Raw genomic sequence first — 144,179 nt, forward strand, 5'->3', positions numbered from 1 at the left:
TGTTGGCGATGGACATTGCCTGCCAAATATGGATATTATCTGAGTCCTGCTTTTGGAAGCTTTATTGTAGCCGATTGGCATTTAACAAGATCTTAATCAAAACGCTACCATACCAATATCCATGAACATATTTTAAGGCTGGTGCAATACTTGATAGTAGTTAAAACAGATACCAAACCCATTATTGCTTTCTAATCTTGGCTTGCTTATTACCTTGCACCAGTTTCAGTTTCAAAATTAATGCATAGTGAAAAATAAATTTGCATATACCTTTTAAAAAAAATGAGCTGTAACTTGAGATTAAATGACTAAGGTCAACAGTTACTACCTCCACCCCACCATCCCCCACCCCCCCCCACCCACTCCTCTACCCTGCATGCCTCTCATTTTAAAATCCTTATCCTCTATTACCCACCCAAATACCTCACTGTGATATCTTCATTGCATTATTCCCTCAGCCTCCACATCCTCGGCAATCACAGCCTGCATTTCAATTTGTCATGCTTTCACTTCTGGGATCACTGCCCTCCTATTCTCCCTTAATCTCTCCCTCTATCTGAGCTCCCCTACTATTATTTGCCACCTCTGTGACCTTGACATCTAATGTGGCCTCTACCCAGATTGCGTCAGTCATAGTCTCTGATTATTTCCTTTTATCACTTTACACCCATATCTCCTTTCTGCCTCTTCAACTCACTTCCTTCCACTCTCTGGGGGGAGAAAACTCTCTCCCTATTTACTTAGAATCCTACTTTCAAAATCCAAACTGTTGAGTCTTTGGCCCTTTATTCACCATGAGATTTCTGCAGCTGCCGGTCTGCTTAATAACATCCTTACCGCCATCATTAAAGTTATTATTCTTTCTCATCCCTGGCTGCTCCACTTCATCGTCCCAGGGATGCAAACTTGAATGTTTATGGCAGACAACTGGTTTGGCTATTCATCACAGGTCTGGCTGAACCCTGTATAACACTATCTACATTGCCAAAATTGTTCACTATTCTGGGATCATCTTGGAATGCAAAGATATTTCCCAGCTTCTCTTCTGCACTGCAGTCCATATTCTGAAACCCCTCCATATCCACCCTCATCTCCAAAAACAAATGCACAAGTTCGTGAATGATTTTGTCACAATGATTGAGACCATCCTTTCTGCTAGTTCTGCCACATTCCTCCCTCCTTCAAACCCACGGGGTCAAACTTCCCCAAAAGTTCCCCTCACATCTTTTCCTCTCCTATGTCCGGTCATGCCTTCTTTGAGCTTCCCTTGTCCAGGAGACCCACCTCCTTCTTAGTTGACCCCATCTCACCAAACTGCTAGTCAAGCAACCTCCCTTTCTGCTCTCTACTCCCCATCACCACCACCACCAACCCCCACCAACTCCTGCCACCTCTTGTTAGCTGATATTAATAACAATTACCTCACCTCTCGTACTGCTCCTCTCCTGATCAAATCTGCCGTTGTCACCACTCTCTTCAAAATTTCCACCCTTGACCTCTTTGTCCTTGCAAACTGCTGCCACAACTCCAAGCTCCCCTTTCTCTCTGAATCTATTGAGCCCATTGTTACCTCTCAAACCTGTGCCCAATTTTCCCTGCAATTCATGTTTGAATACCTTCAATTAGGTTTCCACTCCGGCTACTTTACAGAACTAGCCCTTATCAAAGGCATGAATGATATCTTATGTGACTGTGACCATGGTAAGTAAGCATGTTTCATCCTGTCTGCAAGCTTTGACATGGTTGTCCACACCATTCTCATCCAAGGGGCCTCCTCCATTGTCCAACCGAGAGGAAATGCATTTGCCTGGCCCCATTCCTACCTATCTAGTTTTAAGTGGAGAATTTGCCAGCATTGGCTTTTCTTCCCACTTTCACATAATTGCCTTTGGAATTCTTTCAAGAATCCATCCTTGGCCCCTTCAGATTTACATGTAAGTGATGAGACAGAAAAAGAGGGTGGACCATGTGGATGGATGTGGATGTAAATTCTTTAAGCAAAAACGAGGCTGAATGATATAAGTTGAGATAGGAAATGACAAGGAATTTAAGACTCTCAGAGAAAACATCAGAACAGAATGGCAGATAACATAGAAGGGAACCCAAAAATCTTCTACCGGCAGATAAATGGTAAGTGGGCAGCAAGAGGCAGGGTGGGGCCTTTTAGGGAAAAAGAGGGTGATACAGGTACAGTGTCTCAGAACTGGAGTTGTCCGAAAACTGGGCACCTTTAAAATGCTCAATACATCAATTTTAATAGAGTAAAATTTAAAAAAAACAAAAACAGAAAAAGCTGGAAAAACTCAGCAGGTCTAGTAGCATCTCTGGAGAGAGAAACCGAGTTAACGTTTCAAGTCTATATGACCCTTCTTCAGAGCTTAAGAGACGTAGAAATGTGATTAAATTCATACTGTTTAACGGGGGTGGGGCAGGTGGAACTGGATAGGAGGTCCATGATAGGTAGGGGCTAAGGAGAGATTGACAAATATGTCATGAACACAAGACAAAGGAAGTGTTAATGGTAGTGGTTAGTGCTAAAAAAAAGTTGCTGATAGTAGCATAAATGTAAGAAAGCAGAATGTGATAATAACAGAACAAGGGTAGCATTGTGTGAAAGAACAACATGGATCAAGTAACAGATGGCACTGTAGGTGGGGAAAAGGGCGGTGGTGGAAAAAAAATAGAAAATGGGATAAAAAAGGGGATAAAACCACAGATAAATGAATAAAAATAAGTGGATAAAACATTAAAAATTAATATAGTAAAAGGGGGATTAGCAAAAGGGGGTAAGGTTGGAGGACCGAGTTCATGGTCTGAAGTTATTGAACTCGTTAAGTCTGGAAGGCTGTAAAGTGCCTAATTGGACGATGAGGTGCTGTTCCTCCAGTTTGTGTTGGGCTTCACTGAGCATTGCAGCAGGCCAAGGACGGACATGTGGACATGAGAGCAGGATGGTGTTGAAATGGCAAGCGACAGGAATGTCTGGGTCATGCTTGCGGACAGACTGAAGGTGTTCCGCAAAGTGGTCACCCAGTCTGCATTTGGTCTCCCTGATGTAGAGATGACCATATTGGGAGCAGTGGTTGCAGTGGACCAAATTGAAGGAGGTGCAAGTGAAGCGCTGCTTCACCTGAAAGGAGTGTTTGGGCCATTGGACGGTGAGGATGAAGGAAGTAAAGGGGCAGGTGTAGCAACTTCTGCACTTGCATGAGAAGGTGCTGTGGAAAGGGGATGAGGTGTTGGGGGTGATGGAGGAGTGGATCAGAGTGTCCTGGAGGGAACAGTTCCTACAGAACGCTGACATGGGGTGAGGGAAGATATGTTTGATGGTGGCATGATGCTGGAGTAGATGGAAATGATGAAGGACAATCCTTTTGAATGCAGAGGCTGGTGGGGTGAAAAGTTTGGACAAGGGGGACCCTATCATGGTTCTGGGAGGGTGGGGGATGATGTGAGGGCAGAGGCATGGGAGATGGGTTGGATATGGCTGAGGGCCCTGTCAACCACAGTGGGTGGGAAACCTCGGTGAATGAAAATGTGTCAGAAGGGCCGTTTTGGAAAGTGGCATCATCGGAACAGATGTGGCCGAGGTGAAGGAACTGAGAGAATTCAATGGAGTCCTTACAGGAAGCAGGGTGTAAAGAGCTGTAGTTGAGGTAGCTGTGGGAGCTGGTGGGTTTGTAATGAATATTGGTGGTCAGCCTATCATCAGAAATGGAGACAAAAAGATCAAGAAAGAGAAGGGAAGTGTTGGAGATTATTCCCTCTTCTATCCCATGTCCTAACCTTTTTTCCCCATCACTGCCCCCTCCCCCCACCCAATCCCCTACAAGGCCATCTGTCACTTGTTCCATGTGGTTCTTTCACACAGTTCTATCCTTGTTCTGCTATTATGATAACCTGCTTTCTTACCTCTATGCCACCATCAGCACTTTTTTTTAGAACTAACTACTACCATTAACACTCCCTTTGTCCTTTAGTTCATAACATCTTTGTCAAATCCTCCTTTGTCCCCACCTATCACTGGCCTTCTATTCAGCTCCACCTGCCCCACTCCCCCTTAAACAGTATAAATTTCATCACCTTTCTACTTCTCTTAAGCTCTGAAGAAGGGTCAAGACGGATTTGAAATGTTAACTCTATTTCTCTTTCCACAGATGCTGCTAAACCTGCTGAGCTTTTCCAGCATTTCCTGTTTTTGTTTCAGATTTCCAGCATCCACAGTATTTTGCTTTTAAAATTAAAGAAAAAACCTAGCTGGACAATTTGGCTAGGTGCTGCACTGGTGTGATGTGGCTCCAGACCGCGTGGCCCCCAGCTATGCCTGTCTCTTTATGGGGTATGTGGAACATTCCTTGTTCCAGTCCTACTCTGGCCCCCTCCCACAACTCTTTCTCCGGTACGTCAATGATTACTTCAGTGCTGCTTCATGCTCTCATCGGGACTTGGAAAAATTTATTAATTTTGCTTGCAATCTCCACCCCTCCTCATTTTCATGTGATCCATCTCTGACACTTCCCTTCCCTTCCTTGACCTCTCTGTCTCAATCTCTGGTGATAGGCTGTCCACCAATATCCATTACAAGCCTACCGACTCCCACAGCTACCTCGACTACAGCTCCTCACACCCCGCTTCCTGTAAGGACTCCATCCCATTCTCTCAGTTCCTTTGCCTCCGTCGCATCTGTTCTGATGATGCTACCTTCAAAAACAGTTTCTCTGACATGTCCTCCTTCTTCCTTAACCGAGGTTTTCCACCCACGGTCGTTGACAGGGTCCTCAACCGTTTCTGGCCCATCTCCTGCGCATCCGCCCTCACGCCTTCTCCTCCCTCCCAGAAACATGATAGGGTCCCCCCTTGTCCTCACTTATCACCCCACCAACCTCCGCATTCAAAGGATCATCCTCCGCCATTTCCGCCAACTCCAGCATGATGCCACCACCAAACACATCTTCCCTTCACCCCCCTATCGGCATTCCGTAGGGATCGCTCCCTCCGGGACACCCTGGTCCACTCCTCCATCACCCCCTACTCCTCAACCCCCACCTATGGCACCTCCCCATGCCCACACAAAAGATGCAACACCTGCCCCTTCACTTCCTCTCTCCTCACCGTCCAAGGGCCCAAACACTCCTTTCAAGTGAAGCAGCATTTCGCTTGCATTTCCCCCAACTTAGTCTGCTGTATTCGTTGCTCCCAATGCGGTCTCCTCTACATTGAAGAGACCAAATGTAAACTGGGCGATCGCTTTGCAGAACACCTGCGGTCTGTCCGCAAGAATGACCCAAACCTCCCTGTCGCTTGCCATTTTAACACTCCACCCTGCTCTCTTGCCCACATGTCTGTCCTTGGCTTACTGCATTGTTCCAGTGAAGCCCAATGCAAACTGGAGGAACAACACCTCATCTTCCGACTCGGCACTTTACAGCCTTCCAGACTGAATATTGAATTTAACAACTTTAGATCTTGAGCTCCATCCTCCATCACCACTCCCTTTCTGTTTCTTCCCCATTCCTTTTGTTTTTTCCAATAATTTATATAGATTTTTCTTTTCCCACCTATTTCCATTATTTTTAAATCTTTTATGCCCCCCCACCCCCAATAGAGCTGTACCTTGAGTGCCCTACCATCCATTCTTAATTAGTGCATTTGTTTCGATAATATCACCAACTTCAACACCTCTGTGTTCTTTTGTCTGTGACATATTTTGATTATCTGCTCCAATCACTGCTTGCTTGTCCCTACAACCACACCACCCCCCTCCACTTCTCTCGCCCCACACAACCGCCACCTCTACCCCCCCCCCACCCAAAACCTTAAACCAGCTTGTATTTCACCCCTCTCCTTGGATTCACCCAGTTCTGTTGAACGGTCATGAGGACTCGAAACATCAACTCTTTTCCTCTCCGCCGATGCTGCCAGACCTGCTGAGTTTTTCCAGGTAATTCTGTTTTTGTTTTAGTTATCAGCTCGACTCTGTCCCATGCTCCAAGGGACTCTTGACACCGCCCAACCTGGCTTGATCCAAACTGCGCACGGCCTGACCCACCGGACCCGAAATCCAGCATGGCCTCTGTCCAGAGGCTGCATTTGAGGCACTGTACCAGTTTATGCTTAGGGATGCAGGGCAGAAAAAATCGTGAGGCACTTGGATAGGTTAGAGCTAATTAAGGAGAGCCAGCATGAATTTGGAAAAAGCAGATCATGTTTGATTAATTGAATTTTTACTGAAGCATTGAAGAAGGTTAATGAGAGGAATGCAGTGGATGTTGTCTATATGGATTTTAAGAGAATATTTGACAAATTGCCACACAAAAGGCTGGTTAACAAAATTAATGCTGATGGGATAGGAGGGTCAGTGTCACTTAGATAAATAATTGGCTTAAGGACAGGAAACAGGCCCACAATTTGACTCTGTCAGCCTCTTTTGCCGATTTCACCATCATGATTTTGACCACAAGCCATTTTGATTGAGAGCAGTTTGGAGTCAGATTGGCCACCCACTGGGAAGCAGTGGGTAGCCAATTGAGGCCAATTAAATTTAGATACAGAATATTGGAATGCAGGGGCATGTAAGGAAGAAGTTTTTTATGCAACAAGTGGTAATGGCCTGGAACTCTATGCTTATGATGGTGGTGGAAGCTGAGACGACAAATATTTTCATGAGGAATTTGAGTAGTTACCTGAGGGAAATAAACTTGCAGGCCTATGGAGGTGGTGGAGGGTCGGGGGGGTGTGGTGGTGGGTAATAAGGTTTTACGGGGAAATGGGACTAACTGGGTTGCTCTACAGGGAACTGGTATGGAATCGATAGGCTCAATTTCTCTATGATACTTAGTGTTTTATACCTTAACTGTCCAATGCTGTATTAATTGAAGCAAAGTACTGTGGATGCTGGAAATTTGAAGTAGAGGCAGAAAATGCTGGAAAATCACAGTAGGTCAGGCAGCATCTCTCCACAGCACCTGCTTGACCTCCTGAGTATTTCTGTTTTTAGAAATAATCGACTGCTCCCATTATCACTTCTCTACTGTTCTTGTAATTTCCTTGCGAATCTGCTGTATCCCCTTCCCATTATTTAGTGACATATAATAGCATTATAGCTCCTCTATCTTGTTTAAACCTAACCAAATAGATTCTGTCTTTGACCCTCAGCTACACCATTTTTCTTTTCTTGATCAATGCTGCAACCCACACTGCCTTTTTACTTCCCTATCTTTCCTGATTAGCTAGGCATATTATGTTCCCCATCCTCCCCTTCTTTAGCCAAGTGTCTGTCATTGCTACTGCACAGTAGTCTCATGTGCCAAATTGTGCCTGCAGCTCATCAACATTATTTACCACATTACATGCATTTACATACTTGCAAACTCATTTTAAACAGCCTTGCAATTGCTCCATGTCTGATCTCTCCTATTTCTGAACTGTTCCTAACGTTAGTATTATTTGTCACCACTCGTCCTCTGTACATCTTGTTTCTCCTCTCGAATGTTTCATCCTGATGTCCATCCCCTTGCCAATTAGTTTAAACCTAATTGCAAGGTTTATAAATCTATAATAGCATGGAATATCAAAAATAAGATAATTGCATAATTGTATATTTTTATTGAAGCGTTAATGTATCTGAAACCCTTCCCTGTGGAGAACTCAATTTTCTTGGAATGGTGAAACTTATGTTGAAATGCATAATGCTTATTGTCCCCTATTGCTATCATCACTGTTTTGGCCAGCAGATTGAAAATGACAGCAATAGCAATCCACAATATTGAATAAATAGGCATTTTGTCCTGTTAATGTATTTGCATGGTGATGGTTTCTTATTTCCTATTAAGAGACTGTAGAGGAATATTTATGAAGAGTATTGCTGTAAAACTGCTTATATCAATGATTTAACCACGCAGAAGACAATTTTCGACTAGATAGGTTGGGTAGCAGAATACATTTGAGTAACTCAAATGACTATTAGGATGCTAAGTGTGGAGAATAGAAATTTAATTTTCAGAAATAGATAGTTGATGTTCCTCTTTATTACACCTGCTTTAGTCTGCTGTATCCGAATTTGATTTGAACTACAAGCAAATTAACTGTTCTATTTTCAGCCTGAATCCATTGTTATTTATAACTCCGGGATCTAAGGAAGTAAATTTTTCATTATTCATAATTCTCTTGGCATTTGTATTCATGCCAAGTTCTCTTTGACTAATAGGAAGGCACTTTTCTTCATATTCATGCTATCACTCTTCCTGTGCATTACAGTCAGATGCTCCTTAGGGTTTAGTACTGCTTGGTATTCTGTCGCAGTGCACTTCTCCATATTAAATTAATATAGAAGTGGAAGTGTTCAGTAATGCAGTGAACGACTTTATTATTTTTGAATGGCAACTCGCTAAAAAACCTTCAAATAAATGCTGACTCTTGATTTACTACGCATGCTGAAAACTATTTTTTTACCTATTTTTAAAAAATGAACAATAAATAGTAAATGGTCCTTTGGTATGCTTATGCATTATTAATGTAAATTTGTTATTTCTCATGTGAATGCCAGTATGAGAGTTGGGATGTTGAACGAGGATTTCTGGCACATCATTCCTCTAACAATGAGTAACATTTTAGAGTTGATTTCTTTTGACTTTTGCTGCTGACATGGTTATTGTGAGGTTGTTACATCATGGTGTTTAAAATAGGGGAAAATAGAAAGAGATGGAAATGATATACTATAGTACAAATTGCATTTAAACAAGAAGTGATAAAATGACAAATTATGTTTTTTATTATGTCTTTTGTGAAGTCAGCTGCTTTGGACATTCAGTCTAGTTTATTCTAGTAAAACATTTCTCAAGTGTTTGAGACCCATCCTCTCTGAATCCAATTATTCAGGATGTAGTCCTCAAAAAAAAAATAGTTGCTTGGTATTGAACTTGAGTATTGCTGAAAAAAGAGACACTGACAGATTGTGTCCTGATGAGTGCAAGATGAAAAGCTTTGATAGAATATCTCTTCCCCAAAAAAAATCAGAACCTTTCACAATGCTTTTTTTAGTATTTGCCTTCATCCTTATTGCTCGTTATTAACTTCAGAAGCCATGCTCGTTTATTAATTCAATATTTTTTTCTTAATTTATCTTGTTTCACCATTTTTGTGCAGTTTTACTTGGTTTTCTTGAATGTTTCTCCATGTTTCTTTCAATTCTTTTCCTTATTTCTCAGTATCGTTCACTGTTCCAGTGGTGATTTAATGCGCCTGTTGGCAACTCTTCAGCTGAAGACATCTGTATCATGAGGCCTTTCTCCTTAGCAGCAGCATTTTCTTTTCTCTTAGTATGAATTAGAGAATTCCAATGTTTTATGCTTGTGGTATGCAGGAAAAATCCCTTCAAGTAAATCACTAGGTCTGGATTTTTTCTCATGCAAGATAGGCAGGTAGAGAGGATTTATCCATTTTAGAGTTTGAATGAGTTTACACTATAGCCAAGGAACAATGCACACCATTAGAAATTTTGTTCCACTTCTAGACCACCATGCATAACTTTGCAATGATAGCCAATATATGCACAACAGATCCAAAAAACAGACATTAATAACCGGATTTTTTTTTTAGTAGTGTTGATTGCTGGAAGAACATAGGCCAGGACATGTTTGGAGCTCATTATTTTTTTGAAAACTCTATTTACCATCTCATTCAAAAGGCAGCACCTTTTAACAATGCAGCACTCACTCAATATTGAGAGTATCATTCAAGTAAAACTGTATAGCAATAGACATGTCTTGAGGGGGAAAAGAAACAGTTCAGAACATAACAGAATCTGGTCTTTAGAAAAGCAACATTTACTCATGCAAATGATGTGCATCCTATACTGTTGGAGTGCTTAGGGGATGGGGTGTTATATCTTTTGAGTCTGTACAAAACTGAGTAAAAATAATTAACTTAATTGCAACATGGTCAACATAAGGTTTTGAGTTTGATATAGACAGCTGTTGACAAAGTCCAGTTGCAAGCAGGTTTGCAATACAAGGTAAATATTTTGTCAAGACTGCTGTTTCAAGGGTGGATACATTTAACCCGCAGGAAACATAGACACCTGAAGACCTGCAAAATTACATTGATGTAGTGTACTACCTTTTTCTAACATTGGAGGGAGTATTGCTATTTAATTCAATAAAGTTCTTCAGTGATTTAAACTTGATTCTGTACTCAAATTTTACAAGGCTACTTCTGAGTACTTTTTATAGAATTTGAATGAACATAGAACAGTGGCAAGACTTTCTCGTTTTGCTTTTAATTAAAGCAATGCTGTGCATGGTGTATTAGAGCATAAGTCATTCAAAAAAATCAAAAGTATGTTATTAATATTGTTTCAATAATAGCAAAATGTCAACCAGCATGATCTTTTTATGGGGGAATAAACATTCTTCCAATTTAAATCTGCCCACTTTATGTACAAAGTACGTGTAGTTTTTCTTTTTTCTAAAGTTGACAATTTGGCCCAGATTTTTGCCACAACGGAGTGGCAGTTCCATTTTCGTGGGGGCAAGGGTGGAGTCAGGCAACTGTTTGTGCATGCAGGGTTTATGGAGGTAGTTGGCCAGTTAAATCACAAGCTGCCTCTGCTGAAGTGGGATTCGGGTAGGCCAGGAATGCGAAACCTGGAGTTTGCAGATTAGACCAGTTAAGAGCTCCTCTGAACTTGATGGATTCGTTTGGGTAGCCAGGGTACCCCTTTGGAGAGATAAGAAACCCCTTTGGATATGGTCCTGGGACACATTTGGGATATATCAGGCACCCTTTGGGAGAGGTACAGCATACTTTGGGATTGTTAGAAGTAGCATGATTGTGTGTAAGAAGTGCATAAACTCATTGGAACTGTCAAAGGATACTGGGTAAGTTGGCATGGAGCGGGTAAGGTCAGAGGGTGGTGATTAGGGGAGCTAGGTTAGTATGAGTTGGCACTGAGCTAGCATGGGGCTATGAAGGTTTATGTGGATGTGGGGGGCATTCGGTGTATAAGGGGCATAGATGGTGGGTAGAGGGGCATGACATGGCATAGGTTGGCATGGATGGGCTGAGGCAATGTGTCAGTGGCTGAGGGATTGAGAGCTTTTGTTTCAATTCTTTTTTTTTTCAATTCAATTTAACACAGTGCCAGAGCGCAGGGACAGGCCTTCTGCCCAGCCTGCCACACTCGTTCTGGGAGTGGTGGACTCAACATCTAATCCAGTCTGTCTCTGGAATGAAAATCAAAATGACAGGTGGCCATTTTCCCAGGTTGGCTTCGCAGAGCCGGGAATTCCCCTGTCTCCCCACACCCGACCCGGGAGCGAACATCTGGGCCTTTATTTGTTTATGTGTATCTAAACAATAACAACTTGTATTTACATAGTACCTTTACCACTGGGGGAAAACATCCCAAGGCTCTGCACAAGAGCAGCATTAAACAAAGTTTGATACCCAGCCACAGAAGGAAATATGAGGACAGGTAACCAAAAGTATGGTCAAAGATGTAGGTTTTAAGGGCCACCTTTGAGGAGGAGATATTAGGCAGGGCATTCCAGATTTTTGGGGCTAGGCAGCTAAAGGCATAGCTGCCAATGCTGGAATGATGAAAACCTGGGATTCTCAAGAGGCCAGAATTGGAAGAGATCAGAGATCTTGGAAAGTAGGCCGGCTGATGGAGGTGATGGAGACAAGGAGGGGAGAGACCACGGAGGCCTGGAAAACAAGCATGAGAATATTAAAATAACACGTTACCATACTGGGAGCTAATGCAGCACAGGAGTAATGGATGGAATTGTTGTAAGTTAGGATATGAGCAGCAGGGTTTTGAATAAGAAGTCTTTTCTGTAGTATATTGCACACCAAATGTGTAAGGTGGCACATTAGAGCTGTCCATAGAAGGGAAAAGAAACAGCTGTCACCAATTTGCCAATTGGCTGAAATTGGGTAACTGGACTACGCAGTTGAACTAAGTTTCAGCATTTTGTACAATTCATGTTGTCACATTTAAAGTTCAGTGTTATAACTGGTTTTTGGATGCTTATTCTGTACTGCTAAAGGCAAATGTTGTTTGCATCGATGTCAGAGGGCGATGGTTTCTGAGGAGCTTTAATGTCACTGAGGTTGAAGTTGCTAGGCATGTCGAAACAATGGATGAATGACTGCTTATTCAATCTTCTGATCACTGAAAACGTGACAGGGAAAAAGACACCTGCGTATCACTCCAAAGATTGTTTATACATTTTAATTCAAAGTCACTCAATTAAAATTGTTAATATGAATTAAAATTATGCAAAATGCTAGTCAATTCAATTTTTTGAGCAAGAGATTACTTATAATTAACAGAAGTAGATGGTATAGTAACCATTGTTGGAGGTGGGCCAAAAAATGCAGTGTAAATTACTGAAAAATGAATGAATAATGAATCAAGGAAACATACTTGGAAATGGTTTTTACCACCAATTTCAAAAGTGCCAACTCATGTTAGGCAATGGATCCATGTCTGCAAGCCTCGTTCCTCTCAAATAGTCATTCTTCACAGGTCAAGGCGATAAGTATTAGGCATCTATTTGACATCACAGTTGAACTCAACATTAATTAATTTGGTTTATTTTCCAGCGGGGTGGGGGGGGGGGGGGGGGGGGGGGGGGGGTGGGGTGGGATGTAGAATTGACTTGGTCATCTCTTTAGAGCCCAGGGATACTAAGACCCATTGTAATGGCCTACTGCCATCCTAACCGCAATCAGCTATCTTAGCTGAGACCCTGCAGTATTTAAGGCTGGAGTTTCTTGGTGTAGCCCTTCCAAAGCTTTCTAAAGAGTAGTTTCATGCTAGCTTCAACGCATTGACATTTAAAGGTAATTGCTTATCTTCTTGTGACTTTTTTTTTACTAAATTTCATTTTGACCTCTTTTAAAGCGAGCCTATCTTTGGGATTCCTATCTGTCAGAATTGATTTGCTTCAAGCAACAGCCAACTTAGGCTGGATCTGCTCTGCCGAAGTGACAGAATGAACCCAAATTATTTATTGCAATAATTGAATCAAATAATCTATCAGATGTTTGATGCACCATCTGACATCCTATAAATTCCATGGTGTATTTTAATAAAATAGATTATAATCTAGCTCTTAGTAAATTAGAGTCATGGGTGACTGTAATTTCATGATTTTGGTATCTTGACAGAAATTCAAACATGTGTAAATATGTAATTAAAGTATCTTGGGATACTTTAACTAGGCTAAAGGCAAATTATTATTATCCAGCAGAAACCTTGCACAATGTGATTTATTCATGAAATGTGCAATGTATATGCATATAATTGCAACAACTTATAATAATAGTTAAGCCTTTGTGATTGTGAACAGTGTTCTGCATGTCTGTGAAGATGGTAAGTGGAAAATTAACACCCTAAAGGAACCACTCTTCCTCCCATACCCATCTACCTATTCATTGTTTTAACCGAAATGTGGAAGTTTACTGTGATTATGCAATGCATTTTGCTCGCTAGAAGTGTTAAAGTGTGCCTAACTGTCAGGTAAAATTTTTGATTGCTTATAAATGGTACCTCTCGTTTATTGCAAGTTTGGGGACTCCAAGCTTGGTGTGCGCAATACATTTGTGCACGTGTAAAAATGCACTAAAGAGTTGTAATTCTTAGATTATCTTTACATGCCTTTTAATGGGGACACATTCATCTAGCTTTACATTTGTGCATACTTCCTTTATGTTACGTTTGATGTCAGGCATACTTCAGGAGTGCACATGTTACATATTGCACTTTTCCTAATGAAGTGTTCCAAGATATTATTGCTCCTATAGAAATAATTTTGCATATTGAAATTATTTATTTTTCTACTGAAGCAACTATTATGCCTAGAAATTTTGAGGACTTTATTATGCAATGCAATATAAAATAAAATACAGGTAGAAAAGACAGAAGAATTTACTTAAAAATAATATTGATTTAAACTTTGGTATCATGTTTAACAAATAAAAGTGATTGAAATCTAAAGGCAGGAGAATATAGGTTGACAATTAATTATAATTTTAGGGTGAAGTGAAAACAGAAAACCCTGGAAATACTTAGGTCGGGAAGCATCTGTTGAGAGAGAAATAGTGTTAATGGTCCTGATTTTTCCTGACTCAGCAGACCTGTCTTGGTAGAAGGTGCCCCATTAGACCCAATTTTCACTCCGAGGGTGTGGGATAGAGTAAGGCCCGCTCTGCACAGAAGCAGATTGGAGGCGGCTACATGAGGGCTGAGCACCAAGGCAGGCTGGTTAAAAGGCCCAACTAGTTCTCTAGGACTTTGTCCCAGTTGTTTCACTAAATTTAAGTCCTCTGGTTCTTACACCGCACATGCAATCACACCCCACCCCACCCCTTGGAGTCCCCATGCCAACTCATGACCTTCCCAACCCATGGCCTCTTATAACCCTCATGCCAACCTACCCACCACCTTTGACCCTTGTACCTTCCATGCCAACTCACCCAGTATCCAGTATGGGGCAGACCTCAGGAACAATATTAAGATTAAATAACAAAGTTCTAATAATGTAATTTGGCCTTCACTATAATAAAAAAAAAATTACACTCATTCATGAAAGCCCATTCAGTCCTTTTACATCGCCTCAAGTGATTAATAAAAAATAACATTCTATTCATAACCTCACATCAAAGACAACTAATGCTTTAATAGCCTCTTTGAACTGTCGAACCAATTGAACTTAAAATCGACCTGTGGAGATAGTTATAGCTTTTGGAAATCAGCCAAACATTCACAAAGAGGCCTTAGGGAGATGCAAACAAATAGCCAATTTTACTGTTAGACCAAGGTTAGTTTTTACCTCTATGACCCTGGCTGCTTGTTTCTTTCTCAAGACCTTGGCATTTAAAAAAAAACTATACATCATGACAGTTATACAGACCTTATTCCCCACCTTAAGAGCCTTTATATTGACTCCATCAATTTGTGACCCCCACGTTATGGATTAAGGCCATTGCAATAGCCAGAATGGGGTCTGTTTGAATTCAGCACTGAGTTCAAATGACCCTGCTGAGTTCTGATTTCCCTTATGTGTGGCTCATGCCCCATCCGCTTCTCCCTACCAGTGAAAATGGGATCTGTCAGAAATGGGGGTTGGACTTCTGCATCCTGGTTGCGCTCACTATTTTGGAAGATCTGTAGAGTTTCCATGACTCTGAAAATCCATCCCAATATTTCAAGTCTGGGACCTTACCTCAGAAAGGGTGCTTCAATTATCCAGTATTAGTTACTGGTAGAAATTATTTTCACATTTGTACAAACCAAAATAGCTATGCAATCCCCAGAAGATGCGCAGGAGATTCATCTGTAGTCAGTATTTAATATCTAAAGAATATCTATTATCTGAGATGCAGGCTAACAGCTTTATTTGCTTATGAAATGCTTGTTAACTTGAAATAGAATTGTTTGTTTTAACCCTGGTTAAAATATGTGTTTCGACAAGGGATTGGGCAATGGCAACAACATATTGATTGATAATTTGTTGAAGTTTTTCTGCAGCCTAATGAATTCAAATTTTTTGTTTTCAAATATATCTCGAGTGAACGATTTCTTCAAAACAAGACAAGGGAAGCTCCAATACCTTTGCTAATTCAGAAACCAAAAGTAGGAAGAAATGAACTTGTTGAATCCAGAACAGACAGTTGAGGACAGTTCTCCTAAATACTGTTGTAATGAATGATTGTTTACTTGTCACAAGGGTATCAGCTATGTAGTACCTTGAAAAAGTCAGATTCACAGTTGTATATTTTTATGATTAGGAGCGTGGATGTGTGATATATTGTCTATTTTGAAGTATGCTACAACTTCTGTACTTTGAGATTATTTGCAAACTTGCTGGTTCAGTTTTACAGCTGTTTTCTTACAGCAGCTCAGATTACTGAATGTGAAAACATGCTTTAAGAACTTGCCTTACCTGAAGGGTTCAAGCTAATGCTTATGAGGAATTTCTTGTGACCACAAACTCGGGTGAGGATATCCGAAGACGTATGATTTTTTTGCAATGACTACATTGTGCTTTGTAACTCACCACAGCATTTTTAGCCTCTGTATCTGTTATAACAACAACTTACATTTATTTAGCACCTTTAACATAGTAAAACATCCCAAGAAGTTTAGGATGAATATTGTGCTCTACATTCACAAAGTCAGACTGATATTTTGAAAAGTTAATTGAAAGTTGCAATTCATTCAAAGAGGGGTTAAAAAGAACATTACTAGAAATGCTTTTTGGACTTTTGGTCCCTGTGTATATCTGTTTGAAACTCAAAGAATCACAGCATTGTTAGAGCACAGAAGTTTGTTGTGTCTGTGCCAGTTGTCCAAATGAGCAATATATTCAGTGCCATTCCCTTGCCTCATCCCTGTAACCCTGCACATTCTTCCTTTTTGGGTAATAATCCAATTCCCTCTTGAATGCACTGTTTGAAGCTGCCTCCACATTACATCAGGCAGCGTATTCTAGACCTTAACCACTCACTGCTTGAAAAGGTTTTTCCTCAGGTCTCCATTACCTCTTTTGCCAATAGCCTTAAACTTGTACCCTCTCTTTCTCAATCCTTCCACCAGTGGGAACTTTTTATCTATCTACTCTGCTAAACCCCTCATGAAGTAGGAAGGCAATGGGGACTTCTTTTGAAGTTGTATGAAGTTGAAAATAGGGGATTAATTTAGAAAACACTGTGAAGTTGGGACCCTAATTCTCTTTTGTGAGATCAAAAGAGACAAAACTAGCAAAACCTACGGTCAAATAAAGTGGAGAGACAGAGAGAGGGAGCCAACGGAAAATGAAGGGAATCTCAGAATCTCACAGTGCAGAAGAGGCCCTTCGGCCCATCAAGTCTGCGCCGACACGTGAGAAACACCTGACCTACCTACCTAATCCCATTTAACAGCACTTGGCCCATAGCCTTGTATGTTATGATGTGCTAGTGCTCAGCCAGGTACTTTTTAAAGGATGTGAGGCAAACCGCTTCCACCACCCTCCCAGGCAGTGCATTCCAGACTGTCACCACCCTCTGGGTAAAAAGAAGTTCTTCCTCAAATTCCCCCCCCCCCCCGTCCCTCACCTTGAATGTGTGTCCCCTCGTGACTGACCCTTCAACTAAGGGGAACAGCTGCTCCCTATCCGCCCTGTCCATGCCCCTCATAATCTTGTATACCTCGATCAGGTCGCCCCTCAGTCTTCTCTGCTCCAACAAAAACAACCCAAGTCTATCCAACCTCTCTTCATAACTTAAACGTTTCATCTCAGGCAACATCCTGGTGAATCTCCTCTGCACCCTCTCCAGTGCAATCACATCCTTCCTATGATGTGGTGACCAGAACTGCGTAAGTACTTCAGCTGTGGCCTCACCAAGGTTCTATACAACTCCAACATGGCCTCCCTACTTTTGTAATCTATGCCGCGATTGATAAAGGCAAGTGTCCCATATGCCTTTTTCACCACCCCACTAACATACCCCTCTGCCTTCAGAGATCTATGCACACACACTAAAGTCCTTTTGTTCCTCAAAACTTCCTAGCGTCATGCTGTTAATTGAATACTTCCTTGTCAAATTACTCCTTCCAAAGTGTATCACCTCTCACTGTTCAGGGTTAAATTCTATCTGCCCATTTGACCATCCCATCTATATCATCCTGTAGCCCAAGACACTCAACCTCACAGTTAACCTTCCAGCCAATCTTTGTGTCATCCACAAACTCAATAATCCTACACCCCACATGGTCATCTATGTCATTTATAAGGGAGGAAAAGGGAGGAAAAAAATGAATGGAATACCAGATGAGCTCAAGCTAATGCTCATAAGGAATTTCTCATGATCCAGAACCATGTTTGAAAAGTAAAAGAACTTGGTCCTCCTTGCTACCTCTGGGCAAAGTTACCATACTGCTTCCAAGCATAATTTAAATATAACCAGTCAGCAATGTCACAGATATGTGTGACTCTGTGGTTAGTTGCACTCTTGCCATTTCATAATGAGGCATCATCGATGGGACATTTCTCAAATCTTGAGGAATGCCTGAAGCTCATGCTTCTGGTACAACTTTGTTGAAAGGTTGTGGCAGCTTTGGTTCATGTCCTCTTTATATTTGTGCATATTTGCACAATCATTACCACTGTGGATAGCTGCAGAGATTTTACACAGCTACTGGATTCAACCCCCTATTCTAGCCAACACTGGGCAGAGTCGAAAAATTCTGTGACAAGTATGTAAGCTGTTTTCATCCAGTTGCAGAAACTTCCATTTTGCCTTAGAAGTAAAATTCCTTTTTATGTCTGAAATGGAATTAATCCTGCTTTCTAATGTACTATAAATTCTGGCTGCAAAACTGTAAGAATGGCAAGCTTTGCAACAATTTTTTTTGAGAACAGATTACTACATTAAATAGCCTGAAATAGATACTGCTCTCTTTTAAACTATAAACTTTACTGGGCTTTGAAAGGCTTTAATGTCCTGTCTAATTTACAGTTCGATGCTGTATCGGCAAATAAATGTGTTAGCTAATAGCCTTATTAAACATTTAGTTGTATTTTTTTAAGGTTCACGTTTCAAAGAAATTTAATGGCATACTGGTCAGTGGTTGAGGTAGCATATTGCAACATTTTATGGTTTATAATCTTAAGATCAAGTAAAAGATATTAAAATGATATTGAAGGACAGTGGAATAGCACCTTAATGTAACAGAGTACTGAACCTATAGTATTTATATTCTGGATGAGTAAACAATTATTAACAATAAGGTAATGTCAGTGAGAATTTGTACACAATTCAATGTCTAAAGACATTCTTTTGAGACATTACACCTTGAGATCAAGTTGCTCAGGGTCAATTTTAACCCTGCCCATTTCGTGGAAACTGGGTGAGTGAACAGTTGAAACTGAGCAGTTTAGTTTCCGCTAACAGGTGGGAAATTAACATGTCACCAACAGTTTTCTGTTAGAAACACGTTCTGATTTAAAGTATGATAGAATCTGTTAATAAGTGATTGATGTGCCGATCCTATGACATCAGCACAACTATTTTTGTTCCTATTTCTTTACTTTTACTGTTGCATTTCTTTTTACTGTTGATACTAATGGTAAACATCATTTTGATAATTTAGCACTGAAGGTGCCTTCAATATGGATAAGCAGCATTTAAGCAGATTACTGGCAAATACAATTGCTAGTTCCTCTATTTTCTTCAGGAACTGAGATGTGAGGGAAATGATGCTACAGGAGATTTTCTGATTATTATTCTGGCAAATTTCCATCCCCTCTTTTTCTTTCCCATTTGAGTTCAGTTGCATTTTTGTTTGATAGGATTCTGCAGGTGGCAGCCATCAGCTAAATGTTTCACTAATCACAGGTAAGCCTGTAACTCTTTCGAGTACAAACACGTTTTCATCTGTTCCTATTCAGATGAAATTACATTGTTTCATAATTTGTCATGGTGAGATTTGAACTCTTGATGGAATATGTTTCATTCCCCAATACCAGTTTTATCATCAAGATGAAACATCTGATGAGCGTAATACTCTCTGATGTTAGGGACAATGTTTCATAGTTTGCCATTGTGAAATTTGAACTCTTGATCTTGGGGTTACAAGCCCAGTACCATAACCACTTGGCTATCATACCAGAACTCAAGTAAGCCTGTACTGTGAGGCTATTAGACTGCTGTACAATAAGGCCTAACAAACCTGTTGACCAGACGTGCATCTCTAACAGTCATCATTGCTAAATTTTTCATTACCCTGGAAGTGCTGAAGCCAATTTTATCATCTATATCTGCCATCCTAGCAGTGTTGTACTAACTCAGCATAGATCAGGAAGTGAACCTGAGAGACTCCTGATGTGTCAGCTTCAACTTCTTACTGGATAAATTGAATTAAACCTTTGGAGGAGTTAGAAATCATCTTTTTATAAAGTTTCTGCCCTAGAATGGGATTCATTAAAAATGATTGGAATTTTATCTTTCTTGGCAGTTCATGTCTGGAATAAGCTTACACCAAGCTCAAATAGAGTTACAGGAGAGAACAAGCCAATACTTTTAATCAAAGGAATCCAAGGCTGTGGCATGTTTTACTGGAGTGGTTGAAGGAGACATCAGACTAACATCCTTCTGAAAGTGTCGTACCTAGAATTGAACACAATACTCCATCCAAGTCCTAACCAATGTTTTGTAAAGATAAAAGCAAAATACTGTGGATGCTGGAAATCTGAAACAAAAACAAAAATTGCTGGAAAAACTCAGCAGGTCTGACAGCATCTGTGGGGAGAAAGAGTTAATGTTTTGAGTCCAGATGACTCTTCAGAACTAAAGAGAAGTAGAAATGTGGTGAAATATATACTGTATAAGGTGGGTGGGACAGATGAAGCTGAATAAAAGGCCAGCGATAGATGGAGGCAAAGGAGAGCTTGCAAAAGATGTTATAAACAGAAGGTCAAAGTGGCGTTGACCGACTAAAGGAGGAGCTAATGGTGACATTAAGAGTAGAAAGCAGAATAAGCCAGTAACAGCTGAAGTGGGGGTGTGGTGGGGGAAGGGGAGGTGTGGGAGCAAGAATCAAAATAGGCTAAAAGGTGGGGATAAAACAATGGGATAAATTTTAAACTAATAATGATAAAAATAGGTGGGGAAAAATATAACTATAAAAATTTAAAAATAAGTATTTGAAAAAAGAAGTGAGGTTGGAGGAGTGAGTTCATGATCTGAAGTTGTTGAACTCAATGTTAAGTACTGAAGGCTGTAAAGTGCCTAATCAGAAGATGAGGTGCTGTTCCTCCAGTTTGCGTTGAGCTTCACTGGAACATTGCAGCAGGCCAAGGACGGACATTTGGGCATGAGAGCAGGGTGGTGTGTTGAAATGGCAAGCGACAGGGAGGCCTGGGTCATGCTTGCAGACAAACTGAAGGTGTTCCGCAAAGCGGTCACCCAGTTTGCATTTGGTCTTTCCAATGTAGAGGAGACCGCATTGGGAGCAGCGAATGCAATAGACCAAATTGAGTGAAGTGCAAGTTGAAGCGCTACATATTTATTTTTTAATTTTTATATGTACACGCCCCCCGCTATTTCTATTATTATTTTAAAAATGTATTTCCATTTATTGTTTTATCCCCACCTTTTAGCCTATTCTGATCCTTGCTCCCACACCATCCCCTCCCCCCAATACACCCCCAGTAGGGCCATCTGTCACTGGCTCATTCTGCTTTCTACTCTTAATGTCACCATTAGCACCTCTTTTAGTCAGTATCAGCACCATCACTACTCCTTTGACCTTTTGTTTATGACATCTTTTGCAATCTCTCCTTTGCCTCCACCTATCACTGGCCTTCTATCCAGCTTCATCTGTCCCACCCAATTTATAGAGTGTTTATTTCACCACATTTCTACTTCGCTTTAGTTCTGAAGAAGAGTCATCTGGACTCAAAACATTAACTCTTTCTCTCCACAGATGCTGTCAGAACTGCTGAATGCTTTGTAAAGGTTCAGAGTAGTTTCCTTGTTGTTCAGCTTTCTTAACAGACTTCTCAAATTGTGCCATTTTATTTATCTATGTACACCCCAGGTGTATCTGCTCCTGCATCACTGTTAAAATTGTACCTTTTAATTCATATTACGAACATACAAACAAGGAGCAGACGTAGGCCATTTGGCCTCTTGAGCCTGCTCTGCATTCAATAAGATCATGGCTGATTTGATAGTAACCTCAAATCTGCATTCCACCTACGCCTGATTAACCTATCAACCCCATGCTTACCAAGAATCTATTCACCTTTGCCTTAAAGGTATTCAAAGACACACCTTTCTGTTGAAAAATAAGGAATCACTTCACACTCCAGTGTTAAATTTCATCTGCCATATGCCTGCCCAATTTATCAATCTGTCTATGTCCTCCTGATGTCTGATACTATCCTCCTTACTGACATTTCTTGTTATCTGCAAACTTTGAAATTATGCCTTGTACACTAATATGTATTGAAAGGAGCAGTAGTCCAGTACCAACCCCTAGGAACACCATGACGCTTCCCTCGAGTATGCAAAACAGCCATTTATCCCTCCTCTCTGGTTTCTGCTCCTTATTCATAACCATGCTGCCATTGTCCATTTAATCCTATACATTTTGATTTTGCGAACAACTGTCATGAGACTCTGCTCCTTTATCTTTGAAAATATTATTTTTCAACTTGCGACTGACTGGAAATTTTGCAATCACCCTCGGGAATGTGGAGAGAGACAACTCCTATAACCGAGGTACCCGTTGAAACTCATAACTGTCTAAGCAAGAGACACTAAGAATGCCAAGTACTGGATATTGAAACAATGGCTGCCACAGACAGACACATCCAAAACCTCTTGGAAATACACAAGGGGCAAAATGTTTTGAGGCAAGACTGCCTAGCCACGTGAGAGAGATCGCAAGTGACACAGGTGGTGGCAGGAAAGTTTTCAATAGAGAAAACAGGCTGAAGTCTGCGCCATCTCCCTCCCCCTCTCTTTTGGAATAAGTGTGTTTCCCAGTTCGAGAAGCCAACTTTACCAGATACTTACCAGCGGACCGAGATCTCATAATTGTAACACAATTTACACCTGACTACATCCTTAAGCTAGCTAAGTCAAATCGACCGCAGCATTTAAAATCTATGCCCCAAGGACAATCAAGGCACTTATTTTTTCCCTTTTTTTTAATTGGACTCTGACTCCCCATATTTCTGATACCTCTGTGTCTGTGAGAGTGGGCCCAAATGACTGCATGAAACTGAATGCTTGATGTTGCATTTTTATTATCTTTCTTGAGTTCAGTGGTTAATAAATTTGCTCTTTCTTGGTTGATTGGTTCCTTATTGCTCACAGCTTAAAAAGTTAAATACACTCTGATTTGGAAAAGACATATACTTGTGAAAAAGAAACCTAAACCTTTGTTTTGACCAACTGAGGAGATTGAATAGAGAGGAGCCAGTTCACCCCTTCTCAACTGGTCATAATGCAAATCTATTAGATGGTAGTTTATCAAACAACTTCTGAAAAGTCCATATAAACAGCATGTTAGGAAATAGAGATATTTCAAGTAAGTTATATTGGTATTTGTGGGTTTGTGGAATGAATTTTAGCTTCAATGTCTAAGTTTGATTTGTATCTCTGTATCTATGTGTTAAGAAATGGTCAAATTGAGTTTTAGTTTCAATTTAAAAGGTGCCTGCATTTCTAATTAGAATTTTACTACTGTTGTAACTAAGTTAAACACATGAGTGGAGAAACTGGGCTGTTGCTTTGCAACAGGGGTTCAGAGAGGCAGGTTTCTCCCACAGAGAGAGAGAGAGACACAACTGGAAAAAAACAGTTTTGAGTTCATTTTATGAAGATAGCTGTCAGGCAGAAGCAGCCTAAAATGCTCAGATAGCCAGTTTGAAGCTAAAGTTGGTAGAAAGTAGCTGCCAGGAGATATTGGAGCAAAGGGGACAGATAGCAAGTCCCAAGCTAAAGAAAAGACCCCAAACAGTGGAACAGGACAAAGTTCTAAGCCAAAGGAAGGCTAAGGATCCTGGACAAGGCCCTGTTATTGAAGAGTGAGGAACAGAGGCTCCAAGCTTCAGATTTAAAGAGGCAAAAGCTGCAGAAAGCAGATTTAAAGTGAGAACAGCTTATAAGAGGCAAGAAGTCCAAAGAGACCGCTGAAGGCCTGTAACTCTTTGTTATGGGCATGTGAAGCAGTGCCACTGTTGACAGCTGAGTCAGTGAGAGAGTGTGCATGGAAGACAGTTTTAATACATGTAGTGACCCAGGGAAGAGGAACATCAGAAGGAGAGCTTGAAACCCTGGAGGTAAAACCTTGTGGAAGGCATCTGAGAGAAAGTGTCAGTTTGGTAGAAGAATCCAAGGGGTGTTCTTGAAAAGTGGACATTGGAAACCCTCGTGAAAGGCGGAGTTCAGTGAGACTGGTTGGCTCATGGTGAGACAACCATCTGGGGGGAGTTGAAGAGAGTTCCATAGCATCTGTCTGGGTGGCATCTGTCACTTGGTTTCAGAGTGTGGTGTGTCTGACCACAAGGCACCTATTGGGTTACGTGGACTGTGTACTTACTGTGAACATTAGAGTATAAGATAGCTTTTGTAACTAGTGTTATCCTTACAAATCTGTGAAGGTATAGTTTTGGGTGAAATAGTATTGTAATATTGTTCATCTTTTCTTGTTTAATACATGTTTCATTCTTTTGTTAAAATTTCATCTGCTGACTCTGTTCAGTGACCATTCTCCATGTCTCTAAACAAACAAATAAAAGTTAGGATCTATCAAGCTGGTTTCCACCCTGGGATCACAACACAGCATCATCTGCAGTGCCTTCATTGACACCCTCTATTATCACATCAAGGAATTTGGCCATGTTAGTCAAACATGGTTTACATTTTAACAAATCAGTGCTATGATTTTAGCCCATATTTTTCCAAATGCAAATTAATGTTGTCCTGGATTATTGCCTGTGAACTTTCCATGTGACCCATGTTAGGCTGACTTGCCTGGAGTTGCTGGGTTTATCTCTCCCTGTTTTCTTTTTTTTTTTGAACAGTGGTGGAATGTTTGCAATCTTTCAGTCCTCTGGCCCCATCCTCATATCCAAAGAAAATTAGAAGATTGTGGCCAAATCCTCTGCAATTTGCACCTTTACTTTCCTCAATAAACTTAAATGTATCTGATCCAGACTGGGTGACTTGTCTACTTTGGGGACTGTTAGCATTTTAAGTACATTCTCTTTGTCTATCTTTATTCTATTCAATATCACTACTGCCTCCTCCTTTACTGCTACATTGGCAGCATCTTATGTAGTGAAGGTAAATGCAAAGTACTCATTTAGTATCTCAACAATGCCCTCTATCCATACCGAAGTTCTTTTTGATCCTGAATCTGTCACACCCTTCCTTTCACTGCTTATGTATCTTACAGTGGCATGGAAGAAATGTTAATGAAGTTTGAGGATAATAGGTTATACACTATTCTGAATCAAATTGTAGGAACCACTTTTTCCTTTTCTCCCATATGATAACAAAAACCTCAGAATGAATAAGTGTTTTCACAGTAATTAGTCTTACGCTATCATCCTGATTATTTGGTTCCTATTGTGTCTTCCTTACTTGGCTCTAAATGCTTAGCAACCATCAGCATTCAAATTGGGCAGTCAACGTTCAATCTATTTATTGGTTAAGCAATAATTCAAAAGGAAAATCACCTTGTTTCATAGGGATTGAAGGTCGGTTGAATTTTTGCGTTAACTGTACTCTTTAACCTTGATCTGTTTTCTTATTATGTAACAACAAATAATATTACACCGTGTTTTACATAATGTGCCGTTGTGCTTTAATATTGCAGCTCATAGACTGCTGTTTCTTAATGTTTCCAGCATGCTTCTAATTGAGAAGATATTGGAAATAGATGTGAATGCTTTCTTAAAATTTTTCAGAGGATATACTGATTGTTGAACAAGACATTTTCAAGTTGAAAGGCTGGAATCTATCTTACTGACTGATGTGAAGAGACCAAAAGTGATGTATCTATGCCTGCAGCTACAAATTTAAGTGGGAATGCAAAGAAACGGGAGTTGCAAAGAGACAGGTTAAGTGAGTGGGCAACAAGGTGGAAGATGGATAAGAATGTGAAAAGTACAAGGTTATTCGCTTTGGTAGTTGGAATAGAAAAGCAGGATGTGTTTAAAGGCATGAAAATATTAAATGTTGATTATCAGAGGGACTTGGGTGTACTTGTACAAGGAACACAAAGCTAGCATGAAGGTAAAACAGGCAATTAAGAGGATAAATTGTTTGTTCGTCTTCATTGCAAAGGCATTGGGGTACAAGAATAAAATAAGTCTTGGTTGTACAAGGCTTTGGTGAGACCAAACCTGGAGTGATGTGTGCAGTTTTTGTCTCCAAATCTAAGGAAAGATGTACTTGCATTGAAGGCAGTACAGTGAAGGTTCACTAGATTTGTCCCTGTGATGAGAAGGTTGACATGAGAGACTGAGTAAATTAGGCCTGTATTCTCTGAAGTTCAGAAGAAAGAGAGGTTATCTCATTGAAACTTTCAAGATTCTGAAGGAGCTTGACAGGGTAGAGCCTGAAAGGTTGTTTCCCTTAATTGCAGAATCCAGAACAGAGAGGCATAACTTCAGGCTAAGGGACTGATCGTTTAGGACTGAAGTGAGGAGAAATTTCTTCACTTAGAGTTGTGAACCTTTGAAATTATCTACCCCAAAGGGTTCTGTCTGCTTCTATGTTGAGTATATTTAAGACTAAGATTGATGGATCTTTGATCTCTCTGAGAATCAAGGAATACGGGGAACAGGCATGAAAGTGGAGTTGAGGCAGAAGATCAGCCATTATCATATTGAATGGTGTGGCTGGCTCGAGGGGTGAGTTGGTCTACTCATGCTCCTATTTGTTACGTTCCTTTCTTAAGTTGAGTGCTACATGCCCAGAAGGTCCTATTTGTGTGCCAGTAATGAACTGTGGTGTTTCTAATTGTATTTTCTGGAGCTGCTTCTGCCACTTGACCAAATGCTAGTGGTACATCCAAGTGATTTGCTTGTTGTCACGAAACTATAATATTTTTCATAATATTATTGTGGTTTATTGTAAAGTAGGTTTATGTTTATGAGTGTGTATATGTGATATTATGGAATTGGAGTCAGATAGACTGCAAGCTTGCAATTATCAAATAAAAGTTTAGGGGTACAAGGCATTTGAAATACTAATGAGTAAACATGGCTGTGAAGGAAATATGCATTTTTAGATAAGTGAAAGGATTGTTTAGGTTTCAAAGGGATGATAGGATGTTTACAACTAACAAGATAAGCAAGGCCAAGCAGCATGTTTATTTTTCCCCAAAGGTATTGACCATATTGGCAACATGAAAGATTTCTATATTATGGGAAACGTACATTTCCAAAGAGACAAAGAATAACATAAGTTACAGATTAAAGAGACAGAAACATATATAAAGAAGGAAAATAGGTGATGCTGGGGGGAGGGGGGGCATGTAAGTCCTAAAAGGACATGTAAAACAGCCTTGGGGAAGCCTCCAGCCACCTTTTGAAGATGTCAGATGTGCCCAGTAGCCAAAGACAGAGGAAAGCTTTTGTAATTCCACTGTCGAGTGGGTGCTGTGGTAAACCTGTTGGCTTGCTTTTAAATTTGAAATCTGATTTGGGCTGTTGCCTTAAAGGGGACGTGTAATTAGGAGGCAGGTTAATTATGGCTTTTAGGATTTGTTATAGAATTAAGTAACTGTAATTTTATGTACTTGAAATATTTTCTTTTGTTAATGTTTTTAATTTAGTTTTTAAAATCTCTAAAGGTGTAGTGGATTCATTACTTCTGAATTCAGTGTATAAATCTTCTCATAATAAACACAAATTGCAAAACTGTTGTGATAGTGTGGCCAAGTTTCCCTTGTGGATTTGGTCTGCCTGGCACACATTACCCGCCATGCCATAACATTATATGTGAGCTACTGCAAACAGCTAAGTGTTGGAGTCCAGCTCCTCTCTTGGGCCACTCATATGTGGGAGCTTAAAGAAGTTGTACAGGTCTCTTAAGCTCTTCCTATTACTTAACACAAGTTTGCCACCAAACATGTTGAAGCTGGCCATGGAGCTGAGATGACTGACCTCCAACAATCACAACCATCTTCCTTTTTGCTAGGTATGACTCCAACCAGCTGAGAGTTTACCCCCACTTCCCATTGCCTCCAGTTTTGCTAGGGCCCCTTGATGCCACACTTGGTCAGATACAGCCTTGATGTCAAGGGCAGTCACTCTCACCTCACCTCTGGAGTTCAGTTCTTTTGTCCATGTTTGAACTAAGGCTGTAACGAGGTCAGGAGCTGATTCACCCTGACCGAACCCAAACTGGGCGTCATTGGTTGTGGAATCGCTTAGCTCCGTTTATCGCTTGCGGCTCATGTTGTTTGGCACATAAGTAGTCCAAGTTGTACCTTCACCAGGTTGACACCTCATTTTCAGATATACCTGGTGCTGCTCATGGTTTGCTGTCCTGCACTCTTCAATGAACCTGTTGAACCCCCGTCTTGGTAGTAATGGTGGAGTGGGAGATATGTCGGGCCATGAAATTACAGGTTGCGGTTGAGCACCATTCTTCTACTGCTGATGGCCCACAGCACCTCATGGTTGCCCAGTCTTGCGTTGCTAGATCTGTTTGAAATCTATCCCATTTAGCATGGTGGTAGTGCCACTCAACACGATGGAGGATATCCTCAATGTGAAGGCGGAACATTGCCTCCACAATGACAATATCAGTCGGAGGGACCACCACACAGTCATGGACAAATGGATCTGCTATAGGCAGGTTACTGAGGATTGGGTTAAGTATATTTTCCCCCCTTCTTGGTTCCCTTACCACCTGCTATAGACCACAATTATGTCCTTTAGGACTCAGCCAACTCGGTCTGTGGTGGTGTTACCGACCCACTCTTGGTGATGGATGTTGCAGTCCCCCACCCAGAGTACATTCTGCACCCTTGCTGCCCTCAGTGCTTTCTCCAGGTGGTGGTCAACATGAAGGAGCACTGATCTGCTGAAGAGGGTGGTAGGTGGTAATCAACAGAAGGTTTCCTAACTCATGTTTGACCTGATACCATCATGGGGGCTAGAGTCAATGTTGAGAACTCCCAGGGCAACACCCTCATGACTGTATACCATTGTGCTGCCACCTCTGCTGGGTTTTTATTGCCAATTGGACAGGACATACCCATGGATAGTGATGGTGGTGTCTGGGACATTATCTGTAAGGCATGATCCATGAGTATTACTATGTCAAGCTGTTGCTTGACTAGTCTGTGAGACAGCTCTCCCAATTTTGGCACTAGCCCCCAGATATTGGTAAGGAGGACTTTGCAGGGTCGATAGGGCTGAGATTGCCATTGTCGTTTCCGGTGCCTAGGTCAATGCTGGGTGGCCAGTCCGGTTTCATTTCTTTTAGATTTTTTAGCGAGTTGATACAACAGAGTGGCTTGGCGTGGAGTCACAGGTAGGCCAGACCAGGTAAGGATTTCCTTCTTTGGTGAACCAGATGGGTTTTTGCGACACTTGAAAACGGTTTCATGGTCATCAAAGTCAAATTTTTATTGAATTCAAATTCCACCATCTACTGTGAAACTAGGTCCCCAGAGTATTACCCTGGGCCTCTGGATTATTAGTCCAGTGACAATACCACTATGCCAACCCTATGGTGTTCTTGAGAGTTACTGATACAGAAGTTGCAATCTTTATGTTTGGAATCTCATCTACGAATGTGGCTATTGGTGCACAGTTCTCAACCGCAGTCTCCAGAGCATATAGCTGTTGGCTTCTGGCAGTGCATAACTTCATGGTTCCTCAGCAAAAGTATCCAAAACTGTTTCCACCTTGCTTCACAAGATGACAGATGCTGAACTACGTTAACAATTGGAAAGTGTCTTTTATTTCATGGATGGATTTATAAAGTTTCATAAAGTCAGCAAAGTCTGACTTTACATCTCTGCCCAGCACCTTTCAACTCTGTCTCTTTCAAATGTATGATTAATGACTGTATTCTCTCCTTTCAATTCACGAAAACCATCTGAAGTATGGATTGAACCTTCAAGTTGCACTGTTGGTAGTGTACTATGAGGATTCTTATTATCGGTCAGTACCAGCTTGGTCCTCCTGTGGAATAATAAAAATGGCATCTGAGAAGTGCATGTGCATAATTGGACATGTTGCTGTAAACAGTAGAACACAATTACTGCCTTACACTTTGCACAATCCATCAATTCCCAATTACATTATGAATCTTGAATCGAACAAACTAAGATCATGGTTATCTTCTAGGGCATATGCGCCATCCAGACCGTCTGATTTCCATAATGACTTCTTCAGAGTGGCTAAGAATTTTTTTCCTGCTATACATCCCACCTGTCCTGTTACAGGATGGCACATTCTTCTTTAAGGAGAAACAATGTTTATTAAATGAGTAGACCATATTTTGTGACTAGTTAAGGCAGTGGCATATTGTTTATGGTCTCAGGCAAAATACAGTAGAATTTTGAAGTAACTTGGCACCAGAAATTAAAATTTTGACTATATTTGAACTATCAATTGTCTTTGTGCAGTGTGATGGTCAGTAATCAATGTTTGCCAACCTATGCTTCTTAGTTTTCCCTTTATTTGGCCTTTTGGACTAGCCGAACAATCTTCATTATTTTCTTATGTTGCAATAATGGTGGGTTTTCAGGTAAAATGAAGTTGGCTGTATCATTTGCAAAGGTACTGAAGTACACTCTGATGCATGCAAATTAATTTGACACCTGCATATAGCAGGCTCACCTTCTGATTCCAATGTTTTCATGTTGGAAACATTCTTGTCTCAATCTATGCATGTGCACTGGATCATTTCTCCCAGGTCTGATGCGTCCTCTCCATATTAGCTAATTGGCCTTCTGTCTTGAAGAGAATATTTTGTCAGGCCCTTGCACCCTTTAAAGTGATTCACTGGGCATGTGTGTTTGGGCTTTTCTCATTCTGCATTCTCATTTTATTATTGCTTAAGTTGCCTTTTCTACTGAAGCTAGTAACTGTTCTTTCATGGAAACCACGCTTCATAATAATATAAAAGCTATTGCAGCCTGAAATGACATCTTCAACAAGTGTCACAAGGACAATAGGAGAACTTTGACACATGGACAAACACGTGAGTGAGGTAGGGGGTATTAAATCTGGAAAAATTCTGAGCACATCCAAAATCCAGCTCTGACCCATCAACCTCTGGGTTTTGCAAAGTTGTGAGCATGGGGTGGGCAGCCAAGCAGCTACTAAGAGGTGGGTTGATATTTTAAAATGGTTAGAAGCTGTCTGATTTAACCTGCATGTTTTACTTTGACAGCTGGGTTTTCCAGGCCTCTGGAAATCTGGCAGCTGAAGGAAGGCGATGCAGCTTTGGGGAGAAGGTATTTTTTTTTAGTGCTGCTTGTAGAAGATCAAACATGCTTCTCCACCGCACCTCCCCCCTTCCCCACCACCCTGTCCTCTAAACCTCCCCCACCCCCTATCAAATGGTCCCCAGGGTCTTGGATCTGACCTCCCTACTCCTGCAACATGCCCTTGAGTGCTTGTTGCCTGACTGGAAATCAAACTTGTCAATTAAGTGGACTTTCAGGCCAGGAACCTGCAAACCCATTTTAATGTGTCTGAAACACCTCTCTCCCCTCCTCCCACGCTCGCCAGCCTGTCCCTGTTATCCAGGCTGTGTCCTTCGTCGTTCACCTGTATAACCTTATTGCATCCTCTGAACTCACTATCAACTGAAATGTTTAACTCCTGAAACTTTGTGCTTTCTTCACTTAGGCACTGAACTTGACCAACCAACCACCTGAAAACCTCAAGTTTATAAACTTGAAATACTCAGATTGCTAAATGAGCCACTTATCTTTATTCTCATCAGTTCCCAGTTTTTTCCATTAAGTTGCAGAATATTGTACTCCTATTTGGGCTCTTCTCAACACAGTAGTCTGGGAGATTCTCAGCTGCTAATATTCACCTTGTGTCAGGCACGTTGGTAACCAGAGGAGTGGCATATAGTTTACTGTAACATATCTCCTCCATATCTTCCTCATACAATAGCAATACTGGTGAACAGACACTCTGACAAAATTATGTCGTCAACCCAATCTAATATGTTCTCGCCATCAATACACTGAGACACAGTTATGTTGCTACGTAACATTCCTGCGAAGTGCCTTGGGAGTTTCATTACATTAACGGTGCTGAATAAACAGAAGTTGTCATCGTGTTGCTGAATGAGTAGCCCAGAATTCATGAGTTCAAAGGCCATCCTATCAGGACAGTATTGGAAACTGAATTCAATGCATTGGCATTTTCAGATACATTCCTGATTCCAGATAAATGACTATGAAAACAATTAGATTGTCAATAAAATGTCAACCAAATGCACAAGTATGCCTCGGGAAACAGTGCCGGCTATCCCTATCAGCCTTTCCTGCATGTGATTTCAGTCCTATGATATGTGGTTGACTCTTAAAGTCATCCTGGCAGGTATGGGTGTGCAATCAATGAAGACAGCCAAGATCACACTTAAAAATGACATCATTTAATTAGGTCAAGTGCATGAGTAACTTCTTTCCAGAACACTCTTATGCCAAAGTCAGATGAGATCTTTTGATTTGGAATCAGCTGAATGTTCTGTATCGAGTACACTTTTAAAATTTAACAATTACATTATTGTTACCATCATGGCTAATGGACAAACTCTTCCCTTGTTCTGAAAGGAATTGTTATACAGTTTATCTTGTATTGTTTACAATATACTCTATTGTATTATACTGTATGGTTTTCCAAGCAACTAACCAGCAGCACAACTAGGTCAGAAGATTACACTCTAACCTTGCTTGCTGCTCTTGTCCATGTTCTATTTTCCAATTACTGCTCTATCACCCTTCCTTTCAGATGTGACTATGGTACTGACGTTTCACACCAGATCTTGTTTTCACTTTTGAATGAGGCCACATCTTTAGTGAGCTGTTAATGCATATATAGTTAGCTCATTTCCTTGAAAATGTTTTTATCTTGCTTTAAAGTACTCATAAAATTGACTTTCTACCATTTATAGCAATTTCAGGGAGATTTTTATAGCTGACCATGTTTGGCATGTACTCAATTTCCAGTAATGTCATCAGTTTCCACATGGAAATTTGGTAAATTACAGAACCTGTACTGAGAGACAGGATATCCTCATCATTAATGGAACCCACGTAGCAACCAGAGCCCCACTTCAGCACTGCAGCATTGTCATGACTAGACAAGAGTTGTACCCTATTTGCAAATGAATCATGATCACCAGAATTGAATCCTGCCTGTTTTCTGGGAAGCAGCAAAAGCACTTGCATTCTGCACCAGTCAACCAGGTTACAACAATTTCAGGGGCCCCAAAGTGTAATTGGTTGGCTTTGGAAGGTCATAGATACCCCTAGCAGCTGTGGCTCTTAATTTTGTACGCAGAAGCGGAGGAGTGATGTACTAAGAGTCAAAGCACCATCAGAGTTCCTGGGGAGCATGTCAAAGACATGCTGAAGCAAGGCTTCCAATGTTTGAACTGGTCAAGAAAGATGTTGTACAGTTCAGCAAGATCATCATTGAATGCAGGATGCTTTACAATTTTGTACGCAGGGAGGTGTTAGTATGTATGTGGCAGAGAAGGACTAGCAACCTTCAACATCCCAGGAACAGCAAGAGACCACTGCCTTTCAGAGAGCTGATAAATGAAATTTCATCCCCCAAAAATTGGAAAAAAATAAACACTTGGTAACTCCTCATACATCCTGATGTGTACCAAATCTGATGAGCTGGCTTCCCCTTGGTAACTCCAGAAGGTGGGCTTATTTAAGTTCTTAGCTAATGGCCTGAATGCAATACACTAGTATCGTAGGAGGCTGATATGTGGAGCTGTAATTCTGTGATGCTGAATTGAATCCTCTGGCTGCAGGTTCATGGAATACCTCTTAACAATTGTAGTCACAGGCATATATGCTATGGACAGCAATGTCTGCCCACCTTCACCACTCTAATCTTTCAAGAGAGATGTGCCTTTCTGTTTAAACTCTCTTTACTTTTCAGGGTATTCAGAGCTAAGAATCAACCAAGATTTAAAACTAAACTAAAAATTGATTTTATTAAGATTAAAACAAAGGAAGCTTACAGTTAGTGATGCCTACAATCTCAAGTCAATGCCCAAATTCTTCCAACTTGGGAGACTGAAGGTTTCATTCTCCTCCATTGAAACAATCCTTGGTGTTCTTCTGCTCTGTATCATTGAACTTAAAATGTTTGATCTTTTGAGCAGTCAAGAGTTTCTATCTCAACCTTTTAGTTGTCTTTACAAGTCCAAACTCCTTCAGAGCTGACTGGAGGGAGAACTTGTGCAATCTCCTGGATTGGAACCCACCTTGTGAGCCCTTCACCTGCCACTCCCTCGCACCTGGATCTTCCAGTTGGATGTACTGACAATCCAAATGATCCTCATTGGCGAAACCCACTGTCATGTTATTTCAAAATGATTGCACAGTCTGTCACATCCAACGGTGACAAACTCCTGTAACTAGTCTCAATGGTGCTAGTTAGTGTTTCTGAGAGAATTGTGTGCAACACTTGTTCACTGCTTCAGATATATTCGGAAAGTCTTAAGCTGCATCAATTCCCTTCTGAATGTAGATCTGGAAGGGTACTCTAATCCCTTGCCACGACTGCTGGATAAATATATTATCATGCAGCCTGGCTTGCTATTTCCTGTTCTTCTCTTGTCACTTCCATATGCTATTTGCAGTAATTATGGTTTTGTTAAGTGTTGGACTGTATAATTTAACAATAGTCCTGTGATGTAAGATCACATGATCTGTGCAAACCAATGTGTTAGTACCTCCACAGTCATTGTGGAGATGGAGTTGAAAGTACACGTTTAGTTGGTGCTGGCTGCATTGTAAATAAACCTAGTGTTTTCACTTAGAAAGTTGTCTGCAGATCAACTCTCTTACAAATAGGCGACAAGGCCACGCTGCAGCAAAGTGGAGATGTGGATAAATCAGAATCGGTACTGTATCTCGCCCGGCAATTGTGAGGATCAATTGTCCGTTTAAAATAACAGAAGACATACTCACCCAAAATGCCACAATTTGGTAGAATTAATCCCTTTGAGCCAGCCACAGACGATTGGTCTCAGTATATAGAAACCTCATTTTCTTCTTACAAGCAAACAAAATCACGGGGGAAGAGAAGAGACAGGCAATCCTCTTGAGTACTTGTGGGATCAAAACCGACAGTTTGATTTGAAGTTTGATAGCGCCCAGTGCCCCAGTTTTAAAGAATTTCAGAGAATTGGTGGACCTTGTGAAGGGATGTTTTCAACCCAAGCCCTCGGTCACGATGCAGAGGTTCCATTTCAATTCGTGAAATAGAGCCCCGCGTGAGACAATTGTTAACTAATGTGGCGAATTTGAATGGAACATTGAGTTCGGTGAGACTCTGAATGACATGCTCAGAGATTTGTTTAGTGTGTGGTGTGAAAGAAGACATTATTCAGAGAAGAATGCTGGCTGAAGTGAGTCTGGATTATAAGAAGGCATCAGAAATAGCGCTGGCCATGGAAAGTGCTGTAAGAGATTCACCAGTAATACAAGAGGCACAATATGGCACCATACTCCAAATTGGACAGGAATAGTCAGCCGATAATGGTGCGAAAAAGTGAGACTTGGTCGTGAAGCGGGGAAAACTGAAGAATAACAAGAAATAGTTTAGCAGCTAAATCAAAGAACAACTTTAATCGATGTGAAAATAATCAGTCTTTTTTAGCGATCGACAGTTTTAAAAAGTAGAATGGTTGCTTATGTCACAGAAGTGGGCATAAAATGAGACGGTACAAAGAGATTTAAACAGGCTTGCAAACAACAGAAGAAGCCCAGTGAAATCTACAGCGTAGAAGAGCCTGACTCAACAAATTCTGACATCCATTCATTGTTTAACATGAAAGTTGGGAAGAAAGAGCTAATAGTTGTTACAGCACAAGTGAATGGTAAACCAGTAAAAATGGAAGTAGACACATGAGCTTCCACTAATGTAATTGGAGAACACACTTTTTCAGATATTTAAATAATGGTGAACATCAATTAACTTTGGAACAAATATCTGCAAAGCTGAAAATGTACACAGGCGAAGAAATCCAAGTTAAAGGTTTCAGCAGAGTAACTGTCCATTATAGAAACCAGTTGGCATAGCTATCCATGGTGTTGGTAGTAGATGAAGGGCTAAGCCTTCTTGGGCAAGATGAGTGAAAGGAAATTAAATTAAACTGGTCCAAAATCTTCTAGATGGGAGCAAGTGGGCTAGCAGAGCTGCTTAAAAAGTATGCCATGTCTTAAAGGACAAACTGGAAAAAAATCCAAGGCCTGCAGGCCAAGATTTCTTTGGATCCAGAAGCAACCTCTTGCTTCACAAAAGCAAGACCGGTGCATTACATCCTGAAAGAGAAGTTTGACGCTGAGTTGAACCGGCTAGAGAGTTTGGGTGTTATAAAAGCAGTTCAGTTCTCAGAATGGGCAGCACCCATGGTCCCTATCCTTACACCAAACCAAAGCTCTGAATACGTAGGGATTTTAAACTGTCAACAGAGTAACCAAACTGGATATGTACCCCATTACAGAAATCGAAGACCTGTATGCCAAGCTAGCAGGAGGGACAACGTATCCAAAGCTTGACATGAGTTATACACAACAGCAATTAGAGTTGGATGATGCCTCCCGGGAATTCATTACAATTAATATCCACAAAGAGTTGTACCATTTGCCTTTCGGTGTTTCCTCAGCCTGTGCCATCTTTCAGAGAACAATGGAGAGCTTACTGCAGGGACTACCCCAAGTTGTAGTCTATTGAGATGATGTACTGATAACCAGATTCACTGAAAAGGAACATTTGGCTAACCTAGAGGAAGTCTTGAAATGTTTTTTACAAGCAGGAGTGCGACTGAAAAAGGATTTATTATGGGCAATTTTCACCTAATTTATCTACAGTTCTGGACCCTCTGCATTCACTGCTAAGAAAGAACCAACGTTGGTTTTGGGAGGCACCCCAAAAAGAAGCTTTCATGAAAGTGAAACAGCTGTTACACTCATCCAATCTGTTAGTGCATCATGACCAGACAAAAGACTTGGTGCTCACATGTGATGCGTCTCCCTATGGAGTGGGAACAGTACTATCTCATAGAATGGACGATGGCACAGAGTGTCCAATAGGCTATGTATCCAGGATGCTTACCATAGCTGAATAAGGATATTCTCATATCGAAAATGAAGATCAGTTTATCATTTTTGGTATATAAAAAAAAATTTGCCAATACATGAATGGCCGGCATTTCATGATTTTATCAGACCACCAACCACTATGGGGTTTGTTTAGTGAGGAAAAGGCTATACCACCCATAGCATCAGCAAGAATACAATGATGGGCCCTAACTTTGGCAAATGCCAATGCCCTGAGTCGCCTGCTACAAGAGAATAATGAACATGCCCCATTTTCACTGGAACTTGTTTTACTGTTAAATTTCCTAGATTCCTTGCCAGCATTTGCCAGACGAATCCGACATTGGATGAGTCGGGACTCAGTCCTATCTCGAGTGCAAGATTAAATGTTACGTTAATTGCCCCAGGAGCCAGATGAAATGAAAACGTTCTTCAACCGAAGACTGAGATGAGCAGTCAAGGTGGCTTTCTATTGTGGGGTGCACGGCTAATAGTTCCTCCAAAGGGAAGGGAGCCACTTTTAGTTGAACTACACAATGTCCATCCAGGGATATCCCAAATGAAGCCCATAGCACACAGCTACCTATGGTGACCGGGGATGGATGGTGATTTTGAAAGTGTGGTAAAGCGCTGTGTGCAGTGTCAAGCAGCTGTAAAAGTTGCCGGTGGCAGCTCCATTGCACCCTTGGGAATGGCCTGGCAGACCCTGGGTGCAGTTACATCATAGACTACGTCGGACCCTTACTTAGAACCATGTTTCCACTGATTATAGATGCCCATTCCAAGTGGTTAGATTTTTGAGGTGAAGTCACCAACGTCAGGCGCTACTATAGAAAAACTACACCAGAGTTTCGCCATCCACCGACTACCAAAAGTAGTCGTATCTGATATCAGCACTGCATTCGCGAGTGCTGAGTTCCAATGATTTATCAGCCTCAATGGTATCATCCATGTGAAGACTGCACCGTACCATCCGTCATCAAACGGACTGGTAGAAAGGGCAGTTCAAACTTTTAAGACGGGCATGAAGAAGTTAACAGATGATTCATTGGAGACCAAGCTTACACACTTTCTTTTTCACTACAGAACAGTCCCCCACACGATGACAAGAGCAACGCCTGCAGAACTGTTGATGAGGCGCCGTCTTAGGACAAGACTGAGCCTAATATTTCCAAATTTGAAGGGGAAGACGGAGAAGAGTTAAGGAAAACAAAAAGCTGTGCAAGACTTCCATAGTCGTGGGGGACAATTTACTGTTGAAGCAATATGTGTGAAGAATTTCGATGGCGGACAGATGTGGTTACCGGGCAAAGTAAGTTCAGTGACTGGACCATTATCATAGCACGTGAAAGTGGAAGGCCAGATAAGCCGTAAGCATGTGGACCATTTTAAGAAAAAGAGAGATACCACAACAAGATATAGTTCCACTGAATCAGTGTTTCCTGTTGTTGCTCAACCAAGGACTGTCATGTCTGATGTCTCGATCAGAGCGGAAGACACTGTGCCCGCCAAGGTACCTGATGCTCCTGCAGTTCCAGAGAATGCTGTTCCTGAAAAAGATTCTGAAGCCATGGAGCTGTGACGTTCCACACAAATCGGGAAACCACCTGAAAAACTGAATTTGTAAGCTTCATGACCTGTGTAAATATTATAGTGCCATGAGATAAATATACTTGTAAATACAATATGTACAGCAAGGTTAAAGGGGGAGGAATGTCATATTTATGGTTTTGTTAAATATTGGGCTGTACCTTTAAGAATAATCCTGTGATGTAAGATTACATGATCTGTGTAGACCAATGCGTTAACAGTACAGGCTACCTCTAGTCAGTGTAGAGGTAGAAATGGTGTTGAAAGCACATGTGTAGTTGCTGCTGGCTGTATTATAAATAAACCTAATGTTTCCACTTAGAAAGTTGTCTGCAGACAACTTTCTATTACAAATAGGTGACAAAGCCACACTACAATACTACATCATGCTTCACCCAGTGCCCCTTCCTTCACTAACTGTGTTATCTGGGTTGATGCAATATGTTCTGGGGCAGAGTGCGCATTTTACCACGTTGTTTGCAGGGCTTGGATTGGTGGTTTCACTCATTCTGACCTCATAAAAACAATGTACAGCAAAAGAAAAAGTTACATTCACGACATGTATTCTGGACATAGACATCCAAGACAGCTGACAAAGACATTGAAGTGACAGCTTGAATGCTTTTTGCAAATCAACAAGAAATATGACTCTCTTTGTAAAGAATAGGCAAGACAGTGGCAACATGAGGAACAATAAACTGGTGGGTGCTTGTTGCGTGGTACCACATTGACTTCATACATTTGCAGCTCAAATCCCTTAACAGTTTTCTTTCCACAGAGTATGTATGAGGAAATAACACAATCATAGATAATACAGTGCAGAAAGAAGGCATTCGGCCCATCAGGCCTGTGTGGAAGAGCTCACCAATTAGACCCATTCCATTGCACTTTCTCCATAGCCCTAAAATTATTTTCCCCTCCAAATATCCAATTTCCTTGTAAAATTCACTATTGAATCTGCTTCCATCACCCTTTCAGGCAGTGTATTTTAGGTCACAACTCTTTTTTGAAGAAAAGCTTCTCCGCATCTCGTCCCTAGTTTTTTTAACCAATCGCCTTAGATTCGCTAATCACCTTGGTTGACTGGCTTAAAGGCCAGAACTTTTTACTAACCAGGCGGGCATGTGCCCAATCTGAACCAGTGTAAAATGACCTGTGGTGACGTCGGGTAAGCGTCACAACGTCATCGTGCACTCGCATGATATCTTGGACGGGCGGGCGTGGGAGTCGGCAGCATGTCTGCTGACAATTGATGGGCCTCTTAGGCCATTAATTGAATTAAATTTTTCGCTGCCCATCCAACCTTACAGTTGGCATGCAGGCAAAAAGGCCAAGAGTCTTTGGATTTTTTGCGAACCCTCACCCACGGGCGGGATGAGGTTTTGATCTGTGATATAAAAAAAAATTCACACTAATTTCTAACATGTCCCTGCTCATGTGACGATTCACATGAGGGGACATGTTAACATTTTTAAATACTTTGTTTTTGATTTTCCAAAATCTTCAGCTTCCTGAGGCAGCTATGAGCCTCAGGGAGCTTTTCTTGAGCACGCGCATGCGTGAGCTTCCGCTCTTGCCCTGCCGCCCCCCCCCCCCCACCTCCAAACAGGCAGCACTGAGTGCTGCTGTGCATGTTTTATGCTGGGCGGGCCTTAATTGGCCAGCGTGAAATCGGGGTTGATCCCCTATCGTGAACGGCGGTCGGCTTTCCGACCACTTCTACTCGCCCCCACCGAGCCTGCCCAATGAGGGCAAAATCCTGGCCAAAGTGTTTCGTCTTATTTACTCTAACAAAACTGTTCATGATTTTGAACACCTCTATCTCCTTATAGCCTTCTTTACTGTAAGGAGAGTAACAATAGCTTCTCCAGTCTCTCCACACAATTGAAGTCCTCCATACCTAGCACCAAACTAATAAATCTCTTTTGCACTCAATCCAAGGCCTTGGAATTCATCCTACAGTGTCATGCCCAGAATAAACAGTACTCCAGGTGAGGCTTAAACAGTCTTTTTTATAAAAGTTTAGCATAATTTCCTTGTAATTTAACTCTATACTTCTGTTAATAAAGTCAAGGATCCCAAACAGTCCTCTCATGGTTCTGCCCTTACAAATTCATACATATACTGGTCACTTTACAAGTCTTTTAAAATTGCACCATTTGGCTTATATTGCCTCTCCTCTTTCTTCATACTAAAATACATTACGTTCCCCTTGTATAAATTTCATCTGGCATGAGGCTGCTGATTTCACCAGTCTGCCTGTGTCCTTCTGATGTCAGTTACTATCTGCATTACTACTTAGTACATTTCCGAATTTCATGTCATCTGCAAACTTTGGCATTATGTTCAATCAACCTGTGGACATCTCTGGCTAATAACATTGCTTTCCCTTGGTCAAACTCCTGGAATGTGTACTGGAATGGTTAGAATTGATGTCCTCCCAAGTTACTAGTTTTCCCTTCATTTTCTTTTTCTGTCTTTAGTTCTTTCACTCTCCAAACTGTCATGCTATATATTTTATCTCTCCTTGCAGTTTTCACTTTTGCCCTGTTCCATTCTTTCTTCATCAAAAGATCAAATATATATTGTGAGGTGTCAGATGCTCCAGCATGAGCTGTTGTTGAGACCTAAACTTGAATTTCCTAGCTGATAGTCTGCACTGTTATTTTGTGTTTAGATTTGCTGGAAATGTCTATTATTGTACTAATTAATTTCATACATTTAAGGGATATTTTGAGTGTGGGTTTTCTTAATGCTTCATTAATTGTGAATTGCAGTCATGTTATTCGTGTTGTCATAGTTTATCATGTCGTATTCCTTTAATTGAATGAATTTCCCTTATTTAAGGTGTCCTTTAAGATTAAGCTGTAATGTTTATAGAAAAAAGCAAAATAATCCATAAACCAAAAATCTGCACCAAATAAATCTCCTTGCTTTTCAGTCTACATCTGTTTGAATGTTGCTCCTCTCAGCGTGAATACCATTTAGTCCTATTGCACTCCCAGCTGGAACATCGCATAAGAAGCACCTTTTCTTTAATCCTTCAGCAGCTGAACAATTCATTACAAACAGATGTCTGGGCAGTGATCACCAGGAGGGAGAAAAATATTGATACGTTTAAGACAAAAAGGCATTTATGAATTTATTCATGTTATCATTGTTCATTGCTGCAGTATAAGTTACTCAGGAAACAAATAGGCAGGCTGTGTAGGAGTCTGGAAGCAGGCGAACAACCTGGCAAAGCCAGAGACTTCGAGGTCCTGCCAATTTTAATGGCTCTCGTAGTTGTCACTGCTTCATGCATATCCGGAGTGCTTCCTAGCCCATCTGCCTCTTACTTCCAGCCTGAATACTCCTTGGCCCTTCTGTTTGCATGTATAAATGATAGAGTCTCTTTTGAAAGATTTTGTTCTCACTCCTGCCTGACAGCTGGCTAGATTGACTGTCTGGCTGACAGGCTGTTGTTGTCGTAAGCAGTGGCAGAGGCCACAGCCTTGGTCTGAGGGGATAATGTCTGACAGTTAGTGGGTTGAAAATCCGAGCTGGGTGGATAGGGTGAGGCTCTAAGCAGAAGATTGGGCTTGTAACTGGGGCTGTGGGAGGGGAGCGGTCAATGGCGTCATTGTAATATCTTTGGGAGTTGCTGGGGGATGGAGGGTGTTTGTACTTCTGGCTCACAAGGAGTGCTGAAAGGAGCTGATCTTCAGCAATCAGCAACTCCCACTTTGGATCCATTACCAGACAGTGACAGCATGGGCTTCTTCCTGACTCACTGTTAAGATTAAGTTGCAACAATTAGGCCTGCCTTTTGTGGGATCTTTGGCGATGGCCTAAAGTAGGTTTGTAAAAATTTGCACAGGGGAATTTGGGCCAGATTACTTGATTCTAATGCTTTAACCACACCTCCAGCACGCCACCCCCCTCTCCCCCACCACCACACCACCAAATTTTAGGGCTACTCTTGGGTGAGGGCATTAAATTCAAATTATATTATGCAATTGATAATTTTTTTTTTTGTTCGCCATTTGGATTCAGAAATGGTCACTTTTTGAAATTCTATACTTGTCATGCACCATAATAGCACAAAGTATTCCAGACTGATCTGTGAAAATTTACTGCTTTGAACTATTTCTAAAATGAACCTTGCAAGCTACAAGGTACTTAAAACATAAATGATTAGAAATTGCAGTAACTATTAGCTTTTAAAAGGGAGAAACTTAACTCCCATAAAACCATGTGTTTTGTACCACATTTTGCTATGTTTGTAATGCTGCAGGTTTCAGCTCACAAGCGATGACTTGCCTCTACTTTTCTTGTGCCTTCTATTCAGTAGCCCAAGTCTGAATCCACATTACAGGAGCTAAATTTGCCAACAAGGATTTGTGAAAGTACAGATTGTTCAGAGAGCTTGACTGGAAAATGATCTTTATATATACTCAACCAATTATAGTTTAACAGTTCAGTAATCGATGTTCCTAGTAAATTTAGCCATTATGATTCAATGGCACAGTATGAAGGAAGAGGAATATCATGGAAATAAAATGTAATGTTTCAAATAACATTTAACCATTGCATAATCCTCTGTGTTGCTTATTTTTCACTGCCTTCAGTCTGTTAAAATTATTTTAAATCAATTACAAAACCTTGTTGATCTGTGAAGTAGCAGCAATATCTTGTTTATAGTACCAATACAGTCAGTGAATACACATTTTTATCATGACAAGCTACAGAAGTATGAAAGTGGCACAGTAATACTGATATTTATGTATCTAACATTTGTATGCCATATTAAGGAACAGGAACTATTTGGAGAATTAAACTTTTGTCCTAATGAAGTAAACATAAAAAGAATTACATGTTCACAGTTTAAATAGACTGAGTTCCATTGTAGTGTGAAGGTCATTGATGCTGATCTATGAACTAACTGCACAGAGCACTGATTTTTGTGTTTGTGTGAATTTATTTATGTTCTGTAAATACCAATATTCAATAATGAAAGCTTTTTTTTGTCCTCTTGAACTATGGATTCATGAAACATTCTTCATCTAAAAATGCTGTTGCTGTTGTACAGTGTTCTCCATTTCCCACTCCAACATCATAATTACCAGTCTGAGTGAGATATGTGATTTTGTGATAAATTAGGGGAAGATGTATTCTTGCTCAAGTGATTCTTGATCCTCCTGGTTGCCCCTCCACCCAACTCAAATAGTTCTTAAAGCTTCTTGGAACCCTCAGTGCTTACCACACCACTTGTCTCTCACTCTTCCATCTTGAATACTCCCTAATCCTTTTGCTTTTGTATGTAGCCCAAGGGTGAGGAGTGTTAATGTCTTATTAATTACGTTGTTAAGGTTAAAAGAAATAGATAATGGGTATTAATTGTCTTTGAGCACATATAAATAGGGAATAGCTGGGACACTGGGGAAATGGGAAGACAACTGTGAGACTGAGCAAGTCAATAAAAACTCTTGATAATAAAAAGCTCTTTGTCTTGGTTTCAGCTTCAGTTTGGACCCCACTAACGAGAAGATTGATAAATAGGAGCTAAAGGACAAATGTGAAGTGAAGGGGAACCAAAACATTGGGTGGGGTTTGTTTTTTTGCTGGGGGGAGGGAGAGAGAGAGAGACATGAAAGGGAAAATGAAGAAAATACCTTCATGTGAAGGAATTGAAGACTTTTTTTTGCAAAATGGTCTGCACCAGGCTCCTTAGTTAGAGACTGAATGGCTGAAAATTTTGTGGAGCTTGTTCCCAAATCAAAGTTAAGAGTGACTGAATGTAGATACTTCTGTCTAATAATTGTTGTCAAGGATGGATGTGTTTGAGAGAGCTTTGAACAAAGGTAACCGTTTTTAAAAAAAAAGTTTGCTCCTGTTTGACTTTTCCCAAAAGATGAGGTAGCTGCATGCCAGTTGTGATCTGTCTGGCACCACTAACATGGTGCCCATCTAAAAACATGTCCTCAGCCTGGCAGCTTTGCATTTCTAAATAATGAAGAGATGAGCAACATTAGCATGGACAGTAGGTTCAAAGCATATAAAATTCCTTATGGTTGACAGACTGCACGCATGCCGTAGTCCAAATCCCATGTTCCCTTCCTCCTTCCATTTTTTTTAAACCTTTTGTTCACCCTATTTCTTTATCCTCCATTCTTTCAAACATACGTTTAACCTACAGTATTCTTAAAAGTTGACATGCTGTCCACTTTCAATCACTGATGTTGGTTAGTGCATTCTGCAGTTGCACAATCCACCGTATACAAATCTTTTCTGCTCTTTCCCCGATATCTATCTGTGCCCAATCAATCACTTGAAGCATCTGTTTTTATCTGTTTTGATTGTCCTTCATGGTTTTAAGCACCTCCTGAGATCACTCACTGATTTTCTCTATTCAAACAAAAAGCATGCTACTGACGGCATTAACAGAATAATTTTTTTTAACAGCAGTGGAAGTAACCAGAACTAATTTATTTTCATGCAAAACATAAAAGTAAGGTCAAGTACAAATACTTTTGCTGAAAGAGCAACCTATATTATTTGTTCAAGGTGGTTCATTTAGAAAATATAGCATGTTCCAGCTGTAAGAAATGAGACTTCACTTTGAATGTTGTTCTTGTTTACTGTACACTTTGCAGCGTATTCCAAATTGTTATAACAATTTTCATTAATCCAAGGCCTGGGCTAATGATCTAGAGACAAGTTCAAATTCCATCATGACAGCTCAGAATGTAAATTCAATTAATTAAATAGATTATTATGAAACCAAACTTAGCTTACTGTTGAGCACAGAGGTTCGGGAATTCCAGGCCCCGACAAACATTGGAGTTCTATTCGGCAGATCTGCACATTTAAGCTCTTCGGGCCCAGGACAGGCCCAGTGCACCTGCGCTAAAGAGAAAAGTAGAAGAAAATGGTGCAAAAATCCAGGTCAAATGACCAGGAGTGGAGTGCCACAAAAGACTACTGACCTGGACAGGAGACAGTGAGATTCCAAAAAAGGAACTTCCAGGTTGGGGACAGAGATGGAACAGAATCGGGTCCCAGTTAAGTTAAAGAAAGAGAGGAGCAGAGAAACAGGCTCCAAACAGGAAAAGGCCCACAGGGTACAGACTTTAGTTGAAGAAGACAGCTGAAGGTTGGTGACTTTGTTGCAGGCCATTGAAGTAAAGGTACCCCTTTGGAGCAGTAGCGTTCTGCTTGGGGCGGCTGAAGATTTGAAGTTGTCTGTAATTTGGTATTTGAGTGTATAGTCAGGACTCCAGGGGAATCGAATCTCAGAAGACAAGACTGAAACCCTGTGAGGTGAGCCAGTGCTGATGCCATCAGAGTCCAGTATTTGACAAGGGCTCAAGAGAAGCATTGAAGATCCAAGAAGGGAACCGAAGTTTGGTGACTCTGTGCTGAGAGTGACTGGGGCAAAGGGGCACAGCCAAAGAGCTGAAATTGTGCTTGTGATTTGGTGCTTGGGTGCATACTCAGGAATCCAGGGGATAGAATGTTGAAAGACAAGATTGAAACCCTGTGAGATGGGCTGTTGTTGAAGCCGTTTGATTTGGAAACAACTTTTAGAGAGAAGTCGAAGGTGAAAATTGGAATCTCTTATGAGAGAGACAGAGTTTCAGTGAGATTGGTTGACTCAATGTTACTGACATCTGGGTGGGTTGTTGAGAAATCTGTGGAATCTGTTTTGGTCACATATATCATTTATTGCGCAGAGTAGTGTGTTCGACCACAATTGGCCTGGTGATTCATATGTACCTCATATTAACCCTGAATGCAAGAGTATAAGGAAGGCATTGTAAATTGTTTTATCGTTCTGACCTTGTTCAGTAACATTTTTGTTTATTCAAAACCTGTGAAATCTTTGCTGAGCAAGTGTCTTGAATCGCAAACTTTGCAGACTTAAAACAAAACATTATTGGCCCCTAGCTGAATCTTAACAAAGGTTTGGGGTCTAGTCAAGGATCATAACAAGATCTAGAATAGAATGTGCAACAAAAAGCTAATACCAGCAATGGTGACCATGAAACTAAACATCCATCACATTCATTAATGCCTTTTCAGTAATGAAATCTACTCTCCTTATCTGGTCTGGCTGACATGAAGTTGACTTCCAATTGCTCTCTGAAATGGCCCAGCAAGCAACTCAATTGCATTAAATTGTCATTACAATATTTAGCAAGGACAAAAGAGGACAGACCACTTGGTATTGACCTAGACACCACACCCAATCGGCCCTGCAAAATCTTCCTCACTAATATGTGGGGTTAACTACCAAAATTTGGAGAGCTGTCTTTAATGGAACAGCCCGACATATATTTGTACTCTCTCAATCATATCTTTCAGCCAGTCCTTCTCCATCATCATTCCTGGGTCGAAACACAAAGGGATCAACCATGATGTTATTGAATGGTGAAACAGGCTCCAATGGGCTGAATGGCTTGCTTCGATCCTATTTCATATGTTTGTATGTGCTGTCCCACCAATAGGACAGACCCATCAGAGGTGGCAGCACAGTGGTATACAGTCGGGGATGTGGGTCTCTGGTGGTGGGGAGCATCCCTTGGAGTCCTCAATCTTGATTCTAGACTCCATGAAGTCTTGTGGCATCACGTCAAATGTGGCCAAGGAAACCACCTGCTAATTGCCACCTCTCTCTCTCCCTCATCTGAGGGATCAATAGTCGTTCTTGTAAAACATCACCTCACGAAACACTGAGGGCAGCAAGGACTGTCGACCACCAAGCATGGCTTGGTAACACCACTTTTGACCGAACTAGCTGTGTCCTGAATGAAATATCTGTTGGACTGATCCTGTGACAAGTGATGTGAGAACCAAAATGAGGGGAAAAAGAACCCAGCTGACTTAGTCCACATCAATCTACCTGTCATAAATGTATCTATTCATAAAAGCATGTTGCTTTTCTTATTTCCTACCAATGTAGGTGATCTCACAGCCACTGGTTCAAATCAAATCTGATGTCCTGCCATCATGAATATTTGTGGTTAATTAAACAACTAATGGGAGGGGTTGTTTCCACATACAGCCCCATCTGCAATCATGGTGGAGTCCAGCATGAGTGCAAAAGATGAGGCTGAAGTATTTCCAAACACCTGGAGCCAGAAGGGCCAAGTGGATGGACCTATCTGTGCTTGCTCCTAAGGTCTCCACCACCATGGCTGCTAACCTTCAGCCAGCTTGATTCATTCCAAGTGATATCAAGAAATGGCTGAATGTACTGGATACAGCAAAGGCTATTAGCCCCAGCAATGACCTGGTTTTAATGCTGAATGTTAATAGGAGATTAATTGGGTGTTTAATTGCATTCAGGTGCTGGACATTAACTGGGGATTTGTTTGTGGTCCTATGGATATGTGTGAGCTTGGCCTAAATAGCCAAGTGGTTATGGTACTGGGCATGTAACCCCAAGATCAAGAGTTCAAATCTCACAATGGCAAACTATGAAACAATCTAACTTCATCTGAAACAGATGGAAATGTGTTTACTCAAAAGAGTTACTTCTTTCCCTTGTCCGTGGCTACGTTCGCTGCCAGATGTCCCTGGAGAAGGAGCACGCGATGTCTGCTGGCACTCTCGAGGCCTTCCATGCTCGGTGGGCACCACAGGGACTGGGGTGTTTTGTTGACCCCTTTAATCACATTTTGATTTAAAGTTTGTAATTTTCCTTTAAACTTTGTTCTTGGTTTTACAGCTGACCTGAATTAGGGGCTGTGCCTGATTTATCCCAATTTTGTTGATTTGGTTTTCATTTAAAAGATTATCAAGAGTTCAAATCTCACAATGGCAAACTATGAAACAATGTAACTTCATCTGAAACAGATGGAAACAGGTTTGTACTCAAAAGAGTTGCTCACCTGTTCTAATATCTCCTTATAGTCCCTCTTCCGTGGCTACGTTCGCTGCCGGATGTCCCTGGAGAGGGAGCACGCGGTGTCTGCTGACACTCTCGAGGCCTTCCGTGCTCGGTGGGCACCGCGGGGACTGGGGTGTTTTGTTGACCCCTTTAATCACATTTTGATTTAAAGTTTGTAAGGTTCCTTTAAATTTTTGTCCTTGGTTTTACAGCTGACCTGAATTAGGGGCTGTGCCTGATTTATCCCAATTTTGTTGATTTGGTTTTCATTTAAAAGATTATCAAGAGTTCAAATCTCACGATGGCAAACTATGAAACAATGTAACTTTATCTGAAACAGATGGAAACGGGTTTGTACTCGAAAGAGTTACTGACCAGTTTATATTACAGCTGACCTGAATTAGGGGCTGTGCCTGATTTATCCCAATTTTGTTGATTTGGTTTAATTGTTTTCATTTAAAAGATTATCAAGAGTTCATCTTCTTAATGATCTCGTGGAGGCAATTGTGGATTCAGTTTGTTTCCTGATACTGAGGAGAGAAGGTTGTGGTGTTGGTGTTACTGCTCCTCAGTGTTTCAACTGTTTCTGCTGCTGCTTTTGGGGTTGCTTCTGCTGTGTGCTGCTGCTGGACCTGCACTTGAGGGTGTTTGCTGCTGCTGCTGGACCTGCACTCGAGGGTGTTTGCTGCTGCTGCTGGACCTGCACTCGAGGGTGTTTGCTGCTGCTGCTGGACCTGCACTTGAGGGTGTTTGCTGCTGCTGCTGGACCTGCACTTGAGGGTGTTTGCTGCTGCTGCTGGACCTGCACTTGAGGGTGTTTGCTGCTGCTGCTGGACCTGCACTTGAGGGTGTTTGCCGCTGCTGCTGGACCTGCACTTGAGGGTGTTTGCTGCTGCTGCTGGACCTGCACTTGAGGGTGTTTGCTGCTGCTGCTGGACCTGCACTTGAGGGTGTTTGCTGCTGCTGCTGGACCTGCACTTGAGGGTGTTTGCTGCTGCTGCTGGACCTGCACTTGAAGGTGTTTGCTGCTGCTGCTGCTGGACCTGCACTTGAAGGTGTTTGCTGCTGCTGCTGCTGGACCTGCACTCAAGGGTGTTTGCTGCTGCTGCTGCTGGACCTGCACTCAAGGGTGTTTGCTGCTGCTGCTGCTGGACCTGCACTCAAGGGTGTTTGCTGCTGCTGCTGCTCCTGCACTTGAGGGTGTTTGCTGCTGCTGCTCCTGCACTTGAGGGTGTTTGCTGCTGCTGCTGCTGCTGGACCTGCCCGTGTGGAGCAAAAGGAGAGAGAGGGAGAGAAGAAGAACAGCTTCTGTTGCTACAGGACAGGAAGGCCAGGAGGCCAGGACTGTGTCTAAAAACAACATCCTAGGTGGGTGTCCAACATTATTGTTTGTGTAAGGTGGGGGCAATAATTGTTTGTGTTTTGTAGGGGGAGGAAAGAAGACTGCAGGAAGGTTTGGGGAAGGAAGAGAGGGGGGTGTGTGGTTAAAACCACCATTCTGCTACCCCCCCCTGCCCCACCCAGCCCTTTCCCAGTAAGGCCAGCGGTGGCTGGTGAAGACATTGCCTCCCCCTGCAAGAAGATCATCACACCCCACCCAACATCCACCTTTCACTGGAGACACCCACCTGGACTATTCCCTTTTCCCTCCTGTGCCTCCCTGTCCTTCACTCCTCTCCCTCCTCTCCTCTCCTGTACAAAAGGGGGAGGTTATTACTACCTCCCTCCCTAGGGAGGAACTTTGTATATTAAAAAAAAAATATATATATTAAAAAATATATATAATTTTAAAAAAAAAATGGCCAATCCTTCCCAGGGTGGGCGTGGCTCTGGCCTTAAAGCCAGTTCAACATCTCCTGTGGCCGGGCCCTCGAGGGCTAATGTGGAGGCAGCTTTGTCACCGGTGGCAGGGCCTACAAAAAAGACTTATGCGGGGGTGGTTGCTTCTGCAGCTCCTGCTGCTCCCGCTGCCCTGTCACCATTCCGTCTCCTCACCAGGGCCCTCGGGGTAAAATGCTACGCTCACCCTGAGATGACTATTGAGGCCTGCGTTAAGGCTATGGCTGGGGTCGTCGGCCCCTCAGCCATTGTCGCGGCCTTAAAGATGTATGGGAGGGCCATCTTTTTCTTGCGGTCCGAGCGGGCGGTGCAACTCGCCCTGCAGAAGGGGCTCACTGTGGGCGGGACTTTTCTGGCAGTGGACCCCCTTGAGGCTACCGCCCAGAAGATTGTTATTTCAAATGTCCCGCCCTTCATACCATGTGAGCTCTTCCTCCCCCACCTTAATAAGCTGGGGGAGGTCAGGTCAGGGGTTGCGCCAGTCCCGCTCGGCATCAAAGACTCGGCCCTCCACCACGTGTACTCCTTCCGGCGCCAGGTTTTCGTCCGCTTGGCCCGGGAGGAGTGCCTGGAGGGGGTCTTCTCGGTTAATTTTGAGGGGACCGCCTATCGGGTCTTCTGGACTGCGGAGGGCGTGCGGTGCCATGCCTGTAAGTAGGTGGGGCACATAAGAAAGAACTGCCCCGCCTCCAAGGCCACGAGCCCCACCCAAGCGGCCGCGGCTGGCACCGCCCCTCCTCCCCCCGCCACCACTCCATCTCCCTCCCCGCAAGGAGAAGCGACCCCGGCAGCAGCTGCCATCTCGGCTGCCAGTGAGGCGGGGGGAGAGCCCCCGTGCCGTAAGAAGGCGCGGAGGAAGCCCCGAAATTTGGAGGCGGCCCCTGAAACGCCCCAAACCCCTGGAAAAACCGGCTCGGGGGAAAAATCATCATCCGGCCCCAGCGTCGTGTCCGCGTGTGCTCCTGGGTCCGTGGGCACTAAGGCGCCAAGTGCTGGGCCCGGCGTCGTCCCTGCGCGTGCTCCCGGGGCCGGCGGGGAAAAGACGCGGGACCTCGAGCCGGGGAATCAAACATCGAAAACCCAGAGGGTGGAATGTCCGGGAGGGCTGGACAAGGAGGAGGGGGCCTCGGAAATGGAGGTCCCCCTTGCCCCCAGCCTGACCCGGAAGAGACGTCACGCTTCGGAGGAGGAAGTGGGCGACGCCCAAACTGAAGAAGTTGGGCGTGTCCCTTCCCCTGATGAAGAGGTGGGGGCGTCTCCACCCAGTAAAACCTCGCCCTGCCCTCTGGGGGAACCCGAAACCCCTACCCCTACCACTGTTCCCCCTACTAGTCTGCTGCAGTCCCCTGAACAGGGCCCCTTGGGGGTCACTGAGGGCACCTCCCTTGAGGTGGTGTCCGACTCCAGGGCACTTAATACCCCTGAGGTACCTTCTGGCTCATCGGGGGACTGCAGATTTGAAATTTTTAAAAATGTCAACGGGTCATTGGGTGGCGGCGAAAAGGAAGGCCTTCCCGCTCCCTCCCAAACCTTGACACCGGGCGTCCTATGTTTAGGTCAGGAGCTTGTCCTGAGCTCCCCGGACGACCCGGTGCCGGGAGGAGAGCGGGCATCAGAACTGCCGCTGCCCTCTGGCCCAAAAAGTTTAGAGGAGACCAGAGAGGACTCCTCTGGCCTTGATCCTGGGGGTGGGATCGAGGTACAGGTGGGGCCAGCTGGCAGCTCCGAATCAGCCCCCGAACTCAATGCGGGGGAGGGGTCGGAAGCTGGAGGCGACGACCTGGAGGAGGACGGGGTGTCGGTGGTGAGCGTTGGGGATTACGCTCAAGCGAGGCGGTGGATCCCCTGGTGCCCTCCACTGACTTCCCCCCTCATCCCCCCAAGGGAACTCCGGGACTTTTTGTCGGGGCACCACGGTCGCCGGGACAGGGTTCAGTTGGCCTTGGACCGGTGGCATTCGTTTCCGCTGGTGTTCTGGTCCACTCGCGAGGCTCTCAAGTCTCCCGAGTTGGATAGGGACGCGCGGCGGAGGGTCCAAACGTTTCTCGCTGGTCTCCTGAAGGAGAGGAAGGACTAAAAAGTCCTCTTCTTCTTTTTAATGACTTAAGGTGAAGGTTTGATGTACCTTTGACAATGAAGACGACTATAGCCAGCCTCAACATCCGCGGCAGCAGGGGCACACAGCGCAGGTTCCAGAACTTCTCGGTCCTCAGGGACGGGAAGTATGCGTTGTGCTTCCTGCAAGAAACCCATACCGTTCCGGGAGACGAAGCCACGTGGCTCCTGGAGTGGCGAGGGGGGGTCTACATGAGTCACCTAGCCTCCAATTCTGGCGGGGTGGCTATCTTGTTGGCCCTGCATTTTCAGCTGGAGATCTTGGGGGTCAAGGAGCCGGTGCCAGGCCGGTTGCTGCACCTGACTGTGCGTCTGAGGGGGGCAGTGCTTCATTTGTGAATGTGTACGCTCCCCTGGGCACGCAGCAGCAAGCGAGCTTCTTTGAAGAAGTGTCCACTCATCTCGGCTCTCGGCTCCATCGACGCTGGCGAGTGCATCGTCCTCGGGGGGGATTTCAATTGCACCCTCGGGGTCCGGGACCGTCACGGTACCCCGCACTGCACGCGAGGTATGAGTAAGTTGCGGGACCTGGTCAGGTCCTTCGACTTAGTGGACGTCTGGCGAAATCTCCATCCTGACTCCAGCGTGTTCACCTTTGTGTCACCTGGAGTTGGAGCGTCCAGACTCGACCGCCTTTACGTTTCAGAGGCATACGTGTCCTGCATTCCGGCTGCTTCTATACAGCACGGACCACCGTCTGGTGTGGGCGGAGCTCACTTCGTTCTGCGCTCGGGCGGGGTCCGCGTACTGGCATTTTAATAACCTGTTGTTGGAAGACCAGCGGTTCCTGGACTCGTTCCGTCGCTTCTGGGCCTGCTGGAGAAGGAAGCGGGGAGGCTTCCCCTCTTTGAGGCTATGGTGGGACGTGGGCAAGATTCACGTCCGAGTTTTCTGTCAAGAGTACGCGAAGAGGTCGACAAAGAGATGCAAATCCAGGGTCAAGGAGTTGGAGAAGGAGGTGCTCGACCTGGAGGCACATCTCCGTCAGCCCGACGCGGACCCGGCCCTGCGGTCGGTGTACGATGAGAAGAAGGGCGCGCTGCGGGACCTGCAACTGGTCGGGTCTCGGGGCGCGTTCGTGAGGTCGCGGATCCGGTTCTTCAAGGAGATGGACCGCGGCTCCCCCTTCTTCTACTCACTGGAAAAAAGGCACGGGGTCCGTAAGCAGCTCTTTACGCTGCTGGCCGACGACGGATCCCTTGTCTCGGATCCGAAGGGCATCAGGGCCATCGCCCGAGATTACTACACTGCCCTGTTCTCTCCGGATCCGTCCAGCGAGGACGCTTGCAGAGTTTTGTGGGAGGACCTGCCGCAGGTTGGCCCGGAGTGCGCCGGAAAGCTTGACTCCCCTATAAGTCTGGGGGAGCTGACCGGCGCACTCGACGGTCTTTCTAGGGGCAAATCCCCAGGACTAGACGGGCTGACCGTGGAGTTCTTCAGGGTGTTCTGGGACGTCTTGGTGAGCGACTTCGCGGGGGTCCTGGGGGAGAGCATTGCTACCGGGGAGATGCCCCTTTCGTGGCGCAGGACCATGATTGCCCTGCTGCCGAAGAAGGGGGATCTCCGCCTTCTTAAAAACTGGCGCCCGGTCTCCCTCCTCAGCACGGACTACAAAATCTTCGCCCGAGCCATGTCTTCTCAGCTCGGCACCATGCTGGACCACATGATCCACCCTGACCAGTCCTACACCGTCCTGGACCGAACCACTTATGATAACATCCATCTGGTCCGGGACATCATCCACCATTCCCAGAGGGCTGGTCTGTCGAGCGCCTTCCTGTCTCTCGATCAGGAGAAGGCGTTCGACAGGGTGGATCACGAATACTTGCTCGGAACTCTGCGAGCTTTCGGGTTCGGGACGCATTTTGTCGCCCGGATCCGACTTCTGTACACCGCCGCGGAGTGTCTAGTGAAGGTTAACGGGTCCCTGACGGCGCCCCTTCGCTTTGGGAGAGGGGTACGTCAGGGCTGCCCCCTGCCTGGCCAGTTGTATTCTATTTGCGTGGAGCCTTTCCTGCGCCTCTTGCGGAGGAGGTTGTCGGGATTGGTTCTGCGCGGGCCGGGCATCGGGGTGGTCCTTTCGGCTTACGCCGATGACGTGCTCCTTATGTTTAGTGACCCGGCTGACCTGCGGAGGATGCGCGAGTGCCAGGAGGTCTACTCTGCTGCTTCTTCTGCCAGGATCAACTGGGGTAAATGTTCTGGACTCCTGGTCAGTCAGTGGCAGATGGATCCCCTACCTGAGGAGCTCAGGCCTTTCACCTGGAGCAGGACCAGCCTCCTCTACCTGGGAGTCCATCTCTGCCCCGCTGAGGAATCCTGGCCGGCAAACTGGCAGGAACTGGAGACGAAAGTCACTGCTCGCCTGCGGCGCTGGACAGGACTGCTCCGAGTGCTATCTTACCGAGGTCGAGTTCTGGTCATAAACCAGCTGATCGCCGCCATGTTGTGGTATCGGCTGGTCACTTTGACCCCTCCCCCGGACTTTGTCACAAGAATCCAGAGATTGTTAGTCGACTTCTTCTGGGACAAAAGATTGCACTGGGTCACTGCCGAGGTTCTGAGTCTCCCGCTTAGGGAGGGTGGTCAGGCGCTATTGTGCCTACGCACACAGGTGGCGACTTTCCACCTTCAGACCCTGCAGCGATATCTCTACGTCGAGCCTCCTCCTAGATGGTGTGCCCTGACGACGTATTTCTTCCGTCAGGTGCACGGCCTGAATTATGACGTGCAGCTCCTGTTTATAGAACAGATGGGCCTCGGTGGCTCCTTGCAGGCGTTGCCCGTCTTTTACCAGGACCTGATCAAAGTCTGGAAAGTGGTCGCCTCGCGACGCAGCTCTCCCCCGTCAGGAGTAACGGCTATCGTCAGAGAGCCGCTGCTCAGGAATCCGCCCCTCCATCCTTTTCAGTGGTTGGCGGAGAGGAGGGCTGTGGCCGCAGGGGTGACCAGGATCGGGGACGTGCTGGGTGGCGGAGGACTGGGCTGGATGCTCCCGCAGGAGTTGGCGCGACGCGCATCTGTGAGTGTCCAGGTCGCAGCTGATGCCATCCAAGACCTGAGAACGGTTGTGCTCGGACCCGATGTTATTTTGTGTCTTGAGGTGGCCCAGGTGCGCGGTGGTCTTCCGTCTGAATGTTCCCCTGTTCGGACAGAATTCCACATTGGCCCCAAGCCCCGAACCCTCCCTCGGGTGCTGGTGCCCCGCAATATGAGCCGCCTCGGGGACATGCCCTCCGTGCCTTTTGGCATGGCAAAGAAGGGCTTTTTGTATGGACTGCTGCTGCACACCTTCCATTTTCTCGCCCTTGTCCGTCGACCGGACACACCCTGGTGTGCCTTGTTGCCGTCTGGCGGAGGAGGCCCCCGATGGGAGGCCCTCCACGGAGGTGTCCTCCCCCTTTCTATCGGGGACCCGGGTTGGAGGGTGTTGCATGCAGCAGTCCCCTATAATAAGAAGATGCATAGGTTCACGGACTCTCAGGACACGTTCCCTTTTTGCGGTCTTGTGGAGTCCGTGGACCATGTATACATAGGGTGTTGTAGGCTGCACTCCCTTTTTAGTTATTTGAGAAACCTTTTATTGATGTTTTGTTTGCACTTCAGCCCCACGCTCCTGATCTATGGGCACCCGGTGCGGAAGGGGGTCGGGAAGGAGGAGGACCTCCTCGTGAACCTGCTCCTGGGCCTGGCCAAGTTGGCCATTAACAGGTCCAGGCAGCGGGCAATCGACGGGGGAGTCCCGCCTGATTGTTTGTCCCTCTTCTGCGGCTACGTTCGCTGCCGGATGTCCCTGGAGAGGGAGCACGCGGTGTCTGCTGGCACTCTCGAGGCCTTCCGTGCTCGGTGGGCACCGCGGGGACTGGGGTGTTTTGTTGACCCCTTTAATCACATTTTGATTTAAAGTTTGTAAGGTTCCTTTAGATTTTTTTCCTTGGTTTTTCCAGCTGACCTGAATTAGGGGCTGTGCCTGATTTATCCCAATTTTGTTGATTTGGTTTTCATTTAAAAGATTATCAAGAGTTCAAATCTCATAATGGCAAACTATGAAACAATGTAACTCTTTGGTTCCTTTAAATTTTTGTCCTTGGTTGTACGGCTGACCTGAATTAGGGGCTGTGCTGATTTATCCCAATTTTGTTGATTTGGTTTTCATTTAAAAGATTATCAAGCGTTCAAATCTCACAATGACAAACTATGAAACAATGTAACTTCATCTGAATAGAAACAGATGGAAATGTGTTTGTACTCAAAAGAGTTATAGATATGTGTGCATAGAAGTAGCCTGAAAATCTGTTTGGGTTTGGAGGTGCATGTTTGTAGTGTGTCTCTCTCTAAATAAGAGCTTAAAAGTGTAAAGACTAGGTTCCAGTTCTATCCTTCACTGTCTGACTTTCTAAAATATAACTAAAGAGACTTATGCTCTCGAACTAGCCACGCTCCTAGTCAAGTTGTTCTAGTCCAGGGACAATGTTGGCATCTATCTGATGCGGTGAGAAATTAGCCAGATATATTCCTAGAAAGCAAGGCAAATACTGTCTCATCAGTTGACTGTCAGTCAGTATCAAAGTGGTGGAAGGTGTTGTCAACATTACTATCAAGTAACACGTACTCACTGATGCTCAGTTTTGATTCCGCCAAGACCGCTCCAATACAGATGTTATTACAGCCTTGGTCTAAGCATGGACAATTGAGCTGAATTCCAGAGGTGAATTGAAAATGACTGCCCTTGACACCAAGGCAACATTTGACTAAGTCTGGCGTAGGAGCCCTAGTAAAATTGAAGTCAAAGGAGTTGGTGGGAGAAGACTCTTCACTGGCTGGATGGCTACCAGCTCCAACACTCGGGAAGCTCAGTACCATCCAAGACATTTTAGCACACTTGATTGGCATCCCACCCACCACGTTAAGCATTCACTCTTGCAACCATCAATGCACGGTGCCAGCGGTGTGTATCATTTACAAAATGCACTGCAGCAACTTACAAGACTCCTTTGACAGCACTTTCCAAACCTGTGACCATTACCACCTAGAAGAAAAATAAAAGCAGGAAATACCTCCAGCTGAAAGTTCCCCTTGTAACAGGAAGTAGTAATAGGACTAGAAAGCAGGAGAAGCAAAGCAGAGCATTGAGTATGCTTCAAAAGCAGAATGATTTCAGAAAGACAAAGTTAAGGGCACTCCACCTGAATGCGCACAGCATTTGCAATAAGGTAGATGATCTGAAGGCACAAATAGAGGTAAATGGTTATGATATAATTGCCATTACGGAAACATGGCCAAGACTGGGAACCGAATATTCAAGGATGTTCGATGTTTAGGAAGGACAGAAAAGAAGGGAAAGGAGGTGGAGTTGCACTGGTAATAAGGGATGGGGTCAGTGCATTAGCAAGGGAGGATCTCAGATTGTTCGTCCAATGTGTGGAATCTGTTTGGGTGGAGCTAAGAAACAAAAGGGCAGCAAATATTGGTTGGAGTTGTTTATAGGCCACCAAAAGGTATTGGTAATGTGGGCATGGTATTAATCAGGAGATGAGAGAAGCATGTAGCATGGGAATATAATTCTATAGTATATAGTATAATTCTATACTAATTCTATATGAATACTAATGGGAATATACTATGTGCAGATTGAAGTGACTTCAATCTGCACATAGACTGGGTACACCAACTGAGCACTAATACTGTGGAATATGAGTTTCTGGAGTATGTTAGGGATGGTGTTCTAGAACAGTAGGATGAGGAGCTGACTAGTGGGACAGGCTATTTTAGATCTAGTAGTATGTGATGAAAAAGGGCTAATTGATCTTGTAAAAGAACCATTAGGGATGGGTGACCACAATATGATGGAATTTTACTTTTGTTTGAAAGTGAGGTGGTTCCCTCTGAAGCAAGGGTGTTAAAGTTCAATAAAGGAAATTATGAAGGCAGGAGGGACAAATTGGCTGAGGTGGATTGGGAAAAAACGTTAAAAGGTATGACTGTACATAGGCAATGGATAGCCTTCTAAGAACTATTACATAGCTTACAGCATCTATACATTCCTTCAAGTTGCCAAAACCCCCAAAAAGTCAGTCAACCGTGGTTGATAAAGGAAGTTAAGGATTGTATAAGATTAAAAGAAAAGGCTTATAAAGTTGCCAGAAGTTATAGTAAGCCTGAGGATTGGGAGGCTTTTAGAATAGAGCAAAGGAGGACCAAGAAGCTGGTAAAGGAAGGGAAAATGAATGCAATCTAGCAAAAAACATAAAAATGGACCTTCTATAGTTATGTAAAAAGGAAATGTTTGGCTAGGACAAATGTGGGTCCATTACAGGCAGTGTCAGGAGAATTCATAATGGGGAATAGAGAAATGGCAGAGAAGCTAAATGATTACTTTGTGTCTGTTTTCACTGAGGAAGATACAGGAAATCTCCCAGATTTAGAGATTCAAAGGACTAGGGAGAATGAGGAGTTGAAGGAAATTAGTATAAGTAAGAAGGCTGTATTTGGAGAAATTAATGGGATTGGAAGTTGAAAAGTCTATGGGATCTGATACTCTGCATCCCAGAGTTTTGAAAGAGGCTGATATAGAGATAGCGGGTGCATTGGTGATTGTTTTCCAAGATTTATATAGATTCTGGAATGGCTCCTGAAGATTGGAAGGTAGCAAATGTCACTCTACTATTTAAGAAGGGAGAGAGAAAACAGGCCAGAAATACAAGACCTGTTTTCCTTACATCAGTAGTAGGGAAAATGCTAGAATCTATTATTAAGGATGTGGTAAATGGATACTTGGATAATCATGATCTGATTGGGCATAGTCAGCATGGATTTGCAAATGGGAAATTATGTTTGATGAACTTGTTGGAGTTTTTTGAGGGTGTTACTAACAAAATTGATAAGGATGTGGTATACTTGAATTTTCAGAAGGCTTTTGATAAAGTCCCCTGCAGGAGGTGGATTAGCAAAATAAAAGCTCATGGGATAGGAGGCAATATATTGGCATGGATTAAGGATTGGCTAATGGGCAGAAAACAGTAGGACTAAATGGGTCATTATTGCATTGTCACGTTGTGACTAGTAGGGTACCGCAAGGATCAGTATTTGGCCCCAGCTGTTCACAATATAAATCAATAGTTTGGATGTGGGGACCAAATGTCATATTTCCAAGTTCGTGGATGGTACAAAACTAGGCAGGAATGTGTATTGTGAGGAAGATGTAAAGTGGCTACAGGTGGATTTGGACAGACTTGGTGAGTGGGCTAGAACATGGCAGATGGAATGTAATGTGGAAAAATGTGAGGTTATCCACTTTGGTAGGAGGAACAGATACACAGAGTGTATCTTAAATGGTAAGAGATTAGGAAGTGTAGGTGTCCTTGTCCATAAGTCACTGAAAGCTAACATGCAGGTGCAACAGGCAATTAGGAAGCTAATGGAACGTTAGCCTTTATTGCAAAAGGATTTGAGTTCAGCAGTAGTGAAGTCTTGCTTCAACTGTGGAGGAGCTTGGTTAGACAGCACCTGAAGTAGGGTGTGCAGTTTTAGCTCAAAAATGATATTATTGCCTTAGACGGAGTGCATTGAAGGTTCACCAGACTTGTTCTGGGGATGGCGGGACTGTCTTATAAAGAGAGATTGGGGAAAATGGGCCTGTATTCTCTAGCATTTCGAAGAATGAGAGGCGATCTCATCGACACCTACAAAATACTTAAAGGGATAGACAGGGTAGATGCAGGTTAGATCTTTCCCTTGGTTGGAGAGTCTAGAACCGCAGACACAATTTCAAAATAAGGGGGAAGCCACTTACGAACAAGGTGAGGATAAATTTCTTCACTCAGAGGGTTGTGAATCTTTGGAATTCTTTACCACAGAGGTAGTGGAAACTCAGTCATTGAGTATGTTTAAGGTAGAGGTTGATAGATTTCTGAATAACAATAACGTAAAGGGTCATGGGGATAGCGTGGGTGAAAGGCATTGAAGTGTTGGATCAACCATGATCATATTGAATGGCGGAGCAGGCTCAACGGGCTTAATGACCTTCTCCTGTTCCTATGTTCCCCTCCAAGGCACATAGATGTAATACAGAAAGAAAAGAAGTTGCATTTAAATTGCACCTTTCACAACCACTGTGAGGCATTTTACAACCAATGTAGTATTTTTGAAATATAGTCAATGTAATGTAAGTAAATTGTGCACAGTAAGCTCCCACAGCTATATGTTCATGACCAGATAATCTGACTAATAAGTTCTCGTGACTTATGTTGGAGATAAGTGTTGGCTAAGACATAGAGAATAACTGCCTTGTGCTTCTTTGAAATAGTTCACCCGAGAAGGCAGATGGGGCTTCAGTTTGTTGTCTTATGTGAAAGATTACATCAGTACTACACTAGAGTGCCGGCTTTGATTTTTATAGACAAGTTCAAGAGTAGGACTTGAATCTGGAACCATCTGGCTCAGGGAATTTGCTACCAACTGAACCACCGTTGGAGGCTAAGGTCATTCCTTCATTGTCACTGGATCAATTTCCTGGAACTTGCTACCAACAGTAATGTCAGTGTATCTCCTGCAACATTCGAAAAACTGGCTCACCATTACCTCAAGGGCAATTAGGGTGGACATTAAATGGTGACCTTGTCAGTGTCACCCATATTCCCTAAAAATAGTAACAATTATATAAAATATCTAGTTCCTTGTTCATGTTAATATTTCAGAGGTAATGGTTAGTTCTTGGTAGATCAAAGTTTAACTGTAGAAACTGAGATAAATGTAACAAAAGCAGCTTTGGAATCCATTATACTTAAAAGGTTGGGACCATGTTGACCTAAGTGTTTAATAGCTAGGAAGGAAAGAGTCATGAAACAGCAGATGGGCCTATTTAGCTGGAGACACTGCTTGCAAAGATGTGCAGTCCAGAGATGTTTTGTTTTGGGGGTTGGAGCTAAATTAGTTGAAAAATATTCAGCGAACTCTCAAAAGCTACGTCATCATGGCAATAGGTAGAGCTTAAGGCAGTTCTCTGGTTTCAAGCTATTTGAGTGTTCGGCACAGGGTAAGGAGGCTATAGTGAAATGGTGTTGTTAGGAAGTGCCAGACAGTTGCAGCTTGAAGTCCTGGGGTAATTTGGTGCAACTATTGGTTGCAGTTTGCACCTCATGTAGTTTGCAGTGAACAGAGAAGCCCTAGGAACTGTTATCAGGCTCCTGGCAGTTGGGGCTCAGTGAAGTGCTGGGGAGCTTAGAAGGTGGTGGGAGGTAACTAGTTCTGTGCGAGATAGTTAGGGCTCAGAGAAGCTCTGGAAGTCATTTATAGCTTGATGCAGCCAAGAAACTGGATTCAGAGCAACTTGGGCATTGCCAGCTTAGTGAAGCTAGCAGTCTATGGAAAAAGTTGGAATTGTGCTGCTGATTAGAGGTGTGAGTGCTGCATTGTGAAGATACTGATCCATCGGGGGTTGAGTAGTTGTGGATACAGCTTAAGTCTCAGTGGCTCTTGAGGCCAGGTCTTCAAAAGATAAGAGTTGAAATCCCTCCTGAGGGAGACGGAGTTTTATCAAGATTTTGTTACTCTGTTGTCACTGACATCTGGGTGAGTTGATGAGAAATCCACGGGGCATACCTTCGACACGTGCCATTTCATGTGCAGTGTGTTGTGTTTGATCACAGTTTTAAAATTCATTTACGGGATGTGGGTGTCACTGGCTGGATCAGCATTTATTATCCATCCCTTTTTGCCCTGAGAAGGTGGTTGTGAGCTGCATCCTTGAACCACTGCAGTCCCTGTGGTGCAGGTACACCCACAGTGCTGTTAGGGAGTGAGTTCCAGGATTTTGACCCAGCGACAGTGAAGGAACGGCAATATATTTCCAAGTCAGGATCGTGAGTGGCTTGGAGGGGAACTTCCAGGTGGTAGTGATCCCATGTCTCTGCTGCCCTTGTCCTTTTAAATGGTAATAGTCATGGGTTTGGAAGCTGTCTAAGGAGCCTTAGTGAGTTTCTGCAGTGCATCTTTTAGATGATATACACTGCTGCCACTGTTCGTTGGTGGTGGAGGGAGTGAATCTTTGTGGAAGGGGGGCCAATCAAGCAGGCTGCTTTGTCCTGGATGGTGTCAAGCTTCTTGAGTGTTATTGGAGTTGCACTCATTCAGGCAAGTGGAAAGTATTCCATCACACTCCTGACTTGTGCTTTGTAGATGGTGGACAGACTTTGGAGAGTCAGGAGGTGAGTTATGCGCTACAGGATTCCTAGCCTCTGAGCTGCTCTCTCAACCACAGTGTTTATATGGCTGGCCCAGTCAGTTTCTGGTCAATGGTGACCCCCAGGATGTTGATAGTGGGGATTCAGCGATGGTAATGCCATTGAATGTCAAGGGGCAATGGTTAGATTCTGTCTCTTGTTGGAGATGGTTATTGCATGACACTTGTTGCTTATGCTGTTTGGCATGCAAGTAATTCTGTATTGTAGCTTCACTAGGTTAACACCTCCATTTTTAGATATGCTTGGTGCTGCTCTTGGCATGCCCTCCTACACTCTTAATTGAATCAGGTTTGATCTCCTGGCTTGATAGAAATGGTAGAGTAGGGTATATGCCAGGCCATAACATTACAGATTGTGGTTGAGTTCAAGTCTGCTGCTGCTGATGGCCCACAGTGTATCATGGTTGCCCAGTCTTGGTTGCTAGATCTGTTCGAAACCTATCCCATTTAGTAGTGCCACGCAATACGATGAAAGGTATCCTCAATCTGAAGATGGGATTTGGTCTCCACAAGGACAGTACAGTAGGTGGGAATGAAGTCTAGTATGTTTTTCCCTCTTGTTTATTCCCTCACCACAACCTGCAGACCCAGCCTAGTAGCTGTGTCATTTTGGACAAATACAGAATTACCTGGAAAAACTCAGCAGGTCTGGCAGCATCGGCGGAGAAGAAAAGAGTTGACGTTTCGAGTCCTCATGACCCTTCAACAGACCTGCTGAGTTTTTCCAGGTAATTCTATTTTTGTTTTGGATTTCCAGCATCCGCAGTTTTTTTGTTTTTATGTCATTTTGGACTTGGCCAACTTGGTCTGTGGTGGTGCTACCAAGCCACTCTTGGTGATGAATGTTGAAGTCCCCCACCCAGAGTACATTCTCTGCCCTTGGCATCCGCAGTGTTTCCTCCAGGTGATATTCAACACGGAGGAGTACTGATTCATCAGCTGAGGGAGGGCGGTATGTGGTAATCACGGGATGTTGGTGGTGGTGTCTGGGACATGATCTCTAAGGTATGATTCTGTGAGTATGACTACTTCAGGCTGTTGCTTGACTAGTCTGTGAGACAGCTCTCCCAATTCGGGGCACAAGCCCCCGAATGTTAGTAAGGAGCATTTTGCAGGGTTGACTGGGCAGGGTTTGTGTTGTCATTTCCAGTGCCCAGGTTGATGTCTGTGGTCTGTCCACTTTAGTTCTTTCTAATAGACTTTTTTTTAGTGATTTGATTCACCTGGGTGGCTTGTTAGGTCATTTCAGAGGTCAGTTAAGAATCAACCACATTACTGCGGATCTAGGGCCACATGTAGGCCAGACTAGGTGAGGATGGCAGATTTCCTTCCCTAAAGGACATTTGCGAAGCGGGTGAGTTTTTAACGACAATCAACAATGGTTTCATGGTCATCATTTGACTTCTAATTCCAGATTTTTATTGACTTCGAATTCCGCCGCCTGCCATAGTGAGATTTGAACCTATATCACCAGAGCATTGCCCTGGGCCTCTTGATTATTGGTTTGCCTGTTAATTTGTGATGACCTCATGTTAATTCTGAATATTAGAGTATCAAATACATCTTGATATATGCAAAAAAAAACACACACACACACCCCCCCACCCCCCGCCCCACCACCATTAGCAACTGAGATGGAATGTTCCGGTTTAATAAAGAATTGCTTTCCTAGCTTCCTCCTGTACAGATTGTGAGGGAAGCACATTTATTCATCAACTGCAGTGGATAAGGAAAACTCTACTCTTCTCCAAGAACCAATCAGAAAACACAGCATCTCCTTCACTGCCTCAAATTAGCTGTGATACAACCTCCTGATCCCCAGTATCAGCTACGATTCACAATGTCACAGGCAATGTTCTAGCACTTAAAAATATTTTTTGTTAGCATGAGAAACCTCAAAGATGTTCATTGTTCATATGCAGTCAAAAACAAGCATCTATAAGTGGAGTTAAATTTGATTTAAATCGTAGACCAGATTTTTTTTGGCAACAATGCTTATATCAGTTAACACCATTATAACCTGGCCCTGAGAGTGGAAAGCAAATCACCACTGATTAAAACTGGGAAGAGAAACGGCTCAGGCTGACGCATCAGCAGACAATTTACTGAGGACCTGCCTTCAGCAGAGCACACGTGGAATGGAGCCCAAGATATTATGCTTAATTGAATAGTTGGTCTATGTTTGTACAGACACTAAATTCATATAAGCCACACCCAAAATCTCTATAAATCCAAAAATGTTTAATAATTGCTAAATATGAGACTTAGAACAGTAAAGGTAGAAACACTACCATAGGTCTTTTCTGGTTGGTAACCGTTTTGTATCTGGTCTTTATGTGCCAAGTTATGGCTAAAATTAGTGTCACCATTAAGACAAGGGATTCACACCACCTATACACAGTATTGAACAGAATCAAATGACTGGCATAAACAATATTGGTATACAATTTTTTTTTTGGTGGCTTAGTTTAGGCAGTGCTACAAAAGGATAGATTGGTGATATTAACCACTTTACAGTAACCCCAGAGATCTGATGGGCTTTATCCTAAGCAGACACATCATATGACTACATATGAGTCTATCTCTACATCAGTGCATGCACATTATAAGTTACAATGTTGAACATCGGTATACCTGTCAAATCACTGGGCCTCACACATTTGTTATTATTATGCCACAATCTGTGGAACAAGGAACCCGTCTAAATAAGGCCCTGCTGTGTTTCAGATACCATAAAAGATAACTCTCTCATTTGTTCTAGGCCCAACGGAGCATTCCTAAATAGTCGCTACTTTAGACCAGTACAAAAGTGAAGTATGACTTTGGAGTCAGATCGACGGTGCATTTTTTTTTTGAGGATTAAAAGTCTGAGGAGTTAATTCCTGGATACACTGGTGACAATGTAACACATTTTCTATTTCAGCTGTTCAGACTGTAAATAAATGCTCAACAATGCAGCTCAGCAGCAAAGAATATTGAGATGTGTTTATAGCATTTGTAAACACTACGTTTCACATCACATGAATGCGTCATCATGCTAATGTCTAAGTATTCTAAGGCTGAGAAATGGCTGAAGAATTCAAGAAATAATGTCCATGTAATGTCCTATGCAAATATTTTGATTGAATCGATCAAAATTCAATATATTTGTAGCTTTAATCTAGTGCATGCTGAAGCATGCTGTTACATTAATAGCTTTGGATTACTCTATGCTCATATAAAATGGAGCTCGAGTTTTGCTTACTTGCATCTGGTTAACAATCTGTTTTTCTGTTTAATGCTCATATTCCTTTGAAAAGACCAGTCTAGTGCAGTCATCAGAATAGTGATTTTGATTCACTCTTTTAAACTTGCAAACAATGAAACAATCAGCTCTTTGCTAAATGAAAACATTTCAACTGAAGTTTCAAACATTCACCAGGAAATGTCCTCCAGTTCACATTTCAGTGGATGCCGATATATTGCTGCCAGTGTACTGTCAAACCTGTGCAAGACTACCTGTTCAGCTGTTTTCTGGAATTCATTGCATTGTCGATCTATCGGATTTTCATCCTAGCAACACTGCAATTTTAATTGAAACAAGGCACAAACTTTTTTTATCTGCTTATGAGGATAAACTGGTATCATCAACAAGAACTGAAAGGAATTTGAAAGACATTGATCAAAATCAACCTAACGAATCCTGTACTGTGGAATTGGTGCTATTGAACTGTTTTATCTCACCCTTAAAATCCATGTTTTTATGTGTCTTGTATGTGTGTTTATAGGGATTTAAGAAGGGGGTAGAGTTTAAGTTATAGAGTTAGAAATTAGCAGTTCATATTGATTGGAGCTAAATTCAGACTTTCAATAACTAAGTAATCCTGCTGCAATAAAATGCAATAAATGAAAAAAAGTGTTATGATGGTGTTATCTATCTGCCAGAGGTAAGAGAAAGGTGATTACACCAAGATTGTGAGAAATAGAATGAACAAGGAACAATACCTCTGAATTCTGTGGTATAGGGTTTCCTTTACTGCTGAAGATTACTCATTGGTTTCAATGTAAAGTACAACAGTAAATCTGAATTGAATGGTGTGGACATTGAGTTAAAATTTGAAGAAGGGATCAATGAAACATTCCTGCAATGAGTAATAAACATTTTTGTGAGCCTGTTTATGAAAAAAAAACTTTCACAATGTTTATCTTCCAAATATACAGCTGAGGGTGATACCGTTTTAATATTGCTGCTACTTTTGCGATGAAAGTGTAAAGAACATCTTTTTTGTTGGACTTCTGTAAAGAACATACCCTTTTATTTTTCTCTATTTCTGTTGGACTGTGGATTACAACTACAATGGCTGCAGTTTGAAGGACATGTTCATTGGAACAGTGTGAGGAATATATACAATGTTGCAGTCCTGGAACAGAGCTTGCTATGAAAGACAGAATGCTACAGGAAAGGAGTCCTGGATTAAGGGAGCTGCCAAAAGTATTTTAATTGACTCTTGACCAGGTGACCAGTGTTTTGTGTGAGAGCAGCGTGTAGGGTAGCTCATAGCCTGAAAGGAACAAGACCTAAAACCTCTTTCTCCTGTGTGCGGAAGATTCCAGCAATTGCACAATAGCTAGCTGGCTTTTTCTTCTCATACCTTTTATAACCTGCACTCGCTCTCTCTGAAAACCCGTCAAGAGAAAAAGGGGAAAATCACTGTTAGAGAATTTGAAAGGCAAGTGCTCATCCAGTGAACGAAATATTGAAAGTACTACAAGACCATCTGGTATCATCAACAAGAACTGAAAGGAATTTGAAAGACATTGATCAAAATCAACCTATCGAATCCTGTACTGTGGAATTGGTGCTATTGAACTGTTTTATCTCACCCTTAAAATCCAAGTTTTTATGTGTCTTGTATGTGTGTTTATAGGGATTTAAGAAGGGGGTAGAGTTATAGAGTTATAGAGTTAGAAATTAGCAGTTCATATTTTTTTGCCACTAGTTAATGTCACTTTGTTATTTACTTATTAAGTGTATAATCTTGGTGCTTGTATTCTGTTAACCTAAATTAGGTTAACAGTTAGGTAGAATTGGGGCAATCTGGTGGTTTGGTAAAACTTTTCACATTTGTCATGGCTCGGGGAACAGTGGGGCTTGATATTACAGTGCACTATCCCCAGTGAGCCATAACAAAAGCTTTTGAACAAGCTAAATGTCTATGCCCTTTACCAGAATCTGTATGCAGTCTATACTTAGAGGAATTGAAATTAACAAATCCTTAACTAGTCACACTTTTATCCTTGCAGAATTACTTCTATAAACAAATAACTGACAAATGCTTAAAATGAATACAAATTATGTAAATTTTTTAAAAAAGCATAATGGTGCTTACCAGTTCTGGTATAAGGTAAAGGATGACATTGACTGGTTGCTATAATTGATATGCTTTCAGATATTTGGAGCAATTCATGTCATTCATGCCCTGATTTTGGGAAGCATTGAGATGGTAGAAATATGATGGAAATGGGTTTCACTCAAAGGTCTCACTTACAAGGGTATGGGCAATTTAAATGCTTGGCTACCGAAACATTTACCTTGCCCCTTGCCAAGTTTCATAAGCATTCTCGAGACTCCCAAGTGGAACTGAGACCTCAATGTCCTCCACTGCATAAGTTCACAAAGTTTCCATCACCCGCTTTGTGTTCAGCGGTATGCCTAGAAACTGGAATTGTGACAAAAGACTGAAGGAAAATAGATGAAATGCATTGAGTAGATACATTGGATAAGCATGTTCAGTACAGAAAAATGTGAGGTACATTCTTTAAAAACACTGTAAAAGGAAGCATATCTTAAATGATACTGATCTTCACACAGGATAACCAAAAAATATCAAAAAGTCCAGATACATCAATATTCAAGTGCAGGTAGAAAAGGCAAAAATTGTAAAATAGAATTCAGGATTTCATATATAGTGGCATTGAATATGACATATGGGAAGTATACAACAAAGATTTTGTTAGATTAATACACGGGTTTAAGCTAGTAAGAAAAAATGAAAATTGGATTTTTTTCTCACAGGAACAACAAAGAATAAAGGGGTGGAATTTACTAAAGATCATCAAGATTAGGAAAGACTTTGAGAGGATAAATACTGAAACATTGGGCTGGATTTTCACCCTCGAGGCACGTAGTGAGATTTGGGAGAATTCCTGGCTCAGCCTGCTGGCCTCAGGAGAAAGTGCCTGCAAGGACAGGGTTTTATTTGTGGAGCCATCAGGTGCAGGAAGCGGGTGTGGGCTGCAGTCGGGCCAGCTAACCCGGGGCTAAGTTTAGTGGCAGCTGCATGGGCTGCTGGTTGTGGAGGCCGGTTGCTTAAAAGGCCCACCTTGGTGCTGTGGGACTTATCCCAGATATAGTAAAAATAGGCCCTCCACACGCTTTCCATTCCCTCGATCCATCCTGTTTGGCCCCTCATGCCCCATAGCAAGGAATGACCCTTATGCAAACCCTATGGCTCCACATTTCCCCATGCCCATCTATGGCACTTCAATGCCCATTCACCCACTATACACTTTATAGAACCAATGAACCCTATGGTAATATCTATTTAAAAAAAGCTTTTTTATAAAAGCCATTTATTGATAACTTTCTGCCTTTTTACTAGAGGCCAATAAAAGTGTCAATCATCCAGACCCTTTAACACACCAATAGCTGAAATTGCAAGCACTTGAAACCGCTACCTTCTGTTAATAACCTTTGTGAAATTGACAGCATAGGTCAGAGGTACAGAGCTGGAAATCAAGCAATGTTTCCCCTGGAGCTCAGGTGTTTCAACATGCTAATGGATTCTGGGATCTCAGCTAAGCCTCATTATATATGCTTGGGTGAGAGCCCAGAAATCCATTAGAGTGCTAAAATAACTGAGCCATAGGGGGCTAGTGGGGGCATACCTTGGCCTGGAGGCTAGGAGGGGCCATAGGAGTTTAGGGGCACTCTTGGGTTTGGGGGGGGGGGGTGCATTACAGGCCATAGGTGTTGTTTGCAGGGATGTAACTTGGCATGGGGGCACAAAGAGGATCTTTTGAACTTAAGTTTCAAAATTTCCCTCATGCGGACTATGATTCATGACCTCTCTGAGGTACCGTGAGCCACGATTCCATGAAAATTGTGGAGGACTAGGACATGCCTATCCAAAACCAGCCCACACCCTTAAAAAGCCCTGTTTAAAAAATCATAAATCCTGGGAATCGGGACCTGCATGCCATTTTTAAATGTCTCCCAGGTTCATCTGACTCGGCAAAAATCCAGCCCATTTTCTTCCAACTTGGTAATTGGGACATAGACTGAATTCTCACAAGAAAAATGAATGAAACTTCAGATGAATGTCTTTTCACATAGTGCTGTGGATGAGTTTGTGGTATAGTATTTTACTGAGCTGGTCTCTCTGTTCTCTCAGCAGACTTTGTATCCTCTGATATGCAGAAGTTGCAGCCTCTGATTTCTGCTCCTGAAGACCATTATACCATTGAGACTCAAATAGACCCTTGTTCATTGGTGTAAGCGACACTCTAGCTGCACTCCTAGATATTCTGGTGGATAAGGATACCAAGGCAGCACACTATAATTAATTTCAGCATCCAGTTTGAATTTTTGAGTCCATTTGTAGCAAACTTAACAAGTTATCTGCTCATACCATATATATATCTACACCAAGTGCAGTACCATCTCCCAGACCTTGGTGATAAACTTAGTAAATGATGTATAGTCATTCATTTCACTTGATTCTCTCATTTTAGTTGCTGACATTGTCATAGCTCCAAGAGAATTTGTTGCCATGTTGCTCTTGCTTTTTTCTTTCCCAACTCTCTTCAGCAGCCCTAAAACTGAAGTTTATAGATCCTGTTTCTCTTTGATTTGCGCAGAGCTCTGCAAATTCAAGACAGACATAAAGGTGTATTTCTGACCATATCGGTTACAATATGAATCCATGTTGAATCCATCTGGGCAGAATAGCTGGTGGGCAAACTTCGCAAAGCTATCCAGCTGAATTAACATATCAAACCAATTTAGGAATAACAAACGAAGAACACTTAGAGCAGCCCAAATGGGCTTCATGCTTCAAATAAAGTTTCCAAACCCTGTTGTATCTTTTATTTTCACCATGGAAAACAAGATCTACATACAATCCTAGTTTAACTCCTTGTTTATATTGCTATGCATTTTCTACCTGTTCTTGCATATTTATGTATCTGAACTTCTTTATAGTATGGTGAGGTGAGTGTCATTGCTTTTGACATAAATGCAGCCAATCACTGTCACCTCAAGGACCCCTGGAGCAAATGAAGCCAATGGGAATTAGGGTGAAAACTCTCTTCTGGTTGGAGTCATAGCTAACACAAATGAATATGGTTGTGGTTGTTGGAAGACAATATTTTCAGCCCCAGGGCATCACTTCAGTTTCAGTCCTAGGTCTAACATTTAATAGCTTCAGCAAGACATTTCCTCAGATGCAGAGCTGTTCATTAACAGTTGCACAGTCTTCGATACCATTTGCAGCTCCTCAGATGCTGAAGTAGTCTCTGCGCACATGCACCAAGACCTGGACAACATTCAGGCGTGGGCAGATAATTGACAAGTAACATCCGTGTTATGCAATTGCCATCTCCAACAAGAGAGAATCTAACCATCTCCCCTTGACTTTTAGCAGCATTATCTTCACTGAATTTCCCAGCCTCATCATCACTGAATTTCCCAGCCTCAGGATTTTGGGGGTTACCATTGACCAGAAACTGAACTGAATGAGCTATATAAATATTGTGGCTACAAGAGCAGGTCAGAGGCTGGAGTTCTGCAGCGAGAAACTCACCTCCTGACTCCCCAAAGCCTGTCCACCATCTACAAGACACAATTCAGAAATGCAGTGGATTTGCCTGGATGAGTGTAGATCCAACAGCCTTCAAGCTCAACACCGTCCAGGACAAAGTAGTCTGCTTGATTGTCACTCTCTCTGCCAACCTAATTATTCACCTACTCCATTACCAATGCACAGTGGCAGTGTGCCCACCATCTTCAAGATACACTGCAGCAACTTGCAAGACACATTTGACAGCACCTTCCAAACCCATGACTTCTACTTCTGAGAAGGACAAGGGCAGCAGAAGCATGGGAACATCACCACCTGCAATTTCCCCTCCAAGTCATACTCCATCCTGACTTGGAAAAAATATTGCCATTTTTTCACTCTTGCTGGGTTAAAATCCTGAAACTCCCTCACCTCATGGACTTAGCTGTGCAAGGTGGCTCACCATTACCTACTCAAGGACAATGAGAAATGGAATTAAATACTGACCTTGCCAGCGACACTCACAAAAATAATCTAAATTTATATGCAGTGACAGGAGCATGAAACCTGGTATGGAAGATTATTACAACACATAGTACTCTAGCACAAGTGACTATTGAGGGACTTGAATTAGTACTTGATAAGGGAGCATGCATAAGGCCACAGAAAAAAGTTATGTAAATAGAATTCATGTAGATGGACTCATTTGAAGAATTAACATAGGTTCAGTGGCTGAATATCTTTTTCCTGCATCATAATTTCTATGAATCTCACACCTGGAATCAAGGGAACTATTGTTCTGTCAATTATCCCTTTCTGTGTACTCTCAGAACTGTTTCCAATGTAGACCTGATGTGATTATTTAAAAGTATGATGTTGACAGGAATCCCAGATTCCACATTATTAAAAAAACAGTGCAGTGAAGATGCAAGTAGCAAGTTACATTCCTGCCAGGCAATGACCATCTCCAACGTGAGAGGATCCAACTATTGCCCTGTGACACTCAATTACATTGCCATTGCTGAATTCCTCACTATCAACATCCTGGGGGTACCTTTGACCAGACTGGACTAGCCATATACTATGGTTACAAGCACCATCTCCCAGACCTTTGGTGACATACTTTGCTAGGCGGTAAATTATGTATTTTGAAGATCTGGAGATTGAACTAGACTAGCCATATAAATATTGTGGCTTCAAGAGCAAGTCAAAGCTAGAAATCCTGTGGCAAGTAACTCGCCTCCTGACTTCCCAAAGCCTGCCCACCATTTACAAAGCACAAGTCAGGAGTGTGGTGGAATACTCTCCACTTGCCTGAATGAGTGCAGCTCCAACAACAGAAGAAGCTTGAGGCCATCCAGGACAAAGCCTATTTGACTGGCACCCATTGACAAACATTCACTTTCTCCACCATGGATGCACAGTGGCAGCAGTGTGTACCAACTACAAGATGTACGACAGGAACTCACCAAATTTCCTTAGATAGCACCTAACAAAACTACGACCACTACCATCTAGAAGGACAAGGAACACCACCACCTGGAAGTTCTCCTCCAAGTCACTCACCATCCTGACTTGGAAATATGTTGCCATTCCTTTACTGTCATTGGGTCAAAATCCTGGAACTTCCTTCCCAACCCTACAGGGATTGCAACGGTTCAAGAAGGCAGCTCACCACCACCTTCTCGAGGGCAATTAGGGATGAGCAATAAATGCTGGCCCTATCCAGTGATGTCCACATCCCATGAATGAATAATGAAAAAATGCTGTCCTAATTAGTCTATTCCATTTTTACTTGTGTAATTCCCAAAACACCAAGTAGTATGAAGATGTCAAGAAGTAGTATTCACTGGTATTGTGATGAAGATGTCCCAGATCTTAGGGTTAAAATGTGTTAGAACTCCTTTACCTACATTATTCCGTTTTTCAGAATAATTTGATATTTTTCGAGCAAAAGTTCTTCTCCACCCAGTGTTTTTGTTGCTTTTTTTGCGGGGGTTGCATTTGGCTTGTAAGTTCTCTGCTGCAGAGAACAAATTGGTCCTTTAGGGATGCCAAAGGACACAGTCAAAATAAGCTGTAGATAATTTATTTTTGTACCATGGCTGCTCATGAAGACATAGAAAGCCATTTTAATCTTCTGCTGGCTGCAATGTGGATTATTTCCAAGCCATTGCAGGTGTTTTGATCATTTCTTCAGACCTCAACGACTGTTGTTGATTAAGTTTATGTGACATAAAATAAGACGTGAGATATTAGCTCAAAATAAAGCATTGCTAATCATTGCACTATGCCCTCTATGCAGCCTTTCAGAAGTTTAGTTGCATTTGCCATAATTAATTCAAAATATTAGATAAATGTATTTCAAGAAAAGAGACTAGAAGTTAAAATGATAGTAAAACTTTCATACAATTATGAACCATGCAGCAGTTATGCAGCTTTATACACCGAAGATGCTAAAGCCCTAAGGTATATGAATTACACCTGAATTTCATTACTGGTGCTAAAACTGAGTTGCTGTAAGCAGATTCCTCTATTGAGAACTATATAATCAGCAATTTTTATCCTTGAAGTTCATTTTAGGAAATTGTTTTTCTTTCAGTTATTATACTGAAGAACAAAATGGCTTCTCAAGCTTTTTTATAAAATGTTGTGCTGCTTGGCTGATATTTAAGAAAAGCACGCAGAGTAGACTATTGCTTGGAAATGACAATATTCAATGTTAGTGTATAATACTGGAGAGATGAACCTGTTTAAGTGAGTCAGTGTATCTTTTACATTTAAATGTAGAATTTACAGCTTAGAACCAGGCCATTTGCTCTAAGTCAGCCTTTGTGCTTCGCACAAGCCACATTCCACCTAATTTTATATACATCCATCAACCCTTCTCCACTCATTCTTCTCCATTCATCAGCACATCCACTCTCTCTCTCATGTTTATCCATCTTCCCTTTAAGAGCCCAATTACTCCATGTGGTCACAAGTTCCATATAGTCACCGCTTTCTAGGTAAAGGAGTTACTTCTGAGTTCCTTATTGGATTTATTAGTAACCACCTATTTATTAGTTTTGATCCACTGTCCCCCTAATAATTGGAAACATTCTCCCTGCATCTAATCCATTCAAACCCTTTCATAACTCCAAATAGTGAAGAAGCTTGTTCAAACTTGCCTGATAATAATGACAGACCTGAAAGGTCAACTCTTAAATGACTTCAGTGCCTTTTCCAGTGCCTCTGCTTTTTTTTTTCAATATGGCGACCAAAGGTTTACAGAGTGTTATGTGAGGTTTCACTAAGATTCTACAAAAGTTTAAGGTAGTTTTATCTGATTTTTAATTATATTCCTCCAGGTTTTTGTTTGCATTTTTACAGTCTTGTCAACCTCCAATGTTAAATTTAATGATTTGTGAGTCTGTACTCCCAGATTTGATCATTCCTTTATCCCATTTAGACACATTTGTTTTGTCTGGTATTTCAAGGTAGTGGGTGTCATTTATAAGTGGGTTGATTGTGTGCAAAACAAAAACAGAATTACCTGGAAAAACTCAGCAGGTCTGGCAGCATCGGCGGAGAAGAAAAGAGTTGACGTTTCGAGTCCTCATGACCCTTCGACAGAACTTGAGTTCGAGTCCAGGAAAGAGCTGAAATATAAGCTGGTTTAAGGTGTGTGTGTGGGGGGCGGAGAGATAGAGAGACAGAGAGGTGGAGGGGGTTGGTGTGGTTGTAGCGACAAACAAGCAGTGATAGAAGCAGATCATCAAAAGATGTCAACAACAATAGTACAATAGAACACATAGGTGTTAAAGTTAAAGTTGGTGATATTATCTAAACGAATGTGCTAATTAAGAATGGATGGTAGGGCACTCAAGGTATAGCTCTAGTGGGTTTTTTTTTATATTTTTTTTTATATAATGGAAATAGGTGGGAAAAGGAAAATCTTTATAATTTATTGGGAAAAAAAAAAGAAGGGGGAAACAGAAAGGGGGTGGGGATGGGGGAGGGGACTCACGACCTAAAGTTGTTGAATTCAATATTCAGTCCGGAAGGCTGTAAAGTCCCTAGTCGGAAGATGAGGTGTTGTTCCTCCAGTTTGCGTTGGGCTTCACTGGAACAATGCAGCAAGCCAAGGACAGACATGTGGGCAAGAGAGCAGGGTGGAGTGTTAAAATGGCAAGCGACAGGGAGGTTTGGGTCATTCTTGCGGACAGACCGCAGGTGTTCTGCAAAGCGGTCGCCCAGTTTACGTTTGGTCTCTCCAATGTAGAGGAGACCACATTGGGAGCAACGAATGCAGTAGACTAAGTTGGGGGAAATGCAAGTGAAATGCTGCTTCACTTGAAAGGAGTGTTTGGGTCCTTGGACGGTGAGGAGAGAGGAAGTGAAGGGGCAGGTGTTGCATCTTTTGCGTGGGCAAGGGGTTGTGCCATAGGAGGGGGTTGAGGAGTAGGGGGTGATGGAGGAGTGGACCAGGGTGTCCCGGAGGGAGCGATCCCTACGGAATGCCGATAAGGGGGGTGAAGGGAAGATGTGTTTGGTAGTGGCATCATGCTGGAGTTGGCGGAAATGGCGGAGGATGATCCTTTGAATGCGGAGGCTGGTGGGGTGATAAGTGAGGACAAGGGGGACCCTATCATGTTTCTGGGAGGGAGGAGAAGGAGTGAGGGCGGATGCGCGGGAGATGGGCCGGACACGGTTGAGGGCCCTGTCAACGACCGTGGGTGGAAAACCTCGGTTAAGGAAGAAGGAGGACATGTCAGAGGAACTGTTTTTGAATGTAGCATCATCGGAACAGATGCGACGGAGGCGAAGGAACTGAGAGAATGGGATGGAGTCCTTACAGGAAGTGGGGTGTGAGGAGCTGTAGTCGAGATAGCTGTGGGTGTCGGTGGGTTTGTAATGGATATTGGTGGACAGTCTATCACCAGAGATTGAGACAGAGAGGTCAAGGAAGGGAAGGGAAGTGTCAGAGATGGACCACGTGAAAATGATGGAGGGGTGGAGATTGGAAGCAAAATTAATAAATTTTTCCAAGTCCTGACGAGAGCATGAAGCAGCACCGAAATAATCATCGATGTACCGGAGAAAGAGTTGTGGAAGGGGGCCGGAGTAGGACTGCAACAAGGAATGTTCCACATACCCCATAAAGAGACAGGCATAGCTGGGGCCCATGCGGGTACCCATAGCCACACCTTTTATTTGGAGGAAGTGAGAGGAGTTGAAGGAGAAATTGTTCAGCGTGAGAACAAGTTCAGCCAGACGGAGGAGAGTAGTGGTGGATGGGGATTGTTCGGGCCTCTGTTCGAGGAAGAAGCTAAGGGCCCTCAGACCATCCTGGTGGGGGATGGAGGTGTAGAGGGATTGGACGTCCATGGTGAAGAGGAAGCGGTAGGGGCCAGGGAACTGGAAATTGTTGATGTGACGTAAGGTGTCAGAGGAATCACGGATGTAGGTGGGAAGGGACTGGACAAGGGGAGAGAGAAGGGAGTCAAGATAACGAGAAATGAGTTCTGTGGGGCAGGAGCAAGCTGAGACAATCGGTCTACCGGGGCAGTTCTGTTTGTGGATTTTGGGTAGGAGATAGAAGCGGGCCGTCCGAGGTTGGGCAACTATCAGGTTGGAAGCTGTGGGAGGGAGATCCCCAGAGGAGATGAGGTCAGTGACAGTCCTGGAAACAATGGCTTGATGTTCAGTGGTGGGGTCATGGTCCAGGGAGAGGTAGGAGGAAGTGTCTGCGAGTTGACGCTCAGCCTCCGCGTGGTAGAGGTCAGTGCGCCAGACAACAACAGCACCACCCTTGTCAGCGGGTTTGATGACAATGTCAGGGTTGGACCTGAGAGAATGGAGTGCAGTAAGTTCAGAGAGAGACAGGTTAGAATGGGTGAGAGGAGCAGAGAAATTGAGACGACTAATGTCGCGCCGACAGTTCTCAATGAAAAGATCGAGAGAAGGTAAGAATCCAGAGGGAGGGGTCCAGGTGGAGGGAGAATATTGAAGATGGGTAAAAGGATCCGTTGAACTGGGAGAGGACTCCTGCCCAAAGAAGTGAGCCCGGAGACGAAGACGGCGGAAGAAGAGTTCAGTATCATGCCGAGCCCGAAATTCATTGAGGTGAGGGCGTAAGGGTATGAAACTAAGTCCTTTGCTGAGCACTGAACGTTCAGCATCGGAGAGGGGAAGGTCAGGGGGTATAGTGAATACACGGCTGGGGTTGGGATTGGAAGATGGGGTGGGGATGGAGGGACAGGCAGGGGTGGAGGGTCCTAGATGGGTGTTGGTGTCGATGAGTTGTTGGAGCTTGCGTTCCTTAGCACTTGAGAGAAAGAGAAAAAGTTTCTTGTTGAGGCGTCGGATGAGCCGAAGGATAAAATGAAACTGGGGGCACGCGCAGCTTTGAAAAAGGGTACGGCGGTGCTGCTGGAGGGAGAGGTCGAGTGTGTTCATATGGCGGCGCATGGCACTGAGAGTGGATTTCAGAATGTGACGGGAACAGCAGTCCGAGAAACGTTTTATGTCCCGGAGATACCTGTAATCCTGGGTGGGTTCGAAACATGAGGGGTGGAATTTCAGTTGAAATCCATGTGGGGTAAGTCGGAGACGGAGACAGTCACTGAGAAAGGAGATATGGCTGTGAAAGCGGGTTTTAGTAAACACCTTGTCAAACACTAGGAGAGAAATGGAAAGCAATGAAGGTGAACAAGGCAACAGAGAAATCCGGAAATCTTGTCGCAGAGAGGAACAGAACTTCTTCAAGGAGGTAGGCATTTCTTGAAGAGCAGTGGCAGTCAATTAAACACAGAGATAAAAACAAAAAAACTGCGGATGCTGGAAATCCAAAACAAAAACAGAATTACCTGGAAAAACTCAGCAGGTCTGGCAGCATCGGCGGAGAAGAAAAGAGTTGACGTTTCGAGTCCTCATGACCCTTCGACAGAACTTGAGTTCGAGTCCAGGAAAGAGCTGAAATATAAGCTGGTTTAAGGTGTGTGTGTGGGGGGCGGAGAGATAGAGAGACAGAGAGGTGGAGGGGGTTGGTGTGGTTGTAGCGACAAACAAGCAGTGATAGAAGCAGATCATCAAAAGATGTCAACAACAATAGTACAATAGAACACATAGGTGTTAAAGTTAAAGTTGGTGATATTATCTAAACGAATGTGCTAATTAAGAATGGATGGTAGGGCACTCAAGGTATAGCTCTAGTGGGTTTTTTTTTATATTTTTTTTTTATTTTTTTTTATATATAATGGAAATAGGTGGGAAAAGGAAAATCTTTATAATTTATTGGGAAAAAAAAAGAAGGGGGAAACAGAAAGGGGGTGGGGATGGGGGAGGGGACTCACGACCTAAAGTTGTTGAATTCAATATTCAGTCCGGAAGGCTGTAAAGTCCCTAGTCGGAAGATGAGGTGTTGTTCCTCCAGTTTGCGTTGGGCTTCACTGGAACAATGCAGCAAGCCAAGGACAGACATGTGGGCAAGAGAGCAGGGTGGAGTGTTAAAATGGCAAGCGACAGGGAGGTTTGGGTCATTCTTGCGGACAGACCGCAGGTGTTCTGCAAAGCGGTCGCCCAGTTTACGTTTGGTCTCTCCAATGTAGAGGAGACCACATTGGGAGCAACGAATGCAGTAGACTAAGTTGGGGGAAATGCAAGTGAAATGCTGCTTCACTTGAAAGGAGTGTTTGGGTCCTTGGACGGTGAGGAGAGAGGAAGTGAAGGGGCAGGTGTTGCATCTTTTGCGTGGGCAAGGGGTTGTGCCATAGGAGGGTGTTGAGGAGTAGGGGGTGATGGAGGAGTGGACCAGGGTGTCCCGGAGGGAGCGATCCCTACGGAATGCCGATAAGGGGGGTGAAGGGAAGATGTGTTTGGTAGTGGCATCATGCTGGAGTTGGCGGAAATGGCGGAGGATGATCCTTTGAATGCGGAGGCTGGTGGGGTGATAAGTGAGGACAAGGGGGACCCTATCATGTTTCTGGGAGGGAGGAGAAGGAGTGAGGGCGGATGCGCGGGAGATGGGCCGGACACGGTTGAGGGCCCTGTCAACGACCGTGGGTGGAAAACCTCGGTTAAGGAAGAAGGAGGACATGTCAGAGGAACTGTTTTTGAATGTAGCATCATCGGAACAGATGCGACGGAGGCGAAGGAACTGAGAGAATGGGATGGAGTCCTTACAGGAAGTGGGGTGTGAGGAGCTGTAGTCGAGATAGCTGTGGGTGTCGGTGGGTTTGTAATGGATATTGGTGGACAGTCTATCACCAGAGATTGAGACAGAGAGGTCAAGGAAGGGAAGGGAAGTGTCAGAGATGGACCACGTGAAAATGATGGAGGGGTGGAGATTGGAAGCAAAATTAATAAATTTTTCCAAGTCCTGACGAGAGCATGAAGCAGCACCGAAATAATCATCGATGTACCGGAGAAAGAGTTGTGGAAGGGGGCCGGAGTAGGACTGCAACAAGGAATGTTCCACATACCCCATAAAGAGACAGGCATAGCTGGGGCCCATGCGGGTACCCATAGCCACACCTTTTATTTGGAGGAAGTGAGAGGAGTTGAAGGAGAAATTGTTCAGCGTGAGAACAAGTTCAGCCAGACGGAGGAGAGTAGTGGTGGATGGGGATTGTTCGGGCCTCTGTTCGAGGAAGAAGCTAAGGGCCCTCAGACCATCCTGGTGGGGGATGGAGGTGTAGAGGGATTGGACGTCCATGGTGAAGAGGAAGCGGTAGGGGCCAGGGAACTGGAAATTGTTGATGTGACGTAAGGTGTCAGAGGAATCACGGATGTAGGTGGGAAGGGACTGGATTGTGTGCACCCCGCTCAACCCCACAGTGATCTTTGAAATATGTGTGATGAATAAAGGTGGAAATCACTCTCCATTCTATAACAGGGGTATTGAAGGCTACTGTAGATTAAGATTAGCCAACCAAGCACAAACACGCAAATAGAGTTAAGGATTATTATGACATTCTTACTGCTGGGAGTGTCTCTTCTGTTTTTCCCCTCCTGATCTCTTAGACTAAAAGGTCTTTTGCCTGAACGCTGTGCCCACCCAGAGCTGTGTAATCTTCAGGGAGAGGCAAAATACCAGATTTAAAACCAAGTCAATTAGGGTAAAAAAACCAAGTGTGGGAAGTTCCTTGCTTTAAGCCAATTCCTGATGGGGAACAGTACCTCCGAGTATTGCTCTGCCCCATCCTGCTTACACGTCTCTGAGGTTGGTGTTGCCTTGCTCTTCTGAAGCCATTGATAGCACCAAAATAATTCTTGCCAGATTTGTTAAGGTCAGGGGTACCTAAGAGCATAAAGAATTAACGGGCGGGAAAAGACCAGCTACTCCAGTGAGCTTGCCCATAACCACAAAGCCTAAGCATCATGACTAAATAATTCTCACCCCTTCCCTGAAGCATGCAACCCCCTGAGAGAGACAAAAACCCAGGGTTAATAAGGAAAGGAGGGAAAGGTAAATTCCTCTTGACCCACCCTCAGGCAGTCAAAACTGTCCAAGAGATCACATGGACCAAGTGTTGCCAATAAAGACACTTACCTACCAAAATCATTGTGTAATTTCAGCTAATCTACTTGTTGGTATATGGAAGTGGATTTGAGGATGAACACTAACCAGTAGATAAATGAAAGCAATGGCAAATGCCCTGCTTCAACCTCCCTCCATTGACATAATTCTGCTTATTGTTGTGATGCATTGAGTATCCACATTGAGTTAAGTTAAACAAAGTGCTGATCAACTGCAGGGCTGCAGTTACACAAAGCCTGCCAGTGCCTTCATATTGCTGAGCCCAGACAATGAATAGAAGCAGCATATGCTGCCAAACAATTGTGGAGGTCCATCACAGTTAAGACTTATCTACGTTCGCTGCCACCTGTACTTGGGGATTTTATATTAGGGATCATTGCATGAAAGGAAGAAAGAATTCATGTGCATTATGTAGAACCCCTTATGATGCCTGGACAATTCAAAGCACTCCGCAGCTGACCAGCTATCTTCAAAGTGCAGTAATTATCCCATGTTGTAGGAAACATGACGGACCATTAGTGCATGTCAAGAACCCACAACCAGCGTCATGGCAATGACCAGCCTGCCTCTAGTGACACTGTGCAAGAGACAAACTGGGGATAACACTTGACGATGACACGAAATAGCATCAAGGGATCATCTATGTCCATCCAAGAAGGCAGATGAGGCTGCAGTCCAATGCGTTGTCCAATATAAAGACCTTCCCCAATTGCACACTGGGAGTGTCAGCTCAGACCATGTGGCTGAGTTTTGAACCCTTAACTCACTGTTGCAGAGAGGACAGTGCCCACCCAGCAAGCTTTAGGTGGCACCTTATTCAGGTCTCTGATTTTGAGCATAATTATAGGATAATTAACAACACCCCAACCAGGTTCAGTAAACTCAGCATAGTTGTTTTGAATTGGGATCAGCTCTGACTCCAATAGTCAAATAATGTGCTGGCCTTTTGGTAAGATCTGAAGTATGATATATAAGCAAGGTATTAGTGCTGGAGCGACTCTTGAAGTCATACCTCAGTTACAGTGCCTACCTTAAGGGAAAGACAAATGGGGAAAACAAATTACAAATCTCTATTGAAAGACATCTATAGGAACCTCCTGTGGATGTTTATATCATATTTCATATAATTATCTCATGAGCAAATTACCTTTTCATCGATGAATATCAGCTTGTTATAGTAAGCCATAATGAAAGCAAATTAAATGCTGAAAATCGGTTTGTCCATTACAATATGCAAACTATTTTCAACAAATTTTTCATTTGTGATATTGCTTATCAATTATTTGCTTAAAAACTGACCATTTTTGGAAAAAAAAGCAAGTTAAATAGCAAATCTATACTCTGCCATATATCCAAGTTTGCTACTGATACTAAATTTGGCATCACAATCTATAGTCTAGATGGGAGCAGAAAGTTGCAAAGGAATATTGATAGATTCAGTGATTGGGCAAAACTGGAGTTTGTTGTGGGAAAGTGTGAAGTCACCCACTTTGAAAACCTAATTGATTTGAGTTATTTCTAAATGGTGAGAAGCTTGGAACTGGGGAGGAGCAGAGATATTTAGGGGTCTATGTTTAGAAATTGCTGAACAACATTGGACCGGTACAAAAATAATTAAAAAGGCAAATGGAATGCTGCCCTTCATTTCAAGCGGCCTGAATTACAACAGTTAGAAATTCTGTTACAGTAATATGAAACTCTGGTTAGACCTTAGACCTTATCTGGAATATTGTGTTCACTTCTAGATACTATACCTTAGGTAGGATATATAGGCTTTTGAGGAGTTGTAATGCAGATTTCACCAGAAATATACTGTGTTAAGGATGATAAACTTTGAGGACAAATTGCTGTATCCCCTTGAGAGTAGAAGATTAAAGGGTAATTGAATTGAAGTATTTAAGATGTTGAAAGTATTTGATAGGTTGGGCGGAGAAACACGCTTTCTTCTGGAGGCAATATCCAGACAAGGGGGTTTAAATTAGAGATAGGCCATTGAAAAGTGACATCGTGAAGCTTATCTTCACACAAATGGTGGTGGAAATCTGGACACAGTATCCCAAAACACTTGGTCTGGTTAAGTCAATTGAAAGTTTCAAGACTGAGATTGATAGATGTTTATTGGACAAGATTATTAGGATTATGCTTCTGAAGTGGCTGGTTGGAGTTAAGATACAGGTCAACCAAGATGTAATCAAATGGCAGAACTTGGAAACTTTATCTACCTCTCCAAGTCGGCCAGGTTGCACATTGGTTTAGGTATAGAAAGATTTTGTTGCTGATAATTTTTCAACTTGCACAGAACCTTCTGGTAACTATTGTAAGGCTTGTGTTTTGACAACAGTTAAGGAAAATGCTTTCCATTCTACCATCAGTATGCGACATGGATATTCGAATATTGTAGTAAAATTAATAATATCAATATTGGGAATTGTTGCAACTGCACATTGGTTTGGTTAGTAGTTCAAAGATGAGGTAGGTTGATAATGGGGTGCTGCAACCCTTTCTCATTGTTTCCAGATGGAGTATCACCTTTCTGGGAGTGGGACTAATTGGAAGTATCACCCTTTTGTAAAATTGGAGCATTGAATGTTTTTTTTTACCATATTTGAATTCTTGAGGCATTGCTTGAAGGTAGTAAGGGGTCTGGGGGCACAGTTGCGAGGGTTAGTTACTCAAATATCACCTGTGTTAAACCAAGCGTTTCCCTTTTAAGACCAGTGCTCAGGTGCTCCCTGTGAGGATGTGGACTAACCAAACAAATTCTTAGGTCAATTGCAGAAAGTGTCTAGAGATTAGCAATTGTTGTAATTGTCTAGCTTTTTGGCAGATCGCCTAGATAAGAAAGAAAAAAGGGAATAATTGCTTTTTGCTTACCACACATTTTTAACAGAATTATACATCACGAGAGGAGGTCATTTGGCCCATCACGGTGCCGGCCCTTTGAAAATGCTATCCAATTAGTCCCACTCCCTGAAAGGGCAATGAAAGCAGATTCAATGGTAACATTCAACATAGAATTTGAAGGGAAAAGATTTACAGCTTTTAAGACTAGTGGAATAACATTTTTTTTAAATCACTACTCTATCTTCACTGTTTTCCCCTCCAACCTCTGCACTGAGTGACTTCTCATCCTTGGCTATTTTGATCTCTATCTCAAGTCATCATGAATTAACTGTCTTCCTGTTCTCCCTCAATGCCTCCCTCCATGTAAATTTCCAATCCATATCCATGGCCAACTCTTGTAGCCTCAGTATTCCCATCAGGTTCATCATAAGTAAGGCTATCCCTGATCACTTACTTGTATCGCTCTGTACCCGCAACTTCGTTTTCCCAACCTCACTTCTGTCTATGCTCCACTGGAAAAGCAAAGCTCTCCCAGTTCACTTAAAACTTACAACTGTTTAACCTTTGGCTCTCCATGCACCATGACATACTTGTAGCTGGCATTCTGCTCAACCACACCCTCACCTTTGACCATGTTAAAACCATTCCCCCCTCTCACCCTGGCTGTCCCCTGGAACAGCCCTTATTTCTGCTCCTTTAAGTCTAAGGAAAACAGGCTTGAATGGATATGTCAGACAGCTGGTTTATTCATTCACCACCAACTCTCACTGGACCAAAGCTCCTGTTCTCATCGGCTAAAACTACTCATTATTCCAGCATTGTTCTGGATTGCAGAGATCAGCCCTGGCCTCTCTTCTTTATTGCAAAGCATCATTTTAAAACCTAATGTGCAAGCAAAATACTGCAGATGCTGGAAATCTGCAATAAGAACAAAAACTGCTAGAAAATCTCAGGTCAGGCAACATCTGTGGAGAGAAAGAGAGTTAATGTTTCAGGTTTATGACCTTTCATCCAAACCCCTCCACCCTCATCTCCAACAACTCATGCGAGGAACTCGTAGCTTTCTCCGAATGGTTTCAATCTCAGTGATGATCAGACAACACTACCACTTCCCACATCTTTAGGGAATCTGTATACCCAGGGGTCCCGGGTTCAAATCCCACCACGGCAGATTGTGGAATTTGACTAAAAGTCTAATGATGAGCACGAAACCATTGTTGTAAAAACCTACCTGGTTCACTAATATCCTTTAGGGAAGGAAATCTGCTGTCCTTACCTGGTCTGGGCTACATGTGACTCCAGATCCACAGCAATGTGGTTGACTCTTAAATGCCCGCTGAACAAGGGGCAATTAGGGATGGGCAATAAATGCTGGCTTAGCCAGTGACGCCCACATCCAATAAATAAAAAAAAATCTTCCCCTAGCTTACATGCCTATGCATTCTCTAAGGTTCTCCCTGCTCTAGTCTGAACTTATATTTTTCATGGTTTAATTGGATGACTAGAATTAAATTTAGGATGCAGCCTGACCAAAAGTGTTGGACAGCTACACATGTAGTGCATGTACAGCCTGAAGAAAATACCATTGTTGCTGTGCAGGAAGATAATTGTATGCTGGGACATCCTCTACACTGCCATCCAAATCTACACATACTTTTTTTTTAAGAAAATACAATGGAGAATCAGGTTGAATATTTAAAGACCAGAGAGGAAGTGAAGAAAGTAGCAAGAAAAGCAAGGAGAGAGCATGAAAAGAGGTTGGCAGCATAAAAGGGAATCCCAAGGTCTTCTATAAGCATCTAAATAATAAAAGAGTGGTAAAAGAGCGGGCCGAATAGGGACAAAAAAGGAGATTTGCATGTGGAGCTGGAGAAATAGAGGGGAGGTGTTGAATGAGTACTTTGCATCTGTCTTTACAAAGGAAGAAGATGATACCCAAGCTGAGGCGCGAGAGTAGGTAACTGGTACGCTAGAAGAATTTACAATGGAGGGGGAAGAGACATTAGAAAGGCTATCTTTACTTAAAATAGATAAGGTATCAGGATTGGATGAGATGCATCCAAGGAAAGTGAGAGTGGAAATTGCAGAGGCGCTAGTGACAATCTTCCAATCTTCCTTAGACATGGGAGGTACCAGAGGAATGGAGAACTGGAGGCACTTGGATAAGGAATTGGCTGAGTGACAGAGTAGTGATAAATGGTTGTCTTTAAGATTGGAGGAAGGTGTGTAGTAGAGTTCCCCAGGGGTCAGCATTGGGACCCTTGCTCATCCTGATAGGTATTAATGACCTAGACTGTGGTGTGCAGGGCATGATTTCAAAATTTGCAGATGATATGAAGATTAGAAATGTTGTCAACTGTGATGAGGATAGTCTTGAACTTCAAAAGGACATAGACATGCTGGTGGATTGGGCAGACAAGTGGCAGATGAAGTTCAATGCAGAGAAGTGTGAGGTCATCCATTGTGGCAGGGAAAATATGGTGAGATATTATAAAATATAGGGAGAGAGATTCTAAACGATGTGCAGGAATAGAGGGACCTCAATGTATATATACATAGGTCATTGAAAATGGCAGGGCATGTTGAGAGAGCAGCTAATAATGCATATAGTATCTTAGTCTTGTACTCAATGCTCCTATTAATAAAGGCTAAGATAGTCATGTTGAACTTATATTGGACACTAGTTAGGCCTTATCTGGAGTACTGCTTCCAGATTTGTGCGCCATACTTGAGGAAGGATGTGAAGGCATTGGAGAGAGTACAGAGGAGATTCACAAGAATGATTCCAGGAATGAAGAACTGTACCTATGAGGAGAGATTGGAGAGGTTGGGACTCTCTCTTGGAAAAGAGAAGGCTGAGAGGAGACTTGATAGAGGTATTCAAGATCTTGAGGGGTATGGACAGGCTAAATAGTGAAAAACTGTTCCCATTCAAGGGAGCATCAAGAACTAGAGGGCACAAATTCAAAATAATTGGCAAAATAAGTAAATGTCATGTGAGGAAAAACATTTTCGCCTAGAGGGTGGTTGATGTCTGGAACGAACTTCCTGAAATAGGGGTGGAGGCAGGTTTGATCAAGGGATTCAAAAGGGAATTGGATTACAACCTGAAAAGAGAGTGCATGCAAAGCTATGAGGACAAGGCAGGGGAGTGGGATTAAGTGGAATGCTGTTGCAGGGCCAGTACAGACTCGATGGGCCGAATGGCCTCCTTCTGCATTGTAAAGATTCTGTGATTTGCTCACAGGATATGGGCATTGCTGGCTAGGACAGCATTTATTGCCCATCACTAATTACCTTGAGGAGGTGGTGATGGTGAGCCACCTTCTTGAACCGCTGCAGTCCATGTGTTGTAGGTACACTTAGTGCTGTTGGGAAGGGAGTTTGAGGATTTAGATCCAGTGAAAATAAAGGAATGGCAATATAATTCCAAGTTGGGATGGTGTGTGGCTTGGAAGGGACTTACAGGTGGTGGTGTTCACATGCATCTGCTGCCCTTGACCCTCTAGATGGTAGAGGTCTTGAGTTTGAAAGCTGCTGTTGAAGGAGTTTTGGCTGCAGTGCATCTTGTAGATCTTGTAGTGCATCTTGATGCAAATGGGCATGGACTGCTTCAGTATCTGCGGAGTTGTGAATGGCACTGAATATTGCGCAGTCATCAGCAAGCATTCCCACTATGGTGGAGGGAAGGTCATTGATGAAACAGCTGAAGATGGTTGGGACTAGGACACTACCCTGTAGGGTTCCTGCAGTGATGTCCTGGGAGAGAGATGATTGACCTTCAACAGCCACAGCCATCTTCCTTTGTGCTAGGTATGGCTCCAACTAGGGAGACTTTCTCCCTGATTCCAGTTTTGCTAGGGCTCCTTGTTAGCACTCAGTCAAATGCTGCTTGATGTCAAGGGAAATAACTCTCACCTCACCACCGGATGTTTTGTCCATGTTTGAACCAAGGTTGTAATGAGGTAGGAGCTGAGTGGCGCTGGCAGAACCTAAACTTTGTGCATCCAAGCAGCACTGACACTATCAATGACCCCTTCCATCACTTTGCTGATGAATTTACTGTAGCATCAGGGAATTGGGAATGTGTAACTGGTAACTTCAATTTAGCTGATTGAAATGAGGATTTGGAAGAATAAAAATTCTAAGCAGACATTTGAGCAAGGCAAAAGATTTTAAGTTAAGATTGTTTTTAAAGGCATAAAAATACATGTTTACCATGTTTTTAATTTTTATTCCTTCCTTTTTGAGTCCTAGGTATTTGAATTTGATAAAATTGGTAAAGTCCTTAGTTTTCTGATTAGTTCAGTTTAATTTCCTCATAGCTGGAGTCCTGATCTGTTAAATTTGGGCCAGTCAAGAAAGCACAATGCCGGAGGATGATGCTGAAAGCGTGCAAGGACTAAATATCTACAGACACGCTGGACCGTTATTTCCAATGGAATGGCATTTGAGTCGGATTGCCACTCCAATCGAAAGTAGTTGCCTTGAAATCCAGGCGACCCTATCTCGACCGACCTTCCGACTTAGGCTGGGCGAGATCTGGCGAGTGCAGTGTGTCTTCAGGGCAAGCGTCAAGTGTTATAGAGTCAAAGATAAGGAAGCCATGACCCCCTTTTTGTTTTTTACAGCAGTAATTGTCGTAAACTAGGTAAATTTAAAGATCCGCCAGGTTCAAAGGTCCTTGACAAGCCATGAGGGGGAAAGTATGTAAGGTATGTGGTAGGATTGGATGGGGCGTGGGCAGGTGATGGGGGGAATGTCAGGTTGGGCCATGGGTGATGGGGAATGCGTGGTGCAGAGGGACATGTCAGATCAGGCACTATTTGATGAATCCCGGAATGTTACATGATGCAGTGTGCACAATGCATCACTACTGTTGTAAGACTTCACTCCTGGGCTTTGCGGGTTTAAGATTCTTACCTGAGATTTTGTTGAAAATGACAAGCATGCACACACTCACACACACTCACACACACACACACACACACATGTTTACTGTGCTATAACCAGATACAAAACTGCAACTTGAGCAATGCACCAATAATGTTACAACCCCTGTGAGGGTTTTGCACTGATTGTAGATCTTCCTGAGTGACTGGCTAGATCATTCCCTCTTGATTGCAGTGCTGATGTCTTTCAGTCACCGCCTTAATACACTTTTACGGTAAGCATCCATCCTGTTTGGTCTTGCATCGAGGAGTTCTCTTGTCCTTCGAAGTGTGACTTGGAGAAGTGGTGCAAAAACTCTAACTTCAGTTTTGCAGAAACCTCATGTTCCATTCCTTTATCTGGATACATGTCTCAGCTGTGGCCCCATTCAGTCTGATTTCATTGTATGTTCTTCTGCAGCAGTTTGAAAAACAAGGTTAATGTTTCACAGTTCAACAGTTTTAAAGACATTTTCACATTAGTACTACTCTCAGCTTGTCAAAACATGCTGGTAAATTTTGGTAAAATTTCAAAATTTGCTGCTTACAGTTCACCTTCAATGCTGTGTATCCAGATTGTGGGCCATAGGCACTTACTTGGAAGAATTGCTATCTGTACTCTGCGTTTTCTCCAGCAGCTTGATTAACTTCAACAGTTGAAGGATTATGAAGACTCGAAACGTCGGCTTTGTTCTACTCCGTCAATGCTGCCAGACCTGCTGAGTTTTTCCAGGTATTTCTGTTTTTGCTGTGAAATTCAGTATTGCTGGTGTGACTTAGTGATGAATATCAAGATATAGGCAAAACTTTGGGGGTTGAGATTATCACGAGTCAATTGGTCCTCGGGTGTGTTTGGGAATACCTTTTGGTGTTCATGAGTTGTATTTCAATGGGAGGGGGTTTGAGATGAGCCTTCAATTCAACCTTCTGCAGGGTTCCAACCACACATTCCCACAATGGTGGGTGGTGTTCCCATTATTCTCCCACCACTGGTATTGGACAGTGATAACTCTCCTTTGGGTGGCACAAAACATTGGGACAATGCTTTCCACATCCTTGATTCCAATGCATCCCTTTACATGGAAGGGACCACCAAACCTAGAAGGTTTACTATTATATTATTGGAAGGATAAGTTCCGTCATATTCTTGCCACCATTGTGGCTAATATAACATAGCTTCTCCCTTGACCATTGATTGTACTGAGAGGCATCCCAATTTGGGCTAGGGACCCCTAGCCATCGATAAATTGTATTGTCATCCTCCTTATTCTGGATGAACCGCAGAGACATAAACTGGGAGTCCTTTACTTATTTATATGGCAGACGCACCCCTCTTCCCTCCTGTTTCTCATGAGTGCTTTTCAAGTCTTTCTGCAATACAACTTGTCCGACAATCCCCCTGTATGTATTGAAGGGGAACTTCGTGGGGACCTCCTCAAGGTCGATAATGATTTGGTTCTCATAATCCACGTTTGAATCATGAAACTGAATTTTCCTCCCATTTCCAATTGTCCTGGTCTTTATGACCACAGTGGTGTAAAACAGCACTGCACACATCAGTGCAGATGATAATCTCCTCATCTTCCTTTGCCTCGGTCTCACCTGCAAGAGAAGGGAAGAAGAGCGAATTGTTACTTCCGTTTTGCTTCATTTCTCCTGCTGTAGGTGGTATTATTTTTTCTTCTCCTGTGTCTGGCACTGACCCCTCCCAACCTGCTACAAGATAATGGGGGGATGTCTTATGGTTACTTGTTTTCAGTCATAAATCATGGTTGTGATTAAGACCTGGTCCTTCCCCTGAATCTCGAGGGGTTTCTGTGAGGCCTGAGGCTCCTTGTCTGGCATTTTCATACTGTACCTGAGGAGCTCTTTCGCCAAGTACCTTTTCTGTATCCCTCCAATGAATGGGCTTAATCTGCTCCATCATACTCATAATTGTGGCTTGTTGTTGTTTAGACTTTCTTCTGGACTGAAAAAGCTTCATCTGGTTAATATGGAACCATTTGACCTTCTTGAATAATTGAACCACATACTCTGTGCTTGTCGGCAATACTATAAAGTCCATTGTCCAGGGGGTTCAAACGCATCCACTCTTGCATAGTTTTATACCATCTCCTGGCTCCTAACCTCCCATTCCAGGGCCTATTTGAGGTTAGGGGTAATTGATTGTCTAGGTCTGCCTTCCCTGCATTGTGGGTGTCTCTTCAATACAGTTTTCTCAGGGTTTCCAGAGGTCACTCAGGAACATATTCCTGGTCACTTCCTCAACTTGTTTATTTGTCAACATGCAAGTGTGTTTGGGTTCTCTTGGGTCTCCCTTTCACCAGTTCATGGGGGGAATAACCTGTGCCTTTAGATTCTTTTAGATTAAGATTTAGATTAAGGGGTGTTCCTCTCCCATCTGGTGGGGCTTGCATTCAGCTTCTTATGTAAGGTTAATGTTGGTGCATTCTTTCCATAATTCCCAATAATTACAGAACATGAACCACATGCCATTTTCCTTTAACCCCAAACAATTTCAGAATGGTCTACGTTACCTGACCTGAGCAGTGATTCCATTAATCTGATTCCAATACACAAGACAGTCCCCATTAAAAAAATGCTTATCTAATTAATGATTTTGCAGTCCATAGTACAGTAGCTGGGTTGCAAGGGATCGCTTCCACTCATTTGGTGAAATTATCCACTATATTAGACAATATTTATTGCCTTTCCTGGGAGTGGATAATGGGCTAATAAAGCCTCTCTGGGCATATTGCCATAGACCCACAAATCTGTGTGTGTCCCAGGAGTGCCTTTCTCCTGTGTTGACCAGGATCATTAGCTGCACAAAGCAAATAATGTTTACAGAAATAGTCAATGATTTCTTGGGAGTGTGGCCACCATCTGACTGAATCTGCTCCCCAAAAGGTATAATTTCATTCAGATCCAGTATGTCCTCCCTCTGAACATTCAGGTGCTAACTGGATAAATTTGTACCAGTGCCCCTTGTGAACTTTGTATTTGACACCTTTAAATAACATTCCTTCTCTGATTTGTATTTCCCTAGCTCCTTAGGGCCCTTCTATGTGTTTGCCATCTTGTTGTTTTAACAATGCTCTTAAGACTAGATCCTTCAATTGTACAGTCTTAAGATAAGGTGGTAGGGGCAGTATAGGTGGTGTAGGGTGGCAACAGCTATCATTCCTGACTGGTGCTTGTCCCATAGGACTTCCCTCTTTGTACCCTTCTGGGCCAGTTCATTTGCTTTCCATTTGCCTTCCCATAGAGTTTTGGTTCAAGAGTGGATCCCAATCTGATGGTAGTAATACTCATGACTCCCTTGCTTTACAGCTTCCAATATCATTGCCAACGTCAGGGATCAAGGATTTTCCACTGGCTGAATTAAATCTTCTCCTGGTTCAAATAGTAGCTCGGTAATGAATAGAGATTGATGTGGCCCCTTCTACTATCTTCTGACGGTCATAGATCCCACATCTCATTTTCCATTCTCCTTTTCCACAAAGCTCAAGCTGTCTACATAATGCCTTGACATTCAGTTAGTAGTCCCAATTTAAAAGCTCCTCCATTTCCCATATTACTTCACCAGTGCAATTAAAGGAGTTCTCCTTGTAATTGAGATTTGCTGCTAACTTGAGCTCTCCATTTACTTTGACTTTAAGGTTCACACCTAATTCTACGGTCCATTTAATGATTTTTACACTGGAAAAAGTCCCTTCCTTGATCCCCTTGTCTATGAGCAGACAAGGGTGTGATGGGCTATTAGGATGATGGGCTGGGTCCCCATGAACAACATAAGGGCAGCAGATTTCGCTTGCAAATAGAGTAACCTTTCACCACCATCGACAGAGGTCTTCTGTTGTAGACCACCGGCCTTAGGCAGCAGTGTGCTTCCTGCATGAGGACTGTGCCAGAGCTGGCATCAGTGGCTGCCATTTCCAGTCAAAGGCCCTGCCAAAGGTCTACATTCGCAGAGCTGGGCAGTCTGAAGATCCTGCTTCAGCCACATGAAAGGTTCCTCGCAGTTCTCATCCTATTCCCAAACTGACCCTTTTCTTCAGCAATCTGTGGGGAAGTTAGTGTAGTTGGATAAGTCCCACATTCTCCACAGTAACACGTTAGATCCAAAAGTGACTGGAGGGCAGTTATTGTACACAGTCAGTGCAACTGCTGTATAACCTGCCACTTCCTCATTTATTGTGTGCTCTTCTGTTCTGATATTTCGTCTGAGAAACTGAATCTCCTCTTGCCCTACATGTTCCTTCCTGGGTTGACCTTAAAACCTACTATTTTAATCAGTCCCAGTAATTCTTGTAGCAGCTTTTCATGTTCTTCTTCACTTTTTAAGAGAACAGCAGAAATTTGTCTAAATCTGGGTGACAGAATTCTTTCTGGCATTTTGCCACGCATTGGTGAAAGATAGAAGGGCTCTTGTGGAATCCCTGGGGGAGGCAGGCCCACATAAAATATTCGAAAAGCAGAATAGCAGAATACTGAGGATGCAGGGAGTCTGAAATAAAAACAGAAAATGCTGGAAACACTTAGCAGGTCAGGCAGCGTCTGTGGCGAGAGAAACAGAGTTTACGTTTCAGGCCTGTGAACTTGTCTTGTTTCTGAGGCTACAAAGGGATCAATACCCTTTTATAGATGTCTAGGAATATGAATAATGTGGCAGGTCTTGAATATTACAATCAGATCACAGTAGGGATATCAATTAGGTTATTTCTCTGTAATGAATGGTCATTCACAAAGAACTGGCCTCATGAGGGAATTTACATGTGTGGCCAAGGCTCTCAAGGGAGGTTACTGCTTTCTCCAGGTCCCTTCCTGCATCCTTGGGAAAGGTATGTTGCCTTGTGGCTGGGCCGTAGGCTCCCCTCCTATCCTGAGATCTTCTCCTGTTGGCCCTTCCACAGTCATGCTTGTGGGTGGCAAAAAGTTCCTTGTAATTTTGGACTACTGCCACCTAGCTTTCTGGCATTTTGGCCTTAAAGGTTTGCAAATTTTAGGGGCCTGCTGGGGTCACAACCCAGGTTTTGTGATCCCTTGGGGGTATTACTACCATCTCTTCATTACCCTTCCGATGCGCAATTTTTGTCCTTATGTTATGAACTAACATTCAATGCGGGCCTTGGACCCCAAACCTAGTTGGATCCCATTCCATTATGCACTTCACCACTTAGTTTGGAGGGGTCCTACTCTTTAAAAAAAAGGGTTTTGATACCACCCCAGCCACTAAATCACCTGTGAATATTATTATATACGGTTTGATCAGAGTGTTTGAGAGGGTGAAAAAACCACTGTACTCCAGTGTCAACCTAATACTCTCCCTTTTCCCTCTCTACAATGGTAATCACCCTGAGTCTCCCATATTCATTGTACCTGAGTGAACACAGGTTCTCAGGCTGGGCACGTCCTCTTCTTGCCTGGTTCTCTCCCGGGTCTTTGCTGTGGATAGCATGAATCCTTCCTTGTGGACTCCCTCCTTTCCTGGACTGCCAGCATTCCATGAATTCCTCATAACTGGGGGTGTTAGGACAGGGTTCCTTCAGGGACCCTTTTTTAAGTGTAATTTTCCACGGTTTTCTGCAGTCTCAAACAAAATGATCCCTTGTAGCATTCTTTGTTGTTCTGACCCTCCCTAGAGATCGGCCTTTCTTGCTGCCATTTCCGAGGGCCCTGCACCTTCATTTCATGCACATTTCCCTTCTGCTCTTTAATGGTCCCAGTATTTCTCTTTACATTCTGAATTGATGCAGATGGTTAAGTCACTTTCCTTAATACCCTTTCCTCAGTGTTATCCTCATCCTCTAGGTCAAAATCTGCCATTGCTGATTGGAGGTACAGCAAAATATGGAATATCAGAGTCCAAAACCAATGTTTGCAGGCCTGCCCCCCTAAGGTCACCTCGTCCTCCCAATGTTTGGCCCATTGCAGCCGAATAGATAGGCCACAGTTGGTCTGCAAACTCCATTGGTAGTGCATTCAGGCCCTGTTCTATCTCTGCCGTGGTATTGAACAGATCTTTCACAGCTACCAAAGCCTGAAACATTTTCTGTTTCATTACCTTGTAGGTCTCTACTCTTACTTCTGTCTTTGGTGGGAGGCCACTGAGCACTCCTGGACTCAATGTAAATAATAATTTATTTTTCTCCTTGTCATTTTGACAATCAGCCTCCTCTTTCCAAGCTTTACTTTCATCCCCCTTGTTTGTACACTGGTTTTCCAGATATTGTTCTTTATTACACCACCTTTCTGTCTCCTTTTATAACTTTTTCTCTAACCCTCACTTTTTTTCCCATTTCTCTTCGAGTTCCTTCAAGAGTCTGTTTATCATGGCCTCCTTGGTCACTTGCTTCCTGTCTTAGTCCAATGATTTCACATTCATCAATTTGACCTGCTGTTGGTATGCCATTAGTCGTATGCTTTCATCATTCCTGGATGGCATGTGGACCCCTGTATCAATTGTTCTGCCTCTCCTATTGGGTCATTGCCATCTTTTAAGATTCTTACCCACCCTTCCCTGTGAGGCACTTTTCCTGCAACATATTTAGTCACAAAGTTGCTCCATAGTTTTTCCACTCAGGTCAGATCTCACTAAAGTCCCTTTGTGGATATCTAATCTGTGAGGATTCACTCCTGGACTTTGCAAGTTTAAGATTCAGACCTGAGATTTTTCGAGAAATGGCACACACAAGCTCCACTTAAAGATTTACTTTACTGGTTGCTCAAGTGGTAGTTTTGAATTTGCTGACAGTAATGTTACAAGAGAGTATGCATACACCACCTGCAAATGATCAGTTTGATGTTGATTGTAGGTCTCCCTGGGTGAGTTGCCAAGTCATCTGTTCCTGACTGTACTGCTGATGTCTTTCAGTCATGTCTGCCTTTTACACTGTTCTTTCAGTAAATTTTCATCCTGTTTGATCCAGCATGGAGTGTTCCCTTACTCTTCAATATGTGGCTTGGAGAAGTGGTACACAGAGTGTAAAAACTCATTAACCTAGATTCAGTTTTGTAGAATTCTCAAGGTCCATAACCTTATCTGGGTGCAGATGCCTCAACTGTAGCCTTGTGGCCCCATTCAGTCTGATATCATTGTTTTTTTTCACCATTTAATGTTTCACTGTTCAAATTTTGAACAAGATTTCCCATGAGCACCACTCTCAGGTTGTCAAGGCATCCTGCTAAATTTGTTCAAGGTTCAGCATTTACTCATTAAAGTCTGCTGCTTACACCGTCGGATGGTTCAATGTTCTCTTGTGGTCACAAAGTTGAATTGTTGATACATGAACAGACTTATAGCTATCAGTGTTAATTTGTGTTTTGGTCAGGAAACTTTGCAAATCAAAAGCATGTTTAGATTGCAGCTAAGAAGAATTTAATATTGTTTTGTGTCTGTTATGAAATGTGACCTCTACACATTAGAAATTCAATAAATTAAAAGCAGGTCTCCTGTGGCAGTGTATTTGTTCAATTGCATCACCCTTTTGTAAGGATAAGAGTGTTATCTAATAATATCCCTTAAAGGTGGATTATCCCTCCTTGAGTGCAAAACATAGAATTACAAAGTCAATAGAGACTTGGGAAATGTAGAGTGCAATGTGCTTGTCCGATTGGAGCTAGAGCTTAGACATATAGTTCAGGGCCATGTAGCAGAAGATTGGCTTGCAACTCAACAAGTTGTGACATCTGAAGTATGATACTTCTATACTCTCACATTTGAATATTGTGTAGACAGTAAATTGTAATTTGGTAGTTTATTGTCATGATTGAACCATGCTAGAGCTATGCAGCAAAGCCTTCCTGTATCAGGCATGAAAGCCTAGTACTGCTTCTATGAGAAGAATCCAAATTGAATTATTAGTCTTCCCATTTTCGTATTCTGCTTTCAAACTTGAGAAAAGTAGCCTACATTAGGCAACCATTGTTGTTGAAACCATTCCACCACGCATCTCAAAAATGTGAAAATACTTTTGCCAAGATAAATATGATTCAATACGAGAGAACAGATGGTGGGTTCTGAATAACTTGTTCTTGCAAGCTTGAGTCAGTATGAGCCTCAGGATAACTTGGGACCACATACAGCTTCAGAATACTTACTTGACCATATATAGACATATGCATGCCAGCACATCTGTCTGGTCTGTCCTGTGCAGTCAGTAAGATTTTGTATCTGTGAGGCATTCTTCGGGTGAAGGGCATCTAAAAACAGTAATATAGTTACTGCAAAAGTTCATAAATAATTCTTCAAACCAGGCAAACAAAACATTTAGTAGCAAACAAAGGTGAAGTAGTTTAATGAACAATAGCCAATTTCAAAGGGAGATTTCAGGGCTTATTCAAAGCCTTTTTGCATAGAAAGCAATTTTTCTATAGTCCTTTAAATATTGTTTGTCTGCATTATCCAATAATACTCTTTTTTTTACTTCTATAGCAGATCGATTTTTGAATTTGCTCTAAATTTTTAACAATTTTTAAAAATCATATTTCTGACCAGTAAGAAAGAAAAAGCACGTGACATTTGGCTAGATTATAAATGAGTAGAACATGACATGTTCACAGCCATGTTAACTTAATTGATTTTGGGCACTTAGCACTTGTGATGAGGTCAACAGCACCAGGTTACTAAGGTCCAGAAATTGTAATGCAATATGAGAATAAGTCATTGAAGGTATTTGTTTAGAAATTTATAAACTAATTAATCCCATAACTAGTGCTCATTGCCATTCTGGTCTAGCTCTGTGCCATTTCATTTAGAAACGTGTGATACATTAAGGAAATGTTTGACACATGACTAGCCCAGTTTGTTGATGAGCATTATTACAATATTCATAATAGCTCTGATGTTATGACTCTTTTTTTCTTACACTTCGTAAATAAAAGTAGATTTGTTTCCCCAGTAATTTGATTTTGTGATCAAGGGGTTTATTTATTGTTTGGTACATAACTTGTCATCGACCTTAGGGTTAGTTGTTGTTGAGAGAATATGGAAAAAAAAACTTAAGGCATCTCTGAGTTTCAAATGTTAAAAAAAACAAAGGTGTGGAATATTTCAGCTATAAAGAATTCTATTTTTAAGTGACTTTTTAAAAAATATTTGAACATTAATTGTTCATCACCATCATCAAAAGGCATATATTTTCAGTTGTCATTAGCAACATGAGCTATGGAGAGCCAAATTTATAGCACTTGCTTAACTTTTGTATTCAGCATAATGCTGCCAAAGGTTTAGATGGAGAACATGACATAATTGTAGCCAACGTACTTTGCAAACACCATATAGTTTAACAGTGCATTTGTTCTTTAGATAATGCAATTCATTTCTTCTTGAGGCAGTACAGGCCAAGATATTCGACCCAAGGCTTGCTATTTCCTCTTTGCCCTCTATGTATCATTTTCAAGGAGGAAGTGAGAGAGCCATTATCTTTTTTGTTTTCCTGCCCCCAGTTAATCCATCCAAGTTGACTTGGAATGAAAATACACTGCATTTTGGTGTAGACAAAAGCTATTGTATAGCAATAGCAGTGCTTTTTCCTTGAAGATCCTTACCAACTGAGTCAAATTCCTTGATTAAATATATTTAAGTTCATCGGTATAGTATTATAGCTATTCATACTTATCAAGAAAAACAGTGGCATTAATTTCTTAACTGATGCCATACACATAAATGGCATTAGTTGTCCACTAGAAATAGATTCAAGCTAAGTATCTTAACTAACTCTAGGAGGAGGCTCCACAAGTATCCTCAATGATGGGGTTCTCACCCAACATATCAGTGTAAAAGACAAGACTGTAGCATTTCCAACCAACTTCATCCATAACTGCCGAGCGAATGATCCATCTCGGCCTCCTCCTGAAGTCCCCAGTATCACAGATGCCAGTTTTCAGCCAATTTGATTCACTTTGCACGATATCAAGAAATGGCTGAAGGCACTCGATACAGCAAAGGTTATGGGCATGACAATATTCTGATGGTAATACTAAAAACCTTTGCTCCAGAACTAGCTATGCCGCTAGCCAAACTGTTCCAGTACAGCTACAATACTGGCATCTAGCTGACAATATGAAAAACACCTTCTGCTATCTTAACTTATGCCACTGGCAGCTCCTTCTTTACATTTTACCACTACTATTGACACTCACTTTATCTTGTGTCTATGATTCTTTGTCAATCTCTCCGTAGCTGTCACTTATCCCTGAGCTTCTATTTTGATCCACCTGCTCCACCCCCTCTTAAACAGTATAAAATCCATCACATCACATTTCTACTTTTCTTTATTTCTGAAGAGTCATATCAACTCGAAGTTAAATTTGTTTCTTTCTCCACAGATGCTATCAGACCTGCTGAGTTTTACCAACATTTTCTGGGTTTTTTTGTCATTGTTAATATCGAAAATTGTCCAGGGATGTCCCACCCACAAAAAGCAGGGCAAATCTAATCTTTCCATGCACCACCCAACCAGTCTACTCTTGATCATCAGCAAAATTACAGAAGGTGTCATGGACAGTGCTGTCAAGTGGCACTGAGACAGCAATAACTTTTCCACCAATACAGAGCTTGGTTTCTTCCAGGGCCACTTAGCTCCTGAATTCATTACAACCTTGGTGCAAACATGAACAAGAAAGCTGAACTCAAGGTAAGGTGAGGGGACTTGTTAATATTAGTTATGTGTTCATGGGATGTGGGTGTCGCTAGCTAGGTCAGCAGTTATTGCCCATCCCTAATTGCCATTGACTGAGTTTGACATCAAGGTAACATTTGAAAATGGGACCAAGGAGCCCTAGCAAAATTGAAGTCAATTGGAATCAGAGGAAAGCTCTCCACTGGTTAGAGTCATGCTAAAGGATGATGGTTGTGGTTGTTGGAGACCAAACATCTCAGCCTTAGAACATGACTGCAGTAGTTCCTGAGGGTATTTTCCTAGGCCCAACCATCTTCAGCTGCTTCATCAATGACCTTCCTTCCATCATAAGGTCAGGAGTAGGGATGTTCACTGATAATTACAAAATGTTCAGTCAGACTTGCAACTGCTCAGATACTGAAGCAGTCTGTGTCCGTGTACAGCAACATGTAGCTAACACTCAGGCTTGGGCTGATGAGTGGCAAGTAAAATTTGCACTACACAAGTGCCAAGCATTGACCATGTTCAACCAGACAGAATCTAGGCATCTTCCTTTGACATTCAGTGACATTACCATTGCTGAATCCTGCACCATTTCTGTCAACAGAAATTGAGCTGGACCAGCCATATAAATGCTGTGGTTACAAGAGCAGGTCAGAGCCTGGGAATTCAGAACTCAACTCCTGACTCCCCCAAAGTCTGCCCATCATCTACAAGACACACGTCAGGAGTATGATGCGATATTCTCCACTTGGTTGGATGATTATAGCTCCAAAACTCGAAGCCTGACATCATCCAGAAAAATGTAGCACCCTCGATTGGCAACCAAAACACCACCTTTAAACATTTGCTCCCTCCACCACTTACACATAGTGGCAGCAGTGTGTACCATCTACAAGATGCACTGCAGCAACTCACTAAGGCTCCTTCGACAGCACCTTCCAAACCTGCGACCTCTATCACCGAAAAGGGCAAGGGTAGAAGGTGCATTGGAACACCATCACATGCAAATTTCGCTCCAAGCCCCTCACCATCTTGACTTGAAGCTATATTGCCATTCCTTCACTCTTGCTGGGTCAAAATCCCAGAGCCCCCCCTTCCATAACAGCACTTTGCTTACCATCTTTGTGAGGGCAGTTAAGGGTGAGCAACAGTTTTTGGCCAAGCCAGCGAAGCCCATATCCCATGAAAGGAAAAACATTAATGGATATGAGGAATAATTGCCTGGAGAATGGTGTTCAAAGTGACGCATGTCAGTTGGGTTAAAGCTTTAGGTAACAATCTTCTAACAACCACCAGCTGAGCAGAAGTCAACAGGTTGTTCTTAGGGATTGGAATGCTATTTAAAGGCAATTTACTTGCTGATTGAGATTGATTGATTGGCTTGATCACATTACTTTTCAATTGGACTTTGGGACGCATTAGATGACTTTCTGTACCACTTGTTCAAGGCTTCAACAATGCAGCATCAATTTTTTTTTCTTGGAAATTCTGTTTTCCTCTTAAAAAGAATCAGTGCAGTGCTACCACATCTTCTTAGAGCATATAGGTGTTATCAGGAGAAAGAGAGTGCTTTCTCGGGGGGAATCTTCTCTCTTGCACTGCAGGGGGAATTAAAGGACATGAGTCCAACACCAACAGTTTTACGAGAGTAAGTAGGGGCTGTTGGGGCTGGGAGTGATGTAAATGAGGGGTCTGAGCAGGAGGCCCCATCTACCCAGGGTCTTCAGAGAATAGTACTCAGTCACATAACCCAAGACCAATGCATGATGAGGCTGTGTTTTATCAATGGGGTAGTCATACAGAGATCTTTAGCCTCCTGAAATACGGACTCAGATGTCACAACATTGCTGGTAACAGTCAAGGCCACAGTAGCAGTAAATTTTACATACTACTGGAACCTCCCAGGCTGCCACAGGTGGTATAAATCACATCTCAATCCTCTGTACACTTTTCATAAGGGAGGTCTCGGTGGCTCTTTGCACTCTTGAGGAATAACTATTATTCCATATTTTCAGAGAAGACCAGAAGCAGTGAGCTCCTATTAGAGGATTGCACAGGATTAGCAGATTTCCCTTCATCCAGGGAGCCATTGATTGCCCACGTGTGCCTGTGTGAGCCATCATTTAAACTCGGGTGTTCAAAAATGCGAAGGGATTCCAGTCCCTCAATGTGTATCTTGCCTGTGACCATCAGCAATGTATTAGGCAGATTGTTACGGACAATCTTGACTAACCAAAGACCGACTGTTTTTTAAAAAGGAAGTTTTTTCACCCCTTGAGTAATGCAATTGTCAGGCACAAATGAATGACAGGTTTTGTTATAAGTTTTAACAGATAAATGTTTATTATTAAAAATTCATATTTATATGCAACCACATCCACTTTGCACACTCATACAGATAGATGGCATTTCACAAGTTCAAGGCCTTTTCCAAATAAGTTTTGTGCCCATGTTAATTCTGCATCCTGAGTTGTGGGTTAACACTTCTGAGGCCTACCCTTTCCAGTTCAGTTGGGGGAAGGCCATTATGATTCATTGGTAAGTTGATGGTGGCCATTGAGTTCTGACCTTCCCTTTTATCCAGTATGAAACATGGAAATAGGCAGTCTGAAAACTTCATGGTCTTTCTGTGTTAGTCCATCCTTGTGATGCAACGCATACAAGAAAAAAATTGAGATTACAAACTTGCATTTTTTCTTAAGAGCTCAAAGTGTTCTTTGTCACACTTGTTTTTCCTTGGGGTAAAGTTTTGAAATGATGCAGGCCTGCAAACCTTTCTGGTCCCCAGAAGAAGAGTCTGGAAGACTGATTTCTGTTATGCATTGTTAGCTCTTGTTCCATAGCACATCCCTGGACTGGTACTAGGTAGAGCTGTCAAGCCCAGCCTGAATCTTTGTCTACCGGTGTTTCTTCTGCAGGGTCTTATTCTTTTGCTGATCCAGATGTTTCTCTTCTCTGCCGGAAAGGTGTGCCTAATTAAATCTCCTCATCAGAAACCCAGGCCGAGATCTTCTGCCACAGTGGATGAGGCGAGCCAGCCAAATGTGCAATGTATTTGGTGAAACCGGAAGATCTTACTGGCGAGTAGTGCTGGAAAAACCCGCTCCTAGTTTTTGTTATGTGACTAAAGCATCTTGTTGCATTACCCTCACAAATGGTTTCTGATAGCTGTGCCATTGTCAAACAAAGGGGTCCAAGTGTCGCCCATTCACACAACATCATGATAAAATAGTTTTTTCACACTCATTCTTTCAACTCTGGAGTTGAAGAATCTGCATACAGTATTGTGAAATTAGTTCCTCGAATTATTCAGAGAAAGGCAGCTATTAATCCCAGTACGTGTCAAGTGCAGGCATGTCATATTATGAACTTTCAGTCAATACTTTTAAAAATTGGACACAAACCAGCTGCTAAGATGGCTATTGCAAATCACGTGTCTTTTGGCACTTGAACTATAGGCATTCAAGTCTCCAGTGAATACCTAATTAAATATGGACATGGGTTAGTGTTCCTCACACCTAGCTGTGTTATTCACACATCTCGTTGTACAAGGATGGACTAATGCAGAAAGACTATGAAGTTTTCAGACTGCCTAATTCCATGTTTCATTCTGGATAAAAGGGAAGGTCAGAACTCAATGGCCACCATCAACTTACCATTGAATCATAATGGCCTTCCCCCAGCTGAACTGGAAAGGGTAGGCCTCAGAAGTGTTAACCCACAACTCAGGATGCAGAATTAACATGGACACAAAACTTATTTGGAAAAGGCCTTGAACTTGTGAAATGCCACAGGGTGAGACAGCTATTTTTTTTCTGTTTAATAGATCAGCTAAGAGCTTTTTGCATGCAGGTCCAGCAGTTCTTTATTTTTAAACTCATGAAAGCTGGCTGCTGAATTATTTAATTGGAATACACACCAGTCAGTCAGTCTGAGAACCAGACTCTGAAACTATTTGCAAGTTGTCAAAGCACTTAACCTGTTCCCAGTTGCAAAGTTCACTGACCTCCTAGATATTCAACTACAAGAAACCTACTGTGAACCCTTCACTTCAGGAGACCCTTAAATCCACTTTAAATCATGAAAACCATTCAAGAAGCCACAGGCCTGCCATGCAGAAGACCAGAAGTCATAAATCAGAGACCGAATTAACTATAATCTGTAAAAGTGCGCTGTTTCCCAACCCTACAATTTTTGTGTGATCCAATTTTCTGTTATTAACTCCACAGCAAACTCCAGATACAATGAAATCAAAGGGTTAATTCAGTTGCACACACTTAAAACGCGGGAGGAGCATTGCAACATTGCCTCCTTTGCATTTGTATAGTAAAAGAGGGATAGAAAAGAGAAAGATTTACAGTGCAGAGACTACAGAAAAAAACAGCATTGTTTCACGTGTGTTCCACAATCCAAGTCCAATGAGGTGTCCCTTTATGGAGTTTGGCAAGCTGCAAACTAATGCTGGATAATTCACTTTTCTGGTGGTGTTGACTTCACATGATGGGATAGGTGCATGCAGAGATGAATCAATCTTTTAGGTGACAGTATAGAATTTCCAGCAGAAGTAATGTAGATGAGGCTAGGTCTCCAACCTGGACCAGAGCTCCTTGTCTGCGAGGCTGCTAGACAGATGGTTTAAAAAAAACAGACTGAGACTTTGCAGTTCAGCAAGACAATATTACTGGTACCACAAGCCAAATACCCATGTCACATGACTCCCACCTCTCCACACTCTCTTTGACAAAAGATGTGTATCCCTTGCCTGGGTCCCCAAGATTGTTGAATGCCTCAACCATTAAGAATTGAAAGGAAGATTGTGTTGCCTTTTGTTTTAGCAGATGAGCAGCCTCCTGTTGGTCAGCCTGGGTTATGAAATCAAATGGCCTTTGTATTGCTGTCCTTGAATTTGGTCTATGTAGCCCACAGAGGGTGGAGGTCATTAGTGTCTCCTCAGGGATAACAATGTGTAAGTTTCTCCAATACTGCCAGCTAGCTTCTTTTGTTCAGGGTCACATACAGACATAGATTCAGCCATTTTAGGTCTTTGTCCAGTTTGAATTTTTTAGAGATAGCAATGAACATATCTCTAAATATAGTAGAAAAAGATACAGGGTGAGGTACCTCACAGTGAGAATAAATAATCATTTATTTTTAAACTCTCAAAAGCTTGCTGCTGCCTTATCTAATCAGAATACACACCTCAAAACTAAGAAAAGAGGTACCTCTTTCCGCAAAAACATACAGATTATGGGCGACAAGAGAGAATATACATTCTGTCCGTTATACCCGGGAAGGGTCTTTTGCCTTTTCATGTATTCTCAAAGGTAAGTCCAGAAAAGTTGTTCGTGTTTTCATGACTTAGCCAGGACTTGTCTAGACATGGAAATTGGCTTAGATGGTTATGTAGTTCCATATGTAATGGCAAGAAAGAAAATGTTATTTGACCTCTTAACTTCATTTTGTTTTAACGTAATGTACCCATTTCAAAGTCCATATTCTGAGTGTGACGACTCCCCACAAAAATTGAAAAAGTGAAATTTCTTGACATTTTATTTTTTCTTTGTTACATCATAGAAGGAAATAAAAGTAAACAAACATTGTAGCAAAGATCTACACTCATTCATTCACATGCATTCCTCAGGGGCACTGTCACTATGCTTCCCACAGCTCACTGCTGACACTTATTCTGTCCAGAATTTAAGAGACCACCCACATTATCTTAGTTTACCCAGAAATATACGTGATTTTTAAGTTAAAACAGCTGCAGGAGTATGCTCCGTCTGAACAGCCTGGCATTATTGACTTTGTATTTCTCCAGGAAAGTTAGTGGATTGTGGTCAGTGTATATTAATATCTACGTGTCCATTGCTGACTTGGACCACAAAATGTTGAAAGGCTAACAGAAGTCCCAAAGCCTCCTTATCCATGATGGAACATTTCCACTGGTGTTTATTTACCTTAATTGAAAAATATCCAATTGGTCTCTTAATATCCAGATCATCTTCCTGCAGTAACATGGCTCCTAGTCCCACATTGGTCCTTTCGAAGGCCGGTTTAAGTTTGAGGCGGCTAATGCGGATTCATTTGGTAGAATAGCCTTCAATTTCTCAAACGCCATCTGGCACACTGTCTAACCACACTGCCTTGATGTTTTTCTTTAATAAATTAGTTAATGGTGCTGAAATTAGGGACAATTTTTAAATGGAATTTGCACATCCCCAGCAATCACTTTACCCCTCTCTTGGTCTTCAGAATGGGGAAATCCATCATTACCTGTAATTCTGCTGCCCTTAGCCACACCTGATGGACAACGTGTCCCAAGTAGGTCACTTTTGGCTGAAGTTACCACCAGGTTAGCGCTTTGTAAACCTTTGAATAGCATCCTTAAATGATTTAGGTGATCTTCCTAGGTGGCACTATACAACACAGTTCCTTAATCTAGCCACCACTTGATTCATTAATGTTTGAAAGGTTGCCGGGGCATTCTTCAAACTGAATGACATGAGTTTGCATTGGATTAGTTCATCTGGTGTAACAAAAGCTGTGATTTCCTTAGCTGGGCTGATCATGAGCACTTGCCAGTGCCCTTGTTAATAAATCAATTTGACTAATGCAAATGGAATCGCCCACCCGGTCATTACAAACCTCAGTGCAAGGAATTGGGTGTCAATTGGTTCAGGTCACTACATTAACCCTTCGATAGTCAATACAGAATGTATTGGAACCATCTGGTATAGGGACCAATATGATAGGAGAACTCCAGCTGCTTTGACTAGGCTCAATTATGTGTTTGCTTAACATGTTTTGAATCTCCACTCACACTTAAGCCAATCTATCTGGACTCAGTTGGTGTCTCCCCAATATCCACATCATGAATGGCCAAAGAAGTGCAAACTGGCTTCTCCTGACACACTTGCGTAAACACACCGAACTGTTTTGTTATGCTGTTTCTCTGCTCAACATTTAAATAATCAAGTACCATGTCAAATCTCCCTAATACATGTGTGTTGGCTAGTTTCATAGTAGGAAGCTTCCAAGTCTCCTCCTTCCCCGAGTTGCTCCTCAGTACCGTTTGCATTCTCATCTGTCCTCACTACCTTGCATAAATTCACCCGTTTGTCTTGTTCCCAATTATAATATAATATGATTAAGTGGCACAGCCATTGTTTCCCTGGTCGGGGTCTCCATAGGGCCATTGGCTTTGCTGATCTAATATCCACTTAGTATAGGCCACTAAACCTAGCTTTCAGAGGTTTGCCTGGTAACGGCAATAGCACCAAGATCTGATCCTCTGGCCTGAAGATCTGAGCTTCAGCATGTCTGTCTGCCTGTCTTTACATCATCTGCCAGGAAGCTGTAAAGTGTTCCTTAGACATAGCACATGCTTTACAGAGCCTCTCCCAGAAGGCGGACTCAATTCAGCAACAAAGTGTCCTCTCTGATCCAGAAACTTTTCTTTGATCATCTTAAGTGGGCCTCTGACCTCATGCCCGTAGACTAGCTTGAACAGACTGAAGCCCGTTGATTCATTGGGTGAATCCCTAGTGCTGAAGAAAAGAAAACCTAACCCCTTGTCCCAAGTGTGGGGATGCTCACAGCAGTAAGCTCAGTTCATGGTTTTCGGTGTTTGGTGAGACTGGTCTGGAGCCCTCGGGGACTGGGGTAGTTAGCCAAAAATTTTAACAAGTTCGATGCCAAGGCTGGAATACATGGGACATAATATTCGAGCCTTGATCCAATTGGATCTTTTTAGGCATTCCAGAGCGTGGGAAAAACTGGGTCAACTCTTCAACCACAGCTTTTGCTGTCATTTTTCTTACGGGTGTGGTCTCCGAGTATTGGATAGCCATGTCCATGATAGTTAAGAGGAATCAAAAACTCATCCTAGTTCCAGGTAAGGGTCCCAGAAAATTTCCTACAACTCTGTTAAAACATTCACCAAAAGCATGTATGGATATTAGTGGGGCAGACTTGATTGTAGGTTGTGGTTTCCCTACAACCTGAAAGGCAAGGCAGGTCCTACAAAATTTAACCACATCTTTGTGGAGGTGAGGCCAATAAAAGTGGCAGTGTATCAGGCCTGAGTCTTCCAATACCACCCCCCACCCTCCCATGCCTAGCCATTGGGATTTTGTGGGCAATCCTTAAGAAAGCGGAAGGAACTAAAACCTGGTGGACCACTGTCAGCTCCTCTTCTGTGGGTCGCCAAGGAGGTCTCTTCTTCTTCATTACTATCTCATTTTTCAATTAATAACATTTGAGAACCCTTTCTGCCTCTGCCTCAGGGCAGGCAGTCTGAATAACAGAGTCACAAAATTGTTACAGTGCAGAAGGCCATTCGGCCCATCATGTCTGATTTGGCTCTCTGAACATTTTAACATAGTGCCAATCTCCTGCCTTTTCCCCATAATCCTGAACATTGAATGATTATTTAAGTAGAAACAATGCCGTCTTGAATTCCTCAATCGACCCTGCCAGGCAGTGCATTCCAAACCCTAACTAACTGTGTGAAAAAGTTTTTTCTCACCTCGCATTTGCTTCTTTTGCAAAACACTTTAAAACTGTGCCTTCTGGTTCTTGATCCATTTATTAGCGGGTACAGTTTCTCCCTGTCTACCATGTCCAGACCCCTCATTATTTTGAAAGCTTCTGTCAAGTCTCCTCTTAGCCTTCTCCTCTCCAAAGAAACCGGTCCCAACTTCTCCAATCATTCCTCATAACTGAAGTGTCTAATCCCTGGAACCATTCTTGTAAATCTCTTTTGCACTCTCTCCAATGCGTTCACATCCTTCCTATAGTGTGGCCCCAGAACTGTACACAATACTCCAGCTGAGGTCTAACCAGTGTCTTATATAAGTTCATTAAAAGCTCCCTGCTCTTACATCCTATGCCCCTATTAATGAAGTATAGAATACTGTATGCTTTAGAAACAGCTCTCTTTACTTGTCCTGCCATTTTTAATGGCTTATGTACATGTAAAAGGTCTTTCTGTTCCTGCACACCCTTTAGAATAGTATCCTTTATTTTATATCAGGTTTTTTGTACCAAAGTGCATCACCTCACACTTCTCCGCATTGAACTTCATCTGCCACCTATCTGCCCATTTCACCAATGTGTCAATGTCCTTATGAAGTTCTATACTGTCCTCCTCACAGTTTACAATTCTCCCAAGTTTTATGTCATCCATCTGTGCTATTCTTTTTATGTCAGGATCTGTCTGTTGAACCTCAGTCAAGGAGGATCTGCTGAACATCACTTTTCTCCTCACTTAAATCCTGAAAAATGGTTTTGGACAGCCAGACATCTGGGTCATTGAACCAAATTACTGGCTCAGCTCTCTATTGTGGGACTTTCCTGTCTATGGATCTGCTCAGTATGGAGTCGGGAAATATACCAGGGGCTTCCCCCTATAACCATTCCATTCCCCTGGCCTCATTTGACTTGTCTAAGACTAATTGGGAGGCTATCACTCTACCCTCTGTCAATTAATTACCCAAAAGCAAATCCACTCCAGCCACAGGCAGACTAGGGGCAATCCCTACTGTAATCAACCCAGAGACTAGGTCACACATAAATGGATCTGATATAGGGGTACAGGCAAGTGTCTGCCTCTAATGCCTTTTATCAGAGCCTTTGCACTCACCAAGCTCTATGGCGGGATTGTCACATCTTTACACAGCATTAATGATTGGCTGAACCCTGTATCCATGAGCAGGACAATTGACTTGCTCACTTCATTAGATTGGGGTACCATTTCCTTGAAGACAAAATCCTGGTAGCCTTTGGGGATTTTGGCTGTTTCTATCATACACATGGCAGTATTCCTAGAGGGGTCAATCACCATGATTAGGGCCATGGGCCTGTATGCCATACCACCTGTTGGGGCATCCTTTTCTGGGCTGGCCTTGTGAACCCCAACAAAACCCACTATCTTTCCCTTCAATTTCCACCAGTTGGTTTCCAGATGCCCCTCTTTACTACAGTTAAAATACACATCTTCAGGAATCATTTGTACTCCTTGCACTTTCGTTTTTGACTTGTGGAGGGTTCCCTGCATTCTCACTTTTATTGTCCCTTTCACTACCATTCAATTGCCTACTCTCCCACTTTCCTTTTTGGACTTCTGGGGATCATTAGGGAAGGATTTTCATTGATTAAAGCGTTTGTGCGTGAGTTCACAATCATCCACCATTGCAGCAGCATCTCTCACCTTTGAAATCCTTTGTTCCTCAATATGGGACTTGATATTAATTGGAGCACTGTTTATAAACTCCTCCAGTAGAATTACTTCTCATAAATTCTCATAAGAGAGTTCTAGCTTCAAAGACCTCATCCAGCAATCAGAAGCCATGTGTTTAACTCAAATCAAATTCAATGGGCAGGTCTTTTTTCAAGTATTCCTGATTTTTTGTTTGTATGCCTCAGGTACTAACTCATAAAATTTTAAAACAGCAATTTTAGTTTGTTCGTAATCCAAAGAGCTTTCCTTCTATAACATGAAGTAAGCTTTACAGGCTTTTCCCACTAATTTGCCTTGTAAAAGGAGGGTCCAAAACTCTTCCAGCCATTTTAATTTGAGAAATTTCTCAGAAGAGATAAAATATGATTTGACGTCATTCTCATTAAGTTTTGGCACTAATTGTGAGTGTTTCAGGAAATCAAAGCTTTGCTCTCAATCAGGATCAGTATTTGAACTGCTAGTGGCACCCATACTTAATGCGATTTTAGTCTTTCCCTTTCTAACTCAAAATGCCTGCTCCCCCCCCAACCCTTTTGCATTATTCTTTCCTCTCTTTCCCCTTCCCTTTGGAGTGCTAATTCCATTTGTTATATGGTAATTTCTCTGTCCATTTGAATTCTAGCTAATGCAACTATGTCAGTCTCTGGTTCCATGCCTGTTTCATCTCTTTCTGGGTCAATATCAAAATAACTAGCTAGAATTTTAAGGATCTTGGGCTTCCTTGTTTTTTGCTTTAAAGTTGGTCCCTGTTGGTTAGCTACAACTTTTAGTTCCTCAACGGTTAATGGATTTAATGTGCCCCAAGATAACTCTTTCTTTTCTGCAAATGATTTGGCTTTGAACATAGTTATTTCTTAAGTGTTCGTCACAATAAAAATATGAGAAAACCTGATCTATTTATTAACAACTTCAGTAATTAATTTACTTTGCTTTTCCAATTCAACCGTTTAATTTAATCTTTCAATTCTCAACTCAAGCCACCAATCTGATTCGGACAGGGGAGGGATGATAAGCATGGTTTCCCCTTTTCCAGCTCTCTAAGGTACCTGCTATCCAGGGCTCGGTTTATAATGGAATTATGATCCATTCCATAGATTTTTCAGCCGCAAAGCAATGTACGTCACTGGTTACTAGGTGACAAGAGATACCTTGGATCGCAGAATTGTTACAGCGCAAAAGGAGGCCATTTGGTCCATCGTGTCTTCACCGGCTCTCTGTGATCAATTCACTTAGTTATTCTCCCACCTTCTCCCTGCAACTCTGGACATTTCCCCTTTTCAGATAGCAGTTTAATTCCCTTTTGATTGCGTCAGTTGAGCCTGCCTCCATCCCAAACTCGGGCGGAACATTCCAGACCTTAACTGCTCGCTACATGAAATAGTTTTCCTTATTCTTCTTTTTTCACTAATTACTTCAAGCCTGTGTCCCCTCATTCTCGATCTTTTCACAAATGGGAACAGTTTCTCCCTATTTGCTTTTCCAGGCCCCTGATGATTTTGATTACCTCTATCAAATCCCCTCTCTGCCTTCTTTTCTCTAAGCAAAACAGTCTCCTATCCATCTTCATAACTGAAGCCATAGTTGATGCCTTAGCTCATGGTTCCCCTGAGAAAAACCCCAGATACCAGCAGACCACTTGCACAATGAAAGCCACTCAGCTACCAGCAGAATAATTGAGCAGAACATTGGGCTCTGAAGCCAAAGTTTTGAAGCCTTCACTGGTCCAAGGGTGCCCTGCGCAACTTGGCTGTCTAGATTCGTGGTGATTTGTTGCATGCTCCATAATCTGGTCATTTGAGAGACCAGTCATTAACACCAATTGTGCTGGGGGGTAAATGGCAGAAGATGAGTGGGAGCACCAGAGTTTTCCAACTGGATGGACTGCAATTGGGAGGCAGACTCGCTGCTATCTAATTGAAGAGCATTTTTAAGTTGCGTTCTCCATCAGATTCTGGAGCAGTATTGCCATATTGATGTACCTTCCACAATTTAGAATTCATCAGGCAGACCATCATTTCTACTCAATCCTTTCAACCAATTCCTCATGAAGATCACAAAAAGACACTACTACCCAATTATCAAAGGAAACATGACACAACCAACAGGATTTACAAATATTAAACTGTTCGCCTTGATGCTTATTGCTAGTGTGTTCTTGTGTGGTGTTCAATGAAGCGCAACTTGAGTGGCATCATCAGGCAAGTTGGATAGCTGTTGAGAATCTGAAGAGAGAAGTTCAGATATTTCCTGGGACTCTCATGATGACATGATGCCTCAGACTGCACCGTTCTCAACAGGGCTCGAGTCTGTGCCACCAGGCTGACGGGAAACAGCAAGGGGAATAGTGCAATGGTGGGGGAAGGGCCAGTGATGCTGGCCTGCAAACGAAAACTGCATAATTAGCAAGTCACTACTACAGGGCTTCAGTTCTCCCAGTTCAATGATCCGATGAAAGACAGAACTCTGCTTCTTGGAGACACCCTGTAAGCTCCTTTCAGCCAAGGAGCCCATTGTGGCTGCCTTAGCTTCTATTGCAGCAGTTTGCCATTCCATGGAAGCTGCAATGATTACACTGGAAGCTTTGATGTCAGTTGATGTCAGTCATTAGATGCTGCAAAGTACGAAGTTCCAGAGGTCATTGGATGGAAGTCACCAGTCATTCCATGCTAGAGAGGATGGTTTCCAGGGTCTGCATCAAGCCACAGACAGAGGTGGAAATGGACTCCTCCATCCACTAGCCACAACTTAGAAATTTTCAGTCAGGCTCTCCATTAAGCTATCTATTTGATTTGTCAGGCCCTTCAGCTGCCTTCTGAAGATTGGCCTTGCAAGGCCCTTATCTAATTTCTCTAAGGTAGAACCGGTATGCAACCTTGCCACCAGGAAAGGTGGCACCTGTGACATCCCTTCTACCCTTTGTGTTTGCTGCCCACTAGGGCCTGAGGCATCTTATGTGAGGGTCCCTCTTCTAACCTAACCTCCTACGTTACACATGATGCTAGCCTTTGAACCGCTGCCTGTGGGTGGGGGGTGGTTGAGGTGGATCTTATTTCTGGGAAGCTGCAATGGTAAAGCTAGAAGGTTAGGATGTAATGTTTGCTTTGCTATAGGTGGATGTTTGTTAAGAGCCCATTTGGAGCTTGGGTGTCAGGATAGCTTTAGGGATTTGGGATCAGGAATAGTTCTCTATCTGTAAGGAAGCTGTTGTGACTACACACTTCTTGCCAATATGTAACAACAACGTATATTTTTGCAGGCATTGTTGTACTCCCAGTGTCAGTTCCTGATGCCACTTGTTACGTGCATTTTTTCTTTCTTGGAAGAGTGGTGATTGTGAATCAGCATATTGACAGGTATCTCTGTGTGTTTGATACCTCACATAGTTTAAAAGCTGCGAGATGTGAGTAATGCCTGTCAAAGGTACAGTAGTGTGTGGTGTGTGAACGTCAGTATGTACTTAAATGATACATGAACTGTTGTGATGCTGGTGGTGGTGCAGTTATTGAGAAATGTGTTTTTCAGATGGGATCTTACCTTGATCACTTTGGCCAAGTCATTACGTTTCTTGTGACATTGGAGCTACGCCTGGAGCTTTAGGTCTTGGCTGTCAATTGCTTCACGATCACTTTTCACATGCACTGCATCAGTTGTCTCTCTGGCCTCCTTCCTCCTTTAAGATAGAGAACATTTCTCCAACTCCACTCATCTTCCTCCATCAGCACTTCCATTGCCACAACCAGGAATGTGAGCACCCTGTGTTAAAGTCCTTGAGACATCCTTCCATGTTGGCTTTTCTGCCAGTCAGTGCACTCCACACATTCAGTGAAAGTGGGTGAGTGCAGGCGAATTATACAGCTGCAGGGAAATTGCATCTATTCAAAGCTCGTGCATTTAAATTTCACTACTGGATGGAAAGTTGTAGCAAATCAGCCACTTCTTGCACCACAATTGAATTTTCTTCTCACAGGAGTCAATGAATGAAAAATCAAGTGTATCCTAAAATAGGCAGCTGAGTCGTAATGCTGAGTTGGTAAAAGTTGAAACCTACTTCAATCTTGTGATAAGATCAGAGGTTTTGCAAACACTATTTAAAAGGAAAATGGAATACAGACAAGGTACCAGGTTTTGTCATCTTGACACTGGGCAAACCTATGGCAGGCTGCCTAAATGGAGGTGAGAGGGGACCTTAAATTCAAATTTCCCACTCAATTCTTGCTATCATTTTGACTATAGTGGGAAATGTGGCAGGTCACAATCTGACGCGCACTAACAGTGATGTCAAGTTCAGCCTTTTAAACACCTGCTCAATTGTGAATTTCCCAGATATTGATAACTTTATTGAGTCGGGTGGTTTCTTGAAGCCTGTGTAAAACATATCAGGTTAGTCAGTTTGTGAACCTTGTAGAAAGCCTGTTGTGGAGGTGGGAACGATTTGACAGGTAAGTTTAAGAGGTCTTGCCAACTTTAAATGTCATCATGTAATGGTATATGTTAAGTTAAATATGTTTTTAATGCAGCGATTAATCACAGGCATTGTAAGTGGCCATTAAATTGACCAGCATTGTGCAAGTGCTCACATCATGAGAGAATACTTTCTTCAGTGGAAAAAGTGCATTTCGGCATTTAACAGTATTGAGAATCTGATTTTAATGGGGCATCTAGACCCTGTGCTTTGATTTTTACATGGATTTAAAGTCCATCCATCTGTTGAGCCTAGGGGAAGAAAATGTATCAATGTTTTGAGCTCTGGGGGGTTTGTTAATGTATTTGTGCAATTAAATTTCATTATGAATGTTTGGCTGGGTTTCAAAAACCACTAAGTGGATTTAGCTCAGCACAGGTTGTAAAGAAGAGTGTGAGCTTTGTTTTATTGACAATTTTGAGCAGCTAATAAGATTGAAGTATTTTGAAGAGCTTTTGAATGGCTGTTTGTTTACTTCGTCAGATCAAGGAGCACTTGAGAGGACAGAGGTTTTTTTTTCGAAGTGGAATTTGAATGGACAATTGAGTATTCATTTTTTTTCATGTGCATTTAAAGTCTTTCCAGTGCTATTATTGGTCTTGTGAGTTCTGTCCGTAGTGAATATTGTGTGAGTGTACATGGAGGAGCTATGGGGAGCATGGGTATTATGAGTGGGAATGGAAGGCCATGGCGAGTTAGGACTAGTGAACCTCTCAGTCATCGGCAGAATTGGACCTATGTCCCAGTGATCGAGATAGGCCTTCTAACCTGATGGCCTTGGTATCTGCCTGCTTTTGTTCCCACCTAGGCCCTGCAACGGGAGTTGGCAGTCCCCAACTCCAGCCCAATCCTACCACCCCAGGATGTGCACCTACATTCAGTCAGACCTCAGGAACGCGATGTCAGGAAATGGCCTGTCTCTTGAATCCTGAGCTAATGATGAAAATCTGGCCCAATTATTTGATTTTCAATTTAAACACAAAAGTCTGAAGACAATTTTTGGGGGTGTGAACTGTAAAATTCTGCAAGCACAGAAAAATATTCTCATCAATGCTTCCTTAGAGTAAGCTTTCCCTGAGTCAACATCAAACTGCACATGGAGGTTCACAACAGTGTGAAAGATCAATGCATTTTTCCCATGAGATGGACAGTTTAATCCTTTAGCAGTCTTTTCACAGACTTAATAAACAGTGGTTAGGTGGCTTCATGTTGGTGTCGAGCCTTAGGATCAGGACTGTCACACACCATATGTCCAGTCATCCATTATCCTTGTCTTCTGCTCTGCATGCTGAACTGCTTGGCTTCTGCTTTTCACATCTTGCAGACAATGCATACTGATCAGGTATATTCAGCACATGTGGCACAGAGGTGCTGTGGAGCATCCTTCCACCGGACTGGTTTATGCCAGAAACATTTTTTGTGTTGTTTCAGATTAGCCTAACATCCATTTAATAAATGTGAGCTCAGTGTAGTCGGTTGCAAATAATGTATTTTGTTCCCAGGGTATTTTAAAATACTTCAAACGGCATAAATAATGTAAGTTTATAATTGAGGAACAATGTTGTTAAATTAATATAATTGCTAGTGAGGGTTATAGAACTTCGGGTTTAGTGATTTTAAAATATAGTAGCCACTAGTTGATTTTTTTTAAATGTCTGTCTTGTAACTATTTGTCAGTTTATTCTGCCCTGTTTACATTTTACTTTCCTCCTTTCTCTGTATGAGTCTCACTGTCCTTTAAAGAGCCTGAACCTCTTTGCAAATGATTCTCTGAAATAAAGATATGTATCAGTTTCATTGATGTTCAACTTTGAATGGGGAAGTTGTTGGAATAAAATAGTTAGAAAATTGAATTATGTGATGGATAGAGGAAAGTGGGTATGGGAACTAATGAGGGCTTGTGGGGTAAATAAATTTCACAAATTTGATTGGTTGTTGATTGACCATTGGTTCTTTTTAGTGATAAGATCAAAATATAGTTTTCTCCCCCAGTAGAAGCATAAGATTTTAAACAGAAGGATGTTTTTCCACTCAATCTCATGTCTGTGCTTCTGCTAGATTTTCAGTTGGAGTTATGTACTCTGAAACCTATTTCATAGTCCTTTCTCTATAACTTATTTATCTTCTTTCTTCAGAAATAATTATCCAGTGTCCTTGGAAATAATATTGCTTGTGCCTCAATAACCACTTGTGGAGCATTCCATACTCTAATTAATAAAATTTCTTAGAAACAGGCCATTCTGTCCAACTAGTCTACAATAACTGGAGTTTATGTTAACAAACTTCTTTCCAGCTTATGTCGGCTCAGCTTATCAATGTACCCTTTTATTCCCTTCTCCTTCATCTATTTATCTTGCTTCACCTTAATTCATCTATGATAGTCGTCTCAGCCACTTTGATTTTTTTGTTTTGCTCCATTTACTGGGAGGCCAGTCAGGGCTATTCGGTCACTATTTTGATAACGTTTGTTGTATATTTGAAGGTTAGAGAATCAGTCTATGATACTGTTGTTCAAACTGTCGCTGCTGCTGTCATGTGCCAAACTTCTCCGGCTGCTGTGGACGTTTCTGAACAACAGAAGGATGAAGTTCCATCTACGAGACAAGGTCAGCACTCCAAGAACACCCAGCAACAGCCTCCCGCATCTACATAAGCGACAGGCGAACTACGTCACCATGAAAGTTTATTTACACAGGCAAAATTGTCTTGACAACTTGGCCAAAATCTTTCCAGAACATGAAAGCCATGCTCTCTCACCTGTAGAAATATTCAGCCATTTTTGACAAGTGGAGACTGCACCCAAACCCAGCCAAGTTCATTGTCTCTGCATTCCACCTTGAAAATTGTGAGGAACACAGTACCCTAAATGTGGAGAGTGTGGCATGACCCAACTCCCACCTATCTTGGAGTGACCCTTGACCATTATCATTACCACCTCTGAAAGACTGCTGAGAAGACCAAGACATCGGTGAACATCATCTGCAAGCTGGAACAAGCTGGGGTGCAAAGCAAAACTCTGTCCTTCGTACTCCTGCCATAGTTTTGGTCCACCTGACAGCTAAGTACTGTGTAACTGTATGGACCTCAAATCATCACAACAAACTCATTGACACACAACTTCACTCTGTAATAAGGATAATTTCTGGAACTCTTCTGAGATCAACTTCAGTTCAGTGGTTATCAGTTCTCTCAAACATCACCCCTCCCTTAATTCGACCGGATGAAGTAACTCTTACCAGCAACAACTTGGACCTCCCCATCCAGAGAGACCATAAAAGACCCTTGACTCACTCCATGTGTTCATAGAACCCCCTCTTGACACAAATTGAACAACTCCAACTCCACAATACTGATGAAATGTAGAGGAAAGCTTGGCATAAAACACACTCCCGCATTAACACACTGTCTCAGACCCAAAATCTCAACAACCAGGCTTCAATCACCCCAAAGCATGTGGACAACCCTCGATAGAATATGCACTGGACATGGCCGATGTAGCCAACTGATGTACAAGTGGCACCCCAAAACCTCACCTGGCTGCAACTGCAGAAACCCTGACCAAACCATGGAGCATGTAATAATAATAACATCTTGCCCCCGCCTCGAGTTTGAGGGTAGTATCCTGGAGTTACACTTGCTCTCTAGCAGGGCATTGAGCTAGTTAGGGAACATGACATTAAAACTGTGGTGAGAGCTCCAGCTCCAAAAACCATGGGAAAGATGACTCTCTGACTTCCTTATTGAATTTATCAGTTACTATCTAATTTCTAGGCTCCAATTGTGAACAACTTCACAAGTGCAAACATTTACTCCACATCTGCCCAACCAACCCACTTCATTATCTTAAAGATGTTATCAGCTTGCTTTTTGCAGAGAAAAGAGCCAAAGTCTGATCAGTCTTTCCTGATATTTGTTTTGCCTCAGTTTTGGTATCACCTTTGTAAATCTAATTTGTACTTTCTCTAACATATCTGTGTCCTTTTCGTAATAGATTCCATTTAAATGCAACACATTTTCTCTACTTTTGAATTCTATTGCTCTAGAAATGAAGTCCAGTTTGCACCTTTTATGGCTTTATTAAGTATTGAGACTTGTAATGGTTTGCGAACCTGCATCCCTAGATCTCTTTGCACCTTTACCCCATTTAGACTTTTTTTTCAAGGACTATGCACCTTCTTATTCCTTCAACCAATATAAATGACCTCTCACTTATCTATATTGAAATTCAATTGCAGTTTGCATGCCATTATGCAGATTTGTTAAAGTTATCTTGTGGTCCGTCAGTCTTTCTCAGTATTAAGTATTTTCCTTGCCTTCTGCAAATTTTAATGTTGTAGTTCTGATTCCTATATCCAAATCTTATAAATGTATAGTTGTTACTGCTCTTAACACATACTCTGTTTTCTTGAGTACCCAGTTTGTTATTCATTCTGCAGCCTCCTCTTTTGCTAACAGCATATTCTGAGAGTTTAGTCATAAGTCTACTGTGCAGTAACTTGTTAAAGGCCTTTTGAAAGTCCATGTATATTACATCCACACAATTATCCTTGGCTTTTTACTTTTTGTTGCTTCTAAGAATTGAATAAGGCTAGTCAAGTATGACCTTTCTGTGCTGGCTATTGTTCATCATTTTTCTGTTTTCTATATGTCTTTCAATTACATTCTAAAGTAAAGATCTCAATTCCTTTCCTACCACTGATTTTTGTTTTCACATAGAGAGTATATGTTTTTCTGCTATATAAGAAGCTAAGGAGCAGGAGTGGGCCATTAGGCCCTTTTGAGCTCGCTCTGACATTCAATGAGATCATGGCCGATCTTCTACTTGAACACCATTTTCCTGCAATAACCCTTGACGTTTTTAATATATAGAAATCTATCCATTTCAGTCTTGAACATATTCAATGACTGAGCCTTCACAGCCCCCGGTGCAGAGAATTCCAAAGATTCACCACCCTCTGAGTGAAGACATTTCTCCTTATCTCAGTCCTAGATGTCTAAATATCCTGCCCCTTATTCTGAGACTGTGCCCCCTGTTCTTCTGTACCCCTGCAGCCAAGGGAAACATGCTTCCTGTGTCTACTTCGTTGAGCCCTATAAGAATTTTGTATATTTGAATGAGATCACCTCTCATTGTTCTAAACTCCAGAGAATAAAGACCCATTCTTCTTAACCTTGCCTCTAGGACAATCCCTCCATCCCAGGAATTAATTGAGTAATCTTTCAATGCACTGACAAGTAACTTTTTCCTTGGGTAAGGAGACCAAAACTGCGCACACTAATCTCGGTGCTGTCTCACCAAGGCTCTCAACAATTGTTGTAAGACATCTTTACTCCTAAACTCAAATCCTCTTGTAATAAAGGCCAACATACCATTTGCCTTCTTAATTGCTTACCGTGCCTGCATATTACCTTTCAGTGACTCATAAACAAGGACACACAAGTCCCTTTGAAGTTCAACACTTCCCAGCCTCTCATCATTAAAGAAATATTCTGTCTTTTGTGTTTTTTCTACCAAAGTTGATAACCTCACATTTATCCATATTGTATTCCATCTGCCAAATTCTTGCCCACTCACTTAGCCTCTTCAAACCCCCTTGAAGCATCTTTGCATCCTCCTCATAACTCATACTGCCATCTAGTTTTGTGTCACCTTAAGTTCATTGCGTTCTTTGAATATGCATGGTTGCAATCCATCCAGGCATGGATTGTTCTCTGTTTGACTAGCTTATCAATTACCTGTTCCAAAAAAGTGGGAAAGAGGCTGGGGATGGGGGTGGTGGGGCGTGGCAGGGTGCGGGGTAACAGTAACTAGAGGCCAGTCAACTTAGAGAAAATGTTTAGAGACAATAAGGCAAAGCAAATTTAATTCACTTTGTAAAACCATGAGTTAATAAATGACAGCCAAAACCAATTTGCTAAAGGCAAATCATGTTTTACTAACTTGATTTAGCTGAATGAAATAATAAAGGATTGTACAGGGTCATTTGATTGATACTTTGTACATGAACTTACCAAAGGCATTTGTAGAGTACCACATAATAGACTTGTTGGCAAAACAGAAGCCAATGGGATTACAGGGACAATGGTGGCGTGGACATATAATTGGCTAAGAGACAGAAAGCAGATAGTAGCAGCAAGTGGTTGTTTTACAGATTGGAGGGAAGCAGGGAAGTGTCCCCAGGCACTGGTATTAGGACTACTGCTTTTTAAATAGAAATAATTTCCAACTTGTACTTACAGTTCATAACTTCAAAGTTTGCAGATGACACAAACTCAGACATTTAGTACATGATCAGGAGAATGGCAATCGACCTTCACAGGGTAAAGACAGACTGATGAAATGGACAGATACATGATGGGTTCAATTAACACTGAGAAGTGTGAAGCTATGCATTTTGGTAGGAAGAGTAAGGAGAGACAATATAAACTGGTATAATTTAAAATATAAAGTTATATTTAAATGGGGGCGCAAGAACAAAGAGACATATGTCGATGTGTAGAAATCATTGATAATGGCAGGACATGGTGAGAAGGCTGTTAAAAATGTATGTTGTTCCTTGGTTTTATAGACAGAAGCATTGGCCCATATTTTCATGCCTCCATATGTATTGTTATGGAGGCAGGGAGATTTGGCAGAGAAATGGAGGCTGGGCCTGATTCTGGAATTCCCACACCGTTATGGCCTTGAGATAAGGGTGCTGGGTTCAAGCCCACACCCACCAATCCTGCCTTCACCTACTCTGTTGCGGTGATGGACATTTTCATATAGTCGGGCCCATTTAATTCAGAGACATGGATCATGTCACCTCCGAGGACTGGTAAACCATGGGGGAAACCTGTTGTGGTGTCAAGATCTTTTTGACAGTTAAGTTTAAACAGTCTTTTCAACTTGAACTGTCATAATTAGATGCTGTATGGTATCTTAAATATGTTTTAATGCAGCAATTGATTATAGGGCTCTGTCCTTAAAAGGTAAGTGGCTATTAAATTAATTAGTATCATGTACATGTTCATATGCATTATACTCCTTTATGCAGTGGATAAAGGGCTCTTCTGCATTCAACTTTATTGAGAACCTGACTTCAGTGTGTCATCTGGACCCTGTGATTTCATCGTCAGATTGATTTAAAGCTCAGTCATGAGAGTATAATAATTTTCACATTTGTTTGTTTATTGTAAAGCAGGTTTGTGGGAGTTGTCCTTTTCTGTCTGTGTGATTTTAATTTCATTTTGTAGCCAAGCAGATTGCAAGTTGAAGTTATCAAAAAAGTAAGGTGTAGCATTATATGTAATATGCTAATGAGTCAACATAGTTGGGGTCTTAGCATGTAAACTGTGAAGGGAATTTGTATTTATAGATATATGAAGAGGGATTTGAATTTCAAAGAGGTTAATGGGAATAGTAGCAACATGAAAAGATTTATTAAATAGGAAAGGTAAAGTTCCAAAGACATAGGGAAACAATGGAATTTACATATTAAAATAAAAAATATATAAGGGAGAATGACAAGGCATTGTAAGACCTAACAGAAGTGTGGGAAGCCTCCAGTATTTGTGCGTTAAGCCTGCTGTCTACAGAAACTGAAGCTGGGGAAAGCCACTTTGAATTCCACAAATCCAGAGATCTGTTAAGTCTTTGACGCGCTCTTCTAGTATCCACTTTGGGCATATCACATGAACCTTATTATAACACTGGCAAAACTTTGAAATGCTCATGAAACTGTCAAAATAAGCAAACAGGCATTCAAATTCCTCTGAAGAAAATTGCCCCTCTTACAACTTCATAAAACTGCTTATGAGACACAGCCATTTATATTTCCATTGGGAAAAAAAGTTGATCCTCTTAATGCCTCTTTATCTTGTTCAAATAAATGCATCAAAAACAACTTCAAATTAAGATAAAGTTATTACAGGCTTACAAAACTGTCAATCAAATAAAGTGAAAAGCCCCTTCTCAGCTGTGTAAACAAACCCCCATTGAGCTTAAGGTTGGAGCTCAGGCAATGGTTCATAATGCGATTCCAATGCACAATTGTATCAACAAAGGTTGTAAAACTGGATGCATTGAAACATTTTGAGCAGGCTGAATAGATAGCCATCAGGCTCATCAGATTACTGACTTCTTCATTTGACAGGCCAAACACTCTCTATGGTAGTGAGTTTGACATCCTTCCTACTCTTTCAGTGAAGAAATTTCTTCTGAATTTCCTGTGGAATTCTTGATGGCTATCTTTATGTTGATGGCAAAAGGTGTGAAGTAGTGTTCCACAGGGATTGGGACTGTTGCTCACAATTTGCACCAACAATTTGGAATTAGAAGTACAATTTCTAAATTTACAGATGTCACCAAGTATGGGGATGTAGTTATTACAAAAGAACAATTTGTCAAAATACAGGAAGACTTTTAAAAAGCTTGCAGAATAAGCATTTAATTGGCAAATTAAATTGAATATAATTAAGTATGAGTTGGTGCATTTTGATAGGAAGAATGAAGCCATATACTGGTTAGATAATCATCTAAATGGGTTAGAGGAGCAAATTAATCCAAGGTATAGAAACATAAATTACTGAAAGCAATGACGCAAGTTAATAAGATTGTTAAAAAGGGGGGGGAAAAACAAGTACTGGAGTTCGTGTCTGGAGGACTAGAATTGAAAAGCAGGAGTGTCATGTTAAACTTACTTCACACTTAGATACTGTTCACAGTTCTGGACTTCATATCATGAAAAGTATAAAGAGGTATTGGGGTGATCTAAAGGAGATCTTTAAGAGAATGAAAGAGTTTGACAGACATAAAGCAAATATCCCAACCTGTGACGGGGAGACCAAACTGGATCAGATAGTTATATTTCCGTTAGGAAATTTGGGAGAAAATTATTTAGCCAACGAGTGCTAAGAATGTGAGACATGCTACCACAAACAATAGCTGGGCAAATAGCATAAATGCATTTAAGAGGACGCAGCATAAGCACATGAGGGAAAAAAGACACTAAAGGTATATAGATAGGATTAGATAAAGAGGAGTGTGGCAGGCTGCTCGAATGGAGCATAAATGGTGCATAGACCAGCAAGGTCGATTCACCGGTTTCTGAGCTGTAGACTTGGTCACTCAAAATTCTAGTAAAATTTGCACCATTATTGTTGACAATGTTATGCACACAATCATTTAAATAAATATATTTATACAAATGTAGACCTCAGTAGGAATCCTATCAGTCAGCAGGAAGGGTTTATTTCCCCCCAGTGAAAGTTCACCCAATTTACAAGGACAAACTGATCTGTTGACCTAAATGCAGTCAGACATACATAATGGTCATACAATTAACACATTCCTATTGATGCAAATATAATGATGTAAATAGCAATTCAAATCAGCAAATTAACTCTGATCTAGGATGAAAAGACACCATCTGTTTGTTCCATTAAAAGAATGAATTGAAATAACTGAATTCAGTGTTGAGGTTCACTGTCTCAGTTTACATTAACATCTGAGATGCCTGGAGTACATTGCAGCTTAAGTATTCATTGCCAACCATATACAATCCTGTGTTTTGCATAAGAATTAATTTATCTGTACTAGAACCACTGCTGTTTTTGAATACATTAATGACTTGGGTACAGGGTACGTTTTCAAATTTATAGATGACATGAAACTTGGAAGTGTAGAAACTGTGCAGAAGGTAGTAATAGATTTCAAGAGAAAGGTCAGTGGAATTGGCATCACTTGATTGTTGAAATTCAACCCCCAAGGAAATGAGATGAAACATCACATGAGGAAAAATGAAGAGAGTCAATACAAGCTAAATGGTAAATTTTAAAGGGCATGCAAGAGAGACCTGGGGGTCGTTGTCCATAAATCTTTGAAGGTAGCAGAACAAAATAGATGGAATTCTGGTCTTTATAAATAGGGGTATGGAGTACAAAATCCAGAAAGTTATGCTAAATTTGTATAAAATCACTGGTTCGGCCCCAGCAATAAAGTATTGTGTACAATTCTGGGGTTGTACTCGAGAAAGAACATGAAGGCTCTGTAGAGCATTACAGACAGGAAGGGGTCAGCTCAAGCAACATTGTTTTCCTCTTACCACCTCTCCATAAAAAAAGTGATTTGAATGGGTTTGTTTTAAACAAAAAAATAAATTTCCCAACATCCCTACTCTTGTGTGATCTAATTTTACTAATAATCGACAGCAAATTTGAGTTAGGGTTTACACTGAATGTGTGAAATAAGCTAACCTTCTAAGTGATATCCCACTTGCTTGGTGTAAAAGACAGCTCAAGATACAAAATGATTAGTGACATCAGGCAATACAATCTCCAGAACTCTCATATAAAATAAAAGCGAAAAACTGTAGATGCTGGAAATCCAAAAACAAAAAAAACTCCAGAACTCTCTTGATTGCCTTCAGGATTTGGAATGGAAATTTCTAGAGTTTTATCTAGATTGTTCTGTTTATTTTTAATCAGGAGTAAGCATGGCAGAGAGGGGTGGATTTGATTGATGATGTGTGCACCATTGCATCATGTCAAGATGGAACAGGCTTGGTGATCCAGTTAGTCTTTGCCTGTCCTTTTTCAAAAGTTCATAAGTTGAACCAAAAGTTAATAAACAAATTCTTGGAAAATGTCAAGCAACACAACTATTGTCATAGCTGTGATTGCAAGAACTTCTTATTTGTTAATTTATTTTTCCCACCATTTTCTCAATTTCTTGGCCATGCAAGAATGAGGTGGTAGACCTTTTCCCAGTCTGGATAAGCTGGCTTGTGGTGCACAAAAGAGTTATAGGGATGACTTCGCTTCCAATTTTCCTCACCTCCACCCCCAGCATCTGAACTTTAAATTCAGAAGCAGTTGCTCCCTGCTAAGACTGATAGGTTACAGTACACACATTTTACCAGTTTGTGGCACTGAACATTGATATTCCAAATTGATTGCCACAAAATGGTGTTCTGAAAACATTGTGACAAATTATTTGATCTACATGTATGCCTGTTCAGAGAAGTCTAATTGTTCCCAACATGATTTTCTCTGGAGCATTGAAGAAAGGAAAACAGCTATGGTTGATTTAAAATTCCAGGTTACCTTTACAAAGAAGGAACAGTACTTAAATGAAAATATATCATAATTCATACTGTCTCACAAGCTGAACAATGTATAATTTAAATTAACCTGGTTAAATCTACCGATTATGAATAAATCCAGTTCAGTATATGAAACTATATAGACTTAAACAAGAATAATAATTGCTGTGAGTTTTCAAGAGACTCTTGAGGCTAATCCTTCTGTATCTTGAGCTGTCTTTTGCACAAGGGAACTGATGAAAACTCCCTTTTGAAAATCTGCAATGTACCCTACCTTATGTACTAGCAACGTTTTCTAGTGGTCAATGATGTTCAACGGAAATTACTTTATCCTGGCACCTAACCTCACACTATACATCGTCACCCATCCTGCTGTCCCAAAGTGCCTCTCTTGCCTGTACAGCTCCTATAACAAGAGCACTTGAATATAATGCAATATCTATTTTAGTTTAAAGATCTCAATTATATCCATTCAAAGTCTACATTTTTTTAAAGAGTAGAGAGCCCCAGTTCTTCAAGCCTGTTCTGTTAACTGCAGGCTCTTAAACTAAGTATCAATTCAATGATCCTCATCTGCAGCTGATTCAGGGCATTAATATTCCTTGTAAAGATTGCATTTCTAGTGGCAAGCTATTGAATTATGTTGGGGTTGTAGGGGGAGAGGGAGTTATCGGAATTGAGTTTGAACCTATTATCGTTTGACAGGGCATTGGTGAGACTGTACCTCGAATACTGTGTGCAATTTTGGTTTCCTTATTTAAGGAAGGATGTAAATGCATTGGAGACACTTCAAAGGAGGTTTATTAGATTGATACTTGGAACGAGTAGATTGTCTTATGAGGAAAGGTTGAACAGACTGGGCTTGTTTGCACTGGAGTTTAGAAGAGTGAGGGGTGATTTGATTGAAGTATACAAGATCCTGAACGGCCTTGACAAGGTGGACATCGAAAGGATGTTTCCTCCTGTGGGTGACTGCAGAAATATGGGGCACTGTTTTAAAATTAGGAGTCTCCCTTTTAGGACAGATGAGGAGAATTTCTTTCAGAGAGATGTGCGACTTTGGAATTCTCTGCCTCAGAAGTTGGTGGAGGCAGGGTCATTGAATATTTTTAAGGCAGAGGTAGATAGATTCTTGTTAGGCAAGGGAATCAAAGGTTATCAGGGTTAGGAGGGAATGTGGAAATCGAAACACAAGATGATCATCCATGACCTTATTAAATGACAGAGCAGGCTCAAGGGGCCGAATGGTCTACTCCTGTTCCAATTTCTTATGTTCTTATGCCATCTACGCACATACTTTCCAGCAAGTGCCACTAAGCGCCAATCAGGATATCCTTTTATTTATCTGTCACTCTTCAGGTAGCCTGTGAATCTGATCATTGGTTTGAAACGCAACATCAATCTACATAGTGCAGATTTACATGAATCTGAAGCTTTGTATACCTAAAACAATTAGTTTGTTTTTAGTAGAAGAATTTTTAAAGTTTTGTTAGTTATGACAAATGCCATACTTGCTGTAAGTACAAAAGTTTAAAAATTGTCATTTGATAGTACGGAGCTTGAATATTGCTGAAAAAGGAGACATGCTGTTAAAGCTTTTCACCTTGCACTCAACAGGACAGATTTGCAAGAATACCGAATCTCAAAGGGAACAACAATTTATACTGTATGAAAAGAGGATGGTAAGTGAACTCTGGTATGGCGTTGCCATGGAGAATTCACCAGGGGACAGTTAACTGCCAAACCTTTGTTTAAATTCAAACCAGGCATATTGACTGTAGTCAGGGCATTGCCATGGGGAATGAACCAGGCTGTCTGCCCAGCGTTTGTTTCATTGAAAAAGGTGCAATGTTCTTTCTGTTTGCAAAGACTAGAGCCCTATGACTGAATAAATGTAGCTTTGAACATGCATAAGTGAGCCACACTGTGAGCCTGACAATTTTAAATGCGTTGTTAGCATGATTCTTTGCACAACAGGATTGTTTAGCAAGTGTTATTCAAGCACAGAATTGCATCTAATATTGGACACTATGTTCTCAATTTTGCAAGCACAGGTTGGTTGAGTACGGTCAATACTTCTCCTGTGCCAACAACCAGAGAGACATGCTGTTTGACTTGATTCACTTGTCTTGAAAAGTCCCACAGCATTGACAAGTGAAGGTGGGCTTGTGGTAGACAGTTGTAGAGAACCCAGATTTCTCAACTAGCATGTTGAGAAAAGGCAGCTCATTTGACTGCTCCATTTCTAAGGTAAATTTGTGTTGTGCAGAACCAGTCATAGATAAGATAAGGTGCAAAGGGATATCATTTCTGTATGCCTTGGCCAGCCTATACATACTTGGATGCAGTGAACCATGAATACGAATTCTATAATATACGCCGCTAGGCAGCTTGTTACTCTTACACAAGTCCAACAAGCATTTTTGTAACTTGCTTTTAAGCAGGGCTATGCAATCATCTATCTACAACTGGTTCTGTACAATATGAATTTGCTGAATGGTTGAGTGAGTGCTGTAACCAGTTCTGAGCAAGTTTTACACACACACACTGAAGGATTCCTTTACCTTTGCATAGATAATGCAGGACTTGCATATAGATAGCAATATTGTGTCCATGAGCTCGTTTAATATTGTCAGCCTATTCACTAATGTACTGCTCAGGGAAGCCGTAGACATTTGCACTATGTCACTATGCCATTTTCTGAATCTGTATTCATTGAACTTATAATCTCAGCAACTCTCACAGTTGAGTTCAGTTTTAATGACATTATGTATACCCAAATAGATGGTGTTGCCATGGGATCCTCTCTAGTCTCAGCTCTAACTAACATCCTTGTCATTTTCCATGAGAAAGGTGTCTTAAATGGAATGTTCTTTCACCACCTATCCCTTGCGTATTTCCGATACATAGATGACACATTTGTTATATTTGAATCTACAGCTGCATATAAACATTTCCTTACACACCTTAATGGGTACCATCCTGCACTCAAATTCACCTTTGAAACTGAGCAGTCAAATGAGCTCCTTTTCTTCTAGATGTCTTAATGCAGCTGTAGAGGGCCTTAGACCACCCCTGAAGTGTAGTGTACAGTTTTGGTCTCCGTCCCGAAGAAAGGATATACATACCATAGAGGGAGTGCAGCGAAGGTTCATCAGGCTGATTCCTGGAATGGCAAGATTGCTGTATGAGGAGAGATTGGGCCAACTAGGCCTGTATTCACTGGAGTTTAGAAGAATGAGAGGAGATCTCATTGAAGTATGTAAAATTCTGACAGGGCTGGACAGACTGGATGCAGGGGTGATGTTTTCTCTAGTTGGGCGATCTAGAACTAGGGGTCACAGTCTCAGGATATGGGGTAGACAATTTAGGACTGAGATGAGGAGAATGTTCTTCACTCAGAGGGTAGTGAACCTGTGGAATTCTCTACCACAGAAGGCTGGCGAATGAGACTTAGTGTGAAACAGGATATGGACAGCAGCGTTATGGATGAGCTGAGGGAGGATGAGAGGCTAGCCAATTGAGCATTAGAAAAGTCAAAGCTGGAGGTGACAAAGTGTATACGGTGACAGATGGTTTCAGGAAGGTGATGGTACAGCGCTGGATATCGGCAGTCTTTGTGACTGAGAGGGTATGGAGTCAAGCGCAGCTCAGAGTCTGGTAGGATGTCAAGGCTTTGGCAATCTAATTCAGCTTGAAACTGGTCAGTGAGTGATTTGTAGTCAGTAGTCAAGGTGTCGAACTTATGATAGGAGCTAAAGATGATTTCTTCACTCTTCCCAACATTTGAACAAAATTGGTGTTCATATGCTAATGACCTCCAACAGTAATTTCTCGGCTGTAGTTGTCAGGAAAACACAAGGGAAACGTACAGAAAATATCTTCATACAAAATAACATTAAACACAAGAGATCTGTACTTTCTTTTAAAAATGTTCAAAGTCTGTTATACATGTTTGAAAAAGAAAAACCAACAGCAGTTGAGCCAACAGCTCCTTTACAAATGGATAGATAGAAACATTTAGACCAACTCACTGTAATGCAAGTTTGAAATGAGTTCCTCTTCAACTATTCCTCCTTAGCTATTTAAATATTGATAGAGTTGGCAGTGATTCAGGGAGGTAAATTAAAATATTTTGAAAACATTAGTCTTTAAATATATGTAGACACGAACCCTCCACTAAAGATACTTCTGACCCTGTCAACCCTCCATATGTACAACATTGCATATGCAGAACTGTTTGGGATCTGCAGTGCATGTTTCCTGAATACATAATACAAATATTATATTCCCTGCAGTGTAGCATGACCTTAGAAAGTTTGTAAACTTTGGACAGATAGATGGTGAGAAAGAGAATAATGGTCACAATTACACCACAAAAATCTGATTAATAGTTTCAGATTGCTTGCTAAAGCAGGAGAGTGACCCATCATTTGAGCAATGAGTTGATAGTAAAGTCAACCACATTCCACTGTCAAAGTAGATTTTAAAAAAGTACATTTAAATGTTCATTAAACTGAAGATCAATGCAATCAGATATCCAACATTTCTGAGGGATATGTTGGGTTGAAATTATTTACTAAAGCCTTCTTGGGTAAACTGGCCCCTTGTAAACTTCTTTTCTCTGAAAAATCACTTTGAAAATAAAAGGAAAATACTGCAGATCAAATGCTGGAAATCTAAAATAAAAACAGGAAGTATTGGAAATGCTTAGCATGTCAGGCAGCTTCAGTGGAGAGAAACGGTATTAACATTTCAGGGTCATCAATTGAGGTGATGATACCGGTGCAGGCACTTTTATTGAGCAGTTTGTTTTTGAGATTACCTTGACCATGCATGTCAAGTCATTGCAATTCTTGTGGTGCTGGAGCTATGTCCTGTGGCCAGGGTTCGTGGCTGTCATCTTCTGGGTAATCTCCTCCTATATGTGTCACATTAGCTGCCCCTGTAGCCTACTTCCCCCTGCAAGTATTGAACATTCCTATTCCATTGTACCATCCCTAACAAGAGCTTCAGTGCCATGTTGGAGAAAGGCCAAATAAATACACTGAATACGTTTGTAACAAACTTTAAAAAAATTAAATGAATTCATTTAATGTACAAATGTTGAAGCAAATTAAATCCCATGGTGGAAAAGTTAACATTGGTATACATGATAAGCTGTTAGTTGAAAACAAAATGCACATGCCGTTCTTAAAGCACTGGTTAATCAAAGCCACTCTGCCCTTCTTTCAAGTATGGGCAGTTTGACTGGTGGATGCTCAATATTCAGGCCAAATATACAGCTCCAGGAAAATTACACCTTACCTGTACCTGAGTGCTAAACCTTTTTCTGCATCAGTACATTTCTGCAGAGTAAATTGCTTTACTTCAACTGGTTAGCCTTACTGAAGTCTTATTAGCTAAGGTCAGGTACTAAAACCAGCCGACACTTAAGTAGTCTCAATCCTTATAACTTTGATGGGTGCATACACTGCATGTATACTGATAGTCAATTACAGCTGAACCATCATAATTGTGAGTGTTTTTACTTGATGACATGATTTTTAAAAAAAATATATTTAATAATCTTACTATGATAATTTGGAACTGACTAATGTTAAGATATATACAGCTATCTATTGTAAATACTCAGTGAATGGAAAGTTAGAGTCTTATTGAGGTTAGGGTCTAAATTTTCATGGTATTGGAAGGGGTCTCCAGCTTAGCTAAAATAGTGCTGGAACCCAGATTCCGGAAGTCCTGCCTCCAAATCTGGCACCATTTTTGACAGGAGGGAAATGAGGTGTGTTGTAGTTTGCACATCCATGGTTCATGGAAACAACTGAACATGTAAAAGTGCAGAACAAAAACAGAATTACCTGGAAAAACTCAGCAGGTCTGGCAGCATCGGCGGAGAAGAAAAGAGTTGACGTTTCAAGTCCTCATGACCCTTCGACAGAACTTGAGTTCGAGTCCAAGAAAGAGTTGAAATATAAGCTGGTTTAAGGTGTGGGGGGCGGGGTGAGGCGGGGTGAGTACAGATGGTTGTTTTTGTATGGGATTAAGTTCTTGAAGGAATTTAAATGTATTGCATGGCTTTTTTTCATTGAGAGTTTATAAATAGTGAAACCATCAATAGACATTTGCAACTGTATTTTATTTCATCTCAGCATGGCACCTGAGAACAGGCCATGGTGGATACTAGGTGAGTTGACATGGAGGATGTTTGGGCAAAGGGTGGTGGGTGAGGAATCACGGGTTGTCATATGTTGACACTAAATTGGCATAGGCACTACAAAGGGCTCTGGGGATCTTGGGTTGACATGGAGGGTATGAGGGGTCATGGGGATGGGTGGAAGGGCATAGGTTGGTATGGAGGTTGGTGAGGGCACGTGGTGTTGGTATGAGTGAGAGATGGGAGTATGTGGGGAGGGGGGGTGTTGGGTGGTAAGGGCTAGAGGGCAGTTTTTTGTGTTACTGTTTTTTTTTACCGCTGGGATGAACTGGGCCATTGACAGCCTGACATGGCACCAGGCAGCTCCTGTAGCTTCCTCTGAACTCTTGCCGGGAGTGGCAGATCTGACTTCTGTTAGCACCTGCCCCTCCTCCCCAGAATGAAAATTAGAACATATGGGACCCTTTCTTTCAAGTCTGCTTTGCAGGTTGGGAATTTTCACTAGGTTAGACAGTGATGATCCAGGAAACATGGGCAACATTTTCCCATTTAAATACAGTGGGGGTAATTTTCAACTGATCGCGCAAGTGTAAAACTGACATTGTGGATGAGGCAACTCTTTTAGAAACATATTAACTTTCACTTGAAGTGAAAGTCAGGTATTTTCTGTAATAGGCACCTGACCTGCAAAGCCAGTTTTATGCTCTAGCAGTTAGTTGAAAATTATACCTAGCACCTTCAATTCTGAGAAGCAATACTGAACCAGTGGTGCAGAAGGAATGGCAAGGCTGACAGTCAGTCGAGATGTGTTTCTGTGGATAAGTTGCAAGGTGGCTGTTGTCTGACGTATGTATTGGCTCATGGAAGTTATGAATTTAGATCATCAGTAAATACCTAGAGTCACGAGATCATCCACTTAACAGGTTTGAAGCTCAGGAAATGAACTAGATTTTCATGTAACCAGTTAACTCACTGTGGAGAAGGGCAGCAGACAGAGTATGTTCACAGGATGATTAAAAGGGGTCAAGGCTTTATATGAAACTAGGATTAGCAAAGGTGACATCAATAATCTGCAAAGCACAGTGATATGACTAATGAGTTTTACATGTACAGGATGGCACGCAACTTATGATATGCACATATAAAACTAGCCATTACTAGATAGTACAAGAATAAGAAGCAAATAGGCTTGATGGGCCAAATGGCCCCCTTCTGTGCCATAAATGACTCCGTAAATGTTGAATACAGAAATTCATCTGCACAGTTTGTGTGAAGGCATTAACAAATTTTAAATAAACTGATTATGCATGCATTAAAATAATGGGGATAGGCAGAGTGTATGAACATCTTAAGCACTCATGTGTATAGTCCAATATGACCAACAGTAATTTCTAGGCTATTAAGTATATTTAGCTGTCCATTATACTACTTCCATTCTTTGTACATCTCTGCAGACCAAATTGCTTTACCTTCCCACTGCCATTGACATTCATTCAGCAGTGTATAATCAGTTTTGGTGGAGTCCACTGGGCTAATAGACAGTGGCACATAGAAAACTGTCTGAGATACTCAGCATTTCATATAGTACATGACAATTACTTTTAAGTGTCTTATATACAAGATAAAACTCAGGTTTTAAGACAAAAATTAATTTCTCAGAACAATTTGTAACCTTGCCTAGTGCTTCAGGCAATATAATTAGAGCACACGAGTAAATAGAAAGCATGAACTTGCGTGAACATATCAAAAGTTTTTTTAAGACTCTGTAGCAGCCAGTGAAGTGTTTGATGCCAGGGCACCTTTCTCCAGGGTTTGTTGATCTTAGCAAGTCTCTGAGTGAGAAAGCTGGGGACGGGCAGGACACATGGAAAATGCATCTGTCCAACATGGTCACTTATCACAATCCTATTTCTTTGCTATTCATCTCGAAGCTGCATATATTCACACACGGTCCTGTCCTTTGCAAACTGGAAGAGCATGTCCACACATTGTGCCTTTTTCAACTAAACAGTAGCTTGGAGGAAAGCCATTCCCTGGTTCATTTCCCAGGACAATGCCTTGACCAATCAGAGTCAATCTGCCTTGTTTGAATTTAAACAAAACCTTGGCAGTTAACTGTTCTCTGGTGCATTCACCATGGCAACTCTTACCAATCAAAGTTGATTTGCCAACCATTCAGCACTCTCTTCTCATGCAGTATGAATTGTTCTCCACTTCGAGATTTGGTGTTCTTGTAAATCTGTCCTGATGAGTGCAAGATGGAAAGCATATCTCTTTTTTCAATTATGCTATATTACTAAAAGAAGTTTGTGAATTTCCAATCCTGTGACACAATGTGCATATTTCTGAAGTGGATGGAGAATATCCTTTCAAATAGCCCTTTTGGTTACTGAACGTTATATAGTGAAGGGGGAAAAAGTGACTAATTAATGTAACTTTTATTCATCGATTGAAGGGAGAATTTTTTTTTAAAAGTGATACTAATACTGGTTGAGTGCATAAAGTAAGTTCTAATTAAAGTAGTTCTAACTACTTTCAACTGACATGTTCATTTATCCCTTTAGTAGCTGAATTTAATTAGAATTGTAATGTTACTGTTGTGCTTATGTAGCTAATTTTGAAGTAGAGGTGTATTCCATTCTTCTCTGGACCTGAGAGGTTATCAATTAACTTAATCTGTTTGGCATCGTTACCACCACCTTTGTGACCAAGAGCCCATATCTTTACAATTGACAGAATCAAAATTCATTGGAAGTTCATTGCAATAAAGAAGAGATTGCTTTAAATCTACCAGATGCATGAGAGCCTGGAGGAGGATCTCCAGATACAGTTTATTACTGATGCAGCCAGAAAGAGTTGAGGGCAATTGGGTGTAAGAAAAAGCTTAATTCTGTTTGATGCATCACATTTACTATTAGTCTTGAAACATTGTGCTTTACTGTCATAGACACAACTGAGATCGGTGCTATTTTTAGTGAGACTTGAAAAGACTCCATACTGAGTTGTCCCTGTCAGTTTGTCCACATGTCACACTGCATTTCTAATAGTTTCACAAATCTTAGATACTGAGAAAAGAGTTAGCTTGAAAAATTACCACAGCAGTGGTAAAAGAAAAAAAAAATGTTAGCATTGATTTTGCTATGTCTGATGGTTTTCAAAATAAAAAAATGAAATTTAGCTTCTGTGGTCTAGCCATGTGATAGTGGTGAGATCAACAATAGTGTTTGTTATGATGTTAAAGTAGTAGTATCAAAATGCATGTGACCACTAGTGATTGAACCTTGGGTCTTAAAAATATATAATTGTAGGGAGGTAAGCCGATTTGAAACAATGTAATCTCGTCCCAGCATTTTACCTGACTCTCTTTGTTTATTTCTGAAATCTCATCTCATTACACCAAGTCTTAGCCTCTCTTGCTACAGTTTCTGTTACCGAGCTCCAGGATATATTCCCTCTCTCTCTTCGGCATTTCTCATTTTCCCAGCCTCTTGGATAATTTTCCAATAAATTTGGATGTCTCTGAGATGTAAAACTACAATCAAAATTGGAATATTTGAAAGGAAATATTAGGACCGACCAGAGAAATAAAGAAATGCTGATAAAACAAGTGAAGAGGGCACTTTCACCATGCTTTGTTAATTCAATGCTATTGCAATTACACAGCTCTTCCTTGAGGCTTTTTCCCTGTTTAATGGTCTGTAATGATAAAGCTGAAAAAATAAATCTTTTTATTTAGAGCTTCCACCTCAGCGAGGCGGCTTCAGGCCAAGCCACACCAAAAACTTGCTTTGAAAACTCTGCTCATATTTTAACAGCTGTGACAAGTTGTGCTACATCAGCCGAGGAACACAAGATTTCTGAAACAATGAATAACATTCTAAATAAAACAACTCATAACATTCTTCAACAAAAGTAAATTTGCCCAATCTACCAATGTTAACAAATGGATCCTTGAGAAATTAACAGGATCCGTATTTTGGCCAAAAAATAACTGGCTCTTCTTCGGGTCAATATGTGTACTAAGCTTTGTTGAAATCTGTCTGTTAGTTTGTGAGATATAGGCTTGGATTTTCATCACCAAGGCGGGTAGCAGGAATCAGAAAAAATTCCTAGCCGGGCCTGCCCTCCTCAGGAGAAAGTGCCTGAAAAGGCAGGATCTTCATTGCCAGACTTGGGTGCGGGCTGCAGTCAGGCCAGCCGACCTGAGAGAGAGATAGGAGGCAACCGCAGGGGCTATTGGATGCTGAGGTTGTCTTTTTAAAAGGCCCACCTTGGTATTGTGGGATTTCATCCCAGTTAATATAAAAATAAAGGCTAAAGAGCTCACCCCTCCCATCTCATCACTCCCCACACAGTCCCTATCCATGCCACCTATGCCAGGCTATACTTCCCACCCTATGGCCCTCATGTCCCCTATGCCAAGTAATGACCCTCCACCTACACCTCCATTTCCCTGCATGCTTGCTATGCCAAGCTTTGGCACTTCCATGCCTGTTGATTCTATACAGTGCATGCTGGGTCAACGAATCCTATAGTGACAATAGCTTTAAAAAAACACATTTATTCATTAATTATTTTCCACTATGTTAAAAAGTATCCATTTCACTACTTCCTAATAAAAGTGTTAATCATCCAGACCTTTTAAAGTATCAACAACAAAAACTGCAAGTATTTGAAATCTCTTAATCTTGTGTAAATATACATTGTGCAATTGACAGCAGAAATCAGAGAGCAAGAGCTGTCAATAAGGCAGTGTTGTTTCTGGGGCTCAAGTGTTTCACCAGAGTAATGGATTTTTGGGCTCTGGGCCAAGCCTCATTATGTATTCTCCCTTGGCATGGGGGCATGAGGAGAATCTTTTGAGCTCTTCTTTTACAAGGTCCCTTCATGCAGACTGTGGTTAATGACACCTGTGAGCAGCTGTGAATCATGACTCTTTTTAAAAATTTGACCAGACTTCATGAAAATTGCAGAGGAGTAGGCATTCCTGTCTCCACAATGGAGATGGCCAGGTTGGGAGTGCCAGGTGTGAGCTCTTGATGCGAACCAGCCTGGACCCTTAAAAGACACTGCTGAATATCATGCAGTCTGGGAATGGTGTCAGGAATCACAACTTGGTGAAAATCTAGGCCATATTGTTTTACAAGCAGACTAAAAAGGATGAAAACATTGCCTCCACTGACCTTCAGTGGCAGAGGGGGTAATATATTGAAAAGAAAAGGCAATTGGTAGAATGGTCAAAAATTTGCAAGAAGAAAATTAAAAACACACAAGTAGCAAAGACATTTTAAGACGAGAAATTATGGACAACACAGGAGGAATAAGATGCCAAGGATGCACAGAAAAAAAAACAGAAGGAATAAAACCTATTTTATAGTCAGAAATTATTTTCCGGCATAGACAGGAAATAGTAGCTGGAATAACAGAGAAATAGTACAATGTTGTTTGCTTCAAGACCTGTTTGATCACCAGAATGGACTGGACATTTGGCTGCCCATCTCAACTTTAAGTGTCACCATTTATAGACATGATATGGCAAAACAGGAAAAATGATTAGAAGTTTTTTAAAACTTTTTTTAAATTGGCAGCTTCAGTGTTGTATGAAATTCCTATCTTCACTACTGAGCAATGTTACAAATCTGTTTGACAGGCTAATGCTTAAATCCATTCCAGCCTCCTGAGGGATGATTTCCCTTTGTTGTTCTGATTTAGAACATTTCACTATTTATAAGAATGACTTAGAGGGGCGTGGAGAATTATTTTCATGCAGAGACGAATCTAGAAGTCACTCCAACATCATATTTAAAACATACTTGGCTAATAGCCTACAAGGCTACCAACCAATGGCTGGAAAGTGGGATTTGGCTGGATAGCTTTTTCGACTGGCAGAGACACATTGGGCCAAATGTCCTCTTTCGTGTCATAAATGTTTCCATAATGTCACGAACGAAGTAATAACAATGAGTTAATGACGTTATAACCACAAGAAAATGCGGGGAGGTGTAGAATGGCATATTTGGGACTTGGGATAAGAGTTCAGTGGAGCATTGAAAATTGTATTGATCAGAGAAAGATGAGAAAGAAGTTAAAGGTAAGAGACAGATTGTCCAATGTGACATCAGAAAACCTATGACTGAATAGAACTAAAAGACTAAAACCTTTCATTGGGAGCTAGGCATCTGACCCAGGCTAACATAACTATGCTTGGCTAGTAGAGATATATTGGAGGGTTTTCTCCAATTCACCATGATTTTCTGAATCTTATTTGGTTCCCTTTAAAAGTGAGAAATAAATTCTGTTTTGGCCAGAAGATTGTGTGGCTGATTGGTAGAGGGAGGGTGCATGTGGATTGGGAGAGGGAGGGCGGATTGACCATAGAGGCTGGGTGAATTCTTCAATTGGTGTCAAAAATAGGCAGATGATGAACTGTTAAGAAGAAACTAGGTAGTCGTAAAGCAAACGTTGGTGAGCCACATAGTAGCTTGTTTAGGAATGCATTTTGCCTTATCCTGACAAAGGATTTGAAATGTTGTAAGGTGACAACGAATTTATTAATGAAGTGCTTCAGAGCAGAGCTTCAAAAGTGCAAAAAATGGAACAAAGCACCTCTGAATAAGCTTTGTGAAAACAGTGCTGCCAACAAGCTAAAACCCCTAACAAGATCTCAGAATGGTTCAGAATTTCAAGTCAGCAGCAGTTCCCCTTACATTTTGAGAGCACAGGTGTAAAAAGCATAGGGCAGTAGTTGGAAGGTCATGTGGATCAATTTTCTTACAGATGTGGTGAACCCGATTGATTTTTCTGCAATAAGGATAGGTAAACTTGGAGGATGTATAAAGGTGACTTTGCAAGGAAGGAAAATAGGTTGCTACAAAAATTAAAATTAGAGAGCAAAGAGAACAGACTGGTATATAAAAAACAATTTCTGTTTGAAACCAGCAACTAAGCTGCTGGGATTGAAGTGCCGTACATTCTGAGATTCACAGAAATTTCGAGGAATTGTTTTTTTAAGGAGGCTAAAGGGGCATGAAAAAAACAACTAATCATTCTTCTCAATGATCACACGGAGGTCTGATGGCGGGTTTCAAAAGTACAAATGGAGAGAAAGTTGGTTTGTAATCATTCTATCTTTTAAAACAGCTAAGTATTATGAGAAGCAGCAGAAAGCGGGCAGGATTCAAGCAATGTTGAGTACTAGAGCTGATGGTCAGGCAAATGTGAGTTAGGAAACCTTTTGCCAGTTTTTGTAACATCAGTCACTTCACTGGAATATACAAAAGGACCAGAGTAACAGTAATAGTTGAACCAGGGAAAAAGCATTAATTCTCAAAGGCTATCATAGTTGGCTGATTTATTGTGCCACACAAGACCAGTCTTGTTTACAGTTCATGTGAAGAATACAAGAGCTGCTGCAGCTGTACCTCAATGTTCTACGTCAAAATAAAATCATTGAACAATCAAAAAAATGTGCAAAATATAACACAATAATGTCTCCAGTAACTTCAAATAATATATTGGAAATATTTTCCCATTTGAATTGTGTAAACCCATTTATAATTCAAAACTTAATTAACCTATGTAATAGGTGCCCCAGACTATGTTTTAGCATTAGACATTGGTTGCTAAGGGTCAGAATTACAATGGTGGTTTATTTTCCATTTTTTTGTAGTACAGAAACATTGTTAGTTCTCTTCTTTTGAAGATGAGATGTTTAGTGCAATGCTTCACAGGGGGAGTAACTCAGTTATAGATGACAAAGACACTGGTGTACATTAGTAAGGTAATAGGCAGCCTGGGCGAGGGCATTAAAATTACTCATTTGTTTCAATAGGAGGAGACAGCTAAAAGCATGTGGGAGTCAGTTCAAGGTTCTTCACTTCAAAAGGTGTATGCTAAAATCACAATTGTTGACCACAGTGCTGGTTCCCATGAGGGAACATCGCATCTAAAACTGTTACCTTTTCAGAAGTCCGATTTAACCACATGCCAAGACTATTTTTACAGACATCAAGGAGAGTAGTGACTGTTTTGAAAATCATATATTTCAAACATCAATTAACGTACAATGGTAGTAATATTTCACAACTATTGACCTATATTTTGGGAGTAGAACAGGCTTGTTTTAATGAAAAAAAGGAGGAATTGTCCATACACTTAGGAAACTAAAATGTATGCAGTTCAATTTAAAGTTCAGAACAGGAAAAGCCATCTGCCCTCTCAACCAAGCTTTGTCCAGAGTCTATGCATAATTTTTTAATTGCGACTTGCTGTTCTCATTTCCCAACCACCCAGGTGAAAATTGCTAAACCCTGAAATGATACCATAGATTAATAGCAAATTAACACTCAATATATTTGTTTGAAATTCTGAGTGGAGGAACTAACTAATTTATTTTAAACGTGTCCACTAAAATAAGAAATTAATTTCGGTTGAGCATGTTGATCATGTGCACTTGAATATCCCACAGAGTAATTTTTTTTGTTACCTTCACTCCTTAGAGGGAAAAGATAAAATAATGCTGTTAAAATCTCCTGTGAAAAAGTCCCAAACTAAGCGCACGGTTCTTTTGAGTTTTTTTTTTTCAATATCCACTCTCCTTTGGGAGGAAATAATTATATCCAATTTCCAACTTCACTCAAGAGTTGTGAATTTTGTGCTCGTCTCCTTTAGTCATGTGCTCTTTGTCCAAGTCAAGAACATTGCTCATTGCAACTTCACTCCTATCTTTACTAATTTCAAACACAAGCACGTTTTACCTCGATCGTTTTCCCATCAAAAAAAAGTTGACACTTGAGCTCTTCATCCAACTGAACAGACATTGAATTGTTTTGCTCATCCCCATCAATAAAAACATTTTTTCTTATTTTTCAAAATACTTTATTGAGCCTTGGTTGTGTCAAATAAGGACAAACTTTGGTTGGGTGATCAAGAGATAGCAGTTGTTGATGTTGAGCGAGGAGTCATGTAATATTATCACAGCAGGTTGGTAACCAAAGAATACTCTAACATTCGTTGTAGCTTCAGATTAAAATTCTCCTTCAAAAAAGGTTTTATGGAATTCTTAACGTGTATATTCAAAAATGTGAAAATATTTTGATTATATTGCTACCTGAAAATAAACTAGTGATATTCATTTGATAAACACCCAAGAATCAATTATTAAACCTATCCTGCATATATCATACATAAATAGCACAGCAGGTATGCTGTTGGCATCCATGATGAGGCTAAAAAAAGAAACAAAATAGAACAATGATTTTCGCAGCATATAGCTGTTTTAAATCCTCATTCTTCACAGTTTAGAAGAATAGGAGTACAGGTGCACAAGCGTAATAGAAACCTGTTTCATTGCCAGGTCAAAAGCAACTGTATTTATGAGAAGAATAAAGGCAATTTGAAAGAACTGAAAAATATAGGCACAGGAAGAAAATCTTAAAAATAACCTTTTTTAAATAACTGGATCCTGCATGTATGCACGAGTAGGATGTAGGGTTAGGAAATGAATAGGAGTCGTTAAGACTCTTGTCATCACAATAATCAGCAATTCAGTTACGAAGGATCCATTTGTGTTGTGTTTATTAGGGCCACTGCTACTAGACACATCAGTATATCTTTGATCCTTGATAGAGCTCAGAATATACATCTCCCTAATTCCACCTAACTCTCGCAATGCATTTTTTTTTCTAGGATGCAATGATGTATCACCACCTAAGTTGACACCAAAGGCTTGATTTTTAGCCGTCACTGAAGCTGGAATCTGAGGCAGATGGGCACTAAAGATTGCACTGCTACCTACAAGCTGGTTTCCTGTCTTCGTCCTGCCCCTGGGGCCATTTTTGCCACAGGACTACATGCCTGCATTTGGCAAAGAGCTGATTAAAGTCATTAATGGCTTATTGGGATTTTCCAGTTGGCTTCTAGGTTCACAGAGGTGATGGGAAACAATGTAACTGCCTGGAAGAAGGCCTCCCAATAGCAGACTGGGAGGTCAGCACTCCAGGAAGACTGAGAGGACCTGCCAGTCTGCTTGGATGCAGCAACAGGCGTGGGCCACCCTGCAGTGGAAGCATATCTGCAAAAGACATTTTTAATTTCAAGATTGAAAAAGTTGGAGAAAGGGTGCAACTATTTTGAAGCTCTCTCTCTCTCTCTCTCTCTCTCTCTCTCACCGACCTTGCCGCTGCCTCAAAACCCCTGATTGGCCCTCCAGCTTCAAGAGCCTCTTGTCTGACCATTAGCTGGCTGCTCTGGGGAAAATAATTCCCATGTAGTGCAGACCGCTTCTGACCTACACTCGAGCCTGATAGCATGGTTTAGAAGCCCTAAGCCCTGCGCATAAACCGAGGAGAGGTCTTCCCTGAACAAATGTCCCTTGCCCTAACTGATGAATTTTCCTCGGTCTCCAATTGACTATCTCTGCCTTAATAGTTAAATCTTCCAGAATGGGAGGATGTCTTCAATCCTCTACACTGCTCTGCTGCTTAAAAAACAGTTCAACTGGAAAATAATATTCTTAGCTCCCATCACCCCCCGCCTCCTGTCTCCCATTGCCAAAATGGTAAGTATTAATAAATGACCGTTCTACAATTATTCTGAATGGATAAGAGATGATGTGGTATAGGCTTGATAATAAGGACGTGCACTGTTTTAAAAATGCATCACTGTTGAAGGGTGGCCAAGTTGCTACTATTATTGTGAGAGTTGATCTGCAGACACTTCTTGGGTAGAAACATTAAGTTTATTTACCATGTACACAGCAGCAACTACACGTGTGCTTTCAACTCCAACTCTATCTCTACACTGACTGCTGAGGTAGCCTGCGCGCGCTACTCTCCTATTGGTTACTACAGATCATGTGATCTTCCTTAAGTATTCTTAAAGGTACATTACACGCTAAATAAAACCATAATTACTACAGTCACAATTTGAAGATTACTTCCAGAAGACAGACTCATGCTCTGAATAGGTTGCAGGTGACACTTAGGACATAATGCCTGTAAATGCTACATGTCAGTGAAGCACAATTCTTTTTGTAAAAATGCAGTTGCTCTTGACAGTACATTTTTCCAAATGGTACTTGCCATATTCTTTGGAAATGACAGGGGGATCACTAACCAGCTGCCACTGCCTCATTTTCTTCAAAAAAAGGTGTTTTTAGTCCAGATGAAATTACTTGATCAAATATTAGATTTAAAGATGTTAGATTTAAAAACTGGATGTATGATTGCTGCTATAATTATTTGAATAATCTTTTGCCGGGTGTCCAGCCAATGCAACCAATGCATTATTTTTTATGGAATATTTTGTGCACAACAAAAATACCTTTTGGAATGAATATATCCACTGAGTCACATATTGTAGTTATGATGATGCATTTTCCTACTAATAGTGCACCTTGGCTGTGGAATTTTGCATTCCTCACTATCTTTAGTCATGTCATTCTGCCTGCTTTCATGCCATTTGAAATAATATGTTATTGTTTGTTATGGTATCAAAATAATGTCAGCATTCTTCCGTGGATGCAAAACAATCAGATTGAATTCATTTATATTAGCCCACCCTGCCCATAACAATGGTCTTGATGAGAAGATGATTGGTCAATTATGCAATTATCTGCGGATTTTAATGCTTTATTTTGATAAGCACAGCTGTAGCTCTCAGAGAAGATTAAGATTCTTGAAAGTTGTTCTCGTTGGCATTGAGAAGGGAAATCTTTCTTGCATTGGAGGTGTAACCTCTCTCCAGGGCAGTGTATCTGGGTGGGGAGGGGAGGGTGGTGGGCAGTGGTTACCCCAAAGATGCAGTGGGGAAACCATCACCACCCCCTCAAGTAAGGATTGCACGGCAATTACCCTGCACTGGGAAGCATCCGCAAATTGTGACTTAAATCGGAAAATTCGGTTGGCCCCAATTGTGTTACATCAATAGTTACCCCGAAAAAATATATAAGTAAGACCACTTCTAGCTTCTGGGTAACTATTTTGCAGACCCCACATTGACACCACCATGGGACACACCCTCAAACCCAAGGGGACCCCCTCCCCCCTGTCACCCCTCGACTACTCCACCCAACAGGACTCCGCCCTCCATGGGACTCCACCCCCCCAATGGGATGTCCAACTCCACCCCCTATTGGACTTCATCCAACCCCTGACTGCCCCCAACGGCAGGCTCGACCCAAACCGCGCCCCCCCCCCCCACCTCAGACGATAAGTTCATGCCCAAAGTGAGGCACATGCTGAGTTCCTGATCCCAGCTCTGCCATGATGGGGAGGGGTGGATGATTAGAAACTCCAATACAACTTCTTCCATCGATTTCAACACACCATTTATTAAGGCCTTTCAGCCAAGTACAGTACAAGCTGAGACGAGAAAGAGGAGTCTTTTAAAAGATTTTTTTATCCAGCAGTAAATTCTGAAGAAAAAATTGCCATTGGAGTAAACTATCCAGCAATGACTCAGCTAGTATCGATGTTCAATATTCATCACTTCCTCCTGGATTGGCTTCACTGAACTCTCCCTTCAACCCTTCACAAATGATGCAGACCTCCATGGCTCATGTCCTCTTATACACAAAATCCTCTTCCCTGTCCATACCCAACTTCCTTGACTTGCTTTACCCGACTGTAACAACTTTTGTATCCTTGTCCTCCTTTTCAGTTCACTTCTTGGTTGTTTGCATTAGATTTAACCATTTACCTTCTATATATCCTTGTTTGCACACTCCATTCCCTTAACTCAATATCAATGCTTATTCCCTGCTTTCTCCACTCCACTATTGGATTAAAAATTCTTCTCTGTCCTGGCCCCAAAGTATGCTTTGATTACCAGGAGGCATAGATTAAATTTGATCCTTGTATTTTTTCATAAATCTTTGGGTTACACATTTGCTGGAGCTGTCAGTCATGACATCTATTCAGTCACCCCTGTTGGCAATGAACATCCAACCATGTCAGACTGGTTTGCCTGCTGATATGCTTTGT

This window comes from Carcharodon carcharias, chromosome 4 (assembly GCF_017639515.1).
Source record: "Carcharodon carcharias isolate sCarCar2 chromosome 4, sCarCar2.pri, whole genome shotgun sequence".
Lineage (NCBI taxonomy): Eukaryota > Metazoa > Chordata > Chondrichthyes > Lamniformes > Lamnidae > Carcharodon > Carcharodon carcharias.